This window comes from Ursus maritimus, unplaced genomic scaffold (assembly GCF_017311325.1).
Source record: "Ursus maritimus isolate PB19 unplaced genomic scaffold, ASM1731132v1 scaffold_36, whole genome shotgun sequence".
Classification (NCBI taxonomy): domain Eukaryota; kingdom Metazoa; phylum Chordata; class Mammalia; order Carnivora; family Ursidae; genus Ursus; species Ursus maritimus.
This window is the reverse complement of record NW_024426230.1, coordinates 23,577,741-23,680,368: the sequence shown is the minus strand read 5'-3', so window position 1 is coordinate 23,680,368 and position 102,628 is coordinate 23,577,741. Positions and strand designations below refer to the sequence as shown.

Sequence of the window (102,628 nt, the reverse complement as noted above, 5' to 3'; positions counted from 1 at the left end):
AATTTTATGTATTCATAACTATTAGTCTTATCCTTTATGGTTTCTTTTTTTATTTTTATTTATTTTTTATTTTTTTTTTTTAAGATTTTATTTATTTATTCGACAGAGATAGAGACAGCCAGCGAGAGAGGGAACACAAGCAGGGGGAGTGGGAGAGGAAGAAGCAGGCTCATAGCGGAGGAGCCTGATGTGAGGCTCGATCCCATAACGCTGGGATCACGCCCTGAGCTGAAGGCAGACGCTTAACCGCTGTGCCACCCAGGCGCCCCAATGGTTTCTTTTTTTAAAAGATTATTTATTTGTTTGAGAGAGAGGGAGTGAGAGAGCTCACAAGCGGGGTGGGGGGTAGAGGGAGAGGGAGAAGCAGACTCCCTGCTGAGCAGGGAGCCTCATGCGGGGCCTGATCCCAGGACCCCAAGATCATGACTTGAGCCAAAGGAAGACACTCAACTGACTGAACCACCCAGGTGCCCTCCTTTATGGTTTCTGCGTTTAGTGTTTACATTGAAGGGTCTCACCCCTCTCAAGAGCGTGTACGTAGTCATATTAGTGTCATAATAATAATAGCTTAACGTAGACATGTCACTGATTTTAAAGTAACACTGTTGGGGCTCACTCAGCTAAGTGTTTGCCTTTGGCTCAGGTTGTGATCCCAGGGTCCTGGGATCGAGCCCCTCGTCCTCTGGTTCCCTGCTCAGTGGGGACTCTGCTTCTCCCCCTCTCTCTGCCCCGCTCATGCTCTCTCTCACTCTTTCTCAAATAAATAAATTTTTTAAAAATATTTTAAAAAATAAAAATAAAATAACACTATCTCTCCAAAACAATAATTTTTTGTTCTTAACTCTACTTTTTGTTGTTGTTGTTGTTGTTGTTGTTGTTCACATTTCTGGTGCAAGGTGCTTGACAGCAGAAGAAGCAGTACAGACATAATTCTCAAAAAATTGTAGTTGTGTGTTTTGACCTGTCTGGTGGCTCCCCAAGGGATCAGTTTAAGAGTTTGCCTTTGTTTTGACTACATAGGGGATTTTCCAGGGCTGGGAAGGCTTCATGGGCCATATTTGTTGAAAGCATTTAAAGGCAAATGTATTAGCTCCTGCCAGCTGGGGCAAGAGATAATAGTCAGGGCAAGAAATAGATTTAAAAGGCTAGGAAGAAAGAAGCTGAAGAAAGAGATGCTTGGAGGAATATAGACTGTGAAAGTTCTGTATATTCCAGGAAATCTAGAAGGTCATACATATGCCTGGGGCAGAATGCATGCTCAGAAGAGAACTGAGAAGACTAAGCTCTCACCTCTGGCTGACCTTCAGGCTAGAACAAGAAGGAAATGAAGGCTAAGGCAGAGTCATAAACTGCCCTGCTAAATGTTGAAGTGCCCCAATATAGGGCACTCTGCAAAATCAGAGAGAATTCTTTGAATGGTTGGTTGGTTGGTTGGTTCAATCATTTAAGGAAATCTGTCAAACCATTAGTGGCACATTATTCTAATGGAATAGGGAATCCAGGGGCCACAAACAACAAAGAATAAAGGCTTTACAGAATTCATTCAGAAAGAGAGAATTCTGGAAAGATGGTAGAGTAGGAAGCACCAGGAATCTGTCTCTCCACCTAGACAATAATCGCAGAATTACAGACAACAATTGGCAGAACCTGTCTGGGGTACCTGTTTTGGAACTCTGAGTCTACTAAATGTCTGCAACTTCCAGGAAAAGTCTTGCATGGTAAATTATGGTTAGCCTTTGTCAATTTCTGCTCTGAGTCCCACAGCAAGCAGTTGTGTACATTCTCTTAAAGCAGCTTGCACCTAGCTTTTGGCAGCCAGAACGGGTAAAAGGACCCTGTTTTCCAAATATTGAGCATCTATGCTCTGATTGATGATTACAGCTTCTGGTCACAGAGGTGCAGACAAAGAGGCAGGTGGCATTGTCGGTGCACCTCCCATCACCGTAGGAAGCCAAAGCTAACTTCCAGAGGATTAAAAGGATCAGCACCCTTTTTTTCCTGTCTCATTTTTTTTCCTTTTTCCCCTTTTAGGAGCCAGATATCAAGACTAGGACATTCAAAAGCAACTGCATATATGGGGAAAATTGGAAACTTCTGCTTCAAAGGACTCGAATAGACATTTATCCAAAGAAGGTATTCAAATGGCCAATAATCACATGAACAGCTGCTCAACAGCATCGATCATTAGGGAGATGGAAACGAATACTACAATAAGATATCACTTTACACCCATTAGAATGGTGAATATATATTGGAAAAAAAAAACCCAGAAAATAAGAAGCATTAGTGAGAATGTAGAGAAGTTGGAATACTTGTACACTGTTGGTAGGAATGTAAGACAGTATCACCATGTGGAAAACAGTATGGTGGTTCTTCAAAAAATTAAAAATGGAACTACCATATGATCCAGCATATATACTGGGTATATACTCAAAAGAATTTATAACAGGGTCTTGAAGAGATATTTGCACACCCGTGTTCATAGCAACATTATTCACAACAGCTAAAATGTTGTAGCAACTTAAATGTCCATTGATAGTTGATGAATGGGTAAGCAAAATGTGGTCTATACATGCAGAGGAATATTATTCAGCCTTAAAAAAGAAGGAAATTCTAACATGCTACAGAATGGATAAAACTTGAGAACACTATGTTAAGTGAAATAAACCCATCACAAAAAGACAAATACCATATTATTTCAGTTATATAAGGTACTTAAATTAGTCAAATCTGAAAGATGATAGATTGCAGGTTTCTAGGGCCTGGGGACAGTGGAAATTGGGAGTTATTGTTTAATGAGTATAGAATTTCAGATTTACAGGACAAAAAGCTATAGCATTGAATGGTGGTGATGGTTTACAACATTATGTATTTAATACAAATGTATTTTAATACCACTAAATAGTACCCTTAAAAATAATTAACATGGTAAATTTTCTATAGAGAGTGTTTTACCACAGTAAAAAAAGTGGGAAAAAAATTAGTTCAGAAAAAAAGTGTTTAGTTCACTATACAAACAAACAACAGCTACAATAATACAAATGTTTGACCAAATATCCAGGCCCAGTGGCCCAGTCAAGTTGATGCATAAAATTTACCATCATAAGTCCATCCCTTGTCAACTAGATACTCATACACATCTTCTTAAACCATACTTAACTTCTAAGTAAAGACAATAACAAGGTCATAATTCTGTGTAACATGATATAACTATCCTGTGTACACCCAAAAATGCACTGTCTTCCCCCCAGAAGAATGCTAAGTCATTGCTCTTCTCCTCGATATCGCATAATTTGAATACTATGATGTAAAATTAACACTTAAATAATATAAAGTCATTACATCTTATGTTACATGAAAAAGGGATGAGAAAGGGAAGAAAACAAGATATTTCCTTGATATATGCATGTCAAAATACACACACAAAATAAGGAGGAAATGTTCATGACAATTACAGTTGTTGTTTCTGTAACTGGTTATGTGGTCATAGCTGGCATTTTTTTCTTAAGATTTTATTTATTTTTTTATTTGGCAGAGAGAGAGTACAAGCAGGGAGAACAGCAGGGAGAGGGAGAAGCAGGCTCCCACTGAGCAGAGAGCCCGATGTGGGGCTTGATCCCAGGATCCTGGGATCGTGACCTGAGCCAAAGGTAGGCGCTTAACCTACTGAGCCACCCAGGTGCCCCTGTGGTCATAGCTGGTATTTATAACTACTTTCTTCCACCTCAGCTGGTGGTCATGGTCCTTTGACTGGTGGAGTTACCCAAACCTTCCTTCTTGAGGGGTCTAAGCCATTAGTATTCTTGTCTGGATCAGGTTGTTGTGGTTCTCTATTGACTTTAATCTCAGAGCATGGTAATGCTAAAATATTCCCTAAGGGATCTACTATCTTCCAGACATACTCTTCCTTACCTCCATTGTGGAGTAGCGAATTTCTCCTTGGTAGTCAGAACCAATCACCCCAGTAAGCACAATTATTCCCTCCTGGCCTATTGATTCAGAGGTATGAGGAACCCAAAGTGACTAGGCAGCTGTCTAAACTTCCAGTTCAATGGAATCATTATTGTATCTCAAAACTAGCAGCTTTTTGGGTCCCTCGGTAAATGGACCTGAGTAGCACATGTAAATGAGAAATATGCTGTTTCCAAAATCCAAAAAATGTCCAGTAGGCATGGTGGGCTCTTCTTTGTTGTAAGGGGGACCGTATGTAACAACTTATTTTTCACAATAAAAGGGATATCTGACATATCCCGCATCACTGGATCCCCTAGAAATTTCACTGAGATAGGTCTCTGAATTTTTGTCAGATTTATTTCCTCCCTCTGACACGAATGTCTTACCAATAAGTCTACGGTAGTTTCTACTTCTAGTTTACTAGGTATAGTCAGCATAATGTCCTCAATGTAATAAACCAGTGTGATATCTTGTGGAAGGGAAAGGCAATCAAAATCCGTGTGAACTAAATTATGATATAGGGCTAGAGAATTGATACCCCTGAAATAAGACAGTGAAAGTGTATTACTGCCCTTTCCAGCTGAAAGCAAACTGCTCTGGGTGGTCTTTATTAACAAAGATGGGGAAAAAGACATTGCTAGAGCAATAGCTGCATATCAGGTATGAGGGGGTGTGTTGATTTGCTCAAGCAATAAAACTGTCTGGTATAACAGCTCCAATTGAAGTCACCATTTGGTTGAGTTTACAGTAATCCACTGTCATTGTCCAAGATCCATCTGTCTTCTGCAAAGACCAAATAGGCAAGTTCAATGGAACGTGGTGGGAATTACCACCACTGCATCTTTCAAGTCCTTGACAGTGGCACTAATTTTTAAAAAAGATTTATTTATTTGTTTTAGAGAGAGAGCAGGGCAGGGGGAAGGACAGTGGAAGAGAATCTTCAAGCAGGCTCTGCCCTCAATGCAGAGCCCAATGCAGGGCTCAATCCCATGACCCATGAGACCGTGACCTGAGTGGAAACCAAGAGTCAGTAGCCCAACCGACTGAGCCACCCAGGTGCTCCATGGTAACACTAATCTTTGCAACCCTTCCAGGAATGTGGTATTGTGTTTCATTTATTATTTCCCTAGGTAGAAGCTGTTTTAGTACCTTCAACTTTCCCACCATAATAGCCTCACTCCACAGGCTAGAGAATCTGTGTGGGGATTCTGAAGCTGCTGAGTATGTCTATTCCAATCATACATTCCAGTATTGGGGAAATAACCACAAGATGTGTTTGGAGGGGCACATGGGTGGCTCAGTCCGTTAAGCTTCCAGCTCTTGGTTTCAGCTCAGGTCATGGTCTCCAGGGTCATAGGATTGAGTCCTGCATAGGGCTCCTCACTCAATGCAGAGTCTGCCTGTCCCTCTCCTTCCCCCTCTGATTCTCCTCCTCCTCTCTCTCTCTCTCCCTAAAATAAATTAAATCTTAAAAAAAAAAAAAAAAAAGATGGGTTTAGAGACTCCCTTGGGACTACTGTGAGGCAGATCTAAGCTAAAACTTCATTTATCAGCTGACCTCCATAAGCCCCTACTTTGACTGGTGCACCAAAGTGACATTTTGGGTTTCTTAGAATTAGTGTCAGGTCAGAGTCCATGTCCAGCAATCCCCAAAAGGGATTTTTTTTAATTTTATGATTTACTGACGATTTCCTTTCCCCTAAAGCACAGTTACCTTAGTAAAAGGCCATCGGGTCCCTATGGGGAAAACTGGGAGAAAGATTAACGGTGTAACTTTTTGGAGGTGTACTAGGGTTCTTCCTCAAGGGGACCTGGTCTCCCTTTCATTCAAGGGCCTCCGGGTCTGTAAACTGGCTCCAGTCTGGAAATCGATTGAAGGGCTTTAACTCTTTTTATGACTTAAGTTAGAGTTCTGTTCTCTTGAGCTAGAACTCTTCCACTTATACAGATCAAGCGAGACTTTAGTAGGCTTCCCATATATTTTTCTTCCAGAAACACCATGATCAAGAGCCAGCATCACAGATCTCCAGGAGTCAGACTGCTCGATTGCTGTTTTGACCCGGCTGCCCACTATGGTAATGACCTTTGGTGATGGAGTGCTGCCATTTGGACCCTGCCACTTCACCATCCAATTATTCTCATTGCATTTAGGTTTCCCAATTCAGTGGCAGCAGTTCCCACTTTAAGTTCTGGCCCTACAGAGAAATGTGACTGTAGAGCCCTTTAAGGTTGCGGTGGCTTCCCTCACATATTTATTTCTCACTGCTGCTGTGAAAGGTGTGTCCACTGGAAACTTCCAAGGTGGGTGAATTGGTCTTAAATGACAAATGCACGCCAATTTTATGGAACTAGACAGTGGAGATGGTTGCACAACATTGTAAATATTTTAAGAGTTACTGAAGTGTATATTTTAAAATGGTTAAGATGATGAATTTTATGTTATGTGAATTTGCCTCAATTTTTAAAAAATCTCGAAGACTACATATAGAATATTTCCATGAATTGAATAGAAAGTAAGATTAATTATATCTTATTTTGAGTGAAACTACATTGGTTCCTAGTGAGTACCACTTCATCTTCTAGAGATCAGTCAACTTTCAAGTATAGGCCAGAGGCCCCTTTCATCTTGGTAGTTCAAAATGCAGATATCTTGGGGTGCCTGGGTGGCGCAGTCATTAAGCGTCTGCCTTCAGCTCAGGGCGTGATCCCAGCGTTCTGGGATTGAGTCCCACATCAGGCTCCTCCGCTGGGAGCCTGCTTCTTCCTCTCCCACTCCCCCTGCTTGTGTTCCCTCTCTCGCTGGCTGTCTCTCTCTGTCAAGTTAATAAATAAAATCTTTTAAAAATGCAGATATCTTGAGCCAAAGTTAATGAATAACTCTGGGCGTGGTGCCCAGGAATTTGCTTTAATTATGTCTACAGTAATTACTGAATGCACAGTAAATTTTGAGAATCATAATTCTAGATGCCCAAAAGTCACCCATTAATAATTTTCTCTAAATTTTTGGTTGTGCCAAATGTTAATAGCACCTGTCTGTGGTTTCAAATAGTTACTTTTATCTTCTCTTTGAAAATCAGAAGATGATTTCCTCACCCCTGTTGCTTCTTTTTTCCACAAGTCCTCAAATAACCCTGTCTCAGAATTTTCTCAAAGTAGAGAAATTACTTCAAAAACTAGAAATGATAGAATTCAGTAGTAAATGATTCAGTTCTCTGGTAATTTTTACCCTTATCTTGAATCTTGATCTACCTCTTCCCTTAGGAATTTTGTTGCATTTTCTTTCTGAAGCCCACTTTCCTTGACAGACAAAGCAGAAGGAACTTATGAGTTAGTTGATAGGCAGACGGACCCTGTGTTAAGTGTTCCTTCTCCTTTCTTATTGGTCCAGTGCCCTAAGGTGGGAGTGCTGCTGTGAGTACTTCAGTTTTTTGTTTTTAAAAACACACCTGAGTGTTGTCCCTTTCAGTGTGGAGTTTTACTCAGGTGCTTTGATGCAAGATATTTAGGCAATCTTTTGGGAATGCCTTCAGAGCCAGCATAATTGTACATTATGTTTATGTACAGCGGGACGTCTTATTTTTGCAGTTTGGACCACAGACAGCTTGGCTCCCGCACTTTCCTGACTCTCCAAAGGTTTCTTTTACACGTTGAGCTCTTCTGCACGGTTTACTGTGTCCTACCATGCAGTGATGAATGCTGTGTGCCCTGTGGTCTATCGCAGTCCCACTTAGCATCTACAATTCCCGCTCTTCTGAAATGCCAAGCGCGTCCTTTCAACTTAGAGTCGCCTTCTGCTGGAGGGAATTCTGACGATGCCGCCGGCACACTAGAGAGTCCTCCCAAGCTCAGCATCCTCGCCGGGCGCGGTGGCGCGCGCCTGTAGTCCCAGCTACTCGGGAGGCTGAGGCAGGAGGATCGCTTGAGCCCAGGAGTTCTGGGCTGTAGTGCGCTATGCCGATCGGGTGTCCGCACTAAGTTCGGCATCAATATGGTGACCTCCCGGGAGCGGGGGACCACCAGGTTGCCTAAGGAGGGGTGAACCGGCCCAGGTCGGAAACGGAGCAGGTCAAAACTCCCGTGCTGATCAGTAGTGGGATCGCGCCTGTGAATAGCCACTGCACTCCAGCCTGGGCAACATAGCGAGACCCCGTCTCTTTTGAGTTCGTTCCCACCTTAAAGTACCCTCTCTTCTCATGTGTCTATCGAACACAACGAAAAGCGGCATACTCATATTCTTGCACGACAGATTTCTACTACCCTGTGAATCCCCCCATGGTGGGGCGATCTTCTCTTATTCTTACTTTTTGATTATCTAGCGAAACACCTGAATCTTCAGGTTGCCTAGCGTTTATGGAGTTCCTACCGTATACCCGGTACTACGCTGAGGCAGGGGAATGCCGAGACCGAGGGTCAATGAGAATCCCACGGTATATCGCAAAATACTCCTCCGAGAGCGGGGCCCATCAAAATAGGAACTCCTTTTTGAGCGTGGCTTCACCTTTATCATCGAGGGTAATTGTAAGACAAGGGAAGCAGTTCGGCTTCGTTACACTTCAAAATTCCCCTCGTCCAAGTAACCGAACGGAAAGCGGTCGCGGCTCTGGCACACCGCGCCCTACCGCCCACTAGGGGAAATCCTCCCAGGACGCGCCTCATAAATTTTTACCACCAGCAGGGGTCACCAGGGAGGCTTGCTTGAGTCCCGAAACACAACGGGGAAAGGTCGCCGACTAGTCCTTCAGCTTTCCAGGAAGAAATGCAGGTTCAAGAGAATAGTTTGGATTTATTTCGAATTGTTTGGGTATAACGAAAAGCCAGCTGACGGCGACTTGAGAACTCAAATCTTCAGAAAGGTGACGCAAACACGTTCGCTTCAAGGAATATTGGGTCTTCTGCGCGGCCGTAGATTTCGGCCAACTGCGCCTGCGCATAAGAGTAGCGGCGTTGAGTCAGGCCGTCAGTGGAGGAAACTGCGGTAGCGACCCTCAGACCTCGCCATGAAGACTCGCTTTAGCACCATTGACCTCCGCGCCGTACTCGCGGAGCTGAATGCCAGGTACTGAGCGATAGGTGACCAGGCTCGTGCGGGGAATGCAAAAGGCAGAGGCCAGTGCCCCAAAGTGGAAGAAATACCAGCCCGATGTTTCCCCTTAATCCCCCAGTGCTCTTCTTCTGCGGACCTGGCTAGGCCTGGGTGGGCGAGCGCGTGACATCTTTCCCGTGGCACTCGGGACACCTGGGGGACCCCAGTGTCCGCGTGCCCCACACCCCGCTCTCGCGGGCTGCTTATCTCACCAGGTCTTGTGTCAGGCATTGGCGGGGCCCTCGCCGAGCGCTCTCCTTGTTGGCCTGAGTTGCCCAGGTCTGGCAGCAAAGGTTTAGCCAACACGGGACACCAGGGGGAAGCCTGGATGCCCCAGTACAGTAGTCTTTTGCGTCAGGGTTTTCCAATCTGGAGGCCTGATTTCCTTGACACTCCTTACTTGTGGGAGACGGAGTATCGGCGTTTTAGCTGCAAGTAACAGATTGTAGTCTGATTTCTATTCAGCTCTGTGAGTTTTGTCATTTTTCCAGGGTTTCGTTTACCCTTTTTCCCTTTTGTAATAAAGTGGATTAGATTGTACTATGTTTCCTTAAAAATATTGGGTCATTTCAAGGACGCAGGGCATTGCATGGTTTTCTTAGGGCTGGTATACCACTTTTGTTCTTAAAAAGTTACAATTAAGTTTTGGGCTGAATGCCTGATGGCCTTCAGACTCTGCTCGCTGGTTGACTCCATGTCCTTAGAATTGAAGATCCCCTCTTTCAAAGGCTTTGCTTCCACCTGCCGCTTTAATTTCTGTGAAGTTTTATATTTCAAATGTTACATGTTTCCTTTCTCTCCGCAGCTTAATAGGAATGAGAGTAAACAATGTTTATGATGTGGATAATAAGACCTATCTTATTCGTCTTCAAAAGTAAGAGCATTTTACAGGCTTGTTTTATCTTTGGTAATTAAATATGAGATTATTAATTTTTTTTACTTACACTTTTAGTCTGTCTTACTGAGTTAGCGTTGACAAATGCCCTAAAGAAAATTTAACTTTTTTCTTCTACAGACCAGACTTTAAAGCTACACTTTTACTTGAATCTGGCATACGAATTCACACAACAGAATTTGAGTGGCCTAAGAATATGATGCCATCTAGTTTTGCCATGAAGGTAAACTTTAAGTTATACTTGAAGCTAAATTTTAAGTCCCAGAGATTGGTCACTAATGATTTAAGTTTTAAAATGTTTGGTTTTCCTTTAGTATTATGAATAAAGTAGAGATAAAATAGAGTAGTTGATAGATACTGGGATGAATAAAGTAGCTGTTCATTGACTTCTCCCTGTTACTCTTCACACCCCATTGTGCTCCAAATCTTTCTGTTCCCACAGTCACTATTCTAGTTTGAGCTTTCATAACATTCCCTTAAAGTCTTTTAATTACGGTCTGCTTCTTGCTATCAAAACAATTGTGTTAGACCAGTGTTAATTTTTCTAAAGCCTCATTTTCATCAGTTTTTCACCTTTTTATGATTCCCTAATTTCTGAGTCCATATCCTATATCCTATTATTCTTGGCTTTCTATGGTATGCCCTACCCCCCTTTCCTAGTTTTCTGCAGCTTACTTTTGAGCTACCAATCTGTATTTTGGAATACTCAGTGACATTAGTATGTTACCAATCATATCTTTTTACTTTTTACTTCTCTCTTTGCTTTTGTTTTTTCTATTAAAACTGACTTTCTGTATTTGTGGACATGTTACCTATCCATTTGTTGACATAACAGATATACTGAAAGATCAGGTGGCACAGAGGAAAGACATTAGAATCAAATATACCTAACTTTGAATTAATGATTTTTGCCTCTAAATATTTTTATAACCCAGAAAAGTTCCTTAACCTCTTGAAACTTAGTTTTTTTAAATGTAAAATGTGGATAATACCTCCCTCATGGGGTTATTGGTGAGGATTAATTGAAGTAACTTGTAAAGCACCTAACACAATGCCTGACACATATTAGGGCTCCATATGTATTAATTTCCTTCTTCCTCTCCTCCTCACTTTCCTTCAGAAATTTATTTGTTTTGGCATTGTGTTATTTCATTAGAGGCTTTACAGAGAAGAATCTTATCCCCAGCAACTTAGAATCTGTTTTGGATTACAAGTTAGGTAAGTGTTTCCCAAATCACAAGGCCTGTCACAAAATTATCAAACTCTTAAAAGTTTAATATACTTAATAGTAACCTTAAATGGTTCTTTGGGAATTGTCCTTAATAGTGGTGACACTTGGTATTTGTATAGCACTTTTCAAAATAAATGAATAATGTATATTTTAAGTTGTTTAATATATCCGTGGATATGAAGAACAGTTATTTTAGTTTCACAGATGATGTAACAGATGATAAGATATATGATACTGGGATTGTGTAAAAATCTTCAAATCAGGCTATACCAATAGGAAGCTGAACACTCTAAAAAGAGTTAGAATTTTATGAGTTAGGTATACATGTTAATCTAAATTTATAGAGAGATACTGTCCAACGGAGCAGACAATAAGTGTTAAGCACATTATACATAATTTAAAATAAAGATAGCTACTGTTGTATGGCATAGTCATGTTCAGTTTGTGGTAAATCACAGAGATTGTTCCTCATGTTCACATTTGGGGATGCCAGTTAATGCTTTGTGGGACTGACAGTTGTTTTCACCAAGATGCTAATAGGGAAATAAAGGAAATAAGCACTACATATGTACCATATGCCCATCTATACTCATGATAAATAATCTTCCCTTTTCTCCATTCCATGGTGTGGATTTCTGTTCCTTTCAAGGATGCCTTTTATCTCCATTTTAACTTTATTTTTCTTGAATAAAAATACTGGGGGACTCTGGAAGGATTGTGATTTTTCCCCTGGGAATTTAAAAATAGCCTTATATGTAGGTCAGTGTTTAAATCAAAAATCATTATAGACCACTCGTAAATCAGAACTATTGAATGTAGGAAGGGGAGATTGTTAGAAGTTTGAAAAGTCTTATTACATCTGCCTGAATATATAAGTACATGAGAATTTTAGTCAATTTGAGCTATCAGGTCTGGGGAAGAAGTCTTGGTTATCAAAGAGTTGGCATTCTAAGAATGATTATGTATTTCTTTTTTTTTTTTAAGGTGACTTTATATTAACTTCTCTGTAAAATTCGTCTTGAATTTAAGTCTTGAAAGCATTCTATCTTACTGGTCTTGACTAAGGGGTCTTTCTAATTCAAGAATTAGAAACAATTTTTAGGCACTGCAGAGTAGTCTTGTTTCTCGTCTATGTTATACTTAAATATTTGTACTAAAGGATGGTGCTTATAATCTAAAGCAATAGGTGTTTACCAAGTAATTTGTATTTGGGTTTTAAAATGTTAATTTTATTTTAATTCCTAATAAGAGAACATCGTGACTTAGGGATAGGAAGAGTGGGATTTGATAAGGAATGAGAGTTAATACATTTGGATTTGAGCTAGGTTGATCAAAACCTTTGGAGACAGTACCAGAAAAATGTCTGGGTTATATTAATAAATTTGTGGGAATAGAAAGTAATTGGATGTAGGTAGAGGACTAACATAGAATACCAATAAGCTCATGGTTCTGATTTGTATTTGAAGTGGAAGATTAGTGGAAACCATTAATTAATTTTGAACACAAAGGAAATTGGGGAAACTTAAAAGACAGGACTAGAAAGAGGCTTTAAAAAGAAGGTTCTGGTTTTGAGTGAGGGTATCAGGGTAAGAAAAAGGGATTTAGCAGTGGTATAAAGAAAATAAATTTCTCTGTAGGTCTGTCATTGTCTTCTTAAAAAAGTATAAAATACTGTTTCAGAGTTAGCAGTCAGAGTTGTCTGAAATTGTTTTTCCTTTGATTATCATCTGCAAGCTTTTGTTTACTGCTTTTTAAATGTTATTCTTAATGGTAATGAAAAGAGGAAACTTATTTACAACCAGTATCAAACGATTAGGAATTGACTTCTATATAAATGAAGTTTATTTATTTTTTTTATATAATTTCTTCTGTTTTTCACTAGTGTCGAAAACATTTGAAGAGTCGGCGATTGGTCAGTGCAAAACAGCTTGGTGTGGATAGAATTGTAGATTTTCAATTTGGAAGTGATGAAGCTGCTTATCACTTAATCATTGAGCTCTATGATAGGGTAAGTTAAATTTGGGGAATGAGATGAAGGATAATTGATCATTATATTGTTAATTATTTGTGTAATACTATTGTACTGTAAAACATTGGCTGGGAACATTCTGCCTCTTCCCCTGCAGGCAACTGCAGCTGCAGCCCATCTGAAATTGATTTTTGTATGTGGTCTCAGGTAGTGGTCAATTAAAACTTGTATGATACCCTCTTTTAAAAATTTTTTAAAAACTTTTTTGTTTTGAAATGATTATTGATTCACAGGAAGTTGCAAAGATAGGTCAGTGTCTCTCAGTTGTTACATTTTACATAATTATAGTACAGTATCAAAATCAGGATATCTCCATTCGTACAATGTGTGTATCTAGGTCTGTGCATTTTACCACCTTTGTGGATTCCTGTAACCACCACTGCAGTCAAGATACAGAATTTTCCATTACCACAGAGATGTTCTTGGTGATACCCCTTTATGGTAATCCCCACCCACCCCTCTTCCTCCCACCACCCTACCTCCTGACAACTACCAGTCTGTTCTGTCTATAATTTTGTCATTATATTGGGTCTTCAACAAAGAAGTCAGTTTCAGAAACTTGCTGGAAAGGACATATCAGATACTCTTAAACAGGAGTTGGTAAACTACAGCCTGTGGCTCCTTTTTATAAAGCTTGTGAGCTTAAGAATGGTTTTTATGTTTTAAAAGGGCTCTTAAAAAGAAAGAAAGAAAAGAAGATGCAGCTGAGACCATATGTGGCCACAAATGCTGAAATGTTTACCATCTTGCCTTTTACAGAGTTAGCTTTGTGAAAAAGTTTGCTGGCCCCTGCTCTTATATAATAGACTCAATCGTCTGAGCCAATATTGCTTAGACAAATGCCAAAATGTATCAGGGGACCAAATTAGAATTTATGAGACTTACTTTATAATCTAGAAGCAGATGCTTGTATGAGAATAGAGTGCCAACCTGTGGTCTAAGATGATCAGAATTAATCATATAGGACTAAATGAACTGGAGAGAATCTAATTGTGGTTATTTTTTTTTCAGAATATTGTTGGTATTATTTTTATGATGAGTGTTTTACAGTAGTGTATGATAAAGCCCTTTACCTTTCTCTTGATCTTTAGTAGTTTATAGTTCTGCAAATTGAGGTGATATATTCGCAAATTGAAGTGATATATTTTTTAAATAGTAATTTGCTTTTATTGATCCCTTAGAATTTAGGAACAAATGTCTTTTACTGAGATTTTTTTCACTGTTAATGGCAATGTGTGTATTTATATAGGTTTGATAAGAGTTTGTCCTTCCTTTTACCAAGATACAATTAGGCGAATTCATTGTGCAACTAAAGTCAAATTTGGGGTGTCGTAGTTGAGAATAAGTCTCATTTCAGTAGGATGACAAGCTCATCATTAAGGAACAAAGGTTATATTTTATATGCAGAAGCAGTGTCCGCAAAGCCCTCCTGAGAAACTGGTTTTGTACCTATTTTGTGGCATGTAAGATCCTACCCTATTTGTAGTGACGAAGGTCACATCTGTAGGTTTGAGTAGTTTTAAAGAGGAATTTACCTACATTTATAGGTATTCCACAGACACAGTGAGTAGTGGGGTTTTTTTTGTTTCTTTGTTTTGGTTTGGCTTCATAGCTTTGAATTAGAAGCAAATACTAATTTTTAAATCTCTGAGATAACAAATGTTTGAAAATAAAATCCCAAATTTCTTATGAATTCTCCAGGCAGCAGTAATTATTATGGCTTTAGTAATTGGTTCATACTTTGTGGCTCTAGATTTGCTGACTATAAGGAGATTTACATATGTTAATTAACGTTTCTTGCTGTACCCGTAAATAAATCAGGCCAAGATGCAATGAGAGTAGCTTATGTGTGTGTGTATTTGTCATCAATAATTTTAGATGTTCTGATCATGAGAGGGGACTGTAAAAAAAAATGATATCCAAAATTTGAAGAGACAAAAAGGACAAAATGTCATTTTAGTATCCTCCTGAGTGCTGTCTAGCAGGCACTCCTGGGGATTATTTTTTTTCTTTGAGGATGTGTATCTTTGATTTGCTATTTACTATTGATAAGGTTTTTTTAACAACTCTATAAAGGTAGATTTTAACTTGTAGAAAACTGATAGCAATACAAATAATTCTTGCCTAATAACAATGAAAATAATTGCATCTAGTAGAGATTCAAATGTATCTGTCCAGAGAAAAGATATCCCCAAATGTTGGTCTTATCTTACTACCTTGAATTGGCAATCTTACACAATCACTCTCTGAGTCATTCTAAATATTTCACTTATTTCATTTCTCTTACAACCAGTTTTACCATCTAGATGGTTTTCTTATTAGTTAAATAACTTTTTTACAGTTACAAAAATAGTATATTGTCTTGGGTCAACCATTGTTCCTAGTGAAATCAATGTCAGCTCTTTTGAAGGTAATCTGGCCTTTTTATCTGGATGCTGTAAAATTTTTTCTCTTCTTGTTTAGTTTTCAGTTTTGCTGTGGTGTACCTAGTTGAGTTTTTATTTGAAATTATCTTTTGGGGGTTCATAGTACTTCTAAAACTAAGTTGATTTTTTTCATCAGTTTTGGGAAGTTCAGCCATATTTTCTTTCACCTGTCTTCCAGTTCACTAATTTTATTGGTATCAGACAAGAATCATTTGGAGTCATTTGGAATTGCTTTGAGTATCTGCTTTTATTGTCTGTTGTTTCTTTTGATTTTAATTACATTGTCTTAATCTCCTCACATGTCTAGTTATTGTATTGTGTGCCAGGCATTGAGTAGGAAAAACAGTAGTTAATATTGTGAGATCTGGAATGATGTTATCTTCCTCTAGAGGAGATAATTGCTTTTGACAAGTGGCTAATGGCACAAATAATCCCAGATTGCCTCACTCCAGTCAAAAATTGAATTGATTATAAGCTGGGCCTGGAAAAGCTGGTATATTTCCAATTCATCTTATCCCCTGAGATGCAGCCTTTATGACTCACTATTCAGAGCTGGACTTATAGGATATCCCTCCCTCACCAACTCATCTTTCAGTTGGACGCTGAACTCCAGTTTTTATTCCCCTTAGTTGTCCTGTAAGTCTATCAAAATTTATGCTCAGCTTCTCAGCCTATCAGCTGCTTCTTAACAGTTAGACAAATGATCCTAAGGGAAAATCAGCCCCAAGCTTGGGACTTACCTTTCTGAGTTTTCTTCTCCTAGGATTCGGTCCTGTAAATGTTTACTGTCTTGCTTACATTTTTTATTTCTTAAAAGACAAGCTTTGTGTATTTTGTCCAGTTTTTCTGTTTCTCAGTAGGACAGTGGTTGGAATTATCTAGACTACCGTTTAAATTAAACATGTTTATACAAGTAGTACATGAATACATTTTCGGTATATAGAGAAGTACATAGAATTAAAGTGGAGGGTCTTACCACTCCTAGCCCAAATCATTTCCTCATCCCAGGGTAACCACTGTTATGTTTGGTGTCCTATTTATGGGCTCTTTCCCTCTCCCCACCACCATAAGAAAAAAACTTTTTTTTTTTTTCCATTTGGAGGGGAGAAAAATCTCTAGAATGTAACTAATTGCAGGCATGTTTAGGTTTTGGTCACTCTAAGTTTAATCATATACCAGGTATGGGCCTTTGCATTTTTTTTTTTTCTTTTTCAGTTTTTTGTGGGTTTTTTTAAGTTTTATTTATTTGAGAGCGTGCGCAGGCAGGAGTTGGGCTGAAGGAGGGGAGGGGCAGAGGGACAGAAAATCCCAAGTAGACTCCCCGCTGAGCCAGAGCCAGCCAGCCACAGTGGTCAGTGTCATGACCCTGAGAGCAAGACCTGAGCTGAAATCAAGAGTTGGACGCTTAAGCTGAGCCACCCAGGCGCCCCTTTTCTTTTTCAATTTAATTTAGACCTTGATGATACATAAAAATTCTTTCCATATGATGACTTTATGTAATCTCTCCTATAATTTTAAAAAATCTAAACAACGTTTTTATTTTGTAATAAGTTTAGATTTATAGAAAAGTTGCAAAGATAATACAGAAAGTTCTTGTATGCCCTTCATTTAGTTTCTCTTAACATCTTAACATAATCACAGACCATGTGTCAAAATCAAGAAATTAACATTGACACATCACTGTTAATTAAACTGCAAATTCTTTTCAGATTTCACCAATTTTTCAAGTACATGTCCTTTTCTGTTCTGTTATTCAATCCAGGATACCCCATTGCATTTAGGGCCTTTATATTTTGAAGGGTTTGAGCAGTTGGCATGCATACTGCTAGGTTTCAGAGGTCCAGTTACTGATGAGTTGGAAATAGAAAATAAGGATTTTGTACATGGAAGTATGTGCTTGGGAGTTTTCAGTAGTCACTGTGATATCTAAGAGAGATAGGCTGGTTGATGCTTACAGTAGATCTTGAAGATAGTTCTTTCCTTTCTCTATACCAGGGTTTGATTTCCCAGCCTTCATGTCTGGAATCTCAAATTCATTTAAGAAAGTCAGTTTATTAATTTATAATAAAGTTCTAGTAAGAAAGACTCTGGAGAAAGTAAGATCAGAAAGTAGTTTGTTGAGTATATCAGAGTCAAGCACAATATTTCCCAAAGTATGTTTCTTAGATACCACTTTCCATAGCTAATAGTTGTACCTAGAAATATGGGTTCCATAGCCATTAAAGTTTGAGGACCTTTGAGAATAAAGTAAGGTAAATTTTTGTTAAACTCTAGTACTTATCAGTGCCTTTAATATAATAATGTGATGTGTATATCCCCTAGAGAAGGATTTGTTATTTAGAATTTCCAACTAATTTGATCACAAAATTCTTTTTTTATGAAGGTAGGGGGGACCATTTTACAGAAGAGTTTTGGGAAACCTTGATTTAAGGAAAAAACACTTCCAGGACAGTTTCCCCCCTCTTTTTTATTGAAAAGATTATGTAACAATATTAAAATTTAAAAAGTCTTTTTGGGGCGCCTGGGTGGCACAGCGGTTGGGCGTCTGCCTTCGGCTCAGGGCGTGATCCCGGCGTTATGGGGTCGAGCCCCACATCAGGCTCCTCCGCTGTGAGCCTGCTTCTTCCTCTCCCACTCCGCCTGCTTGGGTTCCCTCTCTCGCTGGCTGTCTCTCTCTCTGTCGAATAAATAAATAAAATCTTTAAAAAATAAAAATAAAAAAAATAAATAAAAAGTCTTTTTAATCTTAACTTTTTAATATTTTTCATTTTCCCATATATTTGCTTTCCACTTTGTAGGATACGGAATTTGGGTCTTACTATTTTTTACTTAAGATTATAAACATTCTCCTACTTTTTCAAGACGTAGCTTTCATAAATTAACAGCTTTTGAATAGTTCATTATGTTGATATATCATAATCAGCAATTTCTCTAATTTTTACCTTTAGGTTGTTGCCATTTTTTTCTATTGCTAATAAACTTCAGTGAATATCTTTAAGCACGTAGCTTTTGGTTTTATTGTGTTATTACATTAGTCTACATTACAAGTGTGGAATTACTTGGGTAGAGGGTATAACTATCTTTATTCATTTTTCCATGTAACTATTGCTATCAAAAGACCAATAGCTCTTCACTTAGCTCTGAAATATCTGTTCTCAATTGTTCTGAATAAGCCACAGTATTTGTAGACCTGCCGCAGGCAAGGGCAGCAGTTAATTCAGCTGGTGGTCAGCAAGGTGTTAATTGACTACAGGTTTCCCCTGCTATCCAAAAGTAGAGCCATTCTCATGAAACCTATTATAAGCTGAAACAGTGTAAAGCAAAGAAGCAGTTGCCATCAATTTGTATGGAAAAATTTTTGAGCATTCCCAGACCCAAAAAATAACTTCTGTTAGGCTTTTCTTTTTTTCTTCTTTCTTTTTTTTTAAGACAACTTTTTAAAAAAAAGTTTTACTTATTTATTTGAAAGAGAATGAGAGCATGAGCAGGGAGGAGAGGGAGAAGTAGGCTCCCCGTGAGCAGGGAACCTGATGCAGGGCTTGATCTGAGGACCCTGGGATCATGACCTTTGCCGAAGGCAGATGCTTACTGACTGAGCCACCCAGGTGCCCCGGGCTTTTCTGATACTTTAGGTCATATCTTACTAATAGGTGCACAAAATAAGTAGAGATAAAGCACAGATGCTCACAGACAGTTCAAAGCTATAATGGCTTGATGCTGAGATGCTGAGCGTAGTTCTGGGGAATCGGCAGTGCCACCTTTCACTGCTTGGGGTATGTGCTGACTCTGTAACAGATCACTGCAAAACACATTGGGTGCTTTTTTTGTGTTTTGCCTTTTTTTCATAAAAGTGAAAATCCTTTTCAGATTTCCTTTGGTTAATGAAAACAGGTACTAATGTAGGTCTTTTGTAAGAAGCAGTTTCGAGAACTGGGGGATAACTATTTTGCTTCCATTAGTGACTTCTGTAGAACCATCAGACAATGAATTTAAAGTTGATGTACATTCCTTCATTATGTTTCAAACTTGGGGTCCTTTATTTGCTCATCTTGTTTCACAGTCTGTGCTGTACAAGTGCAAAGAGCAGTGTTTAGATGCGACTTAAATGTTTTTTGTTTGTAACTTCATTTCTGTAGCCCTGATTAAGTTTTTAAGAGACTACATTTTTTTAAATCACTTTTTAAGAAGTTTCAAGAATGATTTGGGAAAAGCAGTAAATTATATTTTCTATTACAGGGGAACATTGTTCTTACAGATTATGAGTACCTAATTTTGAATATCCTGAGATTTCGAACCGATGAGTCAGATGATGTTAAATTTGCTGTTCGTGAGCGCTATCCAGTTGATCATGCTCGAGCTGCTGAGCCTTTGCTTACCTTGGAAAGGTAACATGTTTTGTTTATAAGCTCATTTCATAATGTCTTAGAAGGTAAAATAGGTCATAGGTCAGAATGTGAACTGTCACATAAGAAAATACTTTGTTTACTTGCATACAATAACTGAATTTGGACTGCTTGAACTACATAAATATGCATATAAGCAATTAAGCCCCATTTGCAAGTAGCAAATGTATGTCTTTTTAATCTAAGTCTGGTGTTCAGATGTTTATGATTTCTTGGTAAAGGGAGGGGACCTACTAGCTATTCTGTGAGAAGACCGATATCTATCTTGGGCAGAGTGCAAATGGAAATGGTTTAGCTAAGAAAAGGGAGTACTGTGGGATAAGGTGCTGATTGTAATTGTACTCTTCTGGCTGAAAGGTTTTGCTGGCTAATAGCTATAGCAGAGGTTCTGAAAGTGTAGCATGCATCACATTCACCGGGAGGGCTTAGTAAAACATAGATTGCTGCCCCTGCTTCCAGTGCCTGATTCAGTGGATCTGGGATAGGCCCCAGGAATTTACATTTCTTTTTCTTTTAAGATTTTATTTATTTATTTGACACACAGAGAGAGAGAGAGACAGTGAGAGAGGGAACACAAGCAGGGGGAGTGGGAGAGGGCGAGGCAGGCTTCCTGCTGAGTAGGGAGCCTGATGTGGGGCTTGATCCCAGGACCCTGGGAACAGGACCTGAGCTGAAGGCAGACATTTAACGACTGAGCCACCCAGGTGCCCCAGGAATTTACATTTCTAGCAAGTTCTCAGGTTATGTTGATGCTGCTGATCTGGGGACCAGAGTGGCCCACAGCATCATTAAGAGTTCTTATTAAATGCATAATTAGGTAAAGCCATTCCAGGTATTAAGATATATCACCAGGTTTTACAAACATTTACCTGTTACATAAAAACATCACTTTCCTGTCATGTATGAGCACATTGACAATAAACAATATGACTTAGTTGAGAAAGTATTGATTTTTCATAGAAAATTTGGTTTCAGGTCCCAGTCTGCTGCTCAGGAACCTACTATCCTTGGATAAATTACTTTTACAGTCATTTTCTTAACCTGCCAAGTGAACTAACTCCTCTTGTACTTTAGAGTACAGTGATGACCAGGCAGTGCGATGTATATGAAAGTATTGTGAATGTGAATAGTGCTGTAAGGGTTGTTAAATATAAGATAGTAAGAGGTGTGTCAACTTTGTTTTCATAGATTGACTGAAGTAATAGCCAGTGCACCTAAGGGTGAACTACTGAAGAGAGTTCTGAACCCATTACTTCGTGAGTAATCCTAAATAGAGCAGTGACGTGTTTGTAAGAAAATAAAGTTTTCAGGACTGTCTTACGAAATTAGAAGGCATTAAAAAGTTACTTCTGCAACTTTCCAACTGTTAGTGTAGCAGACATAGAATTTGTAAGTTTGGGTTTTTTATTAATTTACTCTGTTAACATGGTGTATTGCATTAACCAGTTTTTGGATATTAAAACAATCTTTCATTCCTGATTTGTGTCCTTTATACTTGGATCGATTCCATTAAATTTCTATAATTTATGCACTGACTTCTATAATTGTATTATAGTCTCAAATTTTTATAAGTACTTGAGTTGTTATTTCTATTAGCATTTCAAAATAAGTAAATTAAAAAAATAAAAAAAACTTAAAAAGCAGAACAAGTAAATTGTTATTTTCACTGGCTACTATTATTGAGGAGATATTTATATTGGGATATAAATTTTGGATTATATTTTGAATGTTAAATTTTATAAGAAAATACTAAAAATGTTACCCTCTGCTCTTGTAGCCTATGGACCAGCTCTCATTGAACACTGTCTTATAGAAAATGGATTCTCTGGCAATGTCAAAGTGGATGAAAAATTTGAAAGCAAAGGTATGCCTGCATGCTACAAGATTTGTCCATTTTCATGTATTTCCTTTTTTAAAAACTATGAAAATTAATTCTGGGAAAATAATAAAAGTGAGCAGGTAGCTGTAAACTTAAAAACATTTGACCTACGAATGTTCTATCCATATGGTATTCCTGGCTTCCTACTCTAATGTGGCACTTTTACCTTTTTTTTTTTTTTTTCTCTTTTTAAGATTTTATTTATTTTAGAGAGAAAGCACGGACGGGGGAGGGGCAGTGGGAGAAGTAGGCCCCCCGCTGAGCAGGGAGCCCAATGCAGGGCTCAGTCCCAGGACCCTGGGATCATGACCTGAGCCGAAAGGAGATGTTTAACTGACTGAGCCACCGAGGCTTCCCACTTTTATCCTTTTTAAAGATTTTATTTTTTTGGGACAGAGCGAGAGAGAGCACAAGCCGGGAGCAGGGGGTGCAGAGGCAGAAGCAGACTACCCGCTGAGCAGGGAGCCTGAGGCTTGATCCCAGGACCCCGGGATCATGACGTGAGCTGGAGGTGGATGCTCAATCGACTGAGCCACCCAGGCACCCCTCTAATGTGGCACTTTGTTACCTTTCAACTTTAGAATATTTTCTCTTCCTCGCCCTAAATATTTGAAATGGTTACCAAACTTGATCATCTCTGGTACAGGCTTGAAGGAGTTGAATTATTCACCTTCTGACCAGGAAGTTGGAGTGCTTTTAGAAATAACATTATTCAGGGCGCCTGCGTGGCTCAGTCGTTAAGCGTCTGCCTTCGGCTCAGGGCGTGATCCCGGCGTTCTGGGATTGAGCCCCACGTCAGGCTCTTCTGCTGGGAGCCTGCTTCTTCCTCTCCCACTCCCCCTGCTTGTGTTCCCTCTCTTGCTGGCTGTCTCTCTCTCTGTGTCAAATAAATAAATAAAATCTTTAAAAAAAAGAAAGAAAGAAAGAAATAACATTATTCATGCATTTTAATTTTGTAAGAACTGTAATGTAGCTATATGATGAATGAGGCTTTTGTAATTACTTAAGGGAACCTAACTAAATTGCCAGATTAGGGTAATAAAAATTAGAGGAAATGTAAGAGAAATGGAAGACTTGGTCTTTGACAAATTTATCTGCAGATGCTCATGGGATCATATATAATTTAAGGTTTAGGGATAGTAATTTTTATGCTGTAAATGATTTTATGTTTAAAAATGCAAGTTAAATTTTCAGTGAATGATTTAGTATTTAAAATACTAATTCAATGTAGTCCTGATCAAAATGCCAACAGGTGGTATTGTTTTTGCAATTGTAGTGTTTTGTTTCAAATCTGATATTCTCGTGGAATAAAAGCATGTGAGAATATTCAGGAAAACTGGAAAATAATAGTAATGATGGAGAATAACCGTTTCATAGATTAAAATACATTAAGAACCTAACTAAGTTTTTGAAGAAATACAAAACAAAGAATTCAGAAACAGGCCCAAAAATATATGGGAATTTAGTATTTGAACAAAATACCTTTAAGATCATGAGGGGAAAAATGATTCAGTAAAAAGGTATTGGAATCACAGGCTGGCCAAAACACATCCTTAATTACATGTGCTGATTACAAACATGAAATAACTATATCTACTTTTCTTGAACATTTTTTATTATTTCACGAGCACTTTTGTTTTCTACGTGGTTGTTTAATAGTTGTTAATTGGCACTTGATTGGGATTCCTTTTTTTCCATTTTTCTTCTGTTAGATATTGAAAAAGTACTTGTTTGTCTGAAGGAAGCTGAAGACTATATGAAAACAACATCCAACTTCAGTGGAAAGGTAGCACCACATAGACTTATTGTATATTGTTGTGGTTTTATTTATTTAGATTTTCAGAATTTACATTAAGGATCAGTACATGTAAGTTTTTCTTGTAATTTGGAAATTCAGTATCTGTAATATGCTTACTCGAGGGTTTTTTGTTTTTTTTTAAATTGCTGTTGGGTTTATAATTTTTCTTCTGTTTCTTTTATAGAAAGTATTGGGTCAAGTCATTATTGGTACACCAGGAAAGTTGAGGGATTGAAAATATATCCTCTTAGGTTGATTTTTATTTTTATTATTTTTTTAAATTTTTATTTATTTATTTATTTTTATTTTTATTTTTTAAAAGATTTTATTCATTTATTCGACAGAGATAGAGACAGCCAGCGAGAGAGGGAACACAAGCAGGGGGAGTGGGAGAGGAAGAAGCAGGCTCATAGCGGAAGAGCCTAATGTGGGGCTCGATCCCATAACGCCGGGATCACGCCCTGAGCCAAAGGCAGATGCTTAACCGCTGTGCCACCCAGGCACTCCCTCTTAGGTTGATTTTTAGATAGGGAAGCATATGTTAATTTATCGGCACTTTTTAAAAAATTGGTGATTTACATCAATTTTTTATATTTAAAAAAAAATTTTTAAATTTCAATTCAATTAGCCAACATATAGAACATCATTAATTTCAGATGTAGAGTTCAGTAATTCATCAGTTGCGTATAACACCCTGTGCTCATCACGCCCGGTGCCCTTCTTAAAACCTGTCATCCTTATTCCCCGCCTCCCCCGCCGCCGCAACCCTTTTCTTTTCCATAGTTAAGTCTCTCCTGGTTTGTCTCCCTCTCTGATTGCTACCCATTCCATTAAATTTCTCTAATAGATAAACATCCTCTGAATTATCTCATACCTTCTTTTTCTTCCCTGTTCAAAGTATAACTTCATAACAGAAGTTTAGAAAAAGTTCTGATTAATTATACCTCAATTCAGTGCAAATATACCTGCCCAGTTTTTTAAATGAATTAAAATTTCCTACCAACAAAGTGAATCTAAGACTTTTTCTGCTGGAAGTAAAGTGCTTTTGGTTATTTTAAGTTGCAAAACATCTAAAAATGGAAAGAAAAAACATAGTGCACATGTATAAGCCCACCAGTTTATTAAATCACTAGTTTTCATTTTCTTCCTTATTTTTTCTTGTCCATATGAAAAGAAGTATTATTTAATAATACTTAGCCTAGAAACATCATTTAAGAATTGATACAATCAATACACAAATGCAGCAGATTATTTAAAACTGGAATGATTTTATAAGTTAAATTAATAAAATGTGTATCAGTCGTGGAAAGTAAATCTTTGTTAACTATGAAGAAAAAGAGTTTTAATATTGGATTTTTGTAGGGGTACATCATTCAGAAAAGAGAAATAAAACCAAGCTTGGAAGTAGATAAACCGACTGAAGACATATTCACGTAAGCATGTAGGCATGAGTCAGTTTGCTTTGGATGTTTATGAATGTTCTTGAATGATATAATAAATATGTTTTGCAGGTATGAGGAATTTCATCCTTTCTTGTTTTCTCAACATTCACAATGTCCCTATATAGAATTTGAATCATTTGACAAGGTGGGTTTTCCAGTTGTTTTTTTTTTGACCAGTTAGCACAATATGAGTTATTAAATTAATACCAGCTTGCTTTGATTGATAAATTGAAAATATTTTTGGTTTACAATCACTGTGAATCTGGGCATTAAAGATCCATGCAGTCACAAATAAAAACTATTGAAAATTTTTGTTGCCATTTTATTTCAAGATGAAGGACCAAAGATTTTAACTTAATTTGATTCTGTTTAGCTATATGATACATTTTACTGGGAATCTGTCCAGGTTCTTTGAGTAGTGTTCTAAAACAAAATGGACTCTCAAATTCTATGTATGTAAGTCGAAGTAGAGACCATGTTTTTTTTTAAACTAGTTACTGTCTTTTTTTTTTTTTTTAACAAGGCTGTGGATGAATTTTATTCCAAGATAGAAGGTCAGAAAATAGATTTAAAAGCTTTACAACAGGTATGGTATTGCTAAAAACATTTATATTAAGCCAACTAGCCTTAATGTGGTTTGCTGTGTAGATGATGCTTTCATAATAGGAATGGGCAGCCTTTCAGAAGCAGTATGGGAATGCCCTGATCCCTTGGTTTCTTGATCCCTTGGGAGGTCTCATTGTTGAAAAGCATTCCCTTATGTGTTCCATCTCTATATCAGATATTTTCCACAATGGAAAGTACAGTGGGAAGGTGAGGACTGTTATTTATTCCCTAGGATAATTTGTGTTATTACAGCAACCCAAAGCTTCTCAAACTTTGCTGTTAAGGGAATACTGTTCCAAGGAGATTTTTAAGTAGGCCAAAAAATGGGAAATGTCCTTTCTCTACAAATAATCATATTTGTTTATCGTTAAACTGTTTTTTTCTAAATGGACTTTCCAACTCCACAGGAAAGTTTAATATGCTCTGTTTCCCCAGCATATTTGACCATATTTTTAGAGCATTGAGCAGAAGAGCTTCAGAAATTAGCCACACTCACTCTTGATTCGAAGGGGTTTGATTTTTCAAAAATATTAATAGGTACAGTCTTGAAATATGTGTGCAAAAATTTGAAATTATGTGAATCCCTGTACCCTCCTCCCCATGTAAAAAATTAACAGCACAATTTCAAAGCAGGTGGGTTGAATGAATTCAGTAGTTTGACTGCCACATGGTGGCAGCACAGAAACTAGTAAACAGATATTTCATGGAAACGTTGAATGGCATGTTTTTATGTGCATTGAATATCCATGAGATATTTTAGTGATCACTGTGCTCTTTTAATAGTCACCGTTCTTTTTTTTTTTTAAGATTTTATTTACCAGAGAGAGAGTGAGAGGGCACAAGCAGGGGGAGGGCAGAGGGAGAGGGATTAGGAGAAGCAAACTGCCTGCTGAGCAGGGGGCCCAAAGCGGGACTCCCATCACAGGACCCTGGGATCGTGACCTGAGCTGAAAGAAGATACTTAATGGACTGAGCCATCCAGTCGTCCCCTTTAAAAAAATTTTTTTTTTATCTGTAGTCACCTTTCTTACAATTCCGATTTTTAAAATATTACATCCAGCAATCAAACATTCATCAAGTGGTGATGCTATCACTACTGTTAGAAAATTTGCTCCAAATCAGGACGTCTGGGTGGCTCAGTCAGCTAAGCGTCTGCCTTCGGCTCAGGTCATGATCCCAAGGTTCTGGGATCAAGTTCCACATCGGGCTCCTTGCTCAGCAGGGAGCCTGCTTCTCCCTCTGCCCCCCCCCCCAAACGTGCTCTCTCTGGCAAATAAAATGAAATAAAAAAAAGAAAAGAAAAAGTTTGCTCCAAAGCAGTAACTTGAAATGTAAATGATGTATGATAAAACACTATAGAGAAGGTAAATTAACTACCCTGAGTCTTTGTGGTGTTACTTTAGGAAAAAGAGTACCCTGTAGAAATGATGGTGAGAAAACTAAAAGCAATAAAATAAAAAGAAACTATTTTGGTGATTTATGTTCTTTAAGAATGTATTTCCCCAAAACTGATAGGAAGACAGTGTCTTGAATTCTGCTTTCTTGAATAATGCAAGGGCATTAGGGGCATATATTAGACACAGTGTAACCTGTAATCAAAATACCTTCCTATATAGGGAATGGGAGGTAGGTAGTCGGGAGAGGTAATTTGAGAGCATGAAACACTTTGGGGTAGGATAGACCTGGGAGGTAGACTATGGGAATCTTAGCAAGGTGACACAATTGAGGGGGCTAAAGTGGAGGTGGGAGAGTGTTTCAGGACGTAAGAGAGAAAAAGTGCAAGAGGCATGAGAAATCTAATTTTTAAAAAAATCTGTTTTGTCTACAAAAGGAAAAACAAGCATTGAAGAAATTAGATAACGTCCGAAAGGATCATGAAAACCGATTAGAAGCTCTTCAGCAGGCTCAGGTATATGTTTAGCTTTTTCAGGTTTCAAAAATGGTAACTTTAAATGTAAAACCGTGTCTTAACTAAGTGGAATTAAAAACTGAAAAAAATCGTAACTTTAACTGGCATTATAGTAAACATTTTTGTTTATTTCTTAAGGAAATAGACAAACTTAAAGGAGAGCTCATAGAAATGAACCTACAGATAGTTGACAGAGCCATTCAAGTTGTTCGAAGTGCTTTAGCCAACCAGATAGATTGGACAGAAATCGGGTTGATTGTGAAAGAAGCCCAAGCTCAAGGAGACCCTGTTGCAAATGCAATTAAAGAATTAAAGCTACAAACAAATCATGTTACAATGCTACTAAGGTGAGTTTGATTCTTAGCTAAGCAGTTCATGCTTGTTTTTATTTTGCTGTTTCATTTAAAAAATTTTCCCTTTTATTTGGAAATTTATTCTCAAAGATACAGGCAAAAACAATTTACATTAAGATAACGCAGCTATTTAATTTCCAAAAAGATTTTATTTAGAGAGCAAGAGTGTGCAAGCGTGTGCCTGAGTGCATGTGGGGGGAAGGAGAGAGCGAGAGTCCGAAGCAACCTCCACGCTCGGCTCTATCTCCCAACCCTGAGATTACGACCCGAGCCAAAACCAAGAGTTAGATAGACACTTAACCGACTGTGCCACCCAGGTGCCCCCCCCAAAAGCACCTATTTAAATATTGTAAACAGTTTATAATGTCATTGAGGGAAAAAATTGAAAAAGAACTGATGTTATTGACATTAGTGAAATACTATTGAATATTTTTAATAGAAATCCGTACTTGTTATCAGAGGAGGAAGATGACGATGTTGATGGTGACCTCAGTGTTGAAAAAAATGAAACCGAAGCACCAAAAGGAAGAAAGAAAAAGCAAAAGAATAAACAGTTGCAGAAGCCTCAGAAAAATAGGCCATTACTTGTTGATGTTGATCTCAGCTTGTCAGCATATGCCAATGCCAAAAAGTAAGTGTTAAATTTAAGTATGAATTGTAGGTAAAATATTATGTGCAATAAATCAGTTAGGATATTAAGGATAATATATGTACATACGTATGTATGTGCTTTTGGGTGAAAACACTTTTAAACCTCATTTTGTGTATTATACAACTTTCTTTTCATAGAGAACGTATAAAACAAAGTTGCATAACGCACAAAACTTGTTCTGTATGATTTGAGAATCTAAAATTAGATAAAACGTAAATAGAAAGCTAAAGAATAAAGATTTTACTTAAAATTAAGAGAAATACATTTTTCTAGATACTACGATCACAAGCGGTATGCTGCTAAGAAAACACAAAAGACTGTTGAAGCTGCTGAAAAGGTACTTAATATTTCTTAGAGTGAATGTGAATTGTTTTTAACTTAATGGCCTTAATTATTTCTAATGTTTAAATGCGGTTTCTAATTCAGAAATATCTTTCAAATTTAATTTTGCTTTAAATATGTGTATTTCCGGTATTTATTTTCTTCCCCAAACCTCCTTCCCAGCCTTCCCTGTCTCAGTAAATAGTGCCTTCTTTTATCCCTTTACTTGGGTTAAAAATGTTGGACTCATCCTAGACCCTTTGCTCGTAAACCATATCCATTCCCTCATCAGCATATCCTTGTAGCTTTTCCTATAGGGTGTAACCCGAATCTGGCCACCACTCATTAGTCTGGGCCCCCATCATCTCTGTTCACATGGACTGTAACAGTAGCCTCTTCCTGGGTCTCCTTCTACCCTTTTCCCCTGCAGTCTGTTCTTCACACAGCAGCCATAGTGATCCTTTTAAATAAAAAAGAAGTTATTTCTCTCTGTTCAAAATCTGGTTGCTTCCCATCTTACTTCATAGGCGCCTGGGTGGCGCGGTCTGTTAAGTGTCGGACTCTTGGTTTTGGCTCAGGTCATGGTATCAGGGTCGTGAGATTGAACTCCGTGTTGGGCTCCGTACTCAGCCTGGAGTCTGCTTGGGTTTCTCTCTCCCTCTCCTTCTGCTCTACCACCCTGCCCCTTCCCCTCTCTCTCAAATTAATAAATTTTAAAAAAACAACAACAAAACCAAAATAGTTCAAAGCCCTTCTCCTGCCCTGTATGGCCCTACATGATGTGTTCCCCTCCCGTCTAATCACCTGGACTCCTCTTGCTACACTCTTTCCAGCTACCCTGGGATCTTAGCTGTTCCTGCAGCAGTGACCCATGCTTCCTTCTCAGGGCGTTTGTGCTTGCTGCTCTTTCTATTAAGAATGTTCTTCCCTCAACATTTCCATGGTTTGATTCCTCCATGCTTTGGCATGGATACTAAAATGAGACTTTATCAGAGAGCCAGCCCTATCTTAACCACTCTTACTGAAAATAGTGCTACCCTCAATCCCTCCCTCTTTGCTTTATTTTTTTTCTTAAAAAACACCCCTCCCAACATATGTTTATCTGTCTTCCCTCATTCCTCTAGAATGTAGATTGTATGAAAGTAGAATCTTTTTTTTGTTCATTGCTTTGTCCCAGCCCCTAGAATATTGCCTGGAACATGGTAACATTAATATCTGTTAGGTGAGTGGCCTTCATGACTTGGCCCTCTATCTGCCTCTTCAACCTCATTTCTTGACATCTTAACTTGTGATGACTACTTTCTGGTCAAGCTGGCCTTTTCTTTTGCTTACAGTGCTCTTCCTATTTTTGCCTTGATAATTCTATTAACTGTTCAGGCTTCACCCCAAATCCTATTTCCTAAGAAATATCTTCTTTGACCATAGCAGTTATAAATTAGGTTCCCTTGTTATACTCTCACGGCATCCTTAGAAGCACTTAACATACGGTTATTTGAATAATTATGTGTTTCATATTCGTATCTTCTCCTAGACCCCCTGGTGGGGTGGGGGTGAGAACTTTGTCTTGTTCGCTTGTGTGTCTCAGCAGTATCTGATAAACAAATGATACTTTTTGTAATTTGTAGGTCTTGAGCAAATATTTGTATGCAGCAAATCTTTGACTTAAATTTTAATATTTAAGGCAGAAATCTTTTCTTCATTACTTTCGTGTGGGTATGGGGAGGTGTGTAGATAGCGTCATTTTGAGACATTTAAAAATGATTTCTTGCTCTATCGTTTACTTGGTGTTATTTTTAATTTATTATTATTATTTATTTATTTATTTTTGCAAGAGAGAGAGAATACATATGCTCCTGAGCACATGGCGGGTGGGGGGAAGAGGGACAGAGAGAGTGGGAGAGAGAATCAAGCAAGCTCCATGCTCAGTGCCGAGCCCGGTGCGGGGCTTGATCTCACCACCCTGAGATCATGACCTAAACCAAAATCAAGAGTCAGATCTTAACCAACTGAGCCACCTAGGCACCCCTTACTTGCTATTATTTAAATATGTCCTTAACAAATTATTTAAAAACTCTCTTCTTATAAATAGGCATTTAAGTCAGCAGAAAAGAAAACAAAGCAAACCTTAAAAGAAGTCCAAACAGTTACCTCTATTCAGAAAGCAAGAAAAGTATATTGGTAAGTGTTCTACCTTTTTTTTTTTTTTTTAAAGATTTTATTTGTTGATTTGACAGAGATAGAGACAGCCAGCGAGAGAGGGAACACAAGCAGGGGGAGCGGGAGAGGAAGAAGCAGACTCCCAGTGGAGGAGCCTGATGTGGGGCTCGATCCCAGGACTCTGGGATCACGCCCTGAGCCGGAGGCAGACGCTTAACGACTGAGCCACCTAGGCGCCCCAGTGTTCTACCTTTTAAAAATACAGTTTTTTGTTTTTATTAAAATTATACATGCGCATTGTTTAGAAAAATCAAGAAGTTCAACAAAGCTTGTTGCAAAAACCAGTAGCCCTGCTATAGAAACCATTTTTAGTTTTTTTTAGCTGATTACTTTTGGTATATCCCTCCCTTTCTCTTAGTAATATGCTGAAACTGCTGCTTCTTAATTTTTCTGTTTTATACTGTTAATGACTTCCCACTGTGTAAGATGAAGATTTTGTTCTTTCCACTTGTGCTCCATTACACACAGATACACCATTCAGCCTCCCAGTAAAGGTATAGCATAATTTGCCACGGTTGATATTCAGCATTAATATTATATTAATATTTTAATTGTAGTCACAGCTGAGTCATATAACATTATGTTTCTTTTCCTTCCTTGCTCAGCTTTTTGCCTTCCCTGAAGATAGTAATTGTCATTTCATTTACCTTCCCCTTCCGGGTGTGTTCAGACACATTGGGATTCGATCAGTATCATCTTGCAGAAGTCTCTCCTGAGCTTTTTGACCTACTGTGTTCTACATCAGTTACTCTTAACATCTTAATTTTTTTCTTTTATTCTTATCCTGGAAATTCTCTTCACCCCTCTCTGTGTTGGATTCTCTGTCCTGGATCTCATACTTCCTTTTTCTTGGTTGATGGAATATGCTGTAGAGGCTGCATGAGAAGGGGTGTATAAGATAGAAAGTTTTTGAGGTCCTCAGTATATTAAAAAATCATTTTTGCCCTTACACCTAATTGTGTGGCTGGGTAAAGAACTCTGGTTTGGAAATGTTTTCTTCAGACTTTTAAAGTCATTGTTCATTGTGTTAACTTTCAGATTTGATCTTCAAAAGTCTGATGTTATTTTGATAGTTAATACTTTATTGAAAATTTGTTTTTGCCTTTCTGTAAACTTGTAGATCTTTTTTCTCTCAGTTTTTCAAAATTTCACAGTGATGTAAGTTGGTGAAGATGTTTTAATCTATTATGCTGGATACTTTGTGAGTCTTTTTAATTTAGAAACTTTCAGTTCTGAGAAATTTTCTTGAAATATTTCTTAGCACTCTGGATTGTGTTTTTCTTTTTGGTTTGTCTTCTTTCTTTTTTTCTTTCCTTCTGGAAGTCTTACTTATTAAATATGGGACCCCTTGGATGGTCCTCCAGTTTTCTTGCATTTTCTGTTTTTCAGCTCTTTATCTTTTTGTTCTCTATTCTGAGAGATTTATCTTTCAGTTCTTCCCCTGAATTTTTAAATGTTTTATTCCTTCCTATCATGTTTTTATTTTAATCTATTTTTGGCTTTTTTTACTTTTTAAAACTTCCTGCTTCACTTTATTTATACTAAGAATAGTATTAATTTTATTTAAAGGTATTCTTTTCTTGCAGGTCTTCTTTAAGGTTTTTTGGTTTGGGGTTTTTGTTTTGTTTCGGGGTTTGTCTTCAGCTTTTGTTAAAGATTTTTGTTAATAGCTGGTAATCCTGAATTGTCTGTTCACATTATTGTCTGCTCATATTTTGTAGTAGAGTATTAAAATGCTCATTAGAAGTTCTCTCTGGGTGGTTGGCCTTATAAAATGATGTATGTGGGCCGTGTTGTGTGGAACTCTCAATTTCTTTAGCTTTTTGACTCTTCAGCTTGTCTCATTTTTCAGGAAAGATTTTTTTCCCCTGCTTGGAAAGTCAAGACCTGGCTGTCGTAATTTTGGAAGCCCCGTGGGAATAGATTGGGGAGGCTTAGTATCCAGTAATTCATACATTTACTTAATTGCCCTATTTTACATACATTATCTGTGCTTACAGCTGTGCCACTTTTCCCCAAATTCAGAGATATTCTTTGTACACTTTTTAGAGAATTAACTTCTGGCCTTTTGTCAGGATGTGGAAGGGGCAGCTTACTACCACGTTCACAGCTGGAAAGATCTAGGGAAGTAACTGCTTCTTGATCAGATTTTTGGCCAGTTTCCCATCTTAGACCCTATTTCTAGCAGTACTTCATACTGCTATTTTAAGCTTTTTATGGGTTATACAATGTAGAGGCTGCATGATTTGTTTCTTGGCTTTTTCCAGTGTCAGCCTCGATTTCAGCTTGAGTCCAATCGCTTGTTGACTGATTTTTCCATTTCTCAAAATCCTGTTGCATTTTTCTTCTCTCTTTCTCCTTTCTTTTCCTCACATCTCTGTTGATGAATAGGATAGACTTGTAATTTTCATTTCCCATAATGTTCTTCTTAGGTATTGGTCTCAAGGTAACATTACCTCAGAAAGCAGATTGGAAAGTGTTCCTTTATTTTTTTTAAGATTTTATTTATTTATTTGAGAGAGTGAGAGAGCGAGAGAACAAACAGTGGGGAGTGGCAGAGAGAGAGAGAGAGAGAGAGACGAAGACTTCCTGCTGAGCAGAGAGCTGGATGTGGGGCTCGATCCCAGGACCTGGACATCATGACCTGAGCCGAAAGCAGATGCTTAACTGACTGAGCCACCCAGGCACCCCTGGGAACTGTTTCTTCATCAGTTGTCCTTGGATGTTTGACAAAAATTCCACCTGTGAAGCTGAGTAGTCTTGAAGTTTTCTTTATGGGAAACTTTTTCACTACAGATTCAAATTCTGTAGTACTACTCAGATTGTCTAATTTTAGTTAGTAGTATTTTCCTAAGACTTTGTCTATTTCTAAAGTTTGGAATGTACTGGCATGAGGTTTTAATATTCCACTTAACTTTTTAACATCCCTGTGGTCTTTAATATCCTTCCCTTTTCATTTATAATAGCTGTCATTGTGCCTTCTCTTTTTCTTGATTAGTCTGACGAGAGGATTTTCAGTTGTATTAATATCTTTGAAGAACCAGTTTTGGGGCGCCTGGGTGGCTCAGTCGTTGAGCATCTGCCTTCAGCTCAGGGCGTGATCCCAAGGTCCTGGGATCAAGCCCCCCATTGGGCTTCCTGCTCCGCCGGGAGCCTGCTTCTTTCGCTCCCACCCCCCCTGCTTGTGTTCCCTCTTTCGCTGGCTGTGTCTCTCTCTGTTAAATAAATAAGATCTTTTAAAAAAAGAAAACAAAAACAAAGCCAGTTTTGACTTGATCTCTATAATATATGTGCTGTCTATTTTATTATTTTCTCTCAGCCTCTTTTCTTTTCTAATATGTATTTCAGGCAGTAAATTTCCCTCTAAGCCTGGCTTTATATCTAAAATGTTTTGCTATATTTTCATTATCTTTCACATGAAAATATGTTCTAATTTACATTGTCATTTCTTCACCCATGTGTTATTTAGAATTATGTTTATTAATTTCCAAACCTGTGGAGCTTTTTTGGTTCTCTTTTTGCCATTGATTTCTTTCTTTCTTTTTTTTTTTTTTTTAAAGATTTATTTATTTATTTATTTGACAGAGATAGAGACAGCGGCTAGAGAGGGAATACAAGCAGGGGGAGCGGGAGAGGAAGAAGCAGGCTTATAGCGGAGGAACCTGATGTGGGGCTTGACCCCATAACGCTGGGATCACGCCCTGAGCCGAAGGCAGACGCTTAACTGCTGTGCCACCCAGGCGCCCCTGATTTCTAACTTTATTTGCATAATGTTCAGAGATGGTATTCTGAATTATCTCAACCCTCTGACATTTGTTATTGAAACTTGCTTTATGGTCCAGCATATTTGTGGTCTACTTTATTTACAAATGTTTCATATGTAGTTGAAAAGAGTGTTCTGTAGTTGTTGAGTGCATTTCTCTAAATATCAGTTAGGGGGGCACCTGGGTGCCTCAGTCGTTAAGCGTCTGCCTTCGGCTCAGGTCATGATCCCAGGGTCCTGGGATCAAGCCCCACATTGGGCTCCCTGCTCTGCTGGGAGCCTGCTTCTTCCTCTCCCACTCCCCCTGCTTGTGTTCCCTCTCTCGCTTTATCTCTGTCAAATAAATAAAATCTTTAAAAATATATATATATCAATTAGGTCACATCCATTAATCATGTTCAAATCTTTGGCATCTTTACTAATTCTTTTTTTAATGATTGTTTTCTCAATTACTGAGAGTTAAGAATCACACAATTGTGCATTTGTTTGTTTCTCCTTTTCTGCTAGTTTTTTGCTTTATATATATATGAGGTGATAAAAATATAGAGCTGTTACCTTTCCAGTGAATTGAGCCTTTTATTAATTGTAATCAAATGTTCTTTTAACTTGTAACTTTTTTTCCCTTCTCTGTGAGATATTAAAATTAAGTCAACTTTATTTTGGTTAGTGTTTCCATCATTATATTTCAACCTTTCTATATCCTTATATTTTAAAGGAGTGTGTATATTATTTTCCAGTCTGACAGTCTGCATTTTATGTGGAGAACTGACTACATTTACATTTAATGCAATTTCTGATATATATGGGTTGAAATCTAACCATTTTACTGTTTGCTTTCTATTTGTCCCATTTGTTCTTTACTCTTTTTTATTGTCTTTTTGCCTCCTTTTAATTTTTTTCCTTTTAGTTATATGCTCCTTTACTAAGATGATTACAAAATACATCCTTATGTTTCTCATTTTCAATCCTTGGGGGTTTATGTCGTTTTAGAAACCTCTTTACCATCAATAGGGCAGCTGTTAAGTAAGTATAGTACATTCGTTCAGCAGTGAAGAAGACTTTTTTTTTAAAGACTATTTTTAAGTAATCTCTACACACAACATGGGGCTCAAACCCACAACTCCGAGATCATGAGTCATATGCTCCACCAATTGAGCCAGCCAGGTGTCCCAAGAAGACATTTTTAAGTGGGGGGGAAAAAAAAGCATTTTCAGAATAGTTTGTGTTGTGTCTAAAAGAAAAGGTTTGGAATAGGCATTTTATTTTAGCTTTTGTATGTATAAAGAAACTCCAGAGGGGGATACACAGAGAGCTAATAGCAATGGGTTCCTTTTTGGTCGTGGTAATAGGAACTGGAAAGGGATGCAGGATCTCTCACTGTACCTTTTTGTTTAATTTTAAAAATTTCTGCATTGTGTATATGTATTAATAAAAAATGAGATTAGAAAACAGGAATAAAATTGGGAGATATAAAGGAGTTTAGTTTAATGCCTGTGCTTAATCTGTCATTTTTCACGAGAAGTTTTATTTTAAACTTCTTGTAGATTGACTTGTATGACTATTGTAGATATGACTTGTAGATTAAGTCATAAGATTATCATCTTGGTAGTCAGGTGTAATATAGGAAATATTTCTGTTCATCTCTATTTTATGTCATTTTCTAAACGTCATACAAATATACACTCTACTTTTTATCATGATGGTATGTATTAATCATGAAAACCCAAATTATTTTGTCTCTAGAGAAAAGTTAAAATTTTATACTTCTAAAGGTAATTTTTACTCTATAAAAAAAGTATAAACAATAGCATATATGTAAACGTTCAGTTGAAGACAGAATGGAAAAACTTTTCTTTCTTACCAGTAGCCCCAAACCTAGCCAGTGCCCTATTAGAAGAAGGCTAAACCTAGGGACCATGTGATGTTTTATGCTTTTCCCTTGTGTAATTCATTATTGTGTTATCCTTGAGTTTAAGAAGGATTTGTATGAGAGCGAGATAAGGAGAGAACATACTTTTTTTTAAAACATAGAATTTGGGGCGCCTGGGTGGCTCAGTCGTTAAGCGTCTGCCTTCGGCTCAGGGCGTGATCCCAGCGTTGTAGGATCGAGCCCTACATCAGGCTCCTCGGCTGGAAGCCGGCTTCTTCCTCTTCCACTCCCCCTGCTTGTGTTCCCTCTCTCACTGGCTGTCTCTGTCTGTCAAATAAATAATAAAAATAATTTTAAAAAATAAACAATTTACTTCTAAAGAATATCCTAAGGCAATTTATATTATAAGATTTCAATAATTTCAATAAAGTTCAGTTTGATGCTTTAAGAAATTATACCATCAATTTGTCTTAACATATGAAGGTAGGATAGCTTCATTGGGTTTTATGTTTGTTTGCAAAAAGGATGTGAATTCAGGTGACTATAAAGGAAAAGAGTGTTAACTTTTTTTCTCTCAATTTGATAGGTTTGAGAAATTTCTGTGGTTCATTAGCTCAGAGAACTATCTAATTATAGGTGGACGAGATCAGCAACAGAACGAAATAATTGTGAAAAGATACTTGACAACAGGTAAGAATAAAATTTTAAAGAATTTTCTCCTAAGTAATTGGATCAGTTATCTCAGTATGAGATATACATTTTCATCTTACACTCCTTTGCTTGAGCGGCTTAATTGGTAGAAAGAGTTTCATCTTGGTGGCTTATGGTTTGTTGAATATGTGCTTTGACACTTAATTCTTATTTTAAGTGAATAGTCATAAAGTAGTAGTGCTGAGCTAATCTGTAGTATTGGACTTTTGATTCTTTGCTACATTAATAAAATAGCTTTCAGGGGCGCCTGGGTAGCGCAGTCGTTAAGCGTCTGCCTTCAGCTCAGGGCGTGATCCCAGCGTTGTAGGATCGAGCCCCACATCAGGCTCCTCCGCTGGGAGCCTGCTTCTTCCTCTCCCACTCCCCCTGCTTGTGTTCCCTCTCTCGCTGGCTGTCTCTATGTCAAATAAATAAATAAATAAAATCTTAAAAAAAAATAAAATAGCTTTCAGTCCTCCAAAGTCATTGTATGTCAAAATTTTAAAGGCTTAATTTTTTAGTGCTGAAGTTTGTAACTTTTTTTTCACATTTAGAAACAGGACTTAAGCCCTGTGGTGTAAGGCTTCTCATTTATTTTTGTTTGCTGATAACCACCATCTCACTGTGTTTGAACCCTCATTGTGAGTATCTGACATCAGTAGTCAGAGCCAATCTGATGTCCACTGAAGATCCCAAACCAGGAAAGGAAGCAGCTGGGATCAGGTTATTACATGGTGCTCAGGGCTTGGTCTCTTGTCTTCTGTAGCTCTGTTCATTGTGGGCTGAGCCTTTCTTGGAGCAGTATGAGTTTTTCTCTTCTTTGAGTTTCAGATCCCAGACAGACTGCCATGGCTAGCAGTGACTGTTCATTTTACCTTTTAGGAACCATACACTTTCCTTGTCCCTGAAAGAGGAGAGATCTCACTTCTGCACTTGTTCATTCAGTTATTCATTGGTATCACATACTTAGAATACAACTTGAAGCCCTCATTGTGGCTTAAAGCCTCCTAGCTGTTTCTCCAGCCTCATTTCTTACCGTTCTTCCCTTAGTCTGGCCTTCTGACTGCTCTTCATACATGTCAAACATCCATGGTCCTCAGGACCTTTACATTTCCTAGGGTGTCTCTGCTCCATGTATCTCTCACCTTCCAGCAGGCTAGCCTACATTGGCTTATATGGTAATTCAGCAAGTTTGAGAGAAAAAGAGGAAGCACACAAGGACTATTAAGGCCTCGGCTAAGAATTGGCACTTGGTCACAACTGCCACATTCTGCCAAGGCAGGTCATGGGGCAGGCCCGGATACGAGGGATGGGGAAGTGACTCCACCTCTTGAAGAGAGGCTTCGGGGTCACAGAGTAAAGAAGTGTGGGTTGCAAGGGAGAGAGGAGCTGCCCATTTTTGTAATCTACCATATTAGCATTGCTTTCCTATAAGTAAGCCTGTGGGAGCTCTCCTAGGTGTGGGAAATGGACTTTTCCTTTTATGCCTTCTTATACCCTTTGGATTTTGAACCCATTAAACCCATTTAAAAAAAAAAAAAAACAGGACTTAAAGTATTATTTCTCATTTGTTTTTAAGGGGACATTTATGTACATGCTGATCTTCATGGAGCTACTAGCTGTGTAATTAAGAATCCAACAGGTAATGTATTTCTCTTTATTATTCAGAACTTTAATTCCTTTCTTTAAAATATTTTTAGTATAACTATAAGACAAAAATTGTTAATAGAGATAAAGGACACTTTATAATGATAAAAGGGTCAGTTCATCAATAAGATACAACTATTTTATATATATATTTTTAAAGATTTTTTTTTATTATTTATTTGAATGTGCAGTTAGATAGCAGAACTCTGTTGTCTCATTAGTGGCTTCTTTAACCGAAGAAGGAACTTTTCACTGTGATAAAAATTACATCTATAGTCTATATCTGAAGCATTTATTGAATACCTTTGGAAGCTACATTTGCCGAGGGGAAAAAGGATTGTGAGGGCATGCTACATACAATTGCATAGCAACAAATTAAATGGCCTAGATGAGACAGGCTCATTCCTAGAAAGGCACAGACTACCAAAACTGACTCAAGGAGAAATAGAAAATCAAAATAAACCTATAACACGTAAAGAGATTGAAATAGTAGTAAAAAAAAAAAATTCCTGGGGCACCTGGGTGGCTCAGAGGGTTATGCATCTGCCTTCGGCTCAAGTCATGATCTTCAGGTCCTGGGATCAAGCCCCACATCAGGCTCCCAGCTCAGAAGGGAGTCTGTTTCTCCCTCTCCCTCTGCCTCTCCCCCTGCTCGTGCCCTCTGTCTGTCTGTCTGTCTCTCTCTCAAGTGAATAAATAAAAAAATCTTAAAAAAAAAAAAAAAAGAATTAAAAAAAAATTCTTAGGGGCACCTAGGTTGCTCAGTTGGTTAAGTGCCTGCATTCAGTGCAGGTCATTATTCCGGGGCCTGGGATCAAGCCCCACATCAGGCTCCCTGCTCAACGGGGAGCCTGCTTCTCCCTCTCCCTCTGCCTGCCACTCCCCCTGCTTGTGCTCTCTCTGTCTCTGTCAAATAAATGAATAAATCTTAAAACAACAACAACAACAACAACAAAACACCCAAAACAAAAAACATGCTCACAGAGAAAATTCTAGGCCCAGGTAGCTTCACTGGTGAATTCTACCAGACTTTTAAAGAGGATTGAACACAAATCCTTCACAAACTCTTCCAAAAAATAGAAGAGATGGAAAAACTTCCTAACTCATTCTATAAGGCCAGTATTACCCTAATAACAAAACCAAACAAAGATATCACAAGAATAGAAAACTACAGACCAATATTGCTTGTGAATAGACACAAAAATCCTCAACAAAATATTAGCCGAATCCAGCAGCATATTAAAAGCATTGTATACCATGACAAAGCGGGATTTATCCCAGGAGTGCAAGGTTGGTTTAATGTATGAAAATTAATCAATATAGTACAGTGTATTAATATAGTAAAGGACAAAAACCACATGATCATCTCAGTCGATGAAGAAAAAGCCTCTGGCAATAATCCAACACCCATTTGTGATAGAAACACTCAACAAACTAACACTAGAAGGAACTTCCTCAACTTGGTAATGAACATTTATGAAAAACCCACAGCTAACATCAGACTTAATGGTGAAAGACTGGAAACTTTTCCCTTAAGTTTGGGAACAAGATAAGAATGTCTGTTCTTGTCATTTCTATTCAACCTTGTATGGAAGTTCTAAGTATGCCGTTAGGTAATAAAAAGAAATAAAAAATATCCACATTGGTAAAGAACAAGTAAAACTATTTCCATTTGCAGATGGCATGATCTTATATATTTAAAACCTCAAGGAATCCACCAAAAATTGTTAGTTAGTAAACAAGTTTAGAATGTTTGAGATACATAGTCATTATATATAAATCAGTTTTATTTCTTTTCTTTTAAATTTATTTATTTGAGAGAGTGTGTGCATACATGAGTGGGGGGAAGGGCAGAATGAGAGAATCTTCAAGCAGACNNCCTGCTGAGCATGGAGCCCGACTCAGGGCTCCATCTCACAATCTGAGATCATGATCTGAGCCAGAACCAAGAATCAGATGTTTAACCAACTGAGCCACATAGGTGCCCCCAAGTCAGTTGTATTTCTGTATATTCGCAGTGAATAGTACTAAAGTAAACTAATAAAACATTCATTTATAATAGCATAAAAAGAATAAAATACTTACGAATAAATTTATCAAAAAGAAATGCAAGACAGGGGCGTCTGGGTGGCTTAGTTGTTGGGCGTCTGCCTTCGGCTCAGGGCATGGTCCCAGCGTTCTGGGATTGAGCCCCGCATTGGGCTCCTCTGCTGGGAGCCTGCATCTTCCTCTCCCACTCTCCCTGCTTGTGTTCCCTCTCTCTCTGGCTGTCTCTCTCTCTGTCAAATAAATGAATAAAATCTTTAAAGAAAAAAAAAAAAAGAATTGCAAGACAAACACCCCAAACTAAAACATCATTGAAAGAAATTAAAGAAGACTTAAATAAATGGGAAGACTTCTAGTGTAAGGATTGGAAGTCTTAATGTTCTGATGGCAGTACTTCCCATATTAATCTGTAGATTTGATATAATCCCTTTCAGAATTCCAGCTGCCTTTTTTTTTTTTTTTGCAGAGATGAATAAGTTGATCCTAAAACTCACACAGAAATGCAAAGGACCCAGGTCAACCAAATCATTTTTAAAAATGAACAAAATTGGAGGACTGACACTTCTGATTTCAAAACCTCCTACAAAGCAACAGTAATAAAGACAGTGAGGTATTGGTATGAGGATGGACAAGTAGATCAGTGAAGAGAATTGAGATTCCTCATTTATAGTCTGTTGACTTTGAACAAATGTATGAAAGCCATTCAGTGGGGTAGAATAATGTTTTCACTGGTGTTTGGACTACTAATACCCACGTACAGAAGAATAAAAGTTAGACCCCTGCTTCACACCATTTATAAAAATTAACTCAAATACTTAACCTTTACTTATAAGCTAAGACTATAAAACTGTTAGAAGAAAATAAGGCATAAATCTCATAATGAATCAGGAAGTCATTTCTTAGATAAGACATCAAAAGCATAAGCAACAAAGAAAAACAGGTAAATTGGACTTAAAAGTATTAATTCAAGGTTGCTATCAAGACACTGAAAAGATAACCCACAGAATGAGAGAAAATATTGGCAAATCATTTATCCAATAAGGAACCAGTATCCAAAGAACTCTGAAGTCTCAACAATAGAAAGGAAAAAAAACAATTTAAAAACGACAAAAGGGCCAAATAGTTATTTTTCCAAAGATTTAAGAATGGCTAACAGGCACATGATAAGATCCTCAGCATCATTCATCGTTATGGAAATGCAAATAAAAATCACAATGAGATACCACTTAACACCCAGTAGAATTGTTACAATGAAAAAAATAAATAAAACAAGTGTTGGTGAGGATGTAGAGACTGGAACGCTTATATGCTGCTGGTGGGAATTGAAAAGGACGCAGCTACTGTGAAATAGAGTTTGGCAGTTCCTCAGAAAGTTGAACGTAGAATTTACCATGTGACCTAGCAGTTCCACTCCTAGTTCTGTAGACAGACATGACCACACTAAACTTCTTTGCAGATATACTTAGCAGCATTATTTATAATAGCCAAGAAATGGAAACAACCCACGTGTTCATCAGTTGATGAGTAAGGAAGATGTGTTATATCGATATAATGGAATATTATTCAGTCTTAGAGGAGGTACTTGTAATTGCTCTAAAAGGGATGAACCTTGAACACATGATGGTAAGTTAAAGAAGGCAGACACGTTTGAGTCCATTGATACGAAATTCCAAAATAGGCAAATCCATAGAGACAGAGTATATTTGTGGTTGTCAGGGCCTGGGAAAGTGGAGAATGACTATTAATGGGCATAGGATTTCCTTGAGGATGATGAAAATGTAGTGGAATTAGTGGTAATGGTTATATAGGTTTATGAATATACTAAAAACCACTGGATTATATACTTTAGAAGGGTGAATTTTATGGTATGTGAACTATATCACAAAGCATACTTGGCATCCAGCTGTAGGGATATATTACTAATATGCTTCTCATTTTGACGATGTAGGTGATCTCTAGTAATTCTGGAAGTCTTAAAACTTTGAATAGACTTTTCTAAATTATTCTATCTGGAATGAAGTTAGAGTTACTAATATAAGTGAGAGGGCATTTCTTCTCTGATTTACTTAGACCATTTAAAAGCCTGCTTTGTAAATATATTTTTGTTGTTGTTTATGTTTATCTTACTTTAATGCCAGTATAGTTAATATACAGTGTTACATAAGTTTCAGGTGTACAATTAGTGATTCAACAATTGTGTATTATTCAGTGTTCATTAAGATAAGTGTACTCTTAATCCTCTTCACCTATTTCACCCATCCCTCCACCCAACTCCCCTCTGGTAATCATGTTTGTTCTCTATAGTTAAGAGTCTGTTTTTTGGTTTGTCTCTTTTCTTTTTTTCCCCTTTGTTTTGTTTCTTAAATTCCAATATGAGTGAAATCATATGGTATTTGTCTTTCTCTTGACTGGCTTATTTTGCTTAGCATTATACCCTCTAGGTCCATCCATGTTGTTGCAGATGGCAAGATTTCATTCTTTTTCATGGCTGAGTAATATTCCATTGTGTATATATACATGACATCTTCTTTACCCATTCATCTACTGATGGAACTTGGGCTGTTCCTATAATTTTACTATTGTAAATAATGCTGCAAGAAACATGGGGTGCATATATTCTTCCGAATTAGTGTTTTTGTATCCTTTGGGTAAATACCAGTAGTGTGATTATGGATCATAGAGTAGTTCTATTTTTAGTTTTTTGTGGGACCTCCATACTGTTTTCCACAGTGGCTGCCCCAGTTTGCATTCCCACCAACAATGCACAAGGGTTCCTTTTTCTCCACATCCTCGCCAACACTTGTTGTTTCTTGTGTTTTTTATTTTAGCCATTCTGACAGGTGTGAGGTGATAATTCATTATGGTTTTGATTTGCATTTCCCTGATGGTGAGTGATGTTGTAAATACATTGTTAATAAAAAATAGTAACTTTATATAATATTGAAATTAAAATGTGGTATCATTATATAAGATGTTGGAGGATCAGATCTGTCATGCTGCATGTAATTTTCACATCTTGCTGTGTAGAAAGTCTGTACTTGAGTACTGAAGCATTGCAGTGTTGTTATTACAGGAGAACCCATTCCCCCTCGGACCTTGACTGAAGCAGGCACAATGGCACTTTGCTACAGTGCTGCTTGGGATGCACGAGTTATCACTAGTGCTTGGTGGGTGTACCATCATCAGGTAATAAGGGCTGTGGTCCTTTTTCTTAATTTCTTAAGAGCTGTTGCACTGGAGCATCTGGGTGGCTTAGTAGGTTAAGCGACTTTTGATCTCAACTCAGGTCTTGATCTCAGGGTTGTGGGGTCAGGCCCCGCGTTGGGCTTCCAAAAAATAAAAAAAGAGCTATTGTGTACCAAATTTTGAGGGTATAGAAGCGAACAAGACAAAGTGCCTATTTTGATTGAGCTGACATTTTGATGGTGGAGAAAAATACATACATAATATCTGGTAACAAGTGGTGTAAAAATTTCTTTAAAGCAGAGTAGGCAGTAGAGAGTGAGAAGGGCTACCATTTTGCATGAAGTGTCAGGGAAGGCCTTTCTAGGAGCATAAGGTATGAGCAGACACCTAAATGAAGGGAGTGAATGATTCATGCAGTTACACAAGATGACGAATGTTCCAGTTATGACTGGCATACTGACCTAGAAGATCTGTTTCCTCTTCATCTTTGTTGGAATTTTCTGATCTCTCTTTTGGCCCTTCCTGAAAAATAGCTATATCCGGTGGTTTTTTATTCACTTGGTTTTAGTAATTGTCCTTCTTAAATGCTTTTTTACTTGATGATACTTCACTCCATATTTGACTTCACATCACTATTTCACATTTTCAATAATTACTGTTGATAATGATGTACTTTTACAAGGTCCTAAAGCTATGCAGCAAGATAAAGAATTCAATACTATTATCCTCCCTTAGTTTAATTTCACATCTGTTTATATTCATTATTTTCTGCTGTGCTGTGATACTGTGTTTTCAGGAGATTAATATTACTTCTGTGATTATATTTTCTGCCTCAGTAGTGTTATAAAAGTGGTTTTAATTGTTTTATTGAATTGGTTTTTTTTAAGGGTGAAATTAGTGTGCTTTTAATCCCTCCAGTATCTATGACAAAGATACTCTTACATTTGGGGGTTTCACAGATAATATAAAATTTTATTTTATGTATTTTTAAAGATTTTTATTTATTTATTTGACAGAGACAGAGAGCGAGAGCAAGTATGAGCAAGGGGAGGGGCAAAGGGAGAGGGAGAAGCGGGCTCTTTGCTCAGCAAGGAGCCTGATGTGGGACTCGATCCCAGGACTCTAGGATCATGACCAGAGCTGAAGGCAGACAGTTAACCAACTGAGCCACCAGGTGCCCCAATAATATAAAATTTTAAAATATTGTGCAATTTTCTTCTTATTTTGCCAAATTAGAATATATTTTTAAAAATCTACGATCATCTTTTCCTAAAATGAAAGGTTATTTTACTACGCCAAAAACAGTACCTCAGGAAAGGATTTTATTTAATAAATACAGTTTTAGTAAATACAGCTTTATGATGTAAGCTTATTAAACTGTGCTTATTTTTCTCCTAATATCTCAAATCAGAGGAAACATTTGGACAAGTTCTGGCTCTAATCTGTGGCATTTGAAAATTATTGGTGTAGTGTATCCTTCATTATTTCTTTTCTTTGTTACTGACAAAGGTATATGTGTCTTCGAAGAGACACTTCAGCATTGAGAATTTTTACTAAATTATAAACTTTTTAGGAGACAGTGCTGTTTACTTGAATATGACCTTATTGAGTGAAAATTTTAAAATGTATTTCTTAAGACAGCAGTATAATGTGGTGTTGTGTTCCTCAGGTGTCTAAAACAGCACCAACTGGAGAATATTTGACAACAGGAAGCTTCATGATCAGAGGTAATGACTTGTCGGTGGATTATGGAGACAGGTTTGAGGACCATTGCTAATAATATTTTCAAAACAGAAACTATTCTGATTTCATATATGAAATCTGTTATGAAATAAGGAATATTTTGTGCTGCTATGGCAAATTTAGCATTTGTCGTGTCATCTCCATTTGTAGTTTTCTTGATGAGAATGTGCTGTCACATTAAGTTATAAGAGTAAGAATGTATAGCATGACCTTTTTTCTAAAAATTGATTATTCAGGGCTTGACTAACTGAAAGATGAGAGCAAGTATTCGTATTTTTTCTTTCTTAATTCCTGTTCCTATACAGAATGCCAAATTCTGTGAATGGGAAATGTTCCTTCATAACAGAAAAAAGACAAATGTCACCACCAGTGTCAGACAATTTGCAGGCATAAATGGAAAAAAAGGATTTTTAACATTTATGTTTATTGTCTTTTATAGGAAAAAAGAATTTCCTTCCTCCCTCATATCTAATGATGGGGTTTAGTTTCCTCTTTAAGGTATTCTTCAGCTTCCTTGTTCTTTTTTTTTCTGATTTTCATGAGTCTTACCTAAAGTTCTGTCAGTGAAAAAGAACTATTTCCATAGGTAGATGAGTCTTGCGTTTGGAGACATCGGGGTGAACGAAAAGTCAGAGTGCAGGATGAAGACATGGAAACACTGGCAAGTTGCACAAGTGAACTCATATCAGAAGAAATGGATCAACTAGGTAGTTTACAGATTTTAATAAAGTAGCTTAGAGTGTTTCCTACCGTCTAGTTTATCTTCTGAATTCTTAGAGGATCGTATCCACTTTGGGATAATTGAAATTTCAGAACAACACTTGCTATTGAGTTTTACTGAATTTTGTTTTTGGAAGTGTTAAATATACTTTCTCTAGTGAATTATGAAGTATTTAATTGGCTCTGTAACTAATATACTATATAAACATATATAGTAAAACTTTAGTGTTTAATGGGTCAAATGTAAATATGTTCAGCAGAGATAGACTCAGATATTTACAAATGAGCATTTACTTCTGGATTTAAGAATTAGAGGTGATACAAAGTTGAGTTTATATCAAGTGTAATTTCAAACATGAGAATTCGGCTTGATCTAATAATACACTTGCTTCAAGTGGAAAGCAACTGTGGTTGCTGGAATAAATTTACGCACCTACCTAAAAGAACTAGAGAAAGTATACCCTTTATATTGTTTTTACAGTTATTCTCCTAGGGTCATTCCTTTTTAGAACTAGTATTGCATTGTTTCATTTATGACTGCTGTTGCATTACAAGATTTTTAAAAAAATTTTCACCATGTTCCCGACACTGTACAAAGTTCTCTGTTTACATTATTTTTAATGGAATTCTCACAGCCATCTTTGTCAGATGGTGATGGCATCTCCTTTTACAGGGGAGGCAGCTAAGAAGTATTATTACTGCTAAGCAGTGTTTCTCTTGCAAGAGTGTGAATCCCTTCTGTGTGCCAGTTATATTACATGTATTATCTCGTTTCACTTCTCATGTGCAAGTTACAGTAACAGCAGCAGAATTTATGGAATTACTTCTCTTGTCCTCCTTTTTGGAAATACCTAACCAAGACAAGTTCAAGTTTTCATTGTAGAAATGGTTGCAATGTCTAAGAAATTTATAAAGTATCTTGGAGAGCATTTATTCCAACCAGTTCATGTTACAAAAGTATCCTTTTGTCTTAGTGCCCTTTGGGGGTAATCAGGCTTTTTTTGGTGATCTTTTAGAGAAACGGAGTCAACAGAATGCTTTTTTGAAGTTTTCGAGGTAATCGTCTAGCTTTGTTCTGGTAGGTATCGCTCTGACTTTCCTTACGCTAATTCTGCAGATGGAGGGGACAGTAGCAGTGAAGGAGATAAAGAGGAATCACATGCAACCCCTGTGGAAGTGGAACTCATGACTCAGGCTGACCAGGAGGATATCACTATTCAGAGTGGTGGGGATGAGCTAAATGATGAGCTGGTTCAGGAAGAAAGCTCTGAAGATGAAGGAGAATCTGAGGATGCAGTAAAAGACCAGGAACCTGTTGGTGAAATGAAGGATGAAGGGGAAGAGATATTAAGTTATCCTGATACTACCATTGACTTGTCCCACCTTCAACCCCAAAGGTAATTAAAAACTATTATTTTATAGCTAGCAATGATGGAAGAGTTAATCCTTCTGAAATAATACCAAGGTTGACTTTAGAAGTTTTACCCTCCATTGTCCTGTAGTCTTACTATCTTTTCACTATTTGATTGGGGGGTAGATTTCTCTAAAGAAATTTCCAGGACCCAGGGTAGAAAAATACAGTAAACATAAAAGTGGCCAAAGTAGGTCAAAATAGAAACACGTATATGAGTATAAATGCCAATAATGTAAGAGAGGCAATTCCATAAAAAATTTTAAGCGTTTTAATCTTTAAAGTCTTCCTGATCACCACATAAACAATATCATAGTTTTAAAAGTGTTATCACTAGAATAGTTAAGAACAGCTTAGCAGTCAGGCCAGAATTGAGTCTTGGGGTATGTCCTTGGGCAAGTTACTCTGTGTCTGAGCTTCAGTTTCTTTCTCTGTGAAAATGGAATATTACCCCCCCTTTATAGGGTTTTGGTGAAGATTATACGTATATAAAGCATCTAGCAGTGCCTGGCACATAGTAAGTGTTCAATTTATATCCGCTATTTAAGAATATATTTAAAAGTGTGAGGTGAGCAATATGATTTTTAAAAATTTTATCAGCATGTGAAAATTTGTAGATTGCCAGTACTTAAGGGTATGATAACGGGAATGTTTGTGGACTTTGTAAATGAATGCCTTTTACAGGCTAGTGGATGCCTCTTTCTGTTTATTTTCATAGGTCCCTCCAGAAATTGGCTTCAAAAGAGGAATCTTCTAATACGGTAAGCTATTTTCAAAGTTTTGTGAAGAACATCATGTCTTTCTCATGAATCATTTTCTACTTTTAATTTTACTTTCTGGAAAATTAATAGTAGTGATGTTATTGTTTGTATTTGCTTGTGTTTTTGTTTTTTTTTTTAATTTTAATAGAGTGACAGTAAATTACAGAGCCGGAGACATTTGTCAGCCAAGGAAAGAAGGTAAACATATTTGTGTTATCTAACTGGAAAGCATGTAAATATTTTTTGGTTACTGATAATTCAGTTGTGACAGATGACTTGGAGGTTCTAAAGACCTCCCTTATTAAAATTACCAAGATTCAGCATAAACCTTGTTTAGTTCTTAATATTCAGCTCTAATAGGTTTTTCTGTTTTAGGCCCCTAATCTGTCACTACAGTCGGTGAGATAGGTCAAGTAACATGAGACAGACCCTTTGTTATGTAAATATATGCATTAAATAGGCTGGTTCTAGGATAATATTGACAGGAATAAACAAGAGTACTTGAAAATAGGAAAGTTTCGTTTAATAGACTTTTTTTTTTTTTTTTTTTAACATAGAAGGTCTCGGGAGGCAGACAGGCAGGAGGAAAGGGACAGCTGAGACAATCACTATCGGGTAAAAAAGGCTATAAAGCTAGTTAAGCAGTCCAGGAAGAGACTGTAGAGTGGAATGGATAATAAACCCTTGTGTTTGAGAAAGATAATCATTAAACAGCTTCAACACACTTGCTGAGGACACAGCACTATGCTTAATACTGAGTATACAAAGAGGTAAAATATAATAAAGCTTGTGCCTTTAAGGCGTTTTTAAGTCCTGGATTCAGGAAAAGAGCCATACGGTAGGGATACACTAGTTCAGGAGCCAGAAACTGCTGTGAGTCCAGATATTTTGAGAATACCATCAGAAGTGTACCTTGAAGATATATCAGGCCATAGGTAAATGGAAGATAAGAAGGTCAAAGATTCCAAGGAGAATTAGCATTAACAAAGCAGGGCAGCGATTTGGAAGCAATATGCATAGTGCTTTGGGGAATTGATAAGTAGACTGAGGTGAAAGGGGCAAAAAGTTCATGTTTGTGAACTGGTAGATGATAAGATGGGCAAAGTGAACTTGGATCAAAAGTGGAGAACTGATTAGAATGATAAGCTAGCTATTTTTGTACCTCATCCCGAAAGTGATATGAGGAACATTTTGGAAGATTTTAAATGGGAACGTGAGATAGGTAAACACTTAAGATTAATCTAGAAGTTCATGTAGAACAGTTTATGGGGGAAATACTGAAAAAAGGTCTCGGTAGGAAGTGATGAGGACCAGGGCTAGTGTGGTGGCACTGGGAATAGAAGAGATTGCACATAGAAAATGTCATAAAGGGTTTCTCCTTCCTCCTTAATCTGTATATCTTTATCTGTGTATTTATTCAGCTAACCTGTCAACATATTTTATTGAATACTAAAATCTGCCAAGGCCATGCTGATACAGACTACAAATCCTAGTGCCTGGCCATCAAGGTGTGGAGGCTACTGAGTAAGGATAAGTCAAGGGTGACAGTGTGTGGCCTGGATGACAGAAAGAATAAATCCATGAGAGAAAAGTTTTTAGCTTTTTCCTATATGCTGTATTTTCCCTACTTTTATACTATAGCCTGGTGGTTATGAAGTTAAGCAGAAGCCATGATCTTTTATATATTATACGTGTTCCCCTTCCTGTATTTTGGGACACTAAGAATCAGATGTTCCCATTTCATTTCTATTTAGGGAAATGAAGAAGAAAAAGCTTCCAAGTGACTCAGGGGATTTAGAAGTGATAGAGGTAAAGGACAAAGAAAAAGAAAATACTTTACACATTGAAACTCATCAGAACACAAGCAAAAATGTCCCAGCTGTGCAGCCAATGAAACGAGGACAGAAGGTAATAAAGCTTTGGGGTGAACTGTTAAAGTTAGTACTCTGTGGTTCACAAATGAAGTTGTGAGGTTCTTTTTTTTTAAGATTTTACTTTTATTTATTTGAGAGAGAGAGACAGTGACAGAGATAGCAAATGAGAGCACAAGCTGGGAGGAGAGGGAAAAGCAGCCTCCTGCTGAGCAGGGAGCTCGATGTGGGGCTCTGTCCCAGGACTCTGGGATCATGACCTGAGCCAAAGGCAGGTGCCCAACCGACTGAGCCACCCAGGCGCCCTGGTTCTTCTTAATTTTTTAAAGTTTAAGTGAAGATGTAGGCAAAGAAAATAATCCTATGTGGCTTCCTTTGACTGAAAGTTAGTTAGGCTCTAGGGAACGTAGAGATCACCGTTCTGTGTCCCTTTCAGATCATCTAGATAGACGCTCTCATTGTATGTAGAGGGGAAATCAGAAGTATAGACTTTTAGAAGTCTCAGTTATCAACCTTTTCTTTTATAGTTCGGAGTTCTTTGTGTCCCGCTTAAAGAAATCTTCAAAAATTTATAAATTTTTTATTTGGGCCCCAGCGAAGATTAATAAGGACAAAAATCTAGGAGAGGCCTAGAGGTGTATGGTTTAAAAAATTACTAGGTAATTTGGATGTGTAGCCCACATAAAAGAATCACCAGTTTAGTTGAGAAAATTCAGTCTTAAGAGCCTTTGTCCAGCGTAGCTTTTGCTGCCTTGGCTCCTGTTCTTCCTCTCTCTGTGGATCCTGTCTCCAACCGAGTGCAAGGACTTGCTACTACTCCGCTGTCGTGTCTTTATCTTACAATCCTGCTTTTCTTGTATTCCCTGTAAAATTTACTTCTTTTAAGACATTCAAGTTGTACTCTACTTGTCCCCCATAGTTCTTGATAAAGCTGAAAGAAGTCTTTCTCTGAATCACCTTAGAAATAATGTTTGCATTTAGAATATGTTGCATGACGTGTCGTCGTCTTCTACCAGATGGTAAACTCTTTGAGGGTGAGGAGTATGGTTTATCCATCATTTTAGCCTCTCTACTGCTTATTATAATGGTATCTTCTCAGCATTTTTGACAGAATAAGAGCACCTTTTCTTTACAAACATTTGGCATTTTTTTAACTGCTGAATTTTTCCAACTAAAGTCTTTTGATTTTGTAGAGTAAAATGAAAAAAATGAAAGAAAAATACAAAGACCAAGATGAAGAAGAACGTGAACTCATCATGAAGTTGCTGGGGGTAAGTACCATCCAAAACCATGTTCTTCTTTGTTTTTGTTTTGTTTTTAGATTTCATTTGAGAGAGAGAGAATGTGCATGCAAGCCAGGGGAGCAGCAGGCAGAGGCAGAGGCAGAGGGAGAAGCAGACTTCCCACCGAGCAGGGACCCCAGTGCGGGGCTGGATCCTAGGACCCTGGGATCGTGATCTGAGCCGAAGGCAGACGCTTAACTGACTGAGCCGCCCAGTGGCCCTCTTCTTTTGCTTTTTAAGGGGCATTCAGACCGCTGCCTATCCTATGCTGGGATTCAGTACAAACAATATTGAACATACAACATTTTTTTTTTAAGATTTTTTTTCGGGGGGGGAGCATGCACAAGCAGGGGGAACAGCAGGCAGAGGGAGACGCAGGCTCCCTGCTGAGCAAGGAGCCCGATGCAGGACTTGATCCCAGGACCCTCGGATCATGACCTGAGCTGAAGGCACACACTTAACTGACTGAGCCACCCAGCCCCACCCCCTTTTTAAAAGATTATTTATTTGTCAGAGAGAGAGAGAGGACATTATTTTACCTCTATGAATTAAAGTCTGCAGGTTCAAACAAAGAAGAAAAGGGGAAGAAGGGGAAGAAAGGAAAAACAAAGGATGAACCTGTGAAGAAACAGCCCCAGAAACCTAGAGGTGGACCAAGGGCTTCAGACAGCATCAAGAAAGAAACTCCCTCCCTTGAGGCTGTAAGTCCGGAGTTACAGGACTTGGCTGCAAATGACCCGCATGACGACAAGGTAGGGCTACCACTCCTGCGTGTGTGCGCTTTCGCTTCAAGACGGTCACCAGCCACCTCGGGGCTCCCGAGACACGAGGTTCACATAAGTGCTAAAACCAGGACAAGTGGTAACCTTATTCTTAATGAAAGTCCTCTTAGAAATACAACCTAAAGGACTAAATTTCCAGGATGTAAGTGTAAAAATGGTCGTGTTCATATAAGTTTTTTACAAGCCTTTAGAAAATAATTTTATGGAGAGGCTTTATCTGATTCTAGTGGGAGCTCAGTTACAATAAGACAAATAATTCGGATTGTCTTGAAGATGAGCAGAAAGTAAATTTGCGCTTCTCTAGATTTTTCTGTAGGAATATATGCTGTGTTATCTTACATAATGTCCACTGCCTGTACAGCTCAAGTGCCAAGTAAGTGCCCTAGTTGAAAAACCAGCGAGAAGTGAAATTTATCCAGTTAAGATGGTTGCCTAATTATTCTGTCAACTGAAAACAAGCCCAGCTTTAAGTATATCTTCTTGAAATCCTGAGCAAAGGATTGACTACTTTATAAAATTGGAAAAAATTTGGCTTTGCTGGTATTTGTATTTATAGCAGTTAAAGCTTTGGCTAGAATCGTCCGTTCTATTCAGTGTGGATAATGCTTACAGGGATTCCAGAACAATGTTACTGTTTTATAATGTGACAATTCATTTTGATCCTCAAATTTTTACACTATTCTCATATCTGTAATTTATTCTGTAAACCAGAGACTCATAAATATTGAGGTGTTATGAATTATACATAAAAAAACCTATTTGGAGATAATCTAAGAAGAGCAAACAAAAGTAAGCTTACCTTAATATATGAAAAATTTATCCTAGAACTGTTGAACGGAGACTAAAAAATAAAAGTTCTGTTCACCAGGATTCTCCATTTTCCTTTGGCAAACATATCAAATTTAGTTGTCATTTTAAATTGTCATTTTACGTTTAATTTCACTATTTTAGCATGCACTCCATGTGAAAGTGTTTTTTTTTTTTTAACTTCAGAGAACAGTGCTTTTTCTCTTTGACACTGCTCTCTCAAATAGATGCACAAATCCGTTTTGGGACACCGCAGAACACAGTCTTGGGGTCCATAACCTGTAGTTAAGATGTGATAGTCTTGTTATATTATTGGGTTTTTTTTCTCCTCATAGTTTTTTAATCATGTGGAATTTCAACTTAAGTTATAGCTGACTTTTATAATTTTGTTTGGAGCAGGAAGAACAAGACCTGGACCAGCAGGGTAATGAGGTATGACTTTGTGTTGGGGTCCCTACTGTGACACTCTGACTACAGTCTAGTTCCCAGAATATTTGATATACAGTTTCTAACTAATTACAACTTCTAAGGCTAAGACAAGATTATAGGCTCTGGAGTCCAACATTCTGGGTTTGAATCCCAACTTTGCTATATATAACTGCGACCTTGAAGCATTATTTTTTGTGCTTCTGTTTCCTCATCTGAAGAGTGGGGACGATTGGTCCCTACCAGGAGAGTAGTGTTTGGAGAATACCCATAAAGCGTTTAGAAAAGTCCATGGCATGAAGTAAAAACTACTTCAGCACCAAGCATCTTGTCCAAGTTTTATTCGTGTTGCTAAATAAATATGGCTAATCTCGTAGGCAGCCCACCAAGAGCAACTCTAAGAAGCCTGTGAGATTTTTCCTTAAGAACAGGCAGAATGCCCCAGGTGGGCCAGGGTGGGAGAGGGGAGTGCCGCTAGAAAATCCCCCTGGTCGAGAAGTGCTGGTCTAGCCAAAGTATCACTCCCATTTCCAGGCAATGAATTTAAATCGATTTGTGGTCATTTTTATACATCACTTTAATCCACAGTAGTTTTCTGCAACAAATAACATCCAACAAGTTTTTTATTCCTTAAATGTATTTACAAGTATTATTTTTGAAAATCATTGTTTTCATTGCTCATTATGTTATACAGAGATTTTAGTAGTAAAGAATATAAACGCCATTGGTCTTAAACTCTTTGGAGCTAGAAACAGAAAGCAGAGCTTAAGACTATAGGTCTATCAGAAAAAGATAAAAATATGTTGAGTATTAAGACTTTTCTTTTTTAGGACTGGTAAGAATTTTATAATTGTTTTTGTTCTCCCTTTTTAGGAAAATCTCTTTGACTCTTTGACTGGGCAGCCGCATCCTGAAGATGTATTACTGTTTGCCATTCCAATATGTGCCCCTTACACCACCATGACAAACTATAAGTAAGTCATCTGTAGTTTACTCAAAACCACTGACACATAGTGACTTGTGAATGGTTTTGTAATCTCTGTTCAGTAACACACGCAATTCCTTTTTAAAGATACAAAGTGAAACTTACTCCTGGAGTTCAGAAAAAGGGAAAAGGTATTTAAAAAATTTTTTTGAATTATGATTTTGAACGTTTCTTCCCCGAACAGAAGTAGATTCTTCTATTTTCTATTTACAGCTGCAAAAACAGCCTTGAATAGTTTCATGCATTCCAAAGAAGCAACAGCAAGAGAAAAAGACTTATTTCGCAGTGTAAAGGTAAAGTATTCCTCCTGAAGTCTGGAGCTCGGTGGTACAGTTAAAAATGTTAGCAGTTTCTACTTTCAGTTCTTTATTCATAGTAGATGCAGGCTGCAGCTGTTGTTTTGGTAGCTAATGCTGTCGTCTTACTAGAAGCAGTGCAACATAAGTAAAATCATTTCCACAGAATATTTTGGAAATGTCTGTCTTTTGACAGCAGAGGACACATAACTGTCATAAACATGACCACCACATAGAATGTGAAGATATTCAGCAATTCTCTTTTTTTAGGACACGGATTTATCAAGAAACATTCCTGGCAAAGTCAAAGTGTCTGCACCCAATCTTCTGAATGTAAAAAGGAAATAGCTGAAATGAAATCCTAAAATATTTGAGAAGAGCCAATTTTATAGCCTTTTGGAAGTTCAAAGATGAAAACACCATGTAACAAGACTTCCGCATTTAAAAATGAACTAAACATTGCCTTGCTATATTCGCCAAAAGGACTTTTTTTTTTCTTCCAGTTTTTTAGAGAGGAAACACACACTACGGTAGGATTTCCTAAAATATTTGTGGACAGTTAAATGCTAACTGTATACATCTGTAGTTTTTCTCCTACATTTTCTCGAAATTTGGGAGGTTAATACTAAGAAGTTTTCATTTCATGTTGTACAGAAGTCGAACGGTGAAGTGGCTCAGCTGCTTAGACTGCTGACTTGGTCATCCACCCTTAGAACATCTAGTGTATCTACTGCAGGCCGGTCACAGTTGTTTTCTGGTGGTGTGGTGGGGGTGGGGGGTTGAACATGTAGGATTAAGTGTTGGAAACCTTCTGCCTTTACTTCTAGTTGTCAAAAAATATATTAGACCAGATTTAAAATACACATAATTCAGCCTAAGAAATAACACCTAAAAAAAATTGGTACTCATCACTTCCATGCATTTAAACAACTTCACTTTTCATCCTGATTTCTTCCTTGTAATCTGTTTTATACCATTTTATTTTCTACCTCTAGTAATTAGCAGCATGTTCCAGAGTATCTTAACCTATGATATCATAAGTGCACTTTTAGGCTTATCACTAAAGACTCTTGACCCAGCTCCTCCTCTTCTATCTCCTAACAGAACGAAGAAGTCATAACATCATTCCCATTCTTTTATGAGCTAAAAAACTTATTAAATGATTAGACCATAGCTACCGACAGTATGACCACTTGCCCCGCCCCTATACCAAAGCATCAATAAGGTCAAAGTACTGAACAGCTGTTGGTCCTTCCAGAATTTAACCAGCTTAGTCCTATTGAGAATATTTTTCCATTTGAATGTAAAAAAAAAAAAAAACTTTGTAATTATACAGCCTAGCGTTGTAAATACAACAGATTACTCTTGCAATTAAAAAAAAAAAATTTAAAAAAATAACCTTACCATTTTGATAGTGGTAAGAATAATGTAATGTTTCCACGGCTATATATCCTGAAGTTACCAAAAAGGAAATATAATAACCATTCCTTGGGGTAAAAAGCCCAAGTATTTTCTTTTGCTTTAATAGAACACAGTTACTGGTGTTAAATACATTTATTGTAAACTTTAGACACAAAAATAGGTTCTCTAGGCCATTCACATGCACATTAAAACCAAAAAGCTGCAAACTACAACAATGCATATAATTATACAAACGATACCACTCTCTGATGTTTACAGAATTGCTGTCCATGCAAGGTGATCAGAGGCATGATCTATGAAGCCTTAAGATCCAGAAGTGTTGTTACTACCAAACCTCTGATTAACACTGTGAAGTAAGTGTTTTGGAAGGCAGTTCCACGAGTTGGCTAACATTTCTTTGAAGCAAATGACGGCTTCTAAGCTTAGCCTGAAAGTGGACAAGAGAAAAATAATTTTGCTTTACTGTTTGGAAGTACATTAATTTAAAGACTTATTAAAAAACAACCCCCCCAAGAAAATAAAGATTTTCATAGGAACTGGTTAGTTACAGAAGGCTTGTTATTGCCCTTGTTATCCGTATACCTGGTTTTTCAGGGGCATTAATTGAAATGAAGTACCTAGTAAAAAGTTACTTACCTTACAAGAGATTTTGGTTGAACTGAAAATATAAGTATTTCATTACTGTGTGCCTGAAAAATAGATTTGAACATTTTCAAAAGTAAGTACTCCACAGGTTTCAGAAATATTATCAAGTGTCCTTTAGGGTAGAATACTTACAGCTCTGTGATGGACAAGAAGGTTATTGGCGCACCCACCAAAAACGATTACTTCTCCTTCGTCGCTGGCACAAGCTGTATGCCATAATCTATATTTAAAACAAAAGCTTGAGTTTGAAGTTACCCAAACACCGAATTGACGATGTATGCTACAGAACAGAATGCTGAAAGAAAGACTAGAGATCTTTAGTACAGACCAGAAACACGTTGAGAAGCAACCGCTAGAAAAAAATGTTTTATCTGGATGTTATCATTTTCTCTCTGGTCCAGTCCTAATTTATGCAATGAGGGGTTTGAACTGAATGATCTGTTCTCTAGGTCTTTGTTAGCAATAAAACTCTTATGGGAGATGTGTGGTATATGCCCTCTCGATCTTCTTTTCACGGCAGGGCCAGTCCTCCTAACACAAAACATCTGAAGGATGCTGCATCCGCCTGAGATACTCTAGGTGTCAGGCCTGGTCATCCTATGGGAAGAATTTTTGTGCCAAATGAAGCCTTTGTGCATAAGTGTACTTACATTAGAGGCTTGGGGGGGGAGATGCAGGCTGACCTATTTAAATGTGCTTTGAATACCAGTTGTGACTACAGCATATCCTTTAGCAGTTTTTGTAACAATTCTGAGATTAACAAAGAGAACTCTTGGGTGATGTGATTTAATATCTGTTAGTGCTACTGCAAATCTGATTCCCTATATTCATTCTTCAGGGTTTTGAAATTCTCTCCTTTCCAGTTACGTTTCTTTTAAATGGCAAACCTAGGATCAGTTGAAAACACTTGAGAAAAGGGCTTGATTATAAATTTTAACTACATCAATTTTATGATAAAAGCAGCAGCAAAAGTCAAGTCCAGCTTTGTTTTTTATGCACAGGGACAGAAAAGAAAGCATTCGATACTAGGATAATATTGGTTTTCTTTTCTTTCAAGAGGTATGACATGAAACCTTAGTGAGTGTTAGGATTTTTAATAAGAAGAATGAGGTACACAGCCACAATTTCCTCTCTCATACCGGTCTTGTACGTCTTTATGGACCTCAATTATTCAGTATAAGAATTATTTTTTAAATAGTTCATACCTTGGTTTTTCAGTATAGGGATGATTAAACTGTATCCATTCATTTTTACTGATGCAGTAAGTCCAGGCATCACCTGATTGAAGCAAAGAACAGCCATGAAATATGTTGTCAACAGGACACTGATAATTAAAGGGCACAGCTTTAGCAAGAAAGGTAATAAATCAGATTGTGAGTACAAACAGGAAGTATAGATCTTTTTTTTTTCCCCTCTGCACTTAACCAAGCAGCCCTTTGCTTGTTACAACCCTCCAGTGGGGCTTTTAAGTGTTGCACTGGACAGAATCAGTGGATGTCCTAGTATAAAAACAATTACAGGTTTGTTATGGAATCAAAATTAATAGCAAACCTTCCAACCAACCCTATAGCCCTCTGATATATTTAAGAGAGACTGATGTTTTCCATCTCTTTATATTATCACATATGAATGATGTATAATGATTTATTTTTAAAAGACTTACTTAGTGGCTGTTTATCAGTGGTAAATCCTCCAAAGAGAAAGAGATGATCTGAAGAAACTGGTGTTAGTGAGTGCCAAGATCGGCCAACTGGGCATATGCCTTGTGGAATTCTGAAAAGAGCAGCTACGTTACAGTATCTGTGTTTGAAAGAGGCTGCTATTTAATACAGAGAAACAGTAAAGAAGTTTTCTTTTAAAGTTCATATAGAATTATGAAAAAAGACTTTAAATTTAAAAACCTCTTGGTATTAATACTGCATGCTTTTTTTTTTAAAGATTTTATTTATTTATTTGACAGAGATAGAGACAGCCAGCGAGAGAGGGAACACAAGCAGGGGGAGTGGGAGAGGAAGAAGCAGGCTCCCAGCAGAGGAGCCCGATGTGGGGCACGATCCCAGAACGCTGGGATCATGCCCTGAGCCGAAGGCAGACGCTTAACTGCTGTGCCACCCAGGCGCCCCTGCATGCTTTAGAATTAACTACGTTCTTAGAAGGTAGAGTCAACTTCAGATCTTTTCAACAAACACTGAGCATATGCTGTGTGCCAGGTAGTTACGGGAACAGGAAATTTTAAAAAATTTCTTTAAGGATCTAATCATCACATTTATTTAAATTCTCAGTTGTAGAAAATTTAAGCAAGTATGTTATATACTGATAACAGAAAAAAATATTAAATGTTTTAAAAATAATTCTCTAAAGTGATACATACAATTCATTCCACTCCCATGTATCCAGATTAAGATAGTGAAGATCATTCATTCTAGCATCCTGAAAAAGGATAATGAAGTAATTATCATTCGGAATGACTCAAAAGCAAATCATTGAAACTATTCATACACTTACTCGGTATCTGCCTCCAAACACAAAGCCTTTGTTTCCAACAGTTGCACAGGCGTGGGCAGCACGAGGTGAAGGTGCTTTACCCTGTAAAAGTCATAAAAGCAATGTTTTAAAATAAATACCAGAATCTTTTCTGGATATGGGATGAGGATATGCAAGACACCTGAGCTTTTAAGCTAACGTGCAGATGTCTATTCAACAGCAATACTAAAACCACGCACTGTAATTTTATATGTGAGCTGTATTACTTAATGCACTAGTTCATAGAATGATTGTCTTATTCTTATCTTTTAAAATAAAAGGTAGTACATTATATGACACCTGTGTCAGAGGAAAAAGAAATCTAATATTTGAGTGACTTAAATTACAATCTAGTGCTTAGGAGTTATTTAGTTTCAAACAATACCACTTAACATCTATTAGATAATGGATGCTGGGTTAGTCTGTATATTCACTAAACTTTTCTGAGGTATGGACTCCTTGGAGAATAATGAAAGCAATGAACCTTCTCTCTCCAGAAAAACAGGAATGAACTGTCCATTTTTACCACCTCCAACTCCCTTTCTCCTCCAAGGAGCCTTGCTTTAATAATTCATTATTCTTCAGTAACTCACGGTAGTGATAGGCTGACTCCAGATAAATGTTTCAGTGTCTAAAATATGTACATGATCATTCCATCCTCTCGGGTGGCTTGAATTCTACAGAAAATAAGAATCGGAGTTATTTCACAAATGTTTGTAAAATTATATAGCTTTGCCTGGTTTATGAATAAGGCAAAATGAACAAGACTAGCAAACGTGTATTATTTCAAATACCAAGAAGGCCATATACAAATACGAAACCTCACTCACCCAAAAAGATGTTTCATCAAATTCAAAAGTTCCCAATACTTTATCTTCAGGTAAATATCCATAACCTCCAAAAAATATTAACCTGTTTGATAAAAAACACACTAAAAATTCAAACATCCACAGGTTAGAAAGATATGAGAAGTTTTTCTTTCATGCTACGAACTGAGAAGGCACCCTTCCATATATAGAATACTCATTCACATAATAACGGCTACTATGGCTAATTAGGTGCTGTGTTAAGCACTTTGATGTATTAATTCATTTAACCCTCATACGGGCCCTAGAAGGTATGTTCTAAGGTTACAATGGTTATTGTCTAAGGACACTTGAATGGCAAACCACTTTGCACATAAAAACTCAAATCTACGGGGCTGCTAACTCACTTGTTTTTATATACCCAGACACCAAGTTTGTCCTTTGATGATGGAGGAATTCCTTGGCAATCAATCCTTTCCCACTGTAATACTCTGTCAGTAGACCTTGAATCCAGCATGTAGAACTGTCAGAAGCAATGATTTCAGTTAGGTTTGGTGATGGGCAAGAAATTCAGCGTTGGCATTTAATTTTATTGTGATGTAACAGTAATAGAAATGTCCTCGAATTCAGTTCTCCTTAAAGTGTGACTACAGACTGTTACTGGTCTGACTCTACATAAGGAATTTATGCCAGAATGTAAACTACCTAAGTCACTAGGCACCCTGTTCAGCTCATTTTTTCCCCAATAGCCTCATTTTTTTTAATGGAGGAATAGAAGTGTGTGGATTTTTATTCTGTGCCTTGATTACATAGGCACTCTTAGTCATACTGATCTAATTTATGGGTATGAAGATGGTATTACCAAAAAAATTCAACTCAGCAATTTCACCTTCAAACTGAAATTAACAAACACATCTTAAGTGCCTACTTAATCTTTTAGGATTTATCCTTAGCTGCTGCTACATAAAGTATTGGTCTTTCAAAGGGTTCCCATCCAGGTGCTTGAATAAATCTGCTTTTATATAATCTTTTTACTTCTCTTAAGACTCCTAAGCTTCCTTCCGATCAAACTTAAAATACTCAACCCCCAGCCATTTGGTACACTAACTACTCCCATTTTTCTGTCCAGCCCTAAAGCCACAGCTTCTTTCCCAAGCTGCTTCATGTTGGGTCAAAGTTCTCCCTCTCCGCCTTGGCCCTGAAAAACACATGGCTCCGCTACAGCCTACAAGCGGTGCCTCACAAAATCTTTCAGGCACAGAACCCTTTCTTCAAACAAAATCTTCAGCAAAGGCCTAACTGAAGTGGAGCTACGCTTGTTAAAATGGGAGTCAGGAGGGGTGGTCTGGAGCCTGCCCAACACCAGTATGCTCGTCCCACAGGTGTCCCAAGGCCTGTCAAAGACGTGACAGAGCTCTACTTGTTTGGAGCTCTGCCCCAGAGCTCCTAGGAGTACAGCTGGAACCTATGTCAGCCATATGCTCCATCCACAGCAAACCGCTTGGCATTCCCATGAATAAGACCTATTTGCTTATACCTCTGCCCCTGGATATCTGTATCGTGGCTCCCCCTTCCAGTTATGATTCAGTTCAACCCTCTTGGGTGAAGACTTTGCTTATTCTGTTCCTCCATCCTTCCAAACACAATGTCAAGGATTGTTTCTCAGATTTAACAGTATTTACTGAGCTGTTACACTATGAGCCAGGCTCCGTGTATCTCCTTACGTGCTGCTGAAATCATCTACTACTTACGTGTGTCCCTTCCAGAATATGAGGGGGGGACTGTATCATTCATCTCTGTGTCTCCAGTGTTTAACCAAGTGCTCAGCCTATAAGGTGCTTAAGTTGCTGTCTCCCTAAATCATATGCACCTTTCTGACTGACATTTGTGTGTCACTGGCTTGAGAGAGCAACTGTTACCTTTTTCCTATTTGGAAAAAACACCGACAGAGTCAACAACAGTATCTTAGAGTGCCATATTACAGGAATGTTAGCGTATGTTGTCCGTATTAATTCAGCCTCACAGCTGAGCGGTGCTCTGCTCGTTTTTACCCTGCCCCTCATGACTGTATCTTGTTTTCACCTGGTTTACTAATATTTATCTAACACCCCAGGGTTCTAAGACCGAGTAGCTGCAGAGAACACAAAGCAAAACCACTTAGAAAATTACTGCACACACGTTATCAACCAAAGTTGATTTTACCGAAGGCCTAATAAACAGACTGGTAGACAAAATACTAAAATGCACATTCAGACCATTATCGCGTACATGAATTCTTAAAACTGGGACAGGAGTAAAGATGGGCTAACCTTAGAAATCCGAAGGTGTCTGAGAAAGTGTACAGTTGCCCTAAACCATAACCCTTGGAAACACTCACCTTATTCGTGTTGCCCCTTGAGTGGTGTCCTCCGAACAAGTAGAGCACCCGGTCCACGCACACAGCACAGCTTCCGGACATGGAGGGAGGCACATCTCCTTCCGTGTTTATTTTTTTCCTGAGGGCAGAAAAAAACAATGTAAATGTTTCGCAAAAGGGAAGAAATGTAAAAGTCATTCATTTTTCTTCTATCCCCACAATAAAGGGAAAACATAAAGTCGGCAGGCCGGCTCGAGCGTCCGGGTCTCTTCCAGCGCCACAGGAGGCCTGGGAGCCGGGCGCACCGGCCTGTGCTGCTCAAGCTTCACTGCTCTTTGTTGACACAGCCAGTGGCTATTTTGCTTTTAGTGTCGAGTGAGCCGGGAATCCCAAAGGAAAACTTCGTCCCACTCCTGACAGATGAATTCAACAGTGTTGTATTCAGTGACCTTCTAGCCGTTCAGACGAATCTGATGATTCAGACCTTATGTGGGATTACAGGCGGTCAGTACTTACTGCAGGCCCGGCACTGCTCTGAGTGCTCTGCGTGCCTCACGTCTTCTGAACCTAAGAACGAATCCGAATCAAAAAGCCTAAGAAATCTACGGTTCAGAATATTAATAGAATGGTTAAGGTCCTCTGCTCACTTTATCACTTTAGCTAAGCTTGAAGTTTCGGTAGGCTTATTTTTACAAATCCTTTATGGGGCTGGACGTTTTAAAAAATTTTGTAGAATTCCCCTATTAAAGGAATACTATTATAAATTTCCAATTCTCTAAAAAAAAAAAATCGAGCAAACAACTCAGATCAACACTAATTTGCTACGTACAGAAATAATCTTCACTTTTTCGTTGAACTCTTAAATCAGGTGGGACCACTACTGTCTTAGTCCTGTGATCTAGAATGTGCAAAATACGTTAAGGGCACAGAGTTCTTACCAAGCAAACCATGGAGAAGGCTACTTTGTAAATCCCAGCCACGGCTAACCCGGCATTTGAGAACCACATTAACTCTGCGAGAACATTCGCTTGAGCACCTCTTTTACAAGACTGGCAAAAGATCTTCTCAGAATATCCCCAGTTGTATGGAAGGCAAATTTAGGTTAGTGGTTGGTTGTTTTTTTTTCTTAAACACTAAAGAAATCTGCATTGAAATTTTAATGTTAGAGCTCATTAGAATACCACCTTTATTTCTAGGAGATACAATCTAGAAATCCTTTTCTCATTTACCATGTAACAGAAGATATAACATCTTAAAAAAATATATATGGAGCTTTTACTGTATTTCCATTCCAAGATCTGAAGCCTCTACTTCTGTAACATTACAAGGGTATTTTATAGAGCCCTCAATAGAGTGTCTTCAAAAAAGGTCATGAAAGTACCAAATTACTGAAGAGATGCTAATATGTCTAAGCTTAGCAGCCAAGCTGAACTAGCAGAACATGGTTTTTAGGACATAGAGATAGTTTTGGATCTTCAATTAAAATATTTTTATTCTGGGGCACCTGGGTGGCACAGCGGTTAAGCGTCTGCCTTCGGCTCAGGGCGTGATCCTGGCGTTATGGGATCGAGCCCCACATCAGGCTCCTCCGCTATGAGCCTGCTTCTTCCTCTTCCACTCCCCCTGCTGTGTTCCCTCTCTCGCTGGCTCTATCTCTGTTAAATAAATAAATAAAATCTTTAAAAAAAAATATGTTTTTATTCTAATAGAATGGGCTTTACAGAGTTGTGGGGGGTTTTCCCCCCATTTTAAGATTCATTTTATTTTAGAGAGCAGGGGAAAGGAGAGAGAATCTTCAAGCAGATTCCCTGCTGAACACAGAGTCCAACTTGGGGCTCAATCTTGACCCTGACATCTTGACCTGAGCTGAAACCAAGAGTCAGACGCTTAACTGAGCCACCCAAACACACCCCGAGTTTCTTTTTATTTGCAATCTTATTTGAACTTTTCAGCCTCCCTCATAATATCCAGTTACCATCTTCCGGTCTCCATGTTGTAGATCCAGAGCTCTTCTCTAGGCAGATAAAAGTCATATAGTCCTCTGACTTGATTACTCTAAGAAGAATAACAAATAGCAAATATAAAAACAATTGGTATTCTAAAGAGGCACTATTGTGTATTTGTTCATATCTATCTTGAGATACTAATGAGAGTTATGAGAAGTTAAATAAGGCTTACAGTTCACTTCTAGCAAATGGACAGCCCTCCCTGCCCCATGCCACATACTCAAGGTAATGCTTATTAGACAACCCCACCCTTAGGACGCAGGCAGTTAAGAGGTCTCCAGGGGCTCTCCCAGGCCACTTTACGCTGAACAGACCTTCTCCAACTTTGCGTTGCAGGACTTCAGCAGAGGTTACCTGTGCCATGGCTCACACGCTACAGACAGGTGCACCGTGTAAGTGCCTGACCCACACTAACACGTGATGTCATTTTCTAGCCATTCTCTACCAAGAAACAGAGGGGGCAGAACTGCAAATGTGCAGTTAAGTCCGTATGCAAAATTTTAAGTTCCTTGTTCTGCTCCATTCCCCCTCAGGTAAAAATTCTTAACAGAATGAGCTTACCATATGCCAGAACTAGCTGAGTTCTTTCAGTGGATTACTTTATTCAATCCTCTCAACAACCCTAGAAAGCAGTTGTTAGTACAAGAAAATAGGTTTTTTAGAGAGGTAAGTAATCTGCCCACAGTTACTTGCAAGTAACAGTGGAACCAGGATTCAGCCCTCCTTTCCTTGACATTGCAACTGCAGTGGAGGCCCGACCTCCCCAACCTTTGAACCTCCCCGGCCACTTTTTGAACAATGTCAACATTGACATGGTGAACAATAGCAGTTCACTGAGAATGGGTGTCAGGATCCAATAAGCTTGTATAATAAGTAGTAAACAGCAACAGAGGAGGTGGCCACATAAACACTTTCTATCCCACCACTTAGGAAGAGAAGGCTGGAATCACGATAGCGGGCTGACCCGGAGTAGACCAGCTTTGCCCAAAGAGGAGAACAGACTACTGTGTAGGAAGCGAAGGTTTATTGCCTTCAAAACAATCTCCAAAGGCTTCTCGGGGTTCTAGCCAAAATACTGAGGACAGCCTGTTTTGGAATCACCCACTTACTTCACTGATTGTGCCTCCCTCCTAAGTCCTAGGCATCCAGGCCCTAAAAACTCAGCATCAAAAATCTTCCTGACAACCCTACCCCCATTCCCCAAAGTCAAGTCCCATTCCCTCAACGCTGCTGATTTTTACAAACAGAATTATGAGTAAGTAGTGTAGACCAAAGTGTGATTAACGGGTTAACTTCTCCAATGGAATTATTTACATTTTAATAATGGCTCTACATACCTGCCCCTTCCTCCTACCAAGTACCCTCCTCTAAACACCTATTCAATGGACCCTGAGGAGAAAACACTGCAGATTAATTAGGACTGGCAAAAGAAGAAAACACACACACACACACAAAAACCCAAAAATCTCTTCTTAAAGTAAATGAATTCATCAAGACGGCACAGCAGTTTACTCCATCTGCCTTTTTGGCAGTTCTCCGCTATGATCCGGTCAACTGTGCCAGAAGCCAAAATCTATTACCAGACTCAAAATAAGTCATCAAAGGCACAGGTGTAGTGGACCAGATTTCAAGCAAATGGGGGCAGGGAGATCAATTTTAAGACCAAAACGGACTAAAAAGAGTATTTTTGGTAGGAATGGATCAGCGCCACCCCAGCAAATGCAGCGCGCCCATTCTAGAATGTGAGGTGTTCCTGGGAACCTCTACAGCAAAAGGGCAGGAGAACTAAGGAACAGGCTTTGCACAGGAGGCATCTGGGTAGGATCCCCCGCCAGAGGCGGCAAGAAGCGCAGCGGGCTCTAAACCGGTAACTCACCGCGTTGCTTTTGATGAGGGGTCACAGAGCTGACCTGGTGGTTCCAACTGCTGCTGTGGATGTTTTGGTTACTGGGGGAGCCTTTTCCGTTCATTTTCTTAATAGGGGTTTATTCTGAAACATGTGAACCCTTTCTCAGCTGAAACTAAAAGGAAAGCAGCCGTGCGGTGCTCAAACAACAGGCTGACGGCCACAGCCCGGGTGCAGCTGGGCTCCCGAACAGGCGAGGTGGCTGAAGAAGGCGACTCCCGCGGGAATTCCGGGCAGTCCTCCTGCACCTCGGTCACCCCACACGCGGGCAACGGCAGCCGTGGGCCCAATGACCCCGGCCCCCGAGGGTGCGGTGCTCCCCGGCGGGCCCGATAAACGGCCAAGAGTGACATCGCACGTCGCCCCTCTTACACCCCCAACCTTTGAAAATACAGCGCGCCTCGGGGTCGCGCGCCGCGCCCTCCCCGTAACGCCCCGACTTCCCCGGAGCCCAGGGCGCCGCGGGCGGGGAGCGGGGGGCGCGCGGGGGGCGGCGCGCGGGCGTGACAGCAGCCCAGGCGCGTCGGGACGGGTCGGGGGACCGGCGGGGAGGACCCCGCTCGCGAGGAAATGCACCGACGGGCAGAGACGCGCCGCGGGAGCGCCCCGGGCGGCCGCCCTGCCCGCCCGCCGCCCCGGACTCGGGGAGCCGCCGCGCGCCGCGCACTGACCTTGTAGCCGCCCCAGACGAACATGTGGCGCCCGTCGCCCACGGCTACGTGGCCGCTGCGCTCGGCGGGGCAGGCGAGCTCCAGGGACTCGTAGCCCTCGTAGGCCGGCCCCGGCAAGTCGTCCGCCCGCACGTCCTCGTTGCCATCAGCCATCTTGAGGCCGCACTCGCGCTCACCAGCGGCCTCACACCCGCGACGGACAGGAGACAAAGGAGGAGGAAGCGGCGCGCGGCGGCGAGAGGCGAGCCGAAGGCGGCGGCGAGGGGACGGCGTGCAGGCCGCTCGCTGGCCGCCCGCGCCCGCCCGGCCCTCCTCAGCGACGACAGCCTCTCCGGCCTCTGGGCCGCGCCGCGGGGTCGCGGGGTCGCGGGCCGGGGCGGCGGCGGGCCCCGCCGGGAGCACGGCGGACAGGGGTCCACTCGGGGCCGCGGCTCGCTCGCAGCCGGCCGCCCCGCCTCCAGCTCGCCCGTCGCCGCCGCCGGCCCTTGTTTACGCCGCGGCCGGACCCGCCCGTTCCGCTGACGCCGCCCGCCGGGCTCCGGAAGCGCGGCCGCCGCTCAGCGCCCCCAGCGCCGGGTCCTCCCGCCGCCGCCCCGGCCCGCGACCGGCCGGGCCCCGCAGCGCCGTGTGGCCGAGCTCGGACACCTCCGCGCCTCCCTTCGCTGCGGGCGCCGCGAGGACGGTAGCCACGTTCTCGCAAACGAAATGTTTATACGGAGAAGTCCTCCTCCTATGACTGAGGAACGTTCTCTAAGGGTTCACGGTCCGAAAAGGGGTGGCGACGTTGCTCCCTAAGGTTCTGGTCTCAGTTTCTCCAAGACGGAGGTCACGCCCTGTTTCCCTGTGGCCACGACGCGTGGCGCCGGGCCCTCCCGCCCGCTGCCGCAGCCCGGCGCTCGCAGAGCGACCCTGGCTCAGCAGAGATCTTAGGGCGGCATCCCTCGCCCAGGTTGGAAAATTGCACCCAAGAAGTATTTCAGAAGCCATCACCACCCAGCCCTTAAGGGAGAATGGCAAATCTTGCTCACCTACATGGATACTATTTGTCTTACATTTTGTATGATACATTTCAATTAGGTCAAGAAAATTAAGAATTCTTGGAATCTAAACTTGATTCCTCACCTGTAAAATAGGGTTGGCCGAAATACACCTGAAATCCCTCATGCAATGGTGCCTCTTGGATGTGTCTGGTGGGAGGAGTGTGCCTTATTACCCCGTCTTTTCCCCGTCTTCACGCTGTGACCACTACTTGGAAGGGACACTTTGAACAATAACAAAGGCTTTCCTGACTCCAGTTTTCATAGCCTGAAACTCCTTCCCTAGTCACTGCCCGTACGTTTACAATTTATCAAAATTTGTAGCATGGGTGAAAGCAGTGCTTAGAGGGAAATTTATAACACTGAATGCATACATTAGAGAAGAAAGATCTAAAATCAATCATCTAAGTTTCCATCTTAGGAAGCCAAAGAAGAGCAAATTAAATGCAAGCAGCAGAAAAAAAATAATAAAAATTTAGAGCTGTATCAATGAAATTGAAAACAAGAAATAAGCAGAGAAAACTAAAAGCTGTTTCTTTGAAAAGATCAAAAAAATCAATAAGCCACTAAGCCAGGCTAACTAAGGGAAAAAGAGAAAAGACACAAATTACTAATGTCAGAAATGAAACAGGGGACAGCACTACAGATCCCATGAACATTAAAAGGATAATAAAGAGATACTATGAACAACTCTGCCCCTATATTTGATAACCTAGATGAAATGGACCAATTCCTTGAAAGACACAATCTGCCAAAACTCACATAAAAAATAGACAATCTGAATAAGCCTAAATCTATTAAAGAAATTGAATCAATAATAACCTGCCAAAACAGAAAACAACAGGCCCACATGGGTTCACTGGTAAATTCTAACAACAATTTAAGGAACAGATCAATTTTCTATAATCTCTTTTATAAGACAGAAACAGAGAGAATACATTCTTAACTCATTCTGAGGCCAGCATTACCCTAATATTAAAACCAGACAAAGACCTCACAAGAAAAGAAAACGACAGACCGATGTTGGTCATAACATAGATGCAAAAATCCTCACCAAAGTATTAGTAAATCAAATCCAAAAATTAAAAAAAGAATTATGCACCATGACCAAGTAAGACTTACCCCCCGTTTGCAAGGCTGTTCGACATTCACAAAGCAGCTAATGGAATCCACCATATCACTAGGCTACAGAAAAAAATCAAATGATCGTATCAATAGAAGCAGACAAATTATTGAACACCTGTTCAGGATAAAAACTCTCAGCAAGGGGTGCCTGGATGGTTCAGTGGGTGGGATGTAGGACTCTTGGTTTCAGCTTGGGTCATGGGCTCTGTGTTCTGTGTGGAGTCTGCTTGTCCCTCTCCCTCTACTCCACCCCCACTCGTGCTCTCCTCTCTCTCAAATAAATAAAAAAAATCTTTTTAAAAAAATTCTCAGCCAACTAGGAATAGAGAGGACCTTCCTCAACTTGATAAAGAAGATCTATAAAAACCTACAGTTCACATCATACTTGGGGAGAAACTCAAAGCGTTCCTATGAGATCAGGAACAAGGAAAGGATGTCTCCTCTCACAACTGCTTTCTAACATCATACTGGATTGTCCTCACTAATAATTATTCTATGTAGAAAATCCTTACAAAATTACTCTGGTACATCCAGACAATGGAATATTATTCAGTGCTAAAAAGAAACGAGCTATCTTTTCAAGCCATGAAGACATACAGAGGAAACTTAGCTGCTTACTGCTATGAAGTATGCCAACCTGGAAAGGCTACGCACTGCATGATTCCAGCTACGTACCTATGGAAAAGGCAAAACTATGGAGTAAAAGATCAGGGGTTGCCAGGGGTTCGTGGGGAGGGCGAAATGAATGAACAGAGCACAGAGGATTTTCAGGGCAATGAAACGATTTTACATGCTACTAAAATGGTAGATACCTGTTTTTACACATCTGTGTAAACCCACAGAATGCATACCACCAAGAGAGAGCCCTCGTGTGAACTGCGGACTTGAGGCGTGTCTTAGCTCGGCTGCTGTAACAAACTACCACAGACTGGATGGTTTGAACAACAGAGTTTATTTCTCCCACTTCTAGAGACTGGGAAGTCCAAGATCAAGGTGCTGGCGGATTGGATTCTAGGTGGGGGCCCCCTTCCTGGCTTGCAGATGGCTGCCTTCCCATTGGCTCCTCACATGGCAGGGAAAGAGCGAGTGAGCTCTGGTTTTTTGCCTCTTCTTAGAAGGACGATAATCCCATCATGGGGTCATCACCCCCATGAGCTCATCTAAACCTAATTACCTCCCGAATACCCCACCTCCAAATACTAAGACATTGATTGAGGATCAGAGTTTCAATGTACGAATTTGGGGGGGAACACAAACATTCAGGCAGTAACAGGCTGGTAGAAAACGTTCTTGTTGTTTCCACGAGCTGGACTGTGTGATAACCTCATCAAACCGGAAATACCAATATAATCACATTAATACAATGAAAAACCAGGCACGCGCACGCGTACACGCACAAGGTGGGCAGGGAGCATTATGTGTTTCTTGAAATTGCTTTTCTTTTGAAATGCTCTGAAGTCAAAGAATTTTAACTTGTTAGTATATTCTATCCTGAAAATTATATCTTAGTTATTTCTCTCACACGCACACATACAATATAAAAAAGTATTCGTGAAAACATCACTTCGTGCCTAGACAGCAGGCACAGAGTTCTGAAGAACACTTTTACGCTTCTGTCCGAAGGCTCATCATTTTTTAAAGGTGTGTGCACAAAGATACTAGTGGGGGAAAATGTACCCTAACTCGGACGTGTTATTGACTACATCATCCTGAAGACGCCAACACTCAACAGAATTCTGACAACGGGAAGAACACCCTGAGAACCCATAATACAGACGGCCAGACACCTGTTCCTTGAGAACCACATTGGAAACCTGTTCTGTGAACCATCTGAGGAAACAACGACTATCGACCCCTGGAGAGTCGTGTTTCAAACAGAGAGCCTGTGCGGGGAGCTCGGAGGGGAAGCCAGGAGGCTGTCGGCGCCTCGGGCCCCTCCATGCTGCGGGGGTCGGCGGCACGGAAGTTCCAGAAGTGGGTAGTAACCCGCCAGCTGGTGAGAGGTAAGGGATCAATCCTGCTCGGCTTCTTCAAAACAGGCTTTGCAGGCTCCCAGAATTTCTACATCTCCGAACGGCAGAGAAGCCAAGTCTGGTTGAAGCCAACTTTTGGAGCTTGAAGGTAAAGAAGAGAATTTCCTGCCCCCCCTCCTATGGGGCTCCTACCTCAAGACATACAAGCCCCTGAAGCTGCGCAGGGTATTAAGTCAAAAGCTTCGTAAGCCGCAGATGGATTCCCGCGGAAGCCGAAATGACAGTGTGCGGCGAGGGAGCTAATCCAACTTTAACATTCTAAGTAAACCACTGCGACCAGAAGTGCTTCTCTAAAAGGCTACAGAAGGCAGCTGCATAATCTAGAATTCAAATTCACATGATCTGCATTTTAAAAGACGTTCATTCCATTCACTGTCATCTATCACTGTCCAATAGGTTTTGATATGTTTTCCCTTAAAAACGCTGATAACAGAAGTTCATGTAATAATTATGTCTAAGATGTATATTACCTGAGAGAATCATTTTCTCAATCTGTTATTCAGTCTAAAAATGGAAGGAAGGAAGGAAGGAAGGAAGGAAGGAAGGAAGGAAGGAAAGAAAAGAAAGAAAGAAAGAAAGAAAAAGAAAGAAAGAAAGAAAGAAAGAAAGAAAGAAAGAAAGAAAGAAAGAAAGAAAGGAAAAGAAAACTTACACTAAAACAGTTTGCACAATCAACTCTAATGACTGGTTCACACTAACAAAACTAGGAAAATAGTATATCTATATAGTTCGTATAATAAATAAAATGTAAGCACAAAGTATTTCAATACATAAATAGAAGCTTTACACATCCAAAATACGGTATATATAGATATAGATATAAAATATATCTGTAAAATTTAATAAGCTACTATAAGCTACTATAATTATTATAAATTACATATATATTTCAATATAGAAATATAGTCTAACATTTTCAATTTTAGAGATAACTTGAATGGTGGTGTTATGGAGAATAATTTCATATACTGAGCTTTTTAATAATTCATTGTTATTAGTAATTCATTAGAAGGGTATGACTGAAAATATGAGTAATTTCTTAGCTATGGCAAAAGTACCAGTTTAAGGACTATAAAGATAAATACGGTGTCCGTTTCTGCAGAGGCAGTCAATACTGACGATCAGTGGAAAGAGAACATATTTCCAATATCGTGGGTCTCGAGGACCAGCTCTCAGAGTGGTGTGGGCCAAATAGCAGGGTTCTATACAGGCAAATTACTAGGTTACCATCCCATTTCATTACTTACAAAAACTACCTTAGGAGCATTCTTCCAAGGCAAAAATATATTTGAGTGTGTCTGAAAAGTTAATAAATCTACTGCTTCTCAGTATTTCAAAGTCTGGATGACAAGTAAACCTCTACTTTAAAACATGGTCTTTCTATCTATAAATTTGGACAAACTAACAACTTAGGGATAACGGAAAGACAATTGAAGACATTTATTCTGCTAATCAAATAAAGGAGAGGAAAAGTTATGATGCTGAAAGAGAGACTGTGTTACGTAAGCTTGAAGGGCGAGAGGCCAGTACTGAATACACGCCAGTGTTTGTGGAGTTTATCATTGTGTCCAGATGGACCAGTTACTCAAGGAGAAGTTTTTTAAATAACTGGTTACTTAATGAGAAGCTGTAGGTAATTTTAAAGTGGCGGGAGAAAATCCATTCTTTCCAACAGTTGATGTATAGTGTTTGTATCTATCTATTATTATGTCGGGGGATTTCTCCAGTCCTTGGGTTATAATCTCTCATTCTCCTCAAATTCATATAAACTTTCCAGTAAAGAGTACACAGTAGGTTAAAAATCTCTTACAATTGTACTTACTTCCAGAAAGTATATTTCTTCCTGCAGCTTATTAGGAAATTAGTTTACAAATATAATCTTCCATTAACATCTTATTCACATATATTCCATGACATGTAATCACTTTAACGTAGCATTTTTGTTTCGAATTTTATCTTCTAAATAAAGCCTCCAATTTGGGGGGGGGTAAATATACAGTCTGATTAAAATGTTTACACATATTAAATATATAGGGTATATAACAATTTATTTGCTAGTGGTCCACTGATACTTATTTTCTGTTTCTTCTTTTTGGGCTCTTTGTTCTTCTCGGTGATTAGCTGCAGTCCAAAATGTTATTTTTTTGAGTACTTGTTGCAGAAGTTTAGGAGGTAATAAAGATATCTGATTTTCTAAAATTATAGCATTTTTGCCAATGCAGTCAAGGCATGACCTGTAAATAAAACATAACAGAATTATTAGTTTTTTAACCCGAAGTTATAATTTATAGGTAAGTATTCTTCATAAAAATCATAAAATTTTTACATGATAATGTATTTCCTCTGTATTGTTTGGAACATGGTAGGATACACGTTCTTTCCAGAACACCACGTAATTACATATTTTTATAGTATAGAGGCCGTATCTGTCCAAAATCCAATGGAAACAGAAATTACAACCTACCACACAGCATGCATAATGTTATTTAAGCAGAAAAGATTCAGACTTAGTTTCAAAGCAGGTCAGTCTATAGCAGATTGTTTTTCATTTATCCTTCCAGTCCAGTAACCACTTAACCTTCTCTGAGAACTCTCTTTTTCTTCCATCACCCCAAGATGAAGCATCTAACATCCATTTTTATGCCATGGATCGGTCCTCCCCATCCTGCACTGTGCTCACTGCACTGGCACACCTGACTTACACTGACCCAGAGAGAGCAGGTCTGAAGAGACGAATGAATGGATCAGAAATATAGAAAGAGCCCATGAGAGACCCCCGTGAGGTCCCCCCCCTTCTGGGGGCCCCGAGTTCACTTTGTCCCCTTTGATTCTCCCAGAGAGTGTGTCCTTCCAAATACGGCTCCCTTTTTATCTTAAGCTACTTTGAAGAGGATTTTGTATTTTAAAACCAAAAGAAACTTAAGAACTATGAAGAAAGCATCTATTTCAACGGATAAACTGTAAATCAAAAAGGGAAGTAAATCTTTTTTAAAAGTTTGGAAGATAGATTCGTTTGATTCTGCTGTAGTCAGCCTCAGTTGTCAGTTTATAAGGACTCACACTCTAGATATCTGTATCTTCTTCCCGACTTTCATGAAGCCTTTTCTCTCTACTCTGAAAACTCGAAGTAAGGAGAGCGAATGCGTTCTACACAGATACGGGAGAAGTACAAGCAAACGACACGAATCCCACACGAGGTGTAACCCTAACTCTGCTGCTCTCTGCGCACAGTAGCTCCCGCGCCCCTTCCACGGTGGGGGAGGGGAAGAGTCAGACGAGGAGGTGGACTCCACCGTTACTATTCCTGCACCGATTCAACAAATAGCTGTTCGTGTACACTACTTGGGAGGAGAAAACCCAATTTTGAGAAAACCCCCGTTTCAACTTTTTTAAAAAAGATTTTATTTATTTGAGAGACAGAGAGAGTGCTGGCACGAAGGGGGGAGGAGCGGAGACAGAGAAGCAGGCTTCCCGCTGAGCAGGGAGCCCTGGGGGGGGGGGGGCAGGCTCCATCCCAGGACCCTGGAATCCTGACCTGAGCCCAAGGCAGATGCTTAACTGACTGAGCCACCCAGGCGCCCCCCACTATTTCAGCTTTCAAGGAGATTACAATTTAGTGAAGATAAACAATGCTGTGACTTGGATAGCAGGAAATTTCCATGCCGGGTACAGGGTTCTAGGGGACTCAGAAAGGAAGCACAACCAAGACCATTGCAGCAAGGGAAACTTTGCAGATGGGATGTCCAAGCTGAGGCCTTGAGGGTCTCAACAAATTAAATGAAAGTATTCCATGATGGACGAACCACCTTGCAAAGCCCTAGAAATGTGAAATAAGATTACAGAAACTGCAATTGAGGTTCAAATATAGCTCTGGCAGGGGCGCCTGGGTGGCTCAGTCATTGAGCATCTGCCTTTGGCTCAGGGCGTGATCCCGGCGTTCTGGGATCGAGCCCCACATCAGGCTCCTCCGCTATGAGCCTGCTTCTTCCTCTCCCACTCCCCCTGCTTGTGTTCCCTCTCTCGCTGGCTGTCTCTATCTCTGTCAAATAAATAAATAAATAAATAAATAAATAAATAAATAAATAAATAAATAAATAAATAAATAAATAAATAAATAAATAAATAAATAAATAAATAAAGTCTTTTTTAAAAATACCAAAAAACCAAATATAGCTCTGGCAGAGTGTGGGGGGACAGGGGACATGGCAAGAAAAGAAGTAGAGAGATAGGCGGAGGCCCTCAACACCATGGTAAGGGATCTGCAGTTTGTCTAAGGGCAGTGGAAGCCACTGACTCATCACAGTATAAAAGGTGCATATGCCCTGATCCACCAACATCCCTTCCAGGAATTTCCTCCTGAGAAGATAGGCAAGTTTTCCAAAAGCATATACAAGAATATTATACACATGATTTTTTTAATAGCCCCAAACTGTAGATATCCTAAATATATATTAATAGACTAGTAAGTATACTTCCATGAAATAGAATACTGTATAGCCATTACAAACATAAGTAGAGATCTATAAATCACTGAATGATTATATATCTACATGAAACATACCCACAATATGAGTTTCAAAAGCAGATTATAAACAGGATGCATAATCTGACCCTTTACACACACACCCCTATGTATACTGCTCTCGCTAAGGTTCCAATGACCTCTTAGCATGGTTAAATCCACATTTTTCATTTTATTTTATTTTTTTTTTTTTAAGATTTTATTTATTTGACAGAGAGAGAGACAGCCAGCGAGAGAGGGAACACAGCAGGGGGAGTGGGAGAGGGAGAAGCAGGCTTCCAGCGGAGGAGCCTGATGTGGGGCTCGATCCCAGGATTCTGGGATCACGCCCTCAGCAGAAGGCAGACGCTTAACGACTGAGCCACCCAGGCCCCCGGGAAGAGAAAGAATCTTAAACAGGCTCCATGCCCAGCGCAGAGTCCAATGCGGGGCTTGATCTTATAATCCTGAGATCATGACCTGAGCTAAAATCAAGAGTCGGGCACTTAACTGACTGAGCCACCCAGGCGCCCCTATTTCTTATTTTTTATCAGAATAAATAAAAGAGGTACTTCTTTTTAAAACCATGTGTAACTAAATGTATGAGGGGCATGATCGCACCAATGCATCAGATCACAGGAGTTCTGTGCGATGAGGACCCACACGCTGTCCATGTCTTGCTGCTCCCCGGCGCCTCCACACGGGCAGGCTAACGTCTGGGGATGAGAATGCACAACGGAAAGACGGCTCTGGCCGCGCTGTGGACCGCGGGGTGTGGTGCATACGCGCCGTACAGCAACACCACGAAACGCCTCTGTCTTCAAGGGTTAACTTTCTAGTCGAGGCTCCAGCTCAGCCCCGGGTCCGAGCCGGCCGGGTGCCCCGTTCACACCGCGCTTTCGCTGCGTGGAAACCGGCTCCGCGGGAGCACTCGGGGAGGCGCCGGCCGTCCGCCCCCGGCCCGACCTCGAACACCAGCCCCTCCGCGCGTGCTGTCGCTGCCCCTCGTCTCCCCGCGCTTCCGGGCACCCCCGCTGTGGCCTCCCCGGCCCGGCTCTCCCCCAGCGCCGTCCGCCCCGCCGGGCTCCCGCCGCTCCTGCGGCTCCCGGGCTGCGTGCTCCCGCCCGCAGGGGTCGCCGCGGTGCCCCGGCTCCTTCTCCCCCGTCCCTGGGGGCTCAGGGGCGGGGGGAAACGTGCTCCAGCCTCTCTCACCTCCCTCAGGGCAGGTCCGCCTCCAAAACCCTGCACCTGCACCCCCTCCCGGCCGCAGCCCTGTCGGATCGCGCAGCCCTTACCCCCCGCGCCCTGCCGGGTCTCCGGACACTAAGGCCCCTCCGGCTTGAGCGCCCTCCCTACGCCGCCCCGCCCGCATGCGCACTCGCGCCGGCAGCCCCACCGGCCTCGGCGGCCCCGCCCCACCGGCCTCGGCGGCCCCGCCCCACCGGCCTCGGCGGCCCTGCCTCCCGCCCGCTGTCTCCCTCCCGCGCGGGCCGCCTCCCTGCTCCTCGGGCTCGGGCAGAGCGCTGAGCTGTCGCAGGGCGCTCGTCCGCACCTTCTGGAAGCAGCTGCGGCCGCGGTCCTCCTGAGGGCCTGTCCTCACCTCTCCTCTCCCTTCCCGGACGACCTCACTACCTACGAAAACTTTCCCGGCGCCCTGGCCTCAGCACCCCCCCCCAATTCCTCTACCTTTATAGTCCTACTTCCTACTTCCCTCATTATTCTGAAGTATTCTCCTCAACAACTAACTCAAGTACTTGTGGACTAAAATCCACCTTCTTAAGACCCTGCTCTGACCATTCTTCCTTCATTTTCTTGCGTTTCCAACAACTGGCTGCTGCTTCTCAGCACAGGAACAGATACAGTCACCTGTCACCAGCAGAAGGGCTGGGCACCAGGCTCCATGCAGTAGAAAATCCACACGTAACTCTGGACTCCCCCCAGCTTAATTACTAGTAGTCTATTGCTAACTGGAAACCTTATGGATAACGCAGTTAATATACATTTTGTATGTTATATATTATATGCTGTATTCTTACAATAAAGCAAACTGGAAAGAAGAAATGTTATAAAGAAAATCCTAGAGAAGGGGCGCCTGGGTGGCTCAGTGGGTTAAGAGTCTGCCTTCCACTCAGGTCATGACCCCAGGGTCCTGGGATGGAGTCCTGCATCCGCTCCCTGCTCAGTGGGGAGTCTGCTTCTCCCTCTCTTCCCCTGACCGTTCCCACCGCTCATTCTCTCTCTCAAATAAATAAATAAAATCTTAAAGAAGAACAAAAGAAAGAAAATCCTAGGGAAGAGAAAATACATTTACAGTGCTGCGTGGATTTATCAGAAAACACCTGTGCGTAAGTGAACCGTGCGCTTCAGACAGGTGCTGTGCAAGGGTCAGCTCGATCCTCACCCTTCCTGTGGCCCTGGTGCTGCTCCCGAGAGATTACCCTTGTGATTACTGCCAAACTCCACGGCACTTTTCAATCCGATGTTCTGTGACCTCTTACACTAGGGAGTCTCTCCCTCTTCAGTGCTTTCCTCCCTCCATTTTGCAGTCCCATTATCTCCTGGTTCACCCTTCACTTCCTGGTCATTCTCTTGTGCCTCTTTTCCTCTAACTCCTCAGATGTTGTGAGTTCTTAGTGCTTGGTTGTGGGCTTCATCCTCACTCTCAAAACTCTTCTTGGGCAGAGCTAACACGTGCCCATTTACACTACAATGATTTTGTTTTAAGATTTTATTTATTTATTTGACACAGAGAGAGAGAGAGAGCTCAAGCAGGCAGAGCGGGAGGCAGAGGGAGAAGCTGGCTCCCATCTGAGCAGGGAGCCCAAGGTGGGACTCGATCCCAGGACCCTGGGATCATGGCCTGAACCAAAGGCAGATGCTTAACTGACTGAGCCACCCAGGTGCCCCATGATTTTTCTTTTTTTAAGTAGGCTCCATGCCCCAACATGGGGCTTGAACTCGCAACCCTGAGATCAAGACCAGAGCTGAGATCAAGACCTGGATACTTAACCAACTGAGCCATCCAGAAGCCCCTATCCTCCGATGATTCTTTATGTCTAGTCCAGACATCTCTCCATATATTTAACGAGTTAATGAACAGCTCCATTAAAGATACCGTAAGTACTTCAGGCTCAAAAGGCCCCAAACCAAATTCATCTTTCTACGCCATCCCACCTTCAAATTCACTTCCTTCTTCATAGACTATTATTAATTCTTCCCTCTTCTTCTCCTACCAAGCCCATTCTGCCTCCATCCCTTCTCCAGCTCCATGGCCACTTTCAAGATCAGTCCCACACTTTGTGTTTGACCACTGCAAGTCTCTATTAACTTTCTTTACACAGTCACGTATCCCTCCAATCTCTTATCCACATTGTTCTCAAAGGAGCTTTCTAATTTGAAATGTGATCATCTCATCCCTCTGCTCCAGATTTTTCACTGGTTCTTGATCTCCCACAAGATAATGGAAACTCATCTGCATGAAACACAAAGGCTCCAGATGATATATGGTTTCTGATTTCTTGTCCAACTCCCCACCTCATGCTTATGTCTAGGAACACTCAAGAATTCAGTTTCCAGAACATACCATACTCGTATATCTTGTACTAACACCCTTGCACTGCTTCTTTGTAGCATATTGTCTCAAACTCTTCCTGGTCTGCAAAGACTCCCCTAAGCCTCACCATCTTAACCACATGGATGGAGGGTCTTCTTTGCCAGTAGTCTCATTAACTGTGTATATGTTTCTCTTAAAGAAATTTTATTTTTCTTTTATAGTTTTTGAAAGCCTGCCTTTATATTACTAACAATGTAAGGGAAAGGGCATGACTTTTCACTTCATAGCATAGTGCCTTCCCATGGTAGGCACTCAAATACTGGATTTTTTCATCCTTGCCTATAAGGAACTTGCAATCTACTTAGGGAAAGTAGTTATGTTCACAGCAAAAGTTAAGTAACAATACAAGACAGTATAATCATGACATCAGCAATTTCCAAACTCTGCCTGCACATTAGAATTACGTTGGGGTTTTCCAAAAATTCTTAAGTTCAGGCCACGCCCCATACCAATTAAATCATAACAAGTGGGCATGGAACACAGGCCTCAATACTTTTTGAAGTTCCCTATGAGACTCTAACATGCAGTAACAGAAGGAACCATTGCAATAACAGAAGGAGCAGTTAACAAAGACATTAGGATGGTCCAGTTAGAGCTGGTGCAGTGGTTTTCAAATGGTTCACGTTGCAGAATGTCTGGAAGTTACAGACCACTCCTCGACATCTAGCAAGTCAGCTTCTCTCGCACATGCCTTTACCCATGTTATTCCCCTGCATAAGAAACAACACTTGGGGGGCACCTGGAGGGCTCGGTTGGTTAAGCGTCTGCCTTCTGCTCAGGTCATGATCCCAGGGTGCTGGGATCAAGTCCTGCATTGGGATCCCTGCTCAGCGGGGAGTCTGCTTCTCCTTCTCCCTCCCCCTACTCATGCTTTCTCTCTCTGTCTCTTTCTCTTTCACTCTCTCTCCCTCTCAAATAAATAAATAAAATCTAAAAAAAAAAACAAACAAAAAACCCCACACTTGGTCACTGGGCAACTCCCCTTCTCCCTCCCCCTACTCATGCTTTCTCTCTCTGTCTCTTTCTCTTTCACTCTCTCTCCCTCTCAAATAAATAAATAAAATCTAAAAAAAAAAACAAACAAAAAACCCCACACTTGGTCACTGGGCAACTCCTACTTCACTCAAATCCTTCCTCCTGACCCTCACAGGCAGAAACAGGGATTTCTTCCACAATCTTCCACTAAACCTTGTATATATTCCTTTAAAGCAAGAGCGTATGAGCTAGACACTCTAAGTCACGCCACCAACTTAATAACAGCTTTGGTGCTTAAAAAAAAAAAGAGAAATTCTACTAAATTATATGCATACATATGTGTGTCTATTATCGGAAACACTCTAATTTCAGAAAAGTTAAAATATGAAACATTTCAGGCCTAGAATCAAGGAAATACAGTATGTTTAATGTTCCATATGAACCAGATGCAATTTTGTGCACAAAATAAAAATATGATTGTACTGTATATTTTAATTCTTAAAAATCACATTGGTGTATGGTTCACTATTACAAATTTGATTATACTTTTAGGAAGATGTAAGCATTTTCTTAAATTCAGATCATAAACTACTTGAAAAATTATCACACTTCCCAAAAAGGAAAATGAAAGAAATGATATCTTAATAGCATATATAATTTATATATGCTATATATACATTAAGATATGATCATTTCTTTCATCTTCCTTTGAATATATGCATATATATACATAATGAATTTACTTACCTGAGTAGTGAATAAGGCTGTGTTTGAAAGATCAATAAATCATTACAGTGGCCCTAATCAACATAAAAAAAGAATTATCAAGGTGTTTAAAAGAATAAAAATGCATTAATAATTTAATATTTTTATTTTGTAAATGTAAAAGAAATTATGTACAGCAGCAAATAAATCTCTCTCCCTCTAGTCATTCACACACACACACACCCCCCCCATACGTAGACATACACACACCCACTAGCCACACAAGCTTTCCGTACGTTGCTACCATTTCTCAGTGACCAAGTTTTTACCTAACCACAACCTATAAAATTGCAAATTTAAAACTCAGATATATGTTTTTCTTATAGAACAGTGAGCTCAAAATGAGAAAAGTAGTGATTTTCAAGCTTTTTTGTTTTTAAGCGGAACTTTTCTTTTCCAAATGACTCTTATTTTAAAATCTCTTTATCTTGTCTCTCTTTTCCAAATGGTGCCAGGATTCCCTGGGAATTCTTCATTTGGAAATCTCAGATCCAGAAGGTTTTTTGAATATGATTCTCCTATCTAAAAGTTAATGTGGAAGAATCAGCAGAAAATGCCCCTAATCCTTTCAAATAATTCTTTAGAATTTCATAATTTATGCTCATGATTTTAATCAGAATTCCTGTTTTAATAAGAAACTCTGTATCCTACCAATTTCTAGTGCCAGGAAAAAGAAGACAAACCACAAAATTTGCTTTTTAATTAAATGCAAAGTCGTGGTTTTAATCTTTCGTTGAAGCACTGAATTCTCCACCAAAGAAAGTTCTAAAACTTTCAATGTATGTAACGTTTAAACTGGAGGGTTCAAAACTATAAAGTAAACCGAATCCCCTGGAGAGAGGCCAGCTCCTTTCAGGGTTCGCCACTCGGCAGGCACAGCTCTGGAGATAACTATGTCTGCAAAGACGTCCAGGAGAGAGCTGGCACCCACGGGGCTGGCTTCTGGCCGGTGCACCCTGTCTCTGCCACTCAGAGCCGCGCTGTTCCCAGATGTCCCACACAAACCAGAGCAACCCATCGGGCGCTCCCGTCCCGTCACAACACAGGACGAGTGTGGCCACCTTGCTCTGAATTTCCCAAGGTGCAAGGGGTGAAAGAACAATACTCTCCAAATGCTATTCATTTATTTCTTTGACCTTAGTTTTATCAAATTTTAAAACTGGAATGCTTTCATCTTAAATATAAAATGGGTAAAGCAGTGGCAAAAGACACATAAAGTAAAAAGAAAACACACTTAAAAATTTGGAGATGCTTTCCTCTTGATGGGAGAAGCTAGCACTGGTGTTCTAGTTATTAAGTGAGGTTGCAAATTCCATGGGTACTTATTACTATATTTAGTCAGTTACATATACACGGTATACAGTCTTATGAAATATCAAGTATAACTTGCGAATATTTTAATTTAATAAAATCATAAACACTCATACTATGGTGAGACTCAAAGAGAAAAGGAAGAGTCATCCTTTAAAAGCTTTTCTTAATAATTTGACTAACGAGGTTAATAGAGCTATTTGGATTTGTAAACTCAAAATATTCTGAAATACTTCACAAAAGCCACTCGTTCTGAAGATTAATCACACTATAGAGTAACATTTTGTATTCTTCCATATTTTACAATGCGGGAATAGCAATAATTTTGTTGAATAGCCATTTAGTTTGAATAACAAAACTACTCAGAGGAAATATTTAGATATGAAATTTTCTTACTGTATCCAAGGAAAGTAAATCATCTTTGCTCCCACCAAATACCATTATTTCATTTTCTTTCCCCAAACAGGCTGTATGCCATAACCTATAATTGAAAATTATAAGCAAAGTAAAATACTATGAAGAAAGAGACTGTATGTGGCATATAAAACAATTTTAAACTGCACGCTTCACATGGGATCTATTTCCAAATGGGCATGATTGAACTTGAGCCTTTGGCACATCCTAAAAGAGATTCTGAAGATTCCTCTAGAATCACTAAAACTTTAGACTCTCATTAAGTCATGTTAATTAAGGGGATGACCCCTAATAACTCTTTTCTCTTATATCCCCCAACCTTCTAGCCTCTTTATCTCATAGATATTATCAGTGAAATAAAATTAATTAAAAAGGAACTGATCATCTTATTGCTGAAATGGACCCTTTTCCCAATTTTCTGATTACTATCTGCCATGTACTGTTTTCATCATTTTTGACTTTTCTCTCCTGTTCTCTGTTCCCTACCACCTGACAAACCCAACGTGGCCATCCCGTCACCTTTACGCTGTCACACTACTTATCACTCTGGGCACAGAAGACCAGAAGTGTTCCTCGTTTTTCTGTCTCTAGTCTCTCTCAGCTACATTTAGCTGATAAGTAACATTTTTCAAATGTTTTTAACCATGGACATGTCCTGGTCAGGAAGCAACTGTGCCATTTTTCTTAGCCTCATATGCGTGATCAACAGTTCTTTTTCCCATAATTCTTAACTCTTGGCCCCTCCCCTGCAATGAAACCTCTATCCAGCCAAGTTCATTTATTTGCATCCCCTAAGAAAAAAGCTTATCTATCTGTAGGCTTTTGCTCACCCTATTTCTTATGCTTAAGATGATAAGTCATTCTTTCAGGGCCTTAAACACAGGTTCGAAATCCCCAGGAAGTACCCAAATACTCAAACACAACGGCCCTGTCACCCTCCCTGGTCAGCACCTTTGAACATACTTAGGTGCTCATTTTATCCTCTCCTGACTTACATTTGAAGACAAACTGTTCTATATACTACTTTAATTATTTGATGTGCGGATCTTCTGAAGGTCCACATGTGGGGTCCTTAGATCAAAACTTGTCAGTGGTGTGCTGGAAGTGGCTTACGGGCTCGGTGAAACCCATTCTGCCTGTCTCTATCCAAACCCCCGTTCAGTGCCATCACAGTGGGAGCCTGAAGGTGGCCATGGTGGAACCAGCAAATGCTACAAATTAGGGCTTTTTTGTTTTGTTTTTCCTGAAAGCAGTTGTTAACCCTTTACCAGCCCACCACTGCAACTTGGGAAATCTAATTTTATGCTTCTCCTTAAAAATGCCGAAATATGGTGTCCTGCATCGAGTGGGTGCCCAACAACTCTACTTAACAAAAGCAAATACCAAAAAACCCACCATAATTTATTCAATGATTAAATAAATTATTTAATAAGAGTAGAGCACCTGAAGTTCTTTTGGAAATGGTCTGATAGCTCAGAGTCACCTCCAAGTTCACACTAAACATAATCTTATGTTGGATAAAATTCAATATTTCCAGGAGCTCTCTCAGGGAAAAAAAGCACATGTAAAGTTCTCAATTTTAGCAGATAAATTAAGAATTTTACAAAGTCCTTGGCTTTGACTCTGAGGGAATTTGGATGACTTTCCTTAATAGGAAAGTCATCCTATTGCTGAAGCACCCAAATTGCTGAAGCAACAGACACGCAATTACACATTTTCACTTATTTTATTACCACATAACTTATTTTCAGTACATTTACCCTTTCCACTTAACGCCCACAAGTGCAAACAGTAGGATCACGCACAATTTGTCACATCAAGTACTCTCCTCAAACAATCACTCACACATTCAATGGCAGTTGCACTCGGGACCCAGCACAGAACTGAGTCATAAGAGATTTTTTTAGGAAATACTCTGTCCAATTCTCCAACTTATATGTTAGGACATAAATTGATAGTAAGTCTTCATCGACACCCAGATTATGGTGTGGGCTCGGGGAGGGGGATCGGATAAAGGAAATGGAATACGAAGAGTGTTTCGTTTCCAGGAGAGAAGGCCGTGTGTAACCTTGGCAACAGTCATGGGATCCAACGGGAAGTACCTGAGGCTCTGAAGTCAACACTTTGTTGGACTTCTTCTACAGACACATTAAATAAAGGGTCCTTGCTGACAGCCACTTCTACAGCAATTAGACAGGGCCAGATAGATGGCCTTTCAACCAAGCCTTGCTCTGAGGTGAGACCTGGAGAAGAGAGCGCTACGCTGCAAAATGGTGGTTTCAACCAGAGCCGATTTTGCCCCCAGAGGACATTTGACAATATCTGAAATATTTTTGATTGTCACAACTCCAGGTGTGGGGGGGAGGGCAGTACTACTGGCCTCTAGTGCGTGAAGGCCAAAGACACTGCTAAACGTCCTCCAGTGCACAGGACACCCCTAATAACAAAGAATAATTTGGCCAAAATGTCGATAGTGCCGGGGTGGTGAAACCCTGCTGTGGATTACAAGAGGAGAATTGGGCCATTTACATTTCAGTTTATAACTTGAAACATTCTACACAACATGTATTTAGATGTTAAGTAAATTCTCACTCATAACAAATTAGTATACATACACATACATATGTTCTCCTTACACTAAACTGTATCCCACCTGTTCTCCTCCTCACCTCATACCTGAAGATAGATCTGCCTCTGTCTTATCTGCCTTAGGGGAACTCTGGCCTGGACTTCATCATCGAAGAACACTGGAAAGCCTTTCCTGCCTTGATTTTGGTGACATCTAGCTTGCAACCTGATGTTTTGTCTATAGACTGATAGTTTATGTCCTCTCACAGCTGCTCTAAACTTATCACCTAAACATTCTAATAAAGCATATTATTTACATGACACATCAGCTGAATTGAAAGAAATCTCTTTACATAGCTCAGATCTAACTAATATTATTATTAATAATAGTTGTGTTGTTCTAATTACTTATTAAGGATTGAATTACAAAATAGGAGCAATTTAAAAATTAAACATATTCTTACTACCACTTTGGTCCAAAATTAATGCATTCGTACAATCAAAGAACTGGAAGAGAACTGAGAGCTTCCCTAGTCCAACTCCCTCATTTCATGGGACGAATAAATTAATGCTCAGTTTAAGTGACTTTCCCAAAAAGCCAAAAAGCTAAGTAGTAGCTGAGCAAGGACTAGAACGCAAGGCTCCCAGATCTTTATATAAAACACTTTAAATTAAAAAATGCATTTCAAAAGATTGTAATTGCTAAAATAATACATTCCAATGAATTTTTACACATGAAAATATAAGAATCACATATATAATTATGATGAACTCTAAAAGTTTTATGGATATTAATATAGACACTGAAATATATACAAAATTTTTCAGGCCTTTTCCTCAAGCACGTTACTTAATTGCCACTTATTAAACTTCTGAAATGCATACCAGTAAGTTGACCTCATACTTGCATACATAACCTATAGCAAAAAAAAATTCTGAAATACATGGTATGAAAAAGTAAAATCTATTACTAATGGTAATGATTATAACATGTTGACTCTGAATTTCCTATGAATATATTTTTATTATACTACTCTCTCAAATTAGAAAAAAAAAAGAATTACAATACTAATGTGGTTTTCTTTGTACAGTTGACCCCTGAACAACGCAGGGGTGGGGGCACTGATACCCCACAGAGTTGAAAATCGACATATGATTTCTGGCTCCTCAAAACTTAAGTACTAATAGCCTACTGTTGGCCAGAAGCCTTGCCAAAAGCATGAAGTCAATTAATACATATTTTGTATATGTATCACGTACTGTATTCTTACAATAAAGTAAGCTAGAGAAAATGTTTATAAAAACAAAACAAATGAATAAGAAGCAAAATCAGATCTATGAATACAGAGAACAAACATGATTGACAGAGGAAAAGGAAGTGGGGGGCGGGCAAAATGGTGACGGGGAGTGGGAGATACAGGCTTCCAGTTATGAATGAGTAAGTCATGGGAATAAAAGGCACAGCACAGGAATACAGTCAATGGCACTGCGGTAGCGCTGTCTGGTGACAGGTGGTACCTACAATTGTGGCGAGCAGAGGTTAATGTATACAGTTGTTGAATCCCCATGTTGTACACCTGAAGCTAACGTGTGTCAACTATACTCACATTTTAAAAAAGAAAATATTAAGAAACTCATATGGAAAATACATTTATAGTACTGTGTTTATTAAAAAAAAAATCCATGTAATAAGTGGATCCATGCAATTCACACTCGTGTTGTTCAAGGATCAACTGCAGTCTAATAATATATTGTTTCTACAACTTTTACTCTATAATATACGACAAATAACTAACATGTTTCTTTTTCAAAAAATTCATATTAATGAATATATCCATTAATTAAAATAATAATCTGCCATCTATTTGATCAACATAAAAGTAATTTTCTCATTAAATTGCAAAAAACCTCTTCCAAAAACAAATAACTACTAAAGCCAACCCCATTCTTGTCTGATTAAAAATATTAACATTATATGATACTTTCAATTTCTTTACTTTTTCATATTACCAAGCAAGATTACACATTTACCTAAAAACGTAACGTTTTCAAATATGCAAATGTGGATAAAAACAGAATAGACCATTTCTAACAATTAGACATAACTAAAATGATAATTAAATTACTTAGGTAACATCAAGCTTATTTGAAATATCTTTCTGGATGATTTACAATTTTAAAGGCAAACACTACAATATCAGTGCTATATTTTAATACTTCAGAAATTCCTAACTATCTTACTATTCATTAACTTCTAGACTTACCTGGGCCTTGTTTTAGGTAAGTGCGTAAGTTGTTTCCAACCATTTGTTATGTAATTATAAATCCAACCATCACCTGCAATGATGACAGTTCAGAAATTAAAGATTAGGTCTTTGGGATAACGTTTAAATTTTTTCCCCAAATTTATCATGCTACATTTATGCAACTATCTTTCGTGTGTTTGCATATTTTCTCCCCAAAATTTTCAGAGATATACAAAGGTAAAGTAACCATGACAATGAACCCTCACATACCCCAGATTCAACAACTATCAAGATTTTGTCACATGTGCTCCATTTATCTTTTTTTTGTTATTCTCGTGGCTCAATTACTCTAAAGCAAATCCTAGATCTCCTGTCATCTTCCCCATGTTTACTTCAGTAAACATCGCTTTAAAAAATACATTGTTTACAGAACCACAATGCCGTTATCTTATCACCACAATGCCATTATCACAGTCAACAAAAGTAAAATAATTCTTGGCGTCTATGATACCCAGAAGTTACGCTGACTGTACAGGAGGACGCTGACTGGACTGAGAGGTAGGACGTGTATTTCCCCACGTGTCAATGACCAAAAACAGCAAATAGGAATGAAAAACGTTAGAGCTCAAAAAGACATGATATTGAACAACCCCTACTGAAACAAACAGATGTTAGTTTTTTATGAGGCTCCAAATCTCTTTTCATTAAAAGCCTTCAAACGGGCGGAGCATAGTCATCTGCAGTAAGGAACGTCCCCTACTGGAAAGGCCTGTTCTCGGACCAGCCTCTGGAGCCTGTTTGCCGCCAGCGGACTGCCAGATGCGCAGCTGACGCTCGGTAAACTGGTGTCGGAGAATAAGGGGTTGTTTCCAGATCCTGTACGGGCTTGTTGAAATGAGCTTTCCTATGGAAGCCCTTCCAGTCATGGAAAACTTCTTCAGAAAACAAAACATGTAACATACCAAACTAAGAAGCTGATACTCTTAGCCATCTGTCTATCCTGATGCCACATTTTACTGCTGGAACAAACCAACCCGTATTACAAAACCAGAGCCACTGGAATCAGCAGTGACAGGAGCTTCAAGATTCTGGCTAAGCACTTTCCTTTATAGTTCTGGAACAAAAAGAGAGGGAACTGGCCTTCCCACCTTATATTTCCAGAGCCTTCTGGGGAAGACTGTTCTTCTAATCCCCATTCCAGCCTACAGCGTAAGTATCTGGATCAAAACTCAGGAAGGCACAGAATCACAGAATATTATAGTTGAAAGGGGCTTTAATTCATCTAGGTTCAACCACCCTTCCTTTTCTATACACCTAGGAAACAGGAGAACATGGAAAGCCAAAGGTACTAAAGCAACGGGGTCTTCTAATTCTTAACGCAAGCATACAGTTGGGGATAAAGGTGTACCAGAAAATTAAAAAACAAAAAAAGAAAGACACCTTACGTATCAAATACAGTTAAGAAAAAAGAATGAGGTAATAATTGTAGGCTAAACTTTAATTGACTTACTTAATGGAATATTGTCTGCACTTAGTCCACCAAATAGAAAAAGTTTATCATCAGCTATTGGTGTTAAAGTATGCCACGACCGATGTTTGGGGTTTTCTCCGTTAACAGGAATCCTGTGGCCAGGGGAAAAAAACAAAAATCTAGTTACGGTGTTAGTCAGAATAAAAGGTTTCCAATCATCTCAGATTAAAGTGAAAAACTGCCTTCACTACTTTTAAAAGAAGCTGATTTTACTATCTCCACCTGCATTAAGATGAAGATTTTAAAAACATTCTTAAATGCTTAGATGAATTTAAACAATCTTTCCATTTACCTCTATTCCACCTGGTCACAGAGCACAGACTGAAAATTACAGTCGATCCCCGGTTAACTTCCAGTGCATGCTTCACATCATTCTTGTTGTTTAATCCATAGAACTTCTTCAGTTTTTCAACATAACTATTTTCATGTCTGTAACTTTTTACTGTTGGCCCATGTTTAATTTTGTATTTTCAACTGATTTCCTCAAGTATATCATGGGATTTGGGTGTTGTTTTTACTTTGGTTTACTTGCTGTACGATTTCCCAAAGCTTCTTTACCTGAAAATGCTAGCTACTCTAGCTTCAAAATAAAAGTATGCAGGGGCGCCTGGGTGGCTCAGTCGGTGATAAGCATCTGCCTTGGGCTCAGGTCATGGTCCTGGAGTCCCGGGATAGAGCCCCACGTCAGGGTCTCTGCTCAGTGGGGAGTCTGCTTCTCCCTCTCCCTCTGCTCCCCACCCCCTCATGCTCGCACTCTCTCTCTGTCTCTGTCAAATAAATGAATAAAATCTTTAAGATAAATAAATAAAAATAAAATAAAAGTAGGCCTGTGTGGCTCAGTTGGTTAAGTGTCTGCCTTCGGCTCAGGCCATGATCCCAGGGTCCTGGGACTGAGCCCTGCATTGGGCTCCCTGCTCAGCGGGAAGTCTGCTTCTCCCTCTGCCCCTCCTCCCAACCCTGGCTTGTGCTCATTCTCTCTCTTACTCTCTCTCTCAAATAAATAAAATCTAAAAAACAAAACAACAACAACAAAAAAAGACATCACAAGAAAATGACAGACCAATATTGCTCATGAACATAGATGCAAAAATCCTCACCAAAATATTAGTAAATGAAATCCAAAAAATTAAAAGAATTACACCATGACCAAAGTAAGACTTATCCCCAGTATGCAAGGCTGTTCAACATTCACAAAGCAGCTCACGGAACCCACCATATCACTAGGCTACAGAAAAATCAAATGATCATATCAATAGAAGCAAGGGGCTTCCCTCTCAGCAGAGTCTGCTTCTCTCTCTCTCTCCCTCTGTACCTCCCACTGATGCTTCTCTCCCTCCTTCTCCCTCTCTCTCTCTCAAATGAATAAAATCTTAAAAAAAAAAAAAAAGTATGCAAGCCATTCCAGATCCAGGATAAACCTCTAAAGATTTCAAAGAAATACTGTTCTATTCTTAAAAAAATAAAAATGTAAGTACAAAAGTTTAAGAGGTAAGAAGATACCATTCTCCAACATTCTGGAATGTTCCAGAATAATATGGGCCATTTGTGGAAGATATAATTATTTTTTCCAAAATGGAAATATTTTTATGGTTTGTGTTGACTATAAGAATCATTTTGGTTACAAAATGTTCAACAACCACAAAAGTATTTTTTTCACAAAAGTATTTTTAAAAAGGAGAGTTCTCTTATAATCCTCTCTTCCCATAATAAGAAATAATAATAATTTGGTATATATCTTTCTAGGTTTTAATATACATATAAGCATATTTATTAAAAAACATAAATGGGATCATAGAGTCTGTTCTGTAACCTTGTCGTTCAACTAATATGTTGTAGAATATTTCTATAAGTATAACTTCTTTTGGTAACGGAAGCACAGTAACCCACTGGGCAAATGTATCCATGATTTAAACAATCCCCACTTGTGAACACGGGGGTTGCCCTCCAGTTCTTGCTTTCGTAATAATGTAATACAAATGCACATGCACGCGTGCCCAATTATTGCCTTTGGAGAAATTCTGGATCAAAGTAGAAATTCCATTTTACGTTTTATTCTCTTTTTTTAAAGATTTTATTTATTTATTTGACACAGAGAGAGAGAGCACAAGCAGGGGGAGCAGCAGGCAGAGGGAGAGGGAGAAGCAGGCTCCCCGCAGAGCAGAGAGCCCAACATCGCCCAGGTCCATCCCAGCACTCCAGCATCATGACCTGAACCTACGGCAGGTGCTTACCCAACCAGGCACCCCTGGCTTGTATATCCGTATTTTATTTTACATTTTTAACATATTGCCAAACTACCTTCCAGAAAAACTGTACCAACTTATACTCCCACTAATTGTGTTGTTATAACCTAGCACACACTGGTTATTTGTAATTATTTTTATCTGATAAGTGAAAATTATTATTTTTAGGGGTGCTGAGTGGCTCAGTCAGTTGGGCATCTGCCTTCGGCTCAGGTCGTGATCCCAGGATCCTAGGACTGAGTCCTGCATCTGGTTCCCTGCTCAGCGGGGATCTGGCCTCTCCCCTTCCCCCTTCCTCTGCTCATGCTCTCTCTCTCAAATAAATAAAGAAAATCTTTAAAAAAACCCCACAACAATTATTTTTAGTTCCATTTCTTTGACTGTATATAAGGTTGAACATCTTTTTAAAATAATTTTGGGGAGCGCCTGATTGGCTCAGTTGGTTAAGAGTCTGCCCTTGGCTGGGTCATGGTCTCAGAGTCCTGGGACCAAGCCCTGTGTTAGGCTCCCTGCTCAGTGGGGAGTCTGCTTGTCCCTCTCCCTCTCCCTCTGCCCCTCCCCCTACTCATGCTCTCTCTCTCTCTCTCAAATAAATAAAATCTTTTTAAAAATAAAATAATTTTGCCCATTTGTATTTCTCCAATGAGTTACTCATGTATGTTCTTTGTCCACTTTTCTATTGGATTATTTGTCTTTTTCTTATGGATTTTCTAAGTTCCTGTGGACAGTGGCTAACTGAACATAATAAAATTTTTTTTAATAATTAATAAAAAAAATAGTGCAGGGGCACCCAGGTGGCTCAGTTGGTTATGTGTCTGCTTTTAGCTCAGGTGGTGATCTCAGGGTCCTGGGATCCAGCCAAGCATTGGGCTCCCTGCTCAGCGGGGAGCTTGCTTCTCCTCTCTCTGCCCCTCTCCCTGCTCATGCTCTTTCTCGCTAATAAATAAATAAAATCTTTTAAAAAACACTGCAAATATGACTTCTAGCTTGTTTTTTGTTTGCATTTTCCAATTTGCCTTTTAACTTTGATATAGTTTTCTTTTCTTTTTTAAGATTTTATTAATTAATTTATTTATTTGAGGGCAACTGGGTGGCTCAGTCAGTTAAGCATTTGCCTTCGGCCCAGGTCATGATCTCGGGGTCCTGGGATCGAGCCCCATGTCAGGCTCCCTGTTCAGTGGGGGGTCTGCTTCTCCCTCTCTCTCTGCTCCTCCCCACTGTTCACGCTCTCTTTTGCTCTCTCTCTCAAATAAATAAAATCTTTAAAAAAAAACCCATATGAAACAAATATTTTGTTTATTTATTTGAGAGAGAGAGCACAAGAGGAGGAGGGGGAGAAACAGGCTCCCCGTTGAGCAGGGAGCCCACCGCAGGGCTTGATCCCAGGACCCCGAGATCACAACTGGAAGGCGGACACCCAACCAACTGAGCCTCCCAGGTGCCCCGGGTTTATACCATCTTTAGAAAAACTTTCTCCACACCAAGATTTTAAAGACAATCCGCTACATTTTTTTCTGGCAGTTTCACAGTTTCATTTTTAATAGTATTTCTATTTTGGAATAATATATAGCTCTGATCCCATCTCATTACCTGAACAGCTGAAGTGATAGATAAATAGATTTATTCTATTGTTAAATACGTATTTTGAACCACAATTAAAATCTGACTTTTACCTACTTCGTTATCTGTTTACTTGTGATGACCCCAATAAACTCTTCCTTCATTTCTTCTACTGACCAGTTCTCAAGAATACTTAGTACAAAACCAGTACTTTTACATAATCAATTTTCAACTGCTAGCATTCTCCTTTTATTTAGTTTAATTAAAGAATAAACTCTGCATTTAAATCTGTATACTCCTTGCTTAGGGATATATATTTCCTTCATATAATCTGAAGGAAAAAGATACTAATTCAGTTATAGACACTCAAATTTGGATTATGGTCCCAAAGGCGCACACACACGCACACACACACACACACACACACACACACGCCTTTCAATTAAAAAATACTTAAATCTCAAACTTACCTTCCAGACCAAGTCCAGGTATCTAAGTTCAGACAGTGCAGATCATTCATCCTAGTTTGCTAAAATAGAAGTGTGTTAAATTAATCTGTGTTTTACATCTGTCATGGGCTAAAATTTTGGTTTTAAAATTAGTTCAGATTCAAAATAGACCATCTCCATTTTACTTAACAACAGAAGTTTATATATCGGGAAACAATGCTAAGTGTTCTAAAATTAATATAGAGCTACCCAATTAATTTGTCAAGGGGGAAAGGAAGAAATGGGTTTAAACTAACAGGATTTAGATGTTTAGAAATTAAACTTTTCTGGTTATGCACTGAAGTGAAGGATTCTCCTCATTAAAATATGACTTATAAATCATCTGTCATGACTCATGGATAGACTGTTTAAGGGATGAAAAATAAATAAAAGTTATTACTGAACAGCATTTTAATATCTAGATAATTTGAATAGTCAGTTGTTCCCCAGAATCAGAAAATAATTTTTTGTAAGAAGAATCACATGTAAAAATACCATTTCCATTTAAAACACTAACCAAAACACGTCCGCCAAAGATATAGCCCTTATTTCCAAGAACTGCACATGTGTGCGCGGCTCGCGGCTGTGGTGGAACTCCACCCTGCAAGCAGAGATGAGAAAACACAGTGCCAAGGCTTGAAACAACTCTAAGGTCAGTATGAGAAACACCTGACCACCAAATCACCATTACCCCTGTAATTCAATAAGAACCTTAATGCAAAAGTTCACTCTAAATAATAATGATTACAGACAAACACTGCTCTTCAAGAATGAAATTTAGGGGCGCCTAGGTGGCCCAGTCGGTTGGGCGTCTGACTCCTGGTTTCCCTTCAGGTCCTGATCTCAGGGTCATGAGATCCAACCCTGCCTCCCGTGGGCGCTCAGCGGTGAGTCTGCTTGAGATTCTCTATTTCCATCTCCCTCTGCCCCTCCCCTTGCTCCTGTGCACGCTCGCTTTCTCTCAATAAATAAATCTTAAAAAAAAAAAGAAGAATGAAATGTACTCACCCTGATCTTTACTTTTTAAAGTGTTTTTCTTAAATGCCTGACACTATTTAGCAAAATGAAATTTCATGTAAATTTCAGCTTGAAATATAAAGATTTAAAAATCAAATTAAAAAGATTCTCTCCCTCTTTCTGCCTCCTTCCCTCTCCCCCCCCCACCAGTCCCCCGCAGAGTTCATATGATGAGTGAGCAGTTCCCAGTGATGATCTCAGAGACTAAAACATTACATCTGACCCCCAAACTCCTGGTGTCTCAAATTCCACAAGGAGAGCTTCCCTCTTGCCTTAAGCCCAACAGTGCTTTATCACTTACTAAAACTCTTGCCATTAACTAATAACACTTTTCTATACTTTTACTTTGACTAAATGTAGCAGATCTTTTCTCCAGAGTTTTGGATTGGTGGGTAAAGAGAGAATATAATGAGTAGATGAATGAATGAGACTTAAAGGAAAAAATTTCTGCGTAATTTCCATGTGTTCATCATGGTGGGTGCCTTAGTGTATGCATTTCATTCCAAGTTCTGAAAGAACTTTGTCCACATTTTCAGGGCTTTGGCTCCGAGTGTGTGCACACAACATTTAAGCTCTACGGCCAATACCGGCACTTCCTAGACTTTTCAGGCTTACTTGCATGACTGTCCTGAAGCTAACACGGTAAGAGATAATTCAGATATTACCAATTTAACACTTAAATAAGTGACAGAGAATCTTTTGATATGTGGTTCCCAGCCTTTCCAGCAAAACACAACCTTTATTATTACCTCATTCCTGATCTGAAATTTTGGAATGTATGTATACATTTATTATGAAACAAATATCAAATTTCTATCAAACACATTTATTAGCCTCCTAAAGCTTCTGAATAAACTGAGTTCATGTAATTCCAAACAAAAACAAAGAAACGGCATCTGTGTGTCTAACTGCCTAAATAAAGCACAATGTTAAGTTGCTAGAAATACTGAAAAAAACCCAAAGATCCCTATTACTAATATATTGCTTTTAAAGGGTAAAAATCCCATGTAGGAAAAACACTTTCAACCTTTCCATTTTATAGATGACACACTAAATGGCTTATCTAAAGTACACAGCTCTTTTAGGACGTAATTAGAATGCAAATCCAATTTCTTTTAACTTTGACACCATTAACTGGTACATTCTACCATGCTGCCTTGTCTTTTGATGCTGATATTTGGGAATAATGAAGTACTTTAAGAATGTCTCTAAAAAATGAAGAGACATCCAGCTATAGCCATGCCAGAAGAACTTTCAGACAAAATATAAATCATAGAAGAACTTATTTGAACAAATCACCTTAGAAATTACAGTGAAAGTCTTGGTAAATATGAACTAAAATAGGGTCAAGTGTATGTAAGAATGTTGGAGAGGGCTACAGACTGAGGTAAGAAGAAAGAAAGGGCCCAAGAAAGACTTGAAGTCCACAGAACTAATTATAAGCTACCTCAGCTCTCATCCTCAGGAGCACATTCTCCTTTTTTTTTTTTTTTTTTTTTTAAGTAGGCTCTAGCCCAATGTGGAGCTTGAACTCACAACCCCGAGAACAAGAGTCGCACGTTCCACTGACTGGGCCAGCCCGGTGCCCTGACAGGAGCACATGCTACGAATATGCCTTCAAGAGCTGCAGACCCCTGCTTCTTCTCTAAAGAAATAGAGGCTACAGATCCCCAAAAGAGATCTAGGATGAGTTTCAGTAGATCCAGCCTCAACACTGTATCTCGGCGCCTGCTTGCTGACACAAAATTATCTGAACAGAGATAAAATGCTTTTATTTCATTAACAAAAGACATAAATCTTAAAATTCAAGTGGATGCATGTCATTTGTGCATACTAGTGGACAGTTTTGGTTTCGCCTGTTTAGCACTCCATTCTGCACAGTTCTGGTGACTTATCACTCACAATCCTCTGCTCCCCGAGGGTAGGACTGAGATGTGAGGCCTGTCATCCCCTTGGCAACAGGAACTAACGTAAAGAGTGGGAACCTGCCCAATATGGCCAGAGTCCTTTTCTGGGACTAATTTGTAGACTTTGAAAGAATGCAGTACCGATAGAAAGGACTGCTTGGCCAGCCAGGACCATATTCCCTCCTAAATGAGCCAGCTGGTCTGCAGCAGACAGAATGAAGCTAGCATACAAAGAGCAGCAGAGAGAAGCTGACAAAGATGAAAATGTGGTGATGCTGTTGAGTAACTTGCTCTAGCTCCTGAGGCCCTAGTCCCCGCAGCTCTTCCACTGTGTGAGCCACGCCAAAATATACCTTCCCTCTACGTAAAAATTCATTATGGCTTAAGCTAATTTGAATTTGGGTTTGCTCACCAGCACATGAAAGAGAATAATAATGTATTTTTGTCATGGTTTAATTGCATGTAGATTTCAAGAGTTTATGAAATATGGGCTTTTCAAAATTGTGGACTTGATTATAAAAGGATGTTTTTAAAAAATGATTTTATTTATTTTTGAGAGAGAGAGAGCGAGCTCGAGTGGGGGGAGGGGCAGAGGGAGAAGCAGACTCCCTGCTGAGTAGGGACTCTACCCCAGGACCCCGAGATCATGACCTGAGCCAAAGGCAGACGCTTAACCAACTGAGCCACCCAGATGCCCTAAAAGGACATTTTAAAAGCGCCATCATTAAATCAGGACATCACACTTGTGGGTAAAGAATGATGATGGTACCCACTTTGGAAGATTTTTCTAGAAAACTTTAGCTAAGCTGGAGAAAAACAGGTGATTAAAAAAAAAAAAGAGTATTAGTGATGGTACTCAAGGGGTTATATGATTATAAACTCAATTGCTAAAATCCAAATAACTTAGCAAAAAATATTCTTTTAAAGTATCAATGAATATATAAATACAAAGGTAACTTTTTACAATACTTACTTTAATTTCTGGTTGAAACCAATTCTGTGTCTTTGTATCAAATACATGAACATCATTATGCCAGCCCCAGAATATCTGTTCTTCCTAAAACGGGAATTTTTAAAATACTTCAAAGCTTTTATAATCTTTAGGCTATTGTAATAAATTTCATTGCATATTTGCTGGTGAAATAATAGACACCATTATAAAAATAGAGGCAAATGTTACCATAGTCATAAAGCTAATGCAAACGCCAGTGGCTCACAAAGTGTGGCCTCCAGACCAGTAGCAGCCACCACCTGGAAACTTTTCTTCTCATAGCATTGCTTGCAGTGAGTCACATCTTTACTTGTTGATAATCTTCCAATTCCCACAAAGAATTGTCTCTTTTAGAATTGCAGAGGACAAAATGACATTTATATTTTGCATTCTGTGTTCCTAGAGTACATGCTCAGAATTCCTAATCTTTGCAATTAGGAACCTTGGGGGACCATGGTTCCTTTTCCCAGAAAGCTCCAATCACTTGTACTTAATCATGCAATTTGTTCTTATGGGTCAAACTTGTGCTTACTCTCTTCTTTGTTTTCTAAGAGATAAAATTGTCAGCAGGGCAGCCATTTAGCAATTATACTGTATTAAGCATCTCTGCATTGTTGAAATCCTCTATTACTGCTTTAGCTTAGCTCTGTGTCAGTTTTATGTTCTATGCCAGAAATACATCATTCATTTTTATCAGAACTTGCCAAACAAGTTAAACACACTAAACGATTTACTTATTTTAAAATATAAATGAAATCTACTTGTACACCAGAAACCTCAGAGCATGATTCTTAGCCTAACTGTACTAGGAGAGAAAAAAATGAGTAAAAATATATAGATATAAATAATGGGAATTTATATTTCTGAAAATTATCAGTAATACTGTAAGTAACAAAACTTTAAAAGGCGGAAGATTTATACGATTTGAAGAGAAACCAGAGTATTAGTAACAAAACTTTAAAGATATTTTATCTTAAAAACTCAAAAACCATGTAAGAACACAGAGATCTTTTTAAATACCTATATACAAAAAGATATACATGGGATGTACCCGTAGATTTACATTACAATGTATAATAATATTATATGCTAGTAAAAGGTAAACCTGAAGAGCTATTATGTTTGTTGGTGCTGGGATCAATGGTTTTTAAAGTTATCTTTTAAAAGGTTTCATTTTTATATCATGTCTTATTTCATTAGTAACAGTTTATTCTCTATGCAGTAAGAATAAGTAGGAAAGGTAGTATCACTATCAACTTACTCACTGTCATACAGAGGTCAGCCTGAGATATGAACAGTTCTTGTGGATACACCTAAAAGGAGGTGTATTTCAGCAACAGCCATTCTGGTTATCTATGAACAAAGTTTTTCCAAGTTGTGCTAAAATCGCTACTTGTCTAACAGAAACAGGTGTAAGTGATTAATAAAGTAAGAAACTACTCTCCCAGTAGCCATGAAGGCTAAAACCACTAGGTGAGAGAAGGTGAGAGAAACTCCTCCAACTGAATCTAAATCCAAAAACGAGAAAACACATTTTTTTTTCATAGTGTCAATTATGGCAAGTTAAACTGAGAAAGATTGGACTCATTATTTCTAAAGACTTTAAAGTGATACTAAATTAGAGGAAAACGTAAACAGGGATTACCCAAGATGCATCATGAACATCAAAACAGTCTTGGAGTTCATTGTGTCTCCTACACCCATAGCCACCAAAATATATTAATCTGAAAAACAAATACAAAAGAACACACTTTAGAATTCTATTTCCAGTCTGTTCATTGAAAGTTGAAAGAGATCATCTCTCTCACCCTGATAACCTAAACTAGCCAAATAAACTAAAAAAACCTAGTTTAAAAAAAAATCAAAAGAGAGAAGGGAACAAAGAAATCTATATGAACTAATTCCAGAAAGTAATGAACTCTCGATAGGAGGGAAGAGACCCAGGCATGGCGGCTTTCATTCCTGGTATGACTGCAAGAGGAGGAAGAATCCAGGACAGATGGGGTTTGTAAAAAAAAGTCACCCAAAACTTTAACAGCCGCTTGTAGGCTGGCATGGCAAATTAGAATCTTAAGAAAATCAGCCACAGTGGGAATTTGAATCCACTCAACAAGTCCTTCATGTAGTCTTCAGAAGGCTCACCGTCAGTCACCAACAGGTGGAAGCAGAAGAGACCTAAGTAAACATCTCTGAGGCAATATGAGCTTTAAACCACTAAAGTTTGAGACCAGGACAGGAGATCTGAAGGAAATAGCTCAGGGGCATACCAAGCCGTTGTAGCACACAGGATGGCTGCCCTCAAAAGTCCAAGGGAGGAGGTACAGGGCTGAAAAAGATCTCCCAAGGTACAGAAAGCAAAAGGTGGGAATGGAGAGCAAAGAGAACTCCCAAAGACCTCCCAATGAGGCTATAAAACAGGGAGAGATCTTCCACAGTTCTGAGGATGGGGACATGTGAAGTATAGCTGAACATCTTTAGACAATCTGCAGTGCTCTAACAGGGGATCCTAGCAAAGGAAAGTTATGATCTTGCCTCAAAACATTTGAAGCCAATTGTCCAACAGTCGCAACAATCCCAAACACAAATCAACTACAAATGAGACTGACTGAACTACCACTCTAGCAGCCTGAGAAAAACAGAAGGACATGTCCTTTTCTGGAAATAAATATCATTCTTTTTCTAATCTTTACTATTCTTTCATACAGAACATCTGGAATGTGGTGAAAAAATTACAAGATACATGAAAGGGCAAAAAAAAAAAAAAAAGTGACCTATGATCAAAAGAGGGGTCAATAAAAGCTAACCCCAAAGTGGCCTAGATAGTGGAATTATCAGACATGGCATCTACAATAACTATGATAAAGATGCTAACAGACCCAGTTTGTAAAAGGGGGACAACATAGAGGGAAAACAGAGCAATTTCAGCAGAGATATGGAACCATGAGAAAGAACTGCTAAATAGAAATGCTAAAAATGGGAAAAACGATGTCAGAAATAAAGAATTGATTAAATAGACTTCACAGGAGCCTGGACATAGCAATGGGAAAGACCAGTGAACTTGAAAATAGGTCAAAGGCTAATAAAAAGTACCCAAATTAAAACAAAGAAAAGAAAAGAGATGGGGGGCAAAACCCAGGGAGCCCAAGCTCTGTGGAGCAACATGAAACGGTCTACTGTCATATAACAGGAATCCCAGAAGGAGAAGAGACAAAATAACGTGTAGAAGAAATACTCGATAATTACGAAGAGCTTCCTAAAATTGATGAAAGATGTAAGCCCACCAAAGCAAAAAGCTCAGCACACACACTCCAAGCAGGATAAATACAAAGGAAACTACAAGTAGGAATATTTTAATCAAATCAATGAGGAGCAAAAACAAAACAACAAAACAAAACAAAAAACCAGATAAAAAAAAGCCAGAGGATAAAGACATATACAAGGGAACAAAAACAGGAATGAGAGTGAATTTCTCACCAGAAAAATGGAGGCCAAAAGCAATGTAAAACAATTTTCAAAGTACTGAAAGAAAAACAAAAACAACTTCAACCAATGTGTGGAGAAAAAATCACGAGGGAAATTAAAAATTACCTAGAAATGAATAAAAATGAAAATACAATAAAACAAGCAAAAAGAAAATGTAATAAAACAAAAATTATGGTATGTAGTGAAGGTGGTGCTCAGAGGAAATTTTATAGCTGTAAATGCCTATAATTTAAAAAAAACATCTCAAATCAATAACATAACAGTACACATTAAGGAACTAGAAAGAGAAGAGCAATCTAAACCCAAATATGACAGGAGGAAGGAAATAATGAAAAAAAAGGGAAATAAGCAAAACAGTGAATAGAAAAATAGAGAAAAACAACAAACCAAAAGTTGGTTCTTTGAAAAGATCAATGAAATTCCCAAGTCTTTGGCTAGGTTGACAAAAAAGAAGAGAAGACTCAAAGCTCTAACACTGGAAATGACAGAGGGGACGTTACTATCAACATTACAGAAATTAAAAGGATTATAAGAGAATACTACAAAAACTATGCCAACAGGTTGGATAAGTTAGATGAAAGAGAACAATTTCTGTAAAGACACTATCAAAAATGGCTTATGAAGAAACAGAAAAACTGAATAAACCTATATAATTCAGTCAGTAATCAAAAAATCTCCCAACAAAGACAAGCCCGGAACCAGATGGCTTCAGTGGTGAATTATACCGAACATTTACAGAATATTAATACCAACCTTCTCAAAGTCTTCCCCGCCCCCCCGCAAAAAAATGAAAACAACACTTCCTAACTCATTCTATGAGACCAGCCAACCCAAAACATTAGAACAAAAAACCCCTGCCTGTGTCTGATAAGAGATTAATATCCAGAATAAGAACTCCTATAACTCAACAACAAAAGACAACCCAATTTTTAAAAATGGGAAAGGACTTGAATAGACATTCTCCAAAGAAGATATACAAATGGCCAATAAGCATATGAAA

The 102,628-nt window shown here is 39.1% G+C and overlaps 3 protein-coding genes across 5 annotated transcripts in view; 1 reads left to right on the top strand and 2 right to left on the bottom strand.

The window, feature by feature from the left end:
- Nucleotides 1-8,526: 8,526 nt before the first annotated feature.
- On the top strand, nucleotides 8,527-56,835 carry NEMF (nuclear export mediator factor). The gene is made up of 33 exons (XM_008693437.2): nucleotides 8,527-9,010; nucleotides 9,843-9,911; nucleotides 10,053-10,155; nucleotides 13,046-13,171; nucleotides 19,855-20,003; nucleotides 21,210-21,277; nucleotides 21,799-21,885; nucleotides 23,613-23,686; nucleotides 25,061-25,131; nucleotides 25,210-25,285; nucleotides 25,664-25,726; nucleotides 27,578-27,655; nucleotides 27,794-28,002; nucleotides 28,448-28,639; nucleotides 28,934-28,997; nucleotides 31,071-31,159; nucleotides 37,418-37,521; nucleotides 39,101-39,163; nucleotides 44,288-44,400; nucleotides 46,070-46,127; nucleotides 46,583-46,641; nucleotides 46,730-46,850; nucleotides 47,981-48,260; nucleotides 48,993-49,035; nucleotides 49,184-49,233; nucleotides 50,790-50,943; nucleotides 52,100-52,177; nucleotides 52,744-52,941; nucleotides 54,178-54,210; nucleotides 55,078-55,178; nucleotides 55,277-55,320; nucleotides 55,403-55,482; nucleotides 55,756-56,835. Exons 1-33 carry the CDS (start codon nucleotides 8,952-8,954, stop codon nucleotides 55,831-55,833), a joined length of 3,234 nt encoding a protein of 1,077 aa, XP_008691659.1. The 5' UTR covers nucleotides 8,527-8,951; the 3' UTR covers nucleotides 55,834-56,835.
- A 189-nt stretch (nucleotides 56,836-57,024) lies between these two features.
- Nucleotides 57,025-68,095, bottom strand: KLHDC2 (kelch domain containing 2). 2 transcript variants are annotated; one of them, XM_040620874.1, is made up of 13 exons: nucleotides 67,821-68,095; nucleotides 65,213-65,292; nucleotides 63,259-63,376; nucleotides 61,289-61,404; nucleotides 60,906-60,987; nucleotides 60,669-60,752; nucleotides 60,058-60,138; nucleotides 59,924-59,982; nucleotides 59,216-59,325; nucleotides 58,758-58,830; nucleotides 57,685-57,772; nucleotides 57,544-57,596; nucleotides 57,025-57,334 (listed from the first exon to the last, which is right to left on the bottom strand). In XM_040620874.1, the coding sequence occupies exons 1-13, from the start codon at nucleotides 67,971-67,973 to the stop codon at nucleotides 57,211-57,213; spliced, it is 1,221 nt and encodes a 406-aa protein (XP_040476808.1). In that variant the 5' UTR covers nucleotides 67,974-68,095; the 3' UTR covers nucleotides 57,025-57,210. The 2 variants fall into 2 exon arrangements, with proteins under 2 accessions (XP_040476808.1, XP_008691685.1); XM_008693463.2 differs by lacking the exon at nucleotides 67,821-68,095 and adding an exon at nucleotides 67,120-67,223.
- Nucleotides 68,096-74,046: 5,951 nt separating this feature from the next.
- The window catches only part of KLHDC1 (kelch domain containing 1), a 55,710-nt gene continuing 27,128 nt past the window's right edge, over nucleotides 74,047-102,628 (bottom strand). For both annotated transcript variants that reach the window (XM_040620872.1, XM_040620873.1), the window contains 9 exons: nucleotides 99,791-99,869; nucleotides 98,128-98,211; nucleotides 94,748-94,831; nucleotides 94,213-94,271; nucleotides 89,919-90,031; nucleotides 88,427-88,499; nucleotides 83,577-83,661; nucleotides 81,852-81,904; nucleotides 74,047-74,249 (listed from right to left, as the gene is read on the bottom strand). In XM_040620872.1, the coding sequence (XP_040476806.1) occupies nucleotides 74,063-74,249; nucleotides 81,852-81,904; nucleotides 83,577-83,661; nucleotides 88,427-88,499; nucleotides 89,919-90,031; nucleotides 94,213-94,271; nucleotides 94,748-94,831; nucleotides 98,128-98,211; nucleotides 99,791-99,869 (817 nt within the window). In that variant the 3' untranslated portion in view covers nucleotides 74,047-74,062. The remainder of the gene's footprint in view (nucleotides 74,250-81,851; nucleotides 81,905-83,576; nucleotides 83,662-88,426; nucleotides 88,500-89,918; nucleotides 90,032-94,212; nucleotides 94,272-94,747; nucleotides 94,832-98,127; nucleotides 98,212-99,790; nucleotides 99,870-102,628) is intronic.

Bases quoted from the DNA above. Each gene is read 5' to 3' on its own strand.
- NEMF (XM_008693437.2), top strand. From the start codon at position 8,952: ATGAAGACTCGCTTTAGCACCATTGACCTCCGCGCCGTACTCGCGGAG. The intron at 21,278-21,798 runs GTGAGTAATCCT...CTGCTCTTGTAG, and splicing joins AGTTCTGAACCCATTACTTC to CCTATGGACCAGCTCTCATT. The intron at 46,128-46,582 runs GTAATGACTTGT...TGTCTTTTATAG, and splicing joins AGGAAGCTTCATGATCAGAG to GAAAAAAGAATTTCCTTCCT.
- KLHDC2 (XM_040620874.1), bottom strand. From the start codon at position 67,973: ATGGCTGATGGCAACGAGGACGTGCGGGCGGACGACTTGCCGGGGCCG. The intron at 60,988-61,288 runs GTGAGTTAGCAG...TTTATCAAACAG, and splicing joins GTCTGGGTATATAAAAACAA to GTTAATATTTTTTGGAGGTT. The intron at 60,753-60,905 runs GTGAGTGAGGTT...TATTTTCTGTAG, and splicing joins TTGATGAAACATCTTTTTGG to AATTCAAGCCACCCGAGAGG.